The 139,500-nt window shown below is 41.7% G+C and overlaps 15 protein-coding genes across 15 annotated transcripts; 11 read left to right on the forward strand and 4 right to left on the reverse strand.

Moving 5' to 3' along the window:
• Positions 1-8,182: 8,182 nt before the first annotated feature.
• Positions 8,183-9,565, forward strand: pou3f2a (POU class 3 homeobox 2a; the record flags this gene model as incomplete). The annotated part of the gene is made up of 1 exon (XM_079180008.1): positions 8,183-9,565. The coding sequence occupies one exon, from the start codon at positions 8,183-8,185 to the stop codon at positions 9,563-9,565; it is 1,383 nt and encodes a 460-aa protein (XP_079036134.1).
• A 9,209-nt stretch (positions 9,566-18,774) lies between these two features.
• faxca (failed axon connections homolog, metaxin like GST domain containing a) lies at positions 18,775-23,497 on the reverse strand (the record flags this gene model as incomplete). The annotated part of the gene is made up of 6 exons (XM_079180350.1): positions 18,775-19,073; positions 19,754-19,870; positions 20,691-20,908; positions 21,084-21,280; positions 21,508-21,643; positions 23,238-23,497. The coding sequence occupies 6 exons, from the start codon at positions 23,495-23,497 to the stop codon at positions 18,775-18,777; spliced, it is 1,227 nt and encodes a 408-aa protein (XP_079036476.1).
• Positions 23,498-24,857: 1,360 nt separating this feature from the next.
• ccnc (cyclin C) lies at positions 24,858-30,741 on the reverse strand. The gene is made up of 12 exons (XM_079180231.1): positions 30,613-30,741; positions 30,158-30,264; positions 29,941-30,025; positions 29,663-29,732; positions 29,507-29,558; positions 29,347-29,402; positions 28,031-28,066; positions 27,845-27,936; positions 27,662-27,729; positions 27,478-27,557; positions 27,152-27,270; positions 24,858-26,581 (listed from the first exon to the last, which is right to left on the reverse strand). Exons 1-12 carry the CDS (start codon positions 30,642-30,644, stop codon positions 26,527-26,529), a joined length of 852 nt encoding a protein of 283 aa, XP_079036357.1. The 5' UTR covers positions 30,645-30,741; the 3' UTR covers positions 24,858-26,526.
• A 459-nt stretch (positions 30,742-31,200) lies between these two features.
• Positions 31,201-35,199, forward strand: ngs (notochord granular surface; the record flags this gene model as incomplete). Its single annotated transcript, XM_079180723.1, has 11 exons — positions 31,201-31,391; positions 32,118-32,283; positions 32,578-32,727; positions 32,860-32,979; positions 33,092-33,187; positions 33,500-33,634; positions 33,759-33,869; positions 33,956-34,066; positions 34,164-34,288; positions 34,434-34,715; positions 35,106-35,199. The coding sequence occupies 11 exons, from the start codon at positions 31,201-31,203 to the stop codon at positions 35,197-35,199; spliced, it is 1,581 nt and encodes a 526-aa protein (XP_079036849.1).
• Positions 35,200-35,416: 217 nt separating this feature from the next.
• pgm3 (phosphoglucomutase 3) lies at positions 35,417-40,236 on the reverse strand. The gene is made up of 13 exons (XM_079180639.1): positions 40,161-40,236; positions 39,419-39,627; positions 39,015-39,199; positions 38,765-38,832; positions 38,521-38,654; positions 38,209-38,404; positions 37,659-37,816; positions 37,487-37,570; positions 37,314-37,412; positions 37,048-37,167; positions 36,815-36,937; positions 36,191-36,364; positions 35,417-36,102 (listed from the first exon to the last, which is right to left on the reverse strand). Exons 2-13 carry the CDS (start codon positions 39,623-39,625, stop codon positions 36,013-36,015), a joined length of 1,638 nt encoding a protein of 545 aa, XP_079036765.1. The 5' UTR covers positions 39,626-39,627; positions 40,161-40,236; the 3' UTR covers positions 35,417-36,012.
• A 1,434-nt stretch (positions 40,237-41,670) lies between these two features.
• Positions 41,671-61,969, forward strand: LOC306711865 (clathrin coat assembly protein AP180-like; the record flags this gene model as incomplete). The annotated part of the gene is made up of 21 exons (XM_079180929.1): positions 41,671-41,800; positions 47,179-47,321; positions 47,688-47,763; positions 48,515-48,617; positions 48,782-48,875; positions 48,967-49,078; positions 49,171-49,277; positions 49,386-49,427; positions 49,898-49,971; positions 50,745-50,757; positions 50,850-50,974; positions 51,589-51,662; positions 51,862-51,876; positions 52,469-52,639; positions 54,377-54,478; positions 57,877-57,942; positions 60,049-60,135; positions 60,553-60,614; positions 61,499-61,552; positions 61,703-61,780; positions 61,883-61,969. 21 exons carry the CDS (start codon positions 41,671-41,673, stop codon positions 61,967-61,969), a joined length of 1,815 nt encoding a protein of 604 aa, XP_079037055.1.
• A 1,400-nt stretch (positions 61,970-63,369) lies between these two features.
• On the reverse strand, positions 63,370-66,584 carry LOC306711063 (inactive serine protease 35-like; the record flags this gene model as incomplete). Its single annotated transcript, XM_079179838.1, has 1 exon — positions 63,370-66,584. One exon carries the CDS (start codon positions 66,582-66,584, stop codon positions 65,160-65,162), a length of 1,425 nt encoding a protein of 474 aa, XP_079035964.1. The 3' UTR covers positions 63,370-65,159.
• Positions 66,585-69,062: 2,478 nt separating this feature from the next.
• LOC306711702 (leukotriene B4 receptor 1-like) lies at positions 69,063-69,971 on the forward strand (the record flags this gene model as incomplete). The annotated part of the gene is made up of 1 exon (XM_079180718.1): positions 69,063-69,971. The coding sequence occupies one exon, from the start codon at positions 69,063-69,065 to the stop codon at positions 69,969-69,971; it is 909 nt and encodes a 302-aa protein (XP_079036844.1).
• Positions 69,972-72,495: 2,524 nt separating this feature from the next.
• On the forward strand, positions 72,496-80,735 carry LOC306711703 (leukotriene B4 receptor 1-like; the record flags this gene model as incomplete). Its single annotated transcript, XM_079180719.1, has 3 exons — positions 72,496-72,783; positions 79,055-79,508; positions 80,665-80,735. 3 exons carry the CDS (start codon positions 72,496-72,498, stop codon positions 80,733-80,735), a joined length of 813 nt encoding a protein of 270 aa, XP_079036845.1.
• A 1,065-nt stretch (positions 80,736-81,800) lies between these two features.
• LOC306711704 (leukotriene B4 receptor 1-like) lies at positions 81,801-84,545 on the forward strand (the record flags this gene model as incomplete). The annotated part of the gene is made up of 2 exons (XM_079180720.1): positions 81,801-82,684; positions 83,858-84,545. The coding sequence occupies 2 exons, from the start codon at positions 81,801-81,803 to the stop codon at positions 84,543-84,545; spliced, it is 1,572 nt and encodes a 523-aa protein (XP_079036846.1).
• Positions 84,546-84,724: 179 nt separating this feature from the next.
• On the forward strand, positions 84,725-85,633 carry LOC306711705 (leukotriene B4 receptor 1-like; the record flags this gene model as incomplete). The annotated part of the gene is made up of 1 exon (XM_079180721.1): positions 84,725-85,633. The coding sequence occupies one exon, from the start codon at positions 84,725-84,727 to the stop codon at positions 85,631-85,633; it is 909 nt and encodes a 302-aa protein (XP_079036847.1).
• A 2,377-nt stretch (positions 85,634-88,010) lies between these two features.
• LOC306711706 (leukotriene B4 receptor 1-like) lies at positions 88,011-88,919 on the forward strand (the record flags this gene model as incomplete). The annotated part of the gene is made up of 1 exon (XM_079180722.1): positions 88,011-88,919. One exon carries the CDS (start codon positions 88,011-88,013, stop codon positions 88,917-88,919), a length of 909 nt encoding a protein of 302 aa, XP_079036848.1.
• A 2,122-nt stretch (positions 88,920-91,041) lies between these two features.
• Positions 91,042-92,936, forward strand: LOC306711708 (leukotriene B4 receptor 1-like; the record flags this gene model as incomplete). Its single annotated transcript, XM_079180724.1, has 2 exons — positions 91,042-91,785; positions 92,931-92,936. 2 exons carry the CDS (start codon positions 91,042-91,044, stop codon positions 92,934-92,936), a joined length of 750 nt encoding a protein of 249 aa, XP_079036850.1.
• Positions 92,937-94,035: 1,099 nt separating this feature from the next.
• On the forward strand, positions 94,036-94,944 carry LOC306711709 (leukotriene B4 receptor 1-like; the record flags this gene model as incomplete). Its single annotated transcript, XM_079180725.1, has 1 exon — positions 94,036-94,944. One exon carries the CDS (start codon positions 94,036-94,038, stop codon positions 94,942-94,944), a length of 909 nt encoding a protein of 302 aa, XP_079036851.1.
• A 17,580-nt stretch (positions 94,945-112,524) lies between these two features.
• Positions 112,525-115,501, forward strand: LOC306711389 (terminal nucleotidyltransferase 5A-like). Its single transcript, XM_079180325.1, has 2 exons — positions 112,525-113,059; positions 114,654-115,501. Exons 1-2 carry the CDS (start codon positions 112,634-112,636, stop codon positions 115,467-115,469), a joined length of 1,242 nt encoding a protein of 413 aa, XP_079036451.1. The 5' UTR covers positions 112,525-112,633; the 3' UTR covers positions 115,470-115,501.
• Positions 115,502-139,500: the final 23,999 nt, after the last annotated feature.

Here is a 139,500-nt window from a genome sequence, read left to right on the forward strand (position 1 = left end):
CCATCCCGAGCCCTCAGGTCGTCTGGGACTATACTTTCTGTTCCCAGAGTCAGAACTAAACATGGAGAAGCAGCGTTCAGTGTTTCTGCTCCACATATCTGGAACAAAGTCCCAGAAAGCTGCAGGTCTGCTGAGACCCTCCGCTCCTTTAAATCAAGATCGAAGACTTTTCTGCTTGCTGCTGCCTTTAATTGAACCAGATTCAAGGATATTAATCAATTTCCTGCATTTCTGGATTTTACCACTGCATTTTATTTCTTACACTGCTTTTTAGTGTTTTAATGACTGTTTTTAATGGTTCAATAAACGTTCTTAATTGTTTTTGAATCTCCTTTTCTTTTGCCTTATGGTTTGATGCTTTTAATGGTTTTATGTGAAGCACTTTGAATTGCCTTGTTGTTTTTTTGTTTTTTTTACAGGAGATGAGGTTAAAAACTGTCCTTTTTTCCGGTATAAATCCAGGAGAACATGTCTTACTTTCCCCAAACAGCAACAGCATGTTGCAATGGGCGGGTTTGGGCGGTGGGGTGGGGTTCTGTGTGTTTGGTAGCGGGTTTAAAAGGGCGACACAAAAGTAAGAGGTCCATATAATAGAAGCTCCCTCAGCCCCCACCCTAGCTTGTAGACACAGTGTGATGGAGGGACAGCTGGGGTCTCTGGTCGAGGGACGGAGAAGCAAGCTAAGTGTGGTTGATGCAGAATAAATAAACTACACAAATGACAATATTCTATCTGGTATCTGAAATACAACTCACAAATATATCTTAATACAACTTAATACATCGTAATATAACTACTGTAACTAAATTTAGAGAAGTAAAATAGAATCCACCTTTTATTGATTCATCTTGTGTATGAATTATCTTTATAGCAGTTCTTGTTACTTCATCTTGATGTATAAATGTCACTACACAACAAGTGTAGCGCAAAAACAAGTAAACTGTGAAACATTTCTATTGACACAAATAGAAATACTCAGCTCTGCAGATACCAGTGAAGAAGTAATCAGATCTTTTACTTAAATAAAATTAGTGATACAACAATAAATACTCCATTACAAATGAAAGTCCTGCCATTTATAATTAGTAGTAGTAGTAAAACATTACACAATAAAGTAAAGTTCAGCTCACTTGCATATTCTCACTTTGAAAATACAAATAATGGGAGTGACAGTGAAGCATGATTCACTACACTGGCCCAGACCTCCATTCAAGATGCAACTCCCTCTTCCTCTTTTTTTACCATCCTCCTCTCCTTCACCTTACCCTCTCCCTCCATATCTCTGTCCATCGTTGCCTTCCCTTCATCTCCAAAACAGGAGAGCTCACCTTAGCACCCCTACTATGATTTGTAATTGACCAATTTAGGAACTAGTGTTTGTACCTGTGAGTCATCGCAGTGGCGAATTGATCATTCCACTTCGGCATTTTTGAAGGACAATGCTGTCCGCAGGAACACAAGAGACATTAGTTATGAAGATTGTGTCAAATGCTCTAAATTGTGTGCAGGCATTTAAAAAAAAAAGGTGTGATTTTGAATTGACATCTGAGTGAAAAGCGGAAAATGTGCCTGTATTTTTGGAGAATTGGTTTTAGCGGTTTGAAACGGGGGTGTCAGGGATTTGTCATTGTGTTTCAGGTTCAGCTGTAAACAGTACAGACAGAAAATGTATTTAAACACTTGTAAAACAACCAATACTTTGTTTTTTTAATAATGAAAATCACTGTTGATGCCTATAAGACAAATGTTAGCTTTCTTGCTGAGAGTTAGATTAGAAAATTGATGCTACTTTTGTCTGTGCAGTAAGCTTAATTTAGCTTAGCATAAATACTAGAGACAGCTAGCCTGGCTCTGTCCCAAAGGAACAAATATCAACCTGGCAGCACCTCTGAAGCTCAAGTTAAATCTTTAATGAAGCATTAAAACGACAAGTTGTGGTGTCATGCGGGGCTAGCTGTTCTCCCCTGTTTCTAGTCTTTGTGCTAAGCTAGGCTAACCGACTGCTGGCTGTAGCTTCATATTCAGCGTACAAACATGAGTGGTTATTGTTCTTCTCATCCAACTCTCGGCAAGAATGCGAATGAGCGTATTACCCAAAATGTCGACGTTATCAACTTTACTGTTTTTGTGGTCAGAAATCTGTCTCTAATGATTAGTGGAATCAGATAACCATTTAAGAAAGAGACATACGTCTCTGCATGGGTAGAATTAGCTGATCTGAATGCAGGTTAGAAGTGCAACAGTTTTTCCTCGCTGTTGTCTGTCCATAGCTACATTGATTGGTATCGGTAATTGATAAGCAGACCTGTGCTTGTAAGATCAATCAGAGCAGTGATGTCCGTCCTCCATTAGGGTGTGAAACAGTCAATCATGCATGTCAGCTCTCTGTCTATAAGTCATTTTCTCCTCTGTTATTGCTGGGCTGTGTGTATAACCGCATACTGTTTGTTTCTCCCTTTCACACATGCTGCACATCCTCAAACACATTTATGAGAGCTTCACTCACTCTGCTCATCCCCATAGAAGAGTCCAAATTTACTGCCTCAATCTCCTAACTAGACAGAGTGTATATACACACAGATACAACTAGATATGTCGCTGCTGAAAGCCCATACAGCACTCATTCATATCGACTACACTCGCACGGTAACCCATTGTGTGTCCATTTGCATGGATAGCTTCAGATTTATCTGTACTCTAGGCCATAGTGCCGACTTGTGTATGGACAAGTATGGAGATTTACTCCTGTTTTAACCCCAGGGTTAGCCATCAGTATTGATTGGAACAGACTTAGCCTGATTTTAATCCCTGCTTGGTCCAAGACTATCGATCAGGGCGCTGAGCTTTCAAGTGGGTTTAACGACCTACCTGCCCCTCCTCCCGTCCCTCGCTCCCCTGTTTCTGATGTGCTTTTTTCTACTTGGGTAGAAAAAGAGAGAAGTTTGTTATTACACCCCAAAACGCCTGTACCCAGGGCCACGAGCCCACTCATTCCTCCTCCAACACCGAGCCATTACAGTAGGCTGGGACATCAAGCTGCCCATAAAATCTGACTGCACTCATGCTTTTCCTATCTGGAGTTTGTGCTGGACATTATAAACCAGGAGGCGAGATGAATCTGTGCACCGCGACAGCAATGTCACGGTAAAAATACCTGCAGGTGAATTATGACCACTCACCTAGAGGTAGGAGCGTCCCTTTATGTCTTTATGGGTTCTCTGAAGACAGTTATATGGGACAACATGGGAAGTCTTATAGGAGTCCTGGTACCTTGGGAGTTGGGGAGTGTTGTGAATTTATAGTTATCCTTAATGGTCACCACTCTGATTGGTCCAGGACAGTAACACTAGAAATAGAGAACCTAAGCTTTAAAAGTGTTTGTGAATGTGAGTGGTGTGTGTGTGTGTGTGTGTGTGTGTGTGTGTGTGTGTGTGTGTGTGTGTGTGTGTGTGTGTGTGTGTGTGTGTGTGTGTGTGAGCATGCATTTGCTTACCAGCCATGCAGAAATACAAATTTAAGTGCATTTCTACTCTTGGAAACATATCTCATTGTGTTTATTGTATATGTGTGTGTGAGAGAGGGAGAGAGAGAGAGAGAGAGAGAGAGAGAGAGAGCGAGAGAGAGAATGTAAGAGATGGTTACTGTGCTTGGCATTTCTCCTCCATTTGTCCTCCCAGAGGCAGATCAGGCGAAGGGGAAATAAATTGGAGAAAGAGAATAAATCAATGCTAAACTGAGCACCAGTGAGACCTCCTAACCCTGAAACTGTCACAGACACACACACACACACACACACACACACACCCAATGTGAAACGTGTCCAGGGAAAATGTTGTGTAATTCCACATAACATACAAACCTTAACTCACACCCACAAGCTAAGAGAGCAGAGATAAAAGGGATTGGTTGGGTTAGTTTCTGCACTGGTGTGTATTGCACATACTTACACTTACACTAGTAACGGTGCACACACTTCAACTATCACTACCACTTCAAAAGCTCCAGCAGAAAGTATAAATGCACCCATCTACACGTCAACTGACACTTCATCTCATTTTTATTCTTCAAATGACATTTCAACAGATTTTACTTTTTACATATCAACTAACACGGCTATTCTATTTCTATTTCAATTTCAATTTTAATATGCTATCAGCATGACGAGGATAATATTGCCACATTGAAAGCGCACCTTAGTTATCTGTTATCTTTAGAGCTAAGATTTGAAATACAAATTTTAACCACTTTCTGCATCTTTGCATCTACTGACACTTCAACTAATTTGTACTTTTCAACTGACAACTCAAACACTCAAAGTGACATTGAAACTGCTTTCATTACTTAAATACCAACTAACAATTCACATTGTACTCGAACTCTCTCTGGCACTCCAACTTCTGTTATTATTTCAACTGCATTCATTACTTTTTAAATATTTCAAACGCTTTCATTGTTTACAATTCAACTGAAAGTTAAACTGCTTTCACCGCTAAAAGAAAATAATTCAAATACTTTGAGCAATTTCACTTTCAAATGCCAATTCAAACCCTTTCAGTGCTTCCACTTCAGTTGACACTTCAACCGCTTGAAGTGCTGCAACTTAAATTGCAACTCCCATTCAACATCTCAGATGCGAGCAATTTACATTTCAAGATATTTTAACACGTTAACAGTGTTTGCACCTGCACCTTTCAACGTTAGCGAGCACAATTCAATTTTAGCCTTTTCTGGTATATGTTTTTAGGATTGTCTCACACAACTCTCTCTCTCTCTCTCTCTCTCAAACATACACAGCAACAGACACGCCGCAGTGCGCATAATATCTGAAGAAATCAATGTATCAGTGAGTGTGAGGAAACAAGTTGGATGTATTTTCCGACTGCAAAAAAACAAAAGATGGAGCACCAAAACAGGACATCCTGACATCGTGCTGCAGATTTCACAGACGCAAACTGCGATGTACCGAGCTGAGGCTACAGACGGGGCCGAGCACTGGCGTGTTTTGGGGCAGAGGGAGTGTATAGATTGGGATTATGGGGGTGCATTGGGGAAAGGCTCTTCAGTGGGTTTTCTATTCAACCTAAGTCCTCGAAGACCTCCTCATCTCTTCTGAGAGCAGCAAGCTGAGATCTGATCTAATGCTGAGTGCCACATGCGAGTGTGTTTGTGAGAGAGACACAACACTTTGATGAGAGCCTGCTGGGGATGTGGGTGTGTAAAAGTAATGAACGTGTCCACAGTGTGTGTGTACGCTTGTGTGCTTACATTAAGGGGTAATGAAGGAGTTCAGAGTTTATATATTTATGTGTGTGGGCCTTGTAACTGTGCACTTTCCCTCATCCCTGAAGGGCTGTATGGGGTATTCTGTGCAGGTTTTGCTCAGGGGGGAGGTGAGTTCTTGGGGTCCTGCATTCAGATGTAATTATCCCAGACAATAGTCTGGTTAAAGCTGGAATCCTTCGAGCCCCCTCTCCCTTTGATTGTTTGGGCCAGCTGTGGAGGAATGGCCATTATCTCCCTGTGTCCAGCAGCATAAAGAAGCCCCCCTTCCCCAGTTACTCCTGCGTTAGTGTTCCCACAGGGGGAGGGACATGGGCCAGTAACACACTGGTCTGGAGAAAGTGAAAGCAACCAGAATACTGGTTTGCTCGCAAATATTCATTCACATAAAACGGCTTTCCCTCACGCTTGAACCACTCTTTCTTAAAATGCCAGAGAACGAGTTGCACTATTTACACAAGAGCAAAAAAGTGGCTTTTCACATTTGGGTTTGACTTTGAATACAGTTTCAGTGCTGCGCTTCTACACCAGAAATAAATCACTCTTAAAATCAAGATGTATAAAGCCACAGATGCTATAAGAGTAGACAATGTGTGTGGGTGTGTGTGTGTGTGTTTGTTTTTGTTCCGTCTGTGTGTGTTTCAATCATAAATATCTCATAGAGAGTTCTGTTTGCGCATAGGGACACTTAGGCCCATTAGGCTTGCGAAGAAATTGAATCTTTACAGCACTGGGGCCATATAATTACTGTTAATTTAACGCTCAGATTCTTCATCATTAACTCTCACTCTTGAATACAGAACGAGGGACACGGAAACACAGACAGTATATGTGTGCGGAACCTCTGCATGTGTTGACAGCATACCCAACCCTTTGACTGAATTAACAGCGACCTCTTCGTCTTGTAAGAACAGGATTCGCATCGTTTATGCGTTATTAAGCCCTGTAATTGGGCAGCCAGTAGTTTGCATATTAGTCTATTAGGGTAATATGTTTTGCCTCTCTCAACACACGGCTTGCCAGAGCCCCTGGCGACACATTTGGTAATTCTCAGAATTACACCCTGATCATAATCCAGTGTTCTTGCGATCACATAATTCAATGTGCGTCAGTTCATGTCTGTGCATCCTCAGCTTGATTACATTCAAAGTATTAATCAATTAACCTATCTCTTCATTTGGAATTTTACCATAGTATGGTCGTTAATTTACGGTGTAAAGTGAATTATATTGTCTGTGGATTGGGTCTAGCTAGGACTTTAACCCCCCCCCCCCCCCAAAAAAAAAAATTAAATAAAAAATACACATCTTTTGATTAGTGCCCATTGCATAGCACCTCTGCTTGAAGGTGAAACTTGCATCTTTTTTTAATCCTTTGAGGTTCCTTTAACCTCTTAATAGCTGTTATGTTGTACAGCCGTTGTCCCACTTTGAGCCAATAAAATCACATCTCCTAAATACCAGTAGTTGCCAAAGTAGGTCCAGGGACCCCCCAGGGGTCTAAAAGGGTTTCGGGGGGGGGGGGGGGGGGGGGGGGGGGGGGCTCAGCAGAATGAGGATTAGTTTAGTTTCAGTATCGTTGCATTCATTTAAAGATAGAACCAGCAGATATAGTGAAAAATGAATGCTTTGATGAATTTTCACTAACCAGCTGTTATTTTCTTACCAACAGTGCCAAGGGACAGAAATGTCTCATCATCAGAATCAACACCGGTATGGTAAAACTTGCATTAACACAGTGTATTTAAAATAAGATTAAATAGAATTAACAGTTTGAGAGAGTACCATTAATATATATGCTAGTATGCTAGTATATGCTAATAGTTTACTTTATGTTGGGTCGTTTAATCAAAGACAATGCATCACATCTTATAAGGCCATTATTTGTTTTGTATGTATCCACTTTGTCTGCAAAGTAATTAGAAAATACATGTAGTGGAATAAAAAGTGCAATATTTGGCTGTGAAATGTAATGGAGTAGTAAGTAGAAATAAGTATAAACGTATAAAATGGAAGTACAAAAGGAGGCAGATATTTTTGAAGTTCTTATCAAATTGGGAGCCCTTCTCTATTCTTGTGCATTAGAGGGAAGACATTTTTTCTCCTTCAAAATATTGAAAATCAAGCCATGTTCCTGTTTTAGGAGGAGGTTTGGGAAACCGAGCCTCGCGTGCCACTGTGTGTGCATCCGTCTCAAAGTTTACCCAACAAGCAGGTGGAAGGGGGCACGGTGGACTCAGCGCAGGCTAAGGGATCCATTCTTTCAGCCTCCTCTCTTTAGCCCCGAGCTGCCCTCTCCGCTCGCCCCCATTATTTGTCCCGACGGCCGAGCGCGCGGCCCCAATGAGCCCTTTGGAACGGAACGAAAAGAAGGAGCGAATTGCAGCTGTGACGTGGGCGTTGTTGTTCCATTCAGCGCGTTCGCCATGGCAACGGGGCAGAAGCCCTGGAAGCACGCAGCCCCTCTCTCTGGACGGCGTCCTAAGGGCAGAGAGGCAGCTGTAAGTTTCTCCCCATGATCACTGCTTACTGCTTTCGGGCACAGAAATATCCCAAATACTCTACTTCAAATGTAGTAAAATTGAACCAAATCAAGAATATTTGGAGGTTGAATGGTTCTTGAGCGCATACATGTTTTCAATACAGCAATTAATGTGCAAATTGTGTATAGCTTATGCAACTTTTACGCACTGGTTTGACGCACGAAACTACTAAACGTGACCCACTGACCCAGATCAATGTTAATTAAGAACTTTTTTTCTTTTTCGTATGAGCTTGTTCAGTCTTTCCTGTTTACTCTCGGCAGCCCGATTTCTCCCTCCACTTTGTACTCATGCATGCTGCAGGACTGCTAGTATTGTTGGGCAGAGTGATTGGGGTTTCTGTACAATCTCCCGTGACCAATGAGCGGGGTGCTGTCAGGGGTAACCACATCTGTCAACCGTTCTTGGCCAATAAAGAGCGGAGCGAGGCGGACCACAGGTGCGCGCCTCTGCGTCCCCTTGGCACAGCGCCCGGGAGATGCTGGAGAGAGACGCCTATCTGCCCCGTGGCGCAAAAGAGTTACTGTCAAAGGCAGCCTCCTTTTAACTCCAGCTATCACTCTGGCTCCGATAGTTATGGCGACCGCAACATCCAACCACTACAGCGTACTCACCACCCCCAGCAGCGCGCCGCCGCCGCACTCGGAGTCCGGGAGCATGCAGCAGGCGGCAGCGTACAGGGACGCGCACACCTTGCTCCAGAACGACTATAGCACGTTACCGGGCGGTGGACATCCGCTCAGCCACGCGCATCAGTGGATAACGGCGCTCTCTCACGGTGACAGTGGGGCGCCCTGGCCATCTAGTCCCCTCGGAGAGCAGGACGTGAAGCCCGTACTGCACGACAGTGACCGAGAGGAGCTGCAGAACTCCAGCAGTCTGCAGCAACAGCAGCAGCAACAGCGACACCCTCACCTAGCGCACCAGCAGGCACATCACGACGCCAGAGCATGGCGAACCAGCACAGCCACAACGCACATCCCCGGTATGGCGACGTCTGAGGGCCAGAGCCTGGTGTATTCCCAGTCCGGCTTCGGACTGATGCCAGGGGGAGAGCAAGGGGGGATGCACCACCACCCCCTGCGGGACGAGGACCACCACAGCCACAGTCCGCACCTCAGTGAACACGGAGGCGGCCCTGGGGCCCACCAGCAGTCTCACTCACACCATCACCAGCACGGGGGCCATCAGGACCACTCAGACGAGGACACACCGACCTCCGACGACTTGGAGCAGTTTGCCAAACAGTTCAAGCAGCGACGTATCAAGCTGGGCTTCACCCAGGCGGACGTGGGACTGGCTCTTGGGACGCTCTATGGAAACGTCTTTTCTCAGACCACCATTTGCAGGTTCGAGGCGCTTCAACTCAGCTTCAAAAACATGTGTAAACTCAAGCCCTTGTTGAACAAGTGGCTGGAGGAGGCGGACTCCACCTCGGGGAGCCCAACTAGCCTGGATAAAATCGCTGCACAGGGAAGGAAAAGAAAAAAGAGAACCTCCATCGAGGTGGGTGTCAAAGGGGCTCTGGAGAGCCATTTTCTCAAATGTCCAAAACCGGGAGGAGCGGAGATCAACTCCCTAGCGGAAAGCCTGCAGCTGGAGAAGGAGGTGGTGAGGGTTTGGTTTTGTAACAGGCGGCAGAAGGAGAAGAGGATGACACCCGCTGGGGGACAGATACCAGGAGGAGAGGACATGTACGGGGACACCCCTCCTCATCACGGAGGACAGACTCCTGTGCAGTGACCCTAGTCCGCTATTCTGAGCAAACAGACCCCTCAAGGAGGAATAATGCCTCCTTATTTGTTTGATTCTCTGTGCTGGACCGCACGGATCTGGACCTCAGCCAGTTTAAATGTTGGACCCACGGACACACACAGTGGGGATATACAGTGGCACTCAAGCACTGAAAATACGCATAGCAGTGAGCTGTATGGAGATGTTTCATGCCGCGGGACTGCCAAGCATTTTGGGATACGGCTGGTGTGCGCTAACCAAAAAAAAACAAAAAAATACAGCGACATTGATAAGAAATGCTTTTCCATGGCTTCTACCGAGGCGCCAATGTGTCGTTATGTAATGTGTCATTAAAGAAAGGCAGAGTGAGATGTGGACACGAGGTGTCCGCTGGAGGGGAGAGAGAAACAAGCTTCGGGCTCGATAATAAGTCGCAGTCAGTGTGGGTAAATAAACGCCATCTTTCCATCATAACAAAAGCAACAGGGGTTCTTCGCGGCTTGTGGCAAGAGAGGGCTGAAATGGCAGACACCTGCTGTACAATGTTCAAAATTCAAGCTAATACCAGCCAACTGCTTTCAATATTATTATTATTATTATTGTTATTATTATTATTTTTATTATTATTATAAATCTAATTGTAATGTGCTGTATTGATTGTAGTGTCAGCTACAATTATAATAATATCAATAATAATAATAATAATAATAATAATAATAAAAGTAGTAATAATGATAATAACAATAATGATAACAATTTAGAGACTGAGTATTGGTTTACTTTAATGCTTTTCTTTCTGTGCAGACATTTCTGTGCGCCTGTTTACAGTGTGTTTTAGCTGTTTGTTATTTCTGTACTTTTCCAAAATGCTGTGAAGAGAAAGACCGAGACTGTCCGGCTGGAACACTCAAAGCAATCCAGCCCATTTTGCCTTCCTTTTACTAAGAAGAAAAAAAAACTGAATATATCCGAGTACCAGCTCTGGCCGCAGTGGCTGTCCTACTACTACTACTACTACCGTATGACTCATTCATCCACCGAGAAGACTATTTGTGGGATGTATCTCAAATCGGTTTTTTTTGTATGGCTTCGTTTGTTTGTTTGTTTGTATGTGTGTTTGTTTGTTTGCTCTGTTTTATTCTCTGTCATTCTGTGCCAAAGCACAAACACAGACACGTGTTCTTGTGCCACTTACATCCTGTGATTAATAACCTGATCTGATAGTGGCAGGTTATTGAGGAAAATCCACGAGTTGGGGATGAATTCTCTGACTGAAATCTAAAAAATATACAACATTGAGAAACTAAAATCCAACTGAAGGATTTAGATGACCAGGGAGAAAATGTAATATTTTGATAATATGAATTGTGGACAATTTCCACGAGACGTTTTGCATTTCAAAAACTGTCTGAATGTATTAGACCCAGTTTACAATGTCAGAGACCCTTTTTTGAAAAAATCATCGCCAATCATTAAAAATGAAGCATAGCAATATTGTACGCATTGTTTTGTAATTCGCCCACCAGTGCATTTTCCTTATTAACGGGTATACCTAATAAGTTGCCCTAATTTATATAATATCCTAAATTTATGGAATCCCCAAAAAACTATTATTATTGTGACTTCATCACAAGCAGGCTAATCCTTCAGCTGAATTTGAGTTTCTAAGGTGAAAAAAAAAAAATCAAAACCAAAACAAAATAGCATCGACCTGAAATCTGTGATCAAACGAAGAGGAAAAGGAAATCAATGATTGCACAATTTCTATATGCTTTTTTGTCATTAAATCGTATTTGTTTTCTACAACTCTGCAGTCTCTGCACGTTATTATGCCTCAGGGAAATTCGCAACTCTGGCGACAAGCCTTTTGATTTATTTTATTTCTTGCAGGCGGCCTTGTATTTTAATTATGGATTTTATCAATCCGTCTCGGTTGCTTAAAATCGTCCTTCAGCTGTTTCGGTAAAGTGTTCACTGCTGATCTTCCCTGATACTGTTGTGAAGAGAGTTATCCGTGAAGATGCTCAGACCGACGGTCAATGGCCTGAAATTGAAACACGCCGTAGCGTTGATTAATATTTTCATCAGGATAAATGTGGAAACTAATTGACGGTTATGACGAGACGTAATTTAGAATGTCAAAACAATTGAAGCTTTTCTTGTACACATGCCTGTCTGGAGAAAAGGTCTACACAGCAAGATAGTGTAGGCCCAACTGCAGGTGTATACAGAAGGTGATGCATTATAAACAATACGTATTATGTGTAATCTGCCTTCATTATACATACAAAAATAATTATGAATATATATTTATCCTTTTGATGTGAAATATTTTTGAATAATCGTAAAAATGCTAAATAACACTGAAATATTGAGTGGGAATTAAAATAGTTTTTTCAAAAAGAGAGCTGAGAAACCTGTGACTGCAGTGTCCATTTAAAAGAGTAGCAGTGAACCTCACCCTTGTTTTCACACTTTCTTCTGTATTTTGCTGCAGTAAGAGTTCTGGTCCGATTTGATCTTAAATGAGGTTTCCTACTTCTGCAGCACATCTCCTTCCTCATGTTTGCTTTCACCCCATGTTTCATATGTTCTGCATGTTTGAGCTGATTGGTGGCCAAATGAGAAACAGTCTGCTGATGCCCCCTAGTGGCTGTTAGTAGTTCAAGGCGTGCTTGGGTTGGATGGAGGGTGATTGATTCATCGTCAATGAATGTTGGTATTTTTTTTATGTGACAATAATCCTGTCTAACTTCTAATTTATAGCTGGCTGTAGCTTTACACTGAGTCTGAGTCATACCCTTTGAATTTTATTCTGAGATTTTAGTGGGGTTATTACATAATAGGAGTCAGACTCTACAGTTAAAAACGTACACACTCCTTAGGTTGATTCCAATATCTTTCCATCACAATACTTCATTACTCCACCAGAATATAATTATTGGCAGTGTGTGGAGGAAGTTTACTAGATATCGTTACATAATTTGGTGTAATTAATCTACTAATTAAAGGGAAAATATAGAAACAAAGTTCAAGGAAACAATTATTTTGTTTGTTGCGTTGAATTGACAAGCAGTAGATGGAATTTTAGAGGAATTTCTTTTAAATATTTGGTCCATGTAAAAAACTACCTAAGTATAGAATATACAAATATTTAGATTATTTTCGGGGGGCTTGGGGGACTCATGATCTCAATAAATCCCAGCTACACAGCTGCTTGTGACTTATGACTCTTGTAATATATATGACAATCTTATCTATAAAGCCCAACATCAGAAATAACATATTTGGTTCAGAGGCTTTACAATCTGTACAAATCAATAATAACAATAGTGATAATAATAAACTAATTTAAGAATAATAGGAATGTAACAATGCCAGAGTTGATGAAAAAATTCCTATATGTTTTTTTAATTTATTTCCAATCCATTTCTAAACAACTAGAAATAAATCAGGAAATGACAGACTTCATCTACCCTCTTTACAACTGTGTTGTTTCACCGTCTTATCTATACTTGTAATAACCAGGCTTTTATTATGAAATCTGGGACAAAATGTGCAATTTAAGGGCAAAAAAGAGAGATGAGGGCAAAAAAATACATTTATACATATGTTTTATAAAAATATTTTAAATTCTATATATTTTAGAAACATGAATATTTGTGGGTTGTGTGAGTGTGTGTATGTATGTGCGTGTGCGTGTGTGTGTTACACCAGGTCTAAACCCAGCTCTCTGGAGGACCCTGTTGCCTGGATTCTGTCCTATCAGCAAGCGACCATCTGCCCTCCTCCCGGCCCTCATGCTCGTACAGGCATCCTTTGCATTATTCATTTTTTTATACACACACACACACACACACACGCACACACACAAAGACACATTCACTCTTCCAGCACACAATGTCCCACCTCACACATCATGCACACAACCATGTGTTAGACAGCCAGCCAGCCACACACACACACACACACACACACAGACACACACACAGATGCTACCCCTGACACTGTACGCCATCTCTGACTCACCAGAGAGGCTTTATACTCTGGTGTCATTGTCAGTTCTGAATTGTCTCCTCTGTCTGGTGTGGGAGGACATCTCCCAGGGACTCTGCACAATGGCCACATGTGAGCCAAAATCATGAAATATCATTCAACTGTTTGTCTCTTTCTCTCTTCATGCCCTTTCCTCACCCAAACCACGTTCGGTCTCCACAGTGGTGCTCCCACGACTTTCTCTTTCTCTGCCCTCTTTTTCTCCCTCCGTTTCTCCAGAGCTCCAGCACAAGCACAAAGAAAAGGGCAGAAAGCTAATTCTTCAGCATTGTTGGGTGGGCTTTATATTGTAATACGGGTACAGAGGGACAGGGATTATGAGCTAGATATATGCCAGAGCATACCCACCTCTAAGTGTTGATATGGAGCACGGCTTTTTTCAGGGTTCCTACTCATTTTCCATTTCAAAATTACAACCGTTTCCAGAGTCAAATTTCCAGACTTCTCGGTACATTTTGTAAACCATATTTGACTTTGTGACTTTGCGATTTTGGTGGCTTTTTGAGCATGTCTATGTTCCCTCAGTCCTATTTTCCCTCAGTCTTATGTTCCCTGAGATCAGCACCTACACTGTCGCCACACCATTGTTCCAAATGCCAATTGTTCCAAAACCCCAATTGTCCATAAAATGACAATTGGTCTTTAAAACAATACTTAAAAAATATACATCATAGTATAGTATGCCATAACAAAAATCATGAAAAAGTCATAGTATAGTATGTCATTCTAAAAAATCATATTATTAAAAGTAATACAAATTGTTGTAAAAGAAGTTTTAACAAAAAAGTCAGTGTATCTTATGCCATGACAATAAAAAAGTCATGTGATAAAAGTGTCATATAAAAGTCATAGTTTAGTATGCCATCAACGTGTCATAAAAAGGTAATAAAAAATGTCACATCATGGTATGTCGTGTAAAATGTCATAAAAGAAGTCATAATATAGAAGGCCATAGAATATATACGTTATAGTATAGCTTGTCTAAAAAAGGCAAATTAAAGTATGTTGAAGAAAGTCATGAAAAAAGAATAGTATGGTATGTCGACAAAAGTAATATTAAAGAATGTCGAAAAAAAACATTAAAAAGTCTGAAACAGAAATATTATAGTATATTGGAAAAATTCATTGTATAGTACAGCCAGCTATATGACCTTTTTTTAGATATTCCGACATGCTATACTATAGACTTTTCTGACTTTTCTGACTTTTTTTTATGCTATACCATGACTTTTTTCGACATACTATACTATGACTCTTTTATGACTTTTTTTGACATATTATACTGAGTTTTTCAGATTTTCGACATGCTGTACTATGAATCTTTTAGGACTTTTTTTTATCGTACTATACTATGAGTTTTTCCAATATACTATAATATTACAGTTTCAGACATACTATATACCATTACTTTTTTGACTTTTTTCAACATGTCAAAGTCATAGTTAGCATGTCGAAAAATCTGAAAAAATGATGGTATGGCTGTGACTTACAGCCGTAGAGGCAGCTCTGCATAGAAGTGTGTGTTCAGTCGCAGCGCTCCTGTCCTCGCGTTCGACAACATCGAGCTCGCTCTCACCCACTGGCTGCTCCAAACGCCATGAAAACCACTCTGCTGTTTATATGATTGATTCATTTAATACATTTCTGAATCTCAAACTTTAGAAAACAGAATAGGGGCAAATGAAAAAGCACGGTTTTCCCTCCTGCCCCAGGAAACCTGGAAATGACTCAAATCAAATTCCATACTTTCCATATTGTGTAGGAACGTAGGTTTTCTTCTGAAGATATGACTTTTCATGCACATTTCATCAATAAATACAATAACTGAAGCAAAACAAGGGTAAAATACCACAGCTATATTTAATGAAATATTATGAGTCATCCATTGTCATATACAGCTTTTTTTATCTCTAGGTATAATCCATTCACAAGTATCTTTTTTTAATGAGTACAGAGTGGTTTCTTTTAGATCAGGTTCCCATATTCATTTGACTTCTTTCCCCATGGCTCTCTTATCTACAGTTTGATGAGATTGCGCAAGTGTTTGAGCACAGACAATATGGCTTCTACAGTCTACAAGCAGAGATCTCCATGGAGAGCGACAGACACACACACACACACACGGCCGGGCTGAACCCCGACCCCTGACCTCTGACTGCTGAAGAACACTGAGACAATGGAGTTGCCAACAGCTGCTGTTCTGGAAGGACAGTTTCTCCTGTAATGGGTGAGCTTACAGGAGCAAACACTGCTCATCAGCTGATCAGCAGGATGGCTGACCTCACCATGCTGATCTGAGCCCTCGCAGTCAGTTTGGTACTTTATACCTCAAAATATATATATTATGGTTTCAACAAGACATGAAGCTCTGCAGAGTAAAACTTTCCACTTTTAAAAGTAGAACTGGCAGCAGAGGAGGGACCGTGATATCTTCACACAATGACATCGATATTATGATATGGATACAACATTTACCACATGACATCTCAAAACATGGACATACATGCAATTACGGCAATGAAAAAAAATGCAGTTTGTTCAGTGGAAGTCAGAGAACCTACAGTATTGCACTAACACACAGATCAACACACTTGGTTGACTCTCGGCCATAGAAGAAAAACATGTGCAAACAGAAGAAGTGCAAAATAAATAACAATGTTATTGATTTTCAAATTCAAGCACATCCACCATCAAAACCAATAAATATAAACAATATGTAACAAATACATATATAAATTAAAATGAAATAATATGACATATAAGAACATAAGTCATATGCTGGCACTGATATGAAGTAAACAGCTTAAGGAGTCAGTTTCCATAATCTGACTAATGATGACAGAAGGCAAGAACATGCAGACGAGGAGTTTTAAGACACAGAATGACATTTTTTCAGACTCTATTATTGTACTTAAGTTCATCTGCAGCACACACACACACACACACACACACACACACACACACACACACACACAAAGGCTTCACCATCTCCCTACTAGAGGCTTTGAATGTCTGCCTAATGTATTGATGTTTTTGATATTATTTTGTTAAACACAGAATCCAGAATGCCTTGAAATGAAGTGGGAGAGGTAAATGGTGATCATTGCCGTCATCAAAACATCTTTATATTCTTCCGCATCATGCCACTGTCATCAACATCATCGTCTCACCTCAACACTTGACACCAGAGTCAAAGGGACGTCTTACTTGTTTCACAATACACTGCTACATTATAATGCTACTATTTCTTTCATTATACATTTCATTTTGTGCAGCAATTTCACACTGATGCCGGAGTTAAGAGTTAAAAAAAAAAATGCTAGCAATATTTTTTTAAACATGTAAATGAACATTTTTGATAGTAATTCCTTAATTTGGTCCTAAAATAAGTGTAAGATGTCTATTGAGTGTGTGACATTTTGCAGTTGGAGTAAACTTATCAGTGCTCTCTAGTGGACAAACGATGTAAAGGAGACACTGTTTCTAAACTAAACATATTATGCTACCACAAATTCTGTAAATCTGCATTAAGACCTAGCATTTTAAAGTGGCAACATGTTGCAGTGATTTCAATTCATTCCAATGGATTCCCTTGCAAAGTCCTGCCACCTAACCGTGACAGTTTGTAAGTGTGTGTGTGTGTGTGTGTGTGTGTGGGTTCGGCTGTGAAACCTCATCAGTGTGTCATCATTCACAGGCAGAGGGTGGCTCATCCATGCGCATACATAGTGCGTACCCCTTGCTTGCATCCATATTATAGCCTCAACAGACAATATGTTGGTAAATGTGCATTTGCTGAGAGACAAACACACAGAAAACCTGCACCCAACCATGACACACCCCAAACACACCGCAGCCTAGCATAGCATTAACCCGGGTCTGCTCTGTTATTGAGTCACACAACAGTTTTGGAGCAATTCCATCATTTCTGAATCTTCGCAAAAACCAAACATGCTGAAAGTGGGAAAAAAAAGACCTTTTTCAGGATTAATCGGCTACATCTTTGTATGGCTGATTTGGTGAGAGGCACCGACAAAACAAACTGCATCATAACACTTCATGAATAAGCCAGCTAAGAAATGTAGATAACAGTATCTATGTGAAGTGTAAATGGAGATTTGAATTGGCACGTACCAGCCATGCACTTTCATTCAGACGACATATGATTGTTCGACGTCGCTCTCAATGCTTGAATGCTTGTAAAATGTCTGTTTGACCCAAAGCTGCTGTCCTCAATGACAATGTATGTCGTCACATTATGCCTCTTAACGTAGGAAAATAAAAAATATTGGCAAAATAATTGTCTTAATAAGACAAAAGATAGTTTCACTGCACTATTTGAATTTGGGCAGCAGGCATTACTGTAATATCCCAGTTGTGTGGACAGATACATACAGTACAGGAGGTCCTCATACTGATCCTAGACCAGCAGAGGGGGTATTCATTAAGACTACTACAAGACGATTAGAGTCATTGTGTCAAACACAAAGGAGGAACACCTACAGTATTTACACTATATGACAGAGGGGAGGATTCTCTATTTGCAGGCTATCTATACTATTTATACTCATATATAAGCAAATATTCTATCTATTAAATCTAACCCATTTATATATTTACACTTCATTCACATGAATCCCTGTACAGTACCCTACGTGTCGACGTCGTATCAATACAAGGCGTTAAGGGTTCAGTTAGTCCAAACACACACAAGGCGTCGGTGGTCCGAGCTGCTATGGGGTGGACAAAGGGGGTCACGCACACATTTAGTTGCCATCGTTCCGGCAACGTGAAAACAGGGAGACGTTGTGACTGCAGATGATGTCGACCACGTGGAGGAGTTTCTCAGCAGCGGCGTCATTTACTCCTGGTTTTTGAATCTTGCTCTGCCTCTCTTTTCTCTTTCCCTCCACTGCAACTGTTCTGCTTTCTCGTTCTTTTCCTCTCCATCTGTCACTTGTTTGGTTCCTTTTGACCCCATCTTTCCTCCACGACAGTGTGCACGTTGGACCTCGGCTTCTCCACTGCCACAGGAGACACCAACAATACTACCCAGTCATTTTCTGCTCACAGAGGTAGGGGGCATGTGTAGAGGTGGGATGCAGCTCCCTCCTGTGGCGTGCGTGTATGTGGTGAGTAGCCTACAACACCTGTGTGTTTTGTCAACACTTGAGCTGGTCCATTTCAGAGCACTCCGTGTCCATGTCAGAGTCATACAGCGAGTGACCGGTGGGGTCGCTGTCGGGCGACAGAGGGTCCTTTGGTGTGTGCGTGTGTGAAGTGTGCGTGTGCGAATCGTCCTGGAAGGTGTCCGTGCAGGAGTAGAGGCCCAAATCTGCGAGTTTAGAGTCGCTGCCCTCTGTGGTGTCGCTGTAGCAGAAGTCCTCCAGGTCCACGAACCACTCGGGCCAGAACCGCCGGCGGATGCGCTCGCAGTACATGGCCAGGTTGATGAGCTCACCTGGAGGAGGAGGACAGACATCTGAGTAAAGCGCTCTGAAAATGCCACTCGATCCTATTGATGAATAAAACACTACAGACAGTAGAACTGAAATGATTTGCTTCTTTTCTTTGTCTTCTGTGATGATAAATGGATTATCGTTACATTTTAGAGTTCTGATTGCACAAAACAATATGAGGGGCATCACATTTTTGATGGGTAATTCTTTAATCAAGACAGTAATTTGCAGATTAATCAATAAATAATCATTAGTTGCAGGCCTGACTAACATATATTTTTAGTCCAGTGTTCCAAACTGAGGGATCACATTATGATTAACAAGAGAGAAAGAACAAGATTGTTATGCGACGCAACATTAGAGTTTATTGGGGTCACGAGTAGACATTGCTTGGCTTTAATCGAGAAAGGATTTTTCATTGTTTAGCTTCAAACTTGCGGTGTTTCATTTTTGTATCTTTTCTGTTGTAAATGGTCCGCAGTGCAAACGTTTAGTAGAAAACCTAACGTTGCCTCGTACAACCTGAAAAGCAGTGGATTTTTAATTCATGTTTTAATGATGTTGACCCTACAGTGTATACATTACAAACGGATTCAGGAAGTTTCTCACTTTCTACAGATGTAAAAGATAAAAAATGTGCTATATACACATATTTTGTGGATTCCTATTTTGGTGAACTCACCTTTGATTAGCTGCTCCGGCCGTGTTCCTGGTAGCGTCCACATAGCAGGAGCCAGGTGACTGAACACTGCGGCGTCTACTGTTGAAAGCTTCGAGCCCATAAGATACTTCTTATCACCTTTTAACAGAAAAATAACAACACACAAATACAATTAATATGTAGAGACTTTCTATTCCTCTTTCAGGACTAGTTCAACCTTTTGGGAAAATGCGCTTATTCATTTTTTTTGCCGAATAGACAAGAAGTTTGATACAACTCTCATGTCTATACGGTAAATATGAAACCAGAAGCTGGCTAGCTTAGCTTAGCATAAATACTGGAAACGGGTGTACTTAAGTCAGATTCTGAATGCAGAAATTATACTTGTAACAAAGTGCTTTTAAAATTGTACTTGTATTTAGGTAAAAGATTGTAATACTTCTTTCAGTCCATACATCAATCACTTCTGGCCTCAAAGTAAAAGGGATCAGAGAGCAATTGAGGCCTTTAGGGTTATGAAACTTTAACCTTAGTAAGCGCCATTTGTAATGTTACAACACGCTCTACGTTATGTATTGATTCTATACTGCAATGCTAACTTTCTCCCACAGGAGGTCAGTATTGTGCTGCTATTTGTACAAACATGACGTCCTGGTTGTAGTTCTCATGGCACACACTGAAAAGACGTTGGACTTGTCCAATAAAGCCGTTTGTCTGCTTACAGAGTAAACGAACACACAACTCACAATTATAAGTGAGTCTGTATATCATAAATGCTCAAAATAAATAAATAATAATAAATAATTGTGCTGTACTGAAGACTTTCGCATAGTTCAAAAGGCTGGGATGTTTTGGTTAATTTACTTTATTTTCTGCAAATCACAATAAACCCCACAAATATATTATAATACATTCTAATCTTCCAAATTAGATATCAATTAAAAAAAAGAATTCTCACCTAGTAGAGTGGCCAGGGTGCGCATGTCCTTCTCCATCAGGGCGTAAACCTCATCTTCAGAGAACCGTCCGATCCCGTGTCCATACATCTCCCTCTTGACGATTCCACCGGTCAGATGACTCAGGATCCACTTGAGCAGGTCGCTCAGCGGCCCGCTCACAGACAGCATCTTCTGGGTCTCCTCCAGGTTGTCCACCCACTGACAGTAAGCTATGGTCCTGCAACAAAAAACACACATGTGCACACGTTAGTTACATTTCAAATAATGAGTGAAAAAGAATCCTCTTTGAAAAGATGTCCCACTCCTGCTCCTTACAATGAAACTGCACTGATCTAAGACAACAACAACAACAACAACAAAATGCTGTTTGAACTTTTATGGGGGTTCCTCACCAGTAGAAATGCTCCTCCACCATTTTGGTGATGGCGCGAGACACGGCCTTCTCCTGTGGCGTCAGGCTCATGTTGAGGCTGGCGCCCAGCCTCTCCTCCAGGAAGTCGATGATGAAATCCGTACCACACACCTGCTCCTGGTTGTATTCGATCCACGGCATCTTTCCCTGTGGCGAGAGCTTCCCATCAAAGTAGTTCTGCGAGAAAACATATTCAGGAAAGAACATACAGATTGAGAAAGTAGTTGGTGAACGGTGTCAAGTGAATTTAATTAGAATCAGATCAAAAGAAAACATCTAATTTTACTTAAAAACTAACCGGAAGAAAAAGAATGGGATTAAAACGTCCTCACACTCAATTGTAAACATGCACCTGAGGAGAATAAAGGAAAAACAGTGGGGCAGACTCATAACCACAGCTGTACCTGGTAGGGCAGGTCAACCATACGGAGGTAGGTCTCCATCTTAAGGCAGAAAGGGGACAAGGAGGGGACACCAGTTTTGGGCCTGGAGAACTGGTGGAGGATGATGGCATCTTTGGAGTCCAGCTCTTCCTCTTTTCTGTGTGGAGGAGACAGAGCTGCAGTTCACGCAACAAAACAACAACACATGTGTGTGTGTGTGTGTGTGTGTGTGTGTGTGTGTGTGTAGCAAGAGGTGGCTTGGGCTATCATATTGAATAAATCAAATCATCTGCAACCAAGGTCCTTTAACCTGCCCTGAGTAATTGCCATTTATACGAGCCAAGGAAAACTGCAATGTCAAAAATAATGAATCACACCCCGGTGAAAGATTATGGTGCATTCATGGGTACTATTGGGGGCTATTTCACAGACAAGGGCAGGCCCTGCAAATGGCAACAAACTCACGTGGGCACAATGCAGAATTAAAAGGGAGCTGTCCGCTGCGTGAAGTGCTGAAACGTAAAAAACAAGCCTCCGAGTAAAGGAGCTGTCTAGTTCAGGGTGGTGCTGAAATGCCCGACCACTCTTAAATAAGCTGGTTTTGGTGCAATAACCTAATGAGGGTAACGTACAATAAAAGCCTACAGAGCCAAAGCTGCATGTCCCGAAAGCTGACCCGCCAGTCGGGATGAAGTCCATCCCATCTAATATTTAACTGCACCATGAACAGCCTGTATTTCTGTATACAAATCGACCCCGCATTAAAGACAGCTTTAGTACACCATTATAATGTAGAAGGCCCACACAGCAGAATGCCACACGCTGTTAGTTGAGCTAAAATCACTTTATTTAAATACTCGAACAAGGCTTTTATTTTGATACTGACTGTTGTAGGCCTTTTGCTGTAGGCTTTAGCTGCAGGTAACCCGAGACATGTTCAAAACAAAAGACCTGACAGTGAATAACCAATAACAATAAACACAAATACATTCATATCCACCATTTTACCATTTCCGTTTGTAAATATCAGTATGTTTGGGGCTTTGGCGTTAAACTGTTTACATTGAAGGTTGTTGTTTTTCACGTAACTGCAGTGCTGTTGCCTGAAACCAAACACCGGAACGTGTGTGAGGAGGGGGAAGGGGGGAGGGTCTCAATAAAGCAAACACAAGATGAACCTAAAGGCTTCATGTCACCTCGTCCTTGAGATGCAGACAAATTAAAGTGACCCGCTGTCAAAGTCTATAATGTCAATGAATGTGACATTAGAGCTGCTTGGAAAAAAAGGCCAGGATACAAACCTCTCTGACAAATATTATAAATTAGCTATTATCATTTTTTAATCCCTTTGAATGACCAAACCCGAAAGTCATGACCCTTGCTGGATGGTCACCTCTGTCATTAATCCACAGAAAACACGCCAATAAAGATAGAAATGCCCTAATGTGTGTTTGTGAAGGGGGGGGGGGGGGGGGGGGGGGGGGGGTTCTGTTACATCACAATCCACCCACTCACGATTCCTTATTCTCCACTGACTCCGCTCTCTCCCCGCCCGGCCTGATGAGATTAAGTAACATCAAACCCCAGAGAAAAATAAATAAAGACCTGCAGAGATTTGGAGTGAAAACATGACTGAGATGAGCAGTGGGTTTTCGGATTGATCGTGGCCCAAGAGGCCCGAGCGTGGAAGGCGATGAGCTCTGCAGCTTCTACACAGGGACACCTCTGACGGCCTCCGTGTTGTTGCTTACCTGATGGCCAGCAATTCGTGCAGCAAATAAGCAGCGGCGGCGAGCAGAGCACCTCCAGTCAAATACAGCGTCTTCCGCCACCACGAGTCCGAGCCCAGGGCTGACATTATCCCGCCGTAGTCCTGCAGTGGGTAGGCGATGATGTACCCATAAAACGAGAGCTGCTCATCGGAGCCCAGCAGGCCGGAGGAGAAGCTCTGGTTCTGGCTAAGATCGACCACACAAGACCGCGTCCAGGCAAACCCGACGCGCCAGTACATGCTCTCTGTCTCGGGCCACTTTCCGCCTCACTCTGGCAGCTCGGGGCTTCATCAGCGGGGGCTTCATGGGTGCAGAGATCTGCGGGTGCGGGGCGAGTGTGCGAGTAGCGGCCGACTGGACACGAGCGTCCCGCTCGGAGCTTGTCCCCGCAGCGGGGTCGACATCCTCCGCAGCCCGCTCGGAGCTCGCTGGATCTAGCTTCTCACCTAACGCTATCAAGTTAGACAGATACACAACACTTCCGGTTGCTTTTCAAAAATAAAAGTTGATTCGTGGATGTGTCGGGACACGAGTGGGCCTAACTCAAAATGCCAGCAAAAGTGTACTTTAACAAGTAGGCTAAATACAGTTTATTGCATCCTGCATGTCCGTAATGCAGTTTGAATTAGAAATGGACATAGTGGGGCATTACTAAGCAGTCAAACTGACCCTGACTCCACAGGAGACAACAGTCCTTGGTTTACTTTTGATGGGTTGTGATAACACCAAACCTTTTTTGATTGATACTGAGAAGTGACACGATACTAATACAAAGTAATACATAGTTTAGCCCTATAAAGCCACTGCTACTAATATGACCACAATAACTATGTAACGAATCAAGCAAGGACAGATTTTTGAGCGTTAAATGTAAGGAATAGAACTACTAAATAAGAAAGAAATTAGGTGTTTTAGGCCTTGCTATACGAGCAAAGAAGTAGAACAATATAAACTAAAATATATTTGAAAAACAATGAACCCCGAAGCTACACAGAATAACACAATCATGCCCCTACGTTCTCTGAAAAAGTAAAAGTTATCCTTTGTCCCTTTATCCCACAAATATTGTTTTGCTTGAAATGTTTCCACCGATACTGAATTATGCCCCATTCACTGTTGCCACTTAACCTTAAGTAAGTAAAACAAAAAATCATGATTTTATTTTGAAATGCTGCAGTTTGCTGTAACGTTTCTCTCTGCTGGCTTCACGCACCCAGTGTGACGTCACGGGTACTGAATGTACCCCACGGTACCATCATCTCCTGGAGGCAACTACAGGTGAATACATCCTCTGATGCCATGAAGTCAATTAACTCACATCTTCTAAACCACAAACTGGGGGAAATGGATAATGTATTGTGTGTACTTTGCCTATACATTAACTCCAACCTCTTTATTAAACATAGACTTTTCTGAAATGTCATAACTGATATTGAATATGTTACGTGTTCTTTGTTGTTGCCACTAGGGGTCCTACCACAGCCATTGTGTTGAAGTGACATTGAGGTTAGGTAATGGGGCTGAATAAGACTTTTGTAACATGCTGGAAGATTCCCCCAAAAGACCAGCTTTGAATAACAGCAGTGAACCACTTTGTTATGCACATCATACATTTTTATTACCATAAATGATCCTCCAAAATGAATAAACAGAGACTTTCAAGTAATAAAACAATTTGGGAAAATGTGTTTTTACCAGAATAGCAGGATTATTTAGGCGTGGTGAAGCCCTTTATGTTGTGTAACAGATGGAGGCCGCTGAAGGAAAATGTCAGACGGCAAAGCAGAACAAGGCGGCGTCCAAGCTGCCTCAGCGGCTTCTCTGTCTTGTCTCTTTGTCTCTTTGTGTGAAAGTGAAGGGCTAGTGGCATTTAACACCATGCTTCTGTACCTTTTCAGTTGTTTTTCCAATAGTGACAATAAGAGATTCAGGAAGCCATCAAGGGGAAAAACAATATGCAACAACATTCAACCCTAAAATGCATTTTCCAGCTGGCCTGAACGGGACGATGTGCTTTTTAAGAAGGGTGTTCTCTGTAACCAGCAGCTTTTATTTCGTAAGGCTTTTCAAGCACCTTGTTTTGAGTACAGCCACACACAGCTCCCACTGCATTTACATCACTAAAATATAGAGACATATACACAGGTATATGCACAAATATATTGCCACAATAAAGCGATTGAATAGATGGTAGATTTAAAATAACAATGTACAACCAAAAGTTTGCAACAAATCTAGAACGATTGTAATTTGCAGTTTGGCCAAAATAAATCCTTTGACAAATTAAAAACAAAAAAAATTACTAAACATAGCTTTAGGCAACTCATTCTACAACTAAAGTGTAATAGATGAAAATTAAGAATCATGATGGTGAAGGAAACAAAGGGCCCTTATGTTTGACGCACTAGCACAAAGCTAAACCAGCTCATGCTTTCCATTTACGTTTCCTTAATTAAGCTAAAAGATGAAAGTAATAAGAGTTATAAGGCTATTTACAAAAGGGAGGAAGGGAGGGGATGGACGAGGCGCAGTTGTCATGATTCAATACAGTAAATCATTGTATTCAAAGAATTAATTTCTACAATAACGAGGAGCCTCACGTGGGATTCTTCCTGCCATGGATCAAGATCAAGGGTATCCAATCACATCACAGCTGCAACAGGGTGATATCAAATCAGATCTGCACAGGATCCAATCATTTTACAGAGAAGACTACTAAAGTCCCTGAGGAATGAAAACCCACCCAGACTGGCCACTCACATTGCGCACACACGCACACACACACACACACACACACAGACACACACAGTACTTGTGATCAAGTTTTCTCGAATCCCACGGAGCGCCACGTTAAAGGAGTCGCTCCTCGGGGATGTTCAAGATTGTCAGGATCATCACAATGATGTTAAAGCAGGTTTCTTCTGAACCATCACATCTGGTCTGTCATGTTTTTTGCCACATTCACAGCTCCCTCCCCTCCCCCCTTTACCTTTACATGTTCCTCAGTTTTAAGTTCGTTTTCAAGTCCGGAGCAGAGCACAGAGCCTCCTCGAGATATTTCTGTGGCTACTCGCTCAATCCAATATTTTTCAGAGAAGGGAAGAGTGAAGACGTGGCTCTCAGTTTGTTGGTCAAAGATGAAGGGGCATCTCGGGTTGGCTGAAACGTGTTGGTTTTTTTTCGTCACAACGGTCGTGCTGTGTGACATTTAAAAGATTCCCCCTCCTCTACATCAGCATTATGGATTCCCACAGAAAGAGACGCCACGCTAGGACTGGCTGTAGGAGTTGCTTTGGTTCCCATTGGAGCTTTGGTCACTCTCACTGTAGACAGACAGAAGAAATATTACACACAGCTGAGATACAGTATGACTTGACATGTGCGGTTGTAGGATATTATGACACCAAGTAAATGCAGCTTTGTGCTCAGTGGAGGTACTGCCAAATGGTTGGATTTGATTAGAAATTAAATTACTTCCTAATTTATAAAGCCAGCTATTTTTACAGGTTTTTAAATGTGCTCAAGAATTCACAAAAACGTCAATTTAAAAAGCATAAAATCAATGACCAGTTCAATCACGATGCATCATCAGGTAAAGACAAACGTGTTCTGCCGCTGCTAGTCAGCTAACATTTCCTGAGATGCAGTGACGAAAAAATGGATAGTGATGTGAGAGACAACCCTGCGCCAGTAAAATCTCCACAGTGTGTCGAGGAAATACGACCCTGAATACATTGAATTAGGATTCATAAAACATATTTACACCCCAGTTTTTTTCATGTAGTTTTTTTTTCTCATTTATTTTGGAAAAGTGGGCCTTAACTCACAGAACAGTTGAGAGCGTCTGCTGTATATGACGGCAGGTTTACGCACAGAGCAGAGTCATTGTTCACCTGTTCGGAGGAGGTTTGGGCTTCGGCATCTTGTTCAGCACGGCAGCGATCTCCTTTCTGTCATCAAAATTCTTCCACTGGTCATAGAGCTTCAGAATGACACGGATGATCTCCAGGATCTGGAGAGAAAAACAAAAACCGAAGTAAACGTATGTGGATCCACCGCTGCTCAATACGAAATAGTCCCAAAGCGAAATGGGTTCTCTCCCAAGTATTTATTTGAAGTATGTGACACTGTGAGATGTATGTTGTATGTGTCTCAAGCTTAATTAATTCAGATTCTAAAACATGTAAAAATGTTTTTTTTGAGAATGTGATATTCTTACTTTGTCCATGTCAACAGAGAGCTCTGCAAACCACTGCCTGGCATCCTTCTGCTGTACCACACAGGCAACGTGCAGACAGGCTGCGAGAGGAAAGGAGCTGATCATGTTACCGCTAATGTTCTTATTTTAAGTCAGTAACTACATTAAACAGCTGCAATGAGAAATGCATGGGGACAAATCTTACCCAAGGCAATCATGAAGGGAGGGTAGAGCAGACACAGATCCGTCCTATATGTGTCGTTCACTATTCGCCTGGTTCAGAGAGATAACAGCGCACACACACTGAGTAAATCTACCAACAACAGCTAAATCTAGGACTCAAAAGACGTCAAAAGAGACGGTTAACTCCACACAGACGGTATCGTACCAGGCCAGGGGCAGCAGCATGTCCTCCTGTCCCATATCCTGCACATACTGCAGCAGTGGTCTGTAGGGGTGGTACACTATGAGGCAGCAGTCCTGAAAAAAAAAGACAACAATAAGAAATCCAAGCATTTAATCAAGAATACAGCTTACAGTACGGCAGCAATGACACAAAGCTCTCTCCACTCACCATCAACTCCAGAAGGTAGAACTCACATTCTAATATCTGTAAAAGACACAAATTTAAATAGTTTTTAACATATCAGATCGGTTAAACTGAACCTGTTTCTACATACAACACTTTGGCACCTTCGTCATAGGGTCTAACAAAAAACATGTATTGTGTATGGCAGGTATAAACCTATTTACTTATGATTATGTGATACTTTCTAATGTTAGACCGATCTGCCTACAGTGGAATGCAGACTTCGGCGTCTCAGCCAACACTCAGACATTCTCCTCCTATATGGAAGCACCCAGCACATCTATATTTAATGAGACTATTTCCAAACAGTGGGCAGAAAAGGGAATTATAACTTTTGAGAGCTCGTATGACAGTGGAACTATTCCCTCATTCAAACAAAGAAAAAGTATCTTTATCTGAACTTCATTCGGTATCTCTTGCTCTTCCCACACCGACGAGGAGATCCACATTTTTATTGAAAGACGGATGCTATCTGTGAATTCATTATATTCTATTACAGTGCATATATGTATTCCATGTGTATAAATACATCCTTGACAGGCTGAAAATAATGCTTCAAGTAGAATATATCTTTAGGTGGTTTATTATGTTTCGTTCATAGTAAGCAGTGCATGTATTTTCATGTGAATGAGCACTTCAAAGCTTACACAAAGCTTAAACTTCTTTGTTGTCATATTGCCCCGTTTGTCCCCGGTCCACAATCACGTATACTACGTCTGCAGGTTGGACATGAAAAATGAGGTCGCAGGAGTTGCAGCAACCCCGCTAACTCATTCTCCACTACGTGAACCACTCCCTTTTTTTAATCGCACCGCGGTGGCTCACTATAAATAATAGTTTACACAGCTTTCAGACAGGCAGCATGTCACCACAGCCCCGGGGAGGCCGTCCTGGCGACTCGGTGGAGATGCAGAACCAATGCGTGCACACGGGTAGCTGTGGTCGAAGCCAACTCCCACAGCTACAGGACTTGTATCATAGGTTTGCGAACATTAGTTGTGGAATCTCACGTATTGATGGACTCCGACATGGCAACACTGTGTTACAGTGTAAGGGGCTCCGGGTACGCTGTAATGTAGCGAGGCAGTGCATAAGGGAAGAGGAAGCAGGAACACATTCAAACTAGCATATGGTTATCGGAACCATATGAATTACAGTTCATCTCTTTTCACTACCAAGTGAACTCAAGCCCTCCATTTAATTCCACACGCACGCACGCACACGCACGTGCGCACACTCTGGTGTTGTTCGCTCTGCATCTAAATGCATAAAATGGATTGTGACACAAACATTTTACTTACATGATTCATTCTGTAAGGGAACTCCTTTGGAAAGGCATAGGAAAATCTGGTTTTCACTGTTTGAGAAAATAAACATGATTATAACATCTCCACTGCAGAAGAAACAACACAATTTGAGCGACTAGGTTTAGGAAATATATGAGAAAAAATGGCGACTTACACACAGACGTTGCTGCAGAGATCAGCCGGGTATTGGATACAACTCCAAATTCCTGAGTGAGCATAAACGTGTTGAGCACAGAACAGATAAGCAGAGCACATATACAGCAGAAGTTACTACTTTACTAAACATTCTTGTCCACAGAATTGTCCATACCTCAACTTTAGAAGCCAAGAAAACACAGGTAGGAGCCATGAGCACTGGATCTATACTTTTCAGGGAATACCTGCAAACAAAAGGAGATACAGAAAACAATAGCTTTAGCAATGTGGACATGATGACGGACTTCTTCACCTATGCTGATAAGAGAATGTTGGTGAAGTTTGCCAAACATTGTTCAGCTTTAACAGCAGAACGAGATTTGAGTTTTACAACCAAATGACTATAACCACAGTCCTCGATGATATGTATTCTTATATCATATGATGCGATACCTGGCGTAGAAGCGTTTGAAGTAAACGGTTGCAGTGGCAATGACCTGCTGCCGCAGCTTCAGGTGTTCCCCCAAAGCCTGGATCACTGAAAGAGACACAATTACACGTTAAATACCGGAGAGTAAAATAAGATGACTACATTTCAGTAGGACAGGAAGTCACATATATACATATGATGTTGTGTAATTTCATGTAAACACTCAAATTTAACAGATACCATTAGCAAAGAATATCTGCAGCTTCCAGTACTCCTCTTCTGAGAGGAACTTCAGATCCTTCTGGCGCTCCTTCATCAGGTCCTGCTTGTCCAGAACCCACTGCAGACTTTAACAAATGAAACAAACACATATTACCTCAATATTCTCATAGTTATGTTGGTTATTTAAACTGTCATCAAACAAGCTAGCGGGTAGCACAGCAGCATAAACCACCGTTAGCCGTCTGTGTTGCTGCCACAAAGCATAGATTATAAAAGTTAATATAAATAACAACAACCTTTGTCTTTAATACGTTCGCTTTTCAGTCTTTATTAAAATTGGTCTGTATATATCGTAGCAACAGTTCAGGGGACCGTTACGATAAACCCGCACACAGCTAACGCTAGGCCTCCAAACACAGACGTTGGTTTGCTAAATAAAGACGTAGCAAGTCACATTTTAAATAAAAACGTACTAATGAGAACTTTGCCAGAAGTTTCCCGCCATGTCGTCGCTGTTGAGGTAGAGAAGGACACTTTTTTTAACGATACAACTTCTTTACTACAAAGAAGCGAACAGCAGAGGCAATGTTGTTGTGCCCAGCAGACACTGGGGTGACATCAAAAACGTCCCGGAGAAGCACGGAGAACTCCATGGAATGGTTCCGGAATTTTAGTTCCACCTTTAAAACGTCAAAATACTGTTTCACTACAAGTATATATAGATGATTTATCATTCAATCTGCATCATGTGAATTAGAAAAAGATTTTAATGTTGGTTTAATATGTCCAGTAAATGTGGGCACGCACATTCCTATGCATGTTAGTCATCAGATAATAAAATTAAGATTCTTTCTGTCGTCTGTAATAAGTTAATTGACGCAACCTTGATAAATGTTTGTAGGGACATTCATTCTAGGGTTGGGAAGGTTCAACATGCCTGTGTAGTTTAGGGAAGGGCTGGTAACGTTAGCCTATATAAAGACCCCACCACAGACCAAAAGGTGCGAGTGACCAGTTTCCAGTCCCCCAGTTAAAGTTGCAGAACTTACAGAAGCGTCAACATGAGCCGCAGTCCAGAGAGGATGTCTTCATACCGCCGGCATTTCGAGGGAACCCTGGCTGCCCCTCCTGCCTACCAGCTCCGGGTATCTAGTCGCTCTCCCACCCGAAGGGAGACACGCCACCGGTCGGCCAGTTTCACCCGGAGTGGGACGATGGGCCGCAGAGTCATGTCAAAGGCTCGCATGACCAGGTGAGTCAGCTCCAGGGTAATATCAGATCTTTTAATTAAGTAGAAATACAAAAGTATTGGCATCAAAATTAAAGTGCCAAAAGTAAAGTAATTTACAGTCCATTTCAGAATAATGCATATTATAATTTTGAATTCTGAGTATCAATATATTATTGTTGATGCTACTTTACTGTAGCAGCTGGTAAAGCTCGGGATTATTTATTACTACTATATGTCGGGGAGCTTTTAAATTCAACCAAGGTTTCAATTAAGTCTTATCTTTATAAAAAATACAAAAGAAATATATCATAATGTATTTTTGATTATACTTTGTATGCTCTTAATCGGCAAAGTAATAACTAAATGTATCAAATAAAGGTAGTGAAGTAAAAAGTACAATACTTCCCTGTGAAATGCAGTGAAGTAGAAGTATAAAGTAAAGTACAAGTACATCAGTTACTTTCATCACTGATTATGTTGACTTAGTTGTAATTCATTTTTAAATATGCAGCAAAATTAAATGCTAATATTAATCTAAATCACTTCATTTATGATCTGAATTTGTTAATGCGTCCAATGCAGCTTTAATGACAAATTAAATCTCATAGTTATTACAGTGTGCATGTATAATAAGCATTGAATGGGTGTAGATTTGTCAAAATGAAATAAATGAAGAAAAAAAACCATCCATAAAATCAAATGAATCAAATTGATCAAGTTGAAACTGTTTTCCGGTCCCGTCTGCAGCGGTGTGAGTATGGAAGCGCTGTGCTTTGGCATGTCCATGGGGCTAGGACCAAAACTGGACCTGGATGCGGCTGCAGCAGAGAACCGGACCTTTATGACAACCCGCACTACTGAGAGGCAGGAGATGGTAGCACTCAACGACCGCCTGGCAGTGTATATTGAAAAGGTGAGAGGACCAACTGCAAACAGATACACATGTGCTCATGTTTCACTCCTTAAATGACACGGAAATCATCATATTCATTTCTTGACATGTGAACTTTGCAATCTGACTTCTTGATGGTGTTTTCCACCCTGAACTCTTTAGATCTTCAGCCCATAACTCTTTCTTCAATTATTCTCACATAAGGCACTATAAAAAAATGCAACACATGTACTGAAATACTGCAATGACTTTGTTTTTGTACATTCAACTTGTAATCATCCGGTATGTCTATGTCACTGGCATTTCTTCTTGTAGGTGCGAAACCTGGAGTCAAAAAACAAGCTGCTGGAGGCTGAGATTGAGGCCCTGAAGAGCCGCCATGTGAGACCATCAGGCGTCAGGCAGCTGTACGAGTCCCAGCTGAAGGAGCTCAACAGGGACGCAGAGAGAATAAGAATCCAGAGGGTGAGGGGAGCCCACTTCTCCTGACTGCAATATGTTTAGATCATGGTTTGATGTGATTATTGTAGAAGCCAGGTTTGGTAACATTGGAGCTAATTTTCACCCCATTATCTGCTGCATGTTTGATCTTTGTAGGATATGTCTTTGGCAGCCAAGGAGGCAATGTTGGGCCAGTTTGAGATGCTGAAGGCCAAATACAATGAGGATGTGGATGCCCGGAAAAAGGCGGAGCATGATATTGAGAATCTCCGTCCGGTCAGAAACTTGTAGTGAAAATGAAAAGCTTTAAATTCATATACAAGGCTTGTGAATAAAACTGGCTTAATTTCACCAAACCATTCAAACCAGATGTGTTTCAATGTCCCAGGAAGTGGATAAATCAACTTCATTACGGATTGCGCTGGAGAAACAGCTGGAAAACCTGGAGATTGAGCTGGCCTTCCTTCAGAGAGTTCACAAGAAGGTAATGTATGCTTGTCTCTCCATCCACTGCATACTCTGTGTATGAGTCAGTGGCTGGTGGCTGACATGCCTTTCATATTATCATTAATGGTTTAATAGGCTGGTAATTATTGCAATGACACGTTAAACTTAGAAGAGACCTCGTTGATGGATAGAGTGAGTAACGTCGCAAATGTGGCAATTATCAGCATGGTGTGAAGGACTCATAGGAAGCTTAACGGGAAAGCTGTAACTGGCGTGTGGTGCAGAGGGGTGGGGTGAACCTTTCTATCGCTATTCCTCTAACTCTGGTTTGTTTGTGGTCCACTGAAAGGAAATTGAGGAGCTGGTGCAAAAGATCTATTCAGCAACCACCAAGGTGGACCTAACCTTTGGCCTCCCGGACCTCTCCTCTGCTCTCAAACTGATTCAGTCTCAGTACGACAGCATTGCTGCAAACAACCTGCAGGTAGGGTGCAAAAATGAACCATGTTCACTTCAACAAGTCTAATGTACAACAATCTACATTAAGGAACTGTGAAATAATGGTAGGTCGTTACATTGAAACACTGTTAATGTGTGTTGTTCCCCAGGAAATGGACACTTGGTACAGGACAAAGTTTCAGGACCTGAGCAGCGCCTCCACCAAACACGTTCGAAGCACTCGAAGTATTAAAGAGGAAATCGCAGGCTATAAGAAGGATGTGAGTCTGATGCTCTGTTCTTGTTTATGGTGACTACAACTACTTCATAGCATACAACAGGTGTGTGTTTATGTGTGTATATATAGCTTCTCACCAAGGAACGTGAATTGGAGGCACTGAAGACAAAGAATGAGTATCTGGAGGCTCAGATTCGTGATGCAGCGGGAAAGTACAAGAAGAAGGAGGAGGACTTACAGGTGACATGATGTGAATATGAAGACCTTTTCTAGTCATCCTCTGACCCCAAATTCCTTAAAATGATGCGATTCTGTTGTATTCTTTCTATTGCAACAGGAGCGTATAGAGGCGATTAAACTGGATCTGAAGGTGACCAAGGAGAAGATCGCTGTGCTGCTGCGGGAATACCAGAAACTGCTAAATGTAAAGATGGCTCTGGAAATTGAGATCACCACCTACAGGTGAACAAAACATACCCTCATGCCATTTCCACAGTATGTTAACCTGACTGTTTTACATTTGGTAGAAAACACAAGACACGCAGGGTAGTTTTACATTCGTATGCGGCATTCATTCCAACTTCGTTCCCCTCTGTTCATTTGTCAGGAAGCTGATTGAGGGGGAAGACAGCCGTCTGGACACCATGGTCCGAAACCTGTCCCTCACTGGAGGACTGCATCTCACCTCCGGCGTCTGCATGCACGCTGCCTCGGCCTCCGATAGCTCTGCCCCTGCAGCCACTTCAAAGCTAGGTGGGGCCTCCGGCGACAAGACCGGTAGCGGGGCTGAGAAAGCTCCGGCTGCTGCCCGGGTGGAGGTGGCCTCATCAGACGGTCACTTACAGGAGCAGGCGACTGAGAGGTCTGAGAGGAAGACGGTCCTGATCAGGTAGAGGGTGACTTTGGAACGGAATGTCTATTGTCTGACATTATCATTATTAATCAATACTATTCATTAATATCATTACTACTAGTATTTGCTCAGGCTTCCCTCTGTTCTCTAACAGTTTCAAACATACACACACTCATACACGTTTGTTAAGCTTTGTTTTGCCTTGTTTGGCCTATATTTCTGTCTATTCCCATGTATTGTGTACATATTGTGTATTTTGTCCCTATTTTATGTATAACCCTTTGCACAAAAAAATATTAAAATACATTTGGGGTTGTACATCTAAAATACTACTACTAATAACAACAAACATTTGTATTTTGTTCTCAATCAGAATCTCTTACTGATACGGTAAAACTTCCTATTTCTCCATCCATTTTTTCCCAGAACAGTTAAGACAGATGAGGACAGTTATGAGCGCGACACGCTGGAGCGCACCATCACCATTTCTGGAGCAGCGGACGACACAGATGAAGAATAGATTGCTCATCTACCCCAGATCTCACCTAGAGACCCTTGCTAACTATACGCTGTGCAACAACGTTCTATGTTATTATGTTATTCAGAATTCAATTTACATGCCATGTCCAGTGATCCTAATTCTCGGTCAGACTCACACTGCTTTTCTGCTCTTTTAATCCTCATGTGTGTCAGAAATGTGTCTTCCAAAGTAACAATAAACAGCAAGCAATCACAGTTGTGGTTTTTATTCAAATCAAAAGAGACACTTACACAGACACTATCTCTTTTCTTTGTTGCCATTATTTATTTAAACCAAAGTAGCAAATGCTTTCCAACGGACAAGACCAATTGCTACAACTCCCTCGTGTAAACTTGTGATTTCAAATAAATTAGATACAGGTACCGGTCAGAAAGATTCCATTTAGTACGAAGTTACATATTAACCAAAAGTTAAGACTTTGTAAATTTGTTTGTAATGACAATTTATGTTTTAACTATGGCATATATAAAGGTAAAGTGGCATATTTGTATTACACAGAAACCCATATTTACAGGCACGTAGCAGCCTGTTTGAACCGCAATGACATTACATGAGAAGCACTACTTAAAGTAGCATAAAATCCCTTCATTGTATCACCCTGTCTGTCCTAATGACAGATAAATACAAAGAAGTAGAGAGAACTAGAGTAAAGTACCAAGTGCAATTAACTGTATAAAACTATTTGGCAACTCACCAAAAAGAAACAATTTTGATAAATTACAACTTACGTTAGATTGCATTAAAGAAGCACAGATTGATTAGTCAGTGTTGTGTGATGGTGCGTAAGTGTTTCTAGTGCAATGGTTTGGGTTCCCCCCCGACTCCCCCGGCGAGACGATAAACCGCAAGGCTGACTTCATGTGCAAGGTCATCAGCGCTCTCCTGAAACACAGACACAATACCTGTTTGTATCACAGAACAAAAAAAGGACAGGAAAACGTCCAAAAGAGAACCAAAAAGACAGTCTCACCTGTGTTTCTGCCTCGGCGTAAACTCTCACCACGTCCTCGGTGCCGGAGGGTCTCACGAAGGAGCGAGCCCGACTGTACTTCTTCACTAAACCGTCGACGGCCTCCTGAAGTCCCGTTGGGCTCACTGCCCGTCTCTCTGCGTCTGTGGTGTCTATCACCCTGCGGTCCGACACCTGCAGAAAAATAAATAAATCAAGCCCAGATACAGATTGAAGTACTTTTATATTGATAATAAAAGGCTGTGATTGTGAAATTTGAGGACTCATAATGGATGTTTGAGAAAGACCTGCTGCTGGTCAAAACCAGAAAAGAGACCTAATAATTTCATGATCATGAACTTGTCAAGTCAAGAAATCACAACAAAGCTGTAACTTTAAAACTGCAGCTGAAGCAGCTCTTCAAAATGTGAAGTACAAGGATGGAGAGAGAGAGAACTGAGGCATACTTTTTAATCTAGGTAGAATATTTTCACATATAATACATCCAATAAAATTTAAAACTAGACTTTTTAAGGCCTGTTTTGTAGCAGCGCCTGCACTTCGAAGGGGGCAAAGACAAACAATTTCCCCACAGGATTTGCCATCAGAAATGTTGTACATTATAACACATCAACGAATGAGTACCTTGACTTTGAGCTGCCTGTTTGGCAGGTCTTTGTAGATGGAGTTCCACTGCTGGATAGTCATACCCTTGATGGCTAATATGGCTTCGATCAGCAGCATGTCAGAAATGGCATCACCTACAGTCTGTAGAAGATAGAAACACAGAGTAGCACATCAGAACTGGGAGTGACTTTAATAATACTGCTGTGTTTGCTTTAACGGTTGAGTGAAATGTGTTTGATGTGCGTGGCCACCTGGTTGACGACGTTGACAGTGTTCTGCAGCAGGAGAGCTGCTCTCTTCCTCTCGTCGTTGGTGTTGGAGTCCTCAGCTAGCTGCTGGAACTTCTCTTCAGCTGCTTTACTGAACAACACCTGACGACAGCAACAGAAACGCATTACGCCACAACACACTACACCGTGTTGAGATTTATACCACACATTTATTGATCAATGTATTGTGATATTTGTGCTAGCTTAGTGATTTGTGTGATCTGTTTAAGTGTGTCTGATCTACTCACAGTTCCATGACCGTTGGCCTCGAAGTACACGCCGATATCAAACTCCTTGGCTGCATGGTGAAGGTGCTTCACTCCAGTTTTAGTACACCTCACGATCACCTAAGTCACACGGAAATGTGTGAACTTATTCATATAAAAAAATAAATAAAAGATTTCCACTTGTGTTTTCTCACCTTCATAGTGTCTTCCAAATAGTTTGTTGAGCTCCCATTAGCATAAGCAGTTTGCACCACTGCTATCTCCATGTCCAGACCAGCCTGGATGAACAGAAACAAACTATTTACTATAGGTTTTGTGTACATTTGTGCTTATTTATCGTTGACGGGTGTGTATTTGTGAGTATACCTGTGTGAGCAGCTCTTTAAGAAAAGTGCTGATGAGGGTCGCGACTTTATCTCCATCCAGCAGGTGAAACTGTCCCTCAGAGTCAGTGTAGTAGTAAACTATTCGATCAGCGTCACCGTCGAAGGAACAGCAGCGCTCCCCAGAGTTAATCTTCATGCCTTTACAAAGAGAGAGAAGAGGAGAGAGAGAGAGATAAATAAAAACAGCACCCATCTTTCTGATGTTCAAGTTTTCTGTTGGTTAAATTTATCCCTTTTCTAACAAAAGCTGCATTTACAGGGACACAGAACTTGGCAAAGATGTCATATTAAGAGTGTAACTGCGCGCATAAGACCAGAATTTATAGTAATTATTTTAGCAATTTGTGATAAACAGTCTCCATCTTGTGGTCAAATATTGCATCTATGATATTATATGAACATCTACTGTTTTGTTGTCACTCTATATATGATACTATATTTAGTAAGTAGATGAAACATATTTTCCTTTTAAGACAAATAATATGAATCTATATTGCTTCTTCCGACAAGTCTAGAAAGCACAGTCGCACCTGTTGGAGGTTTTTGCTGCACTTTGACAAAGTCAGCCCCACACTGGTGGTTAAGCTTTCCGGTACTGCCGTCGTTGAACAGCGAGAGGTGCAGCTCCTTCTTCAGGTGACTCTCCATCTCACGCACCTTTATGGCCCCGATACCATTAGCGCCGTCCACAGAGAGGTGCTTCTGGTCGTCTGTACAATTGGACGCCTACCAGAGAGGAAAAAGATGGAGGTAAGGAGAAATGGCTGATTCCTGCATGCATGGATGGATCTTTGCAAAAACCACACATCCAAATGTACGGGGCTTGAATAATGTTTTCTTACATTCTTTGTGAGCTGAATGAAAGCTTGGCAGAGTTTCTTATAGTATCCCTCCACTGTGGCTTCTCCATATTTACCCTGAGTGTTCTGACAGCAAATCATGTAGTGGAGCTGCGGGGTGGTCACCAAACCATAGTCTGATGGAATCAGATGAGAGAGTCAGAGGGTAGATAAAGAGCAAATAATAAAACTAAGTCAGTAAACAAAGCAGTTTAATATGAGGAAAAACAAGTTTAATTAACCACACCTTTGCTTTGACCACCAAGTGCAGATACCCCATCCAATACTGCCTCTGAAAGGCTCACACTGCTGCTTCTATAGTTAGATGACACGTGTGTGTTTTAGTCTTTTGTAAAGGTAAATAATTAGCTGTCTTGTCAACACTTAAGAGGCATAAAAAGTCATTAAAATGCGAGTTAGTTTAGCTTTCTGCAGTTACTCGGTTGGCCTAGGTGTATCTAAGAAATCCAAACACGAAATGAATGAAGATCACATACCTGGTGTCTTTGCCCACAAACACGTTCGCCTCCTGGCTCATGTTTATAGCCTCCTTCTCTATAACGTCCTTCAGAGCAGCGAGCAAGTCTTCCTGCTCGGCGTTGGCCAGCTGGGTGGCGTAGCCCTCCCATGTCGGTGTCACCATCTCCCCCATGGGGTCAACCAGCTTCACCCCGTTGTCCTCCTACACAAGTAGAGATATCAAGAGAGAGGCAGGAGGAATATTAGGGTTATGATGTTTATTCTGGTAAGATCACATTAAACTAGCCAACAGATAGTGAGAGGTTGAACCTGACAATTTTCAATTAGGAATATGGAATATAAAACCAATAATCTAACATATCCAAACACAACACAAACTAAATCATGGATCTATGGCAATATGTCTGCATGTCTTTCTCACCTCAGGGTTGTGTGATGCGGTGACCATGACTCCAATGGTGGCTTTGGTCTTTTTGGAGCGTAAGGTGGCCAATAGTCCCATCCTGAACATAATGTGGTCCAGTAATTTCGCATTGGTCCTAAAACCAGCAGTACCATAGTGCAAAACCAACCCTGCAGGCTTAGGGTGCAGAGCGGACTGCTTTGACACTTCCTGAAACGGGGCCATCTCTGAAACATATAATAAAGACATAAACAGACCAGACAGTGGTGGAAGAAGTAATACGGTCCAATACAACAATGCAGAAATAAAACAATCAAATGCTTGCTTAATTTACAGTGCAGAGGCATTATCATCGAAACTTACTTTAAGTATCAAAGTAGAAGTACTTGTTGTTATGTTTTCATATAGATAATAGACTGAAAACATCGTTTGAGCCTTTTTAGATTCATTGAAACATAACGAACATGTCTTTAAAAACGCAGGCTGAAATCAACGCCTAAGATAAGCTTTTATATAACATGTCAAAGGGCAAGACACGAGGGCAAAGTTTGCAATAAATTAGGGCGTCAGTCTGTCACTTAACTAAATAGAGCAATTCAATGAACTGAATCATAACAATTGACTGAGACTTACTTACATTGACATTAACGAACTTGAAATACATTAACAGAGAGCACACACGGGGGCTTCCAGCGCTGAACGTAAGAGACCACCCGAAGTTACAAATAAAAGAGCATTAAGTTGTTTTTAATTCACTTACTGTTTAGTTCTGTGGGTGTTCAGCCGTTTAGCGTCGGCCATGAAACACTTCCTGTTTCTCCGGCTGACGACGTGGCCACAGTTCCGTGTAAGTCACGTGATGCACGTGACGTGAGTCACGTGATGCACGTACGTCACGTGACTTTTCTCCTACCACGAATTTCTCCCATTACTCTGATGCAGAGACTCCCTGAACACCACAACCAAGCCAGATCTCTACATGATATTACACATTTTTTTTTTGTATTTGAAAAAACAACAAGCGGTTTGCTTTTAATTTCCGGTTAGACCCATTTTAGCCAAAAGGGTTTCCAAGAAAATGATGAATACGCTATTTTAGGCACATATAGAGCAATTATGGATCCTCTCTCTGTCAGATCTTGTCTTAACAGTATCGTGGGCCAAATCAAACCCCAGATCTATAGGCTGCCTTAATATATTTAGGCAATTATATGTTCTGATTATATCTTACAGAAAATGTTTTACGTTCATCATCTGTCAGTTGCGTGCAAACCTGATGCATATAGCCTACATGCAGCAGCAAATACGCCACAGTCACGCTCGTATATTAACCCTTACGTTTCTTATCACCATGACTCCACTTTAAGAGACGTGGGATGCGACGTGTGTCATCCAACCCTGTCCAAGAACCCGCTGGTGGAGTTGAGTCTAGGACGAATAGATAGGCCACATAAATCAACAAACGACACGGGGGGGGAGGAGAAAAAAAGGAAATTCCCTTCTGTCTTTTCCTTTTCCTGAGCATCTTGCGCTGCGCAGTGTTGGCGACAACGGGGAGCGGTGCGCATTTTCTGTCGATCTGACGAGTGGCCCACAGCGGCATATTTCTGAGCCGAAACGGAAAGAAACACCGCAATCTGAAAACCAATGAGGAAATAACGGCTCTTCTCTTATTTTGAAAGCCTTTTATTCATGCACTGACGCGGGAGGAAAGACCCGATGCCCCCTCCAAACGGGATATTTGACCGACCTATGGAGTGTTGATTTACATTCCGTCATTTCCCAAGAATATTTTTTGGACACTCCGAGGAGCCTCGCTTGCACCGCATTTTTTCATTGGCCTATTTCATTTTTTTTTTAAATAATTGCTGCGGGCTGAGAAAATAGCTTTCATTGCCCGTTTAGTGTTACATAACCGAGTGGCATTAGCTGTCCAAGGTGCTGAACTGAACGGTTGGAGCCTATAACGGGACGAGCCGAGGGGAATTCACAACCTTGCGTAAGTCTATTTATGTCACCGCGCATATTATCAACGTGACCGCGCGATTTGATGCGAAAATAATGTTTATGTAGAGGCGTTTGAGCTCATGTTGTGTGCTTTTTCTTCGCCCACACAGAAGGTCACAGGCCTATATCAATCGGGGAAGAGGAACGCACGGGATTCGCTCACGGAACCACCGGGAAGCAGCCGGGATACATTCATACATTTTCTTTTTTCATCGTCCCGTGGCGACATACATTCCTGAGGTGGTCGATTGAACGGAGAGAAAATGTCGGGGCAAACCCTCACGGATCGCATCGCCGCTGCGCAATACCAGCTAACGGGATCAGATATGGCCCGGGCTGTCTGCAAAGCCACCACTCATGAGGTGATGGCGCCCAAGAAAAAGCACCTGGAGTGTAAGTGTAGTCCTTCTTCCTCTTACCTACTGCACGGGCTGGCCTTGCATGGCCTAGCCTATAACACACCGCATCCACTAAGACCACATGCCACCACAGGCATATAATCATGGCCAGTCATTTGTTAGTTCTCTTAGCCTAAATGGGTGTGGTGCCATAAGGCGGTAACCCCTCTGGTGACCTATTGTGTCAGCCTCCAGTAAGGCTGATGGAAACCCACGGAGAGAGAAAGGGAGAGTGGGAGAAAGGGAGGGAGAAAAGGTCATATATTAAGGCAGAATGACAAGTCATCCTCAGAACAAGACCATTTAATTTCCCTTTGCTGTGCTCCTGCAAAACCACTTCCCTTAACTGCTGAAGACCTGCAGGTCTGGATAACGAAGGAAGTGTAAGTGTTACACCTGCTAAATTAAAATGTAAATTCCAAGGTAATGTTGTCTGAAAATGCAAAGAGACCTATTTGGGTTGCATATAGTCTATCAGTGAGCTTAGGCCATAAAGTCACAGCTGAATAACATTATCAAACCTCACAGCTTTATTGACACATCTCCAGATGACAGCAGGGCCCACCTTATGACAGTTTGTGATTAATCACTGTCATCTACCACAAATAGTGAGTCAGGCCAAAGCAGTGGCGTGGCACTGCATACAGATGACGGGTGGTCTGACCGGTTCTTCATGTCTTTTCTTTTTGTGTCCGTCTGTGTCTGTGTGGTCGCTGGACAGGTCTGGTCCTGTGTCTTGGGGTAGGGACCTTATATCTTGTGATCCGCTCCCCTGCTGAATAATTTAATAATCAGCCAATGACTGCCCTGCATTATTTACACAGCCAAAGGTGACAATGCTAATGCTAGCAATGCACCAGAGACCATTGCTTCCTCACTCTCTCTGCTGTGTCCCGTGTGTTTGTTTTCTGTGTGTCTTTAACTTTTGACTGTTCAGATTTGAGACTGTTGAGCAAACTGTCACAAGCCATGACGTCTTTGTCTAAACTACAGGAGACCGCCTCTACTTACCGCACACACACTCAAGCCACGTGGACATATTCTTATACACAATTCAACAAGCTTCTTGTGTGTAAAAACACAGTTTTGTTAATACCCACACACACAAACACATAATGTATGTATATACAAAAACCAATAGGTCGAGCTTATAGGTGGATTTTGATTTCATTTGTCACAGTGTGACACCAACCCAGTTACTGACCCTTGGGATGGGCGTGTGTATGTCGTCGGAGGCGGCGGCGGTGGTTCAGTGGAGTTGCGATGGCAACAGATTGAGAGTGTCAGGGGAAGGGACTGTAATGACGGAGGGAAATTGTGAGAAGAAAGAGGACAAATGGCCGGCCTGTCATCCTTAATGTAGAGAGTCAATCATGATGACTGTATACCTCTAGAACTAGAACCACACTGTTTGTATTTGTAATGGTGTCTCAGTGCGGGTAAACATAAATATGTATATAATGCATTTTCAGGAGGACAAAAGGGCAATTACTCTTCTGATCGTACGTGGCAAAATGTGAACGATGAACAGCCTGATGTGGTTGATGTGAATGAGAGTGTGTCACAGGTGCATTTTGACAAATGATTCACCTCCAAAATAAAAGTTGCAAAGGTAATATGTATGTGCAGGACTTTCCTTTGTGTGGGGAGCCAACATCTTCTTTTTTTTGTGGCTTTGATGCCTGCATTTGATTTATTTTTATATGGGGCCCACAGCGCAGGGAATGAAACTGCGGTGTCAAAGGTGTGTTATGTCTTTGCTTTTGAATTTCATATTCCATGCCAAACCAGACTGCGGCTATCTACTGTGTCAAACAGTGGATAGTGAAAGGAACACTGGAGGGTGTGTGTTACACATTTCTAGAGAACATGTGGTCCATGCAAGGTCAACAAAGCAGAGTTCACTCAACACCAAAGGCAATAGGTTTAAATTAATCTGAGGTCATGTTGTAAATAGACAAGTCACGTAGAAATAGCTATTTAGAGGAGCGGAATCAATGCACGGGAAGCTAATGCCCTCATGTACACAAGTGTAGTTAGATCATGTGTCCTGTCTATAGTAGGGTGTGTACGTGTGAGATACTTTTATTGGAGCCACAGCTAGCATCTCTGGATGTCTAGTCAAATTAAATTAGTTGCGGGACCTAAAAGGAATAGTTCATCTTTTTGGAAATGTACTCTTATTCGCTGGTTAGCTTAGCTTAGCATAAAGACTGGAAACAGCAAATCCACAAACCGGCACCTCTAAAGCTCACCAATCAACACGTTGCATCTTGTGTAAACACAACAAGCTGCTGTTTTACAGGGGTTATGTCCCGGACCGTTCCTTGATGTCTTCATGTCATCACTGTGAGACTAATTGGTGTTCACTGTTGTGGTCACTGTTAATGAGTGAGTTCTGCATCATTTTGACCGGAATATTCCAGCTACCACTAGAGTGGTTTGTTTAGCAACTATAAAAAATGATTACCGCAGACCCAGACTAGATAAAGACACACACACACACACACACACACACACACACACACACACACACACACACACACACTCGCACAGTATGAGGTCTCAGTTCATTCTTAGAGATCTCCTGTGGGCCGTGGATTACCGTCTAGAGTCTTTATTTAGCTCAGTCAATCCTCATTAGACACACACACACTTGTAAGTCAGTATGTGTTAGTTTCAGGTATTGATACTATAAACAGAAAGCGTGGATTATATCACTATATAAGATTGGCCCGTTAAAAAACAGTAAACAGATATAATAACATAGTTATTATTGGGTATTATGAGCTGATAGTCTGAGAATGGTAGTAGATAGCGCCGTGTTCATCGTGCTAGTATGAATATTAACTTGTAGCTGTGCCAGGGACATGATAATGTTACGTAATCATATTTCCGCCATTGTGGACCATGTCTCTATGCATGTGTCATTTGAAAAGGCTGCAGGGAGATGTAATCTTCAGCTATTTCACAGAGAAGTTAAGCTAAATGAGAGAAAAAATAAGAAAACTCTCAAGTAGAGGATGAAATAAAAGCGCTAATGTAGGGCTCTTCAAGCTGATATTGTCTACTACATTTTGTGTAGGAAGATAATTAAATAAACCTGAATCATTACACCGACTGATGGCACTGGTGACGATAAGCCGAGACGTGTTAGATGGTGAGCATTGTGTGAAACAGGTGGTGTCAAGACAGGTGTGTATGTATGTGAGCTGTGTGGGGGAAGGGCAGTGAGACAGCAACCGTAGAAAGACCAGGACCTGTGATTAGTAATAATCTGTTTACGACCCCTTCAGCCACCCCAACCCCCAACCCCTCTGTCCAACCTGCCAGCCTGTTATGTCCTTGAACAGCCTCACTGCTCCAACTCTTCATTTCTTATTCTTGTGTACAGTAGTGCTCCTCAACAGACTCCCTGCTGTTCCCCTCATGAACTTGCTCTTTCCCTTCTTTCCTGCGCCTCTCTTGCCCCTCCCCTTTTGTTGTATTTTTGGTCTACAGTTTGGTATCTACCTACTGAAGGCGAGGCCAAGGCCCGTTCAATATCACGGCCTTCCCCATCTTCCATTATCAGAGGTGCCTGCCAATATTTGCTGCATTCTTCTCTTTGGCACTCGGTATGGATACACTCAGACCTGCCCTTGTTGCTCAGCTGTCAATGTCAGGGGGATGGACTAAAAAATAGATAGTGTTATTTTTTTACTGTGCCCTCAACAAATGCAATATGTGCCCCTGTATTTATTTGTGTCAGGCATGTCAAACATGTTTCAGGGCCTCTAGTAGTGCTGCATGATTGGCAAACGTTCTGCAATATACCACATTAGTAAAATATCATCCATGCTTTTGTTTCTAAAGGACCAAATCCTCTCGCGCTCTTTATATTTGCTTTTTCTGTGGCCATCTGTTCAGCCTGTCTTTCTCTCTCTTTCTCCCTCTCTCTAAGAAGAAACTCCCACACCAGACAAAGAATAAATCAAATGTTAGATGTGATGATTATCTATTGAAGTCAGGGGCCTGTTCACATGCAGATTACAATGGTTGTAGCAAATGCCTGTTTTCTCTTTTGAGAAATATACTGAGCGTGATTTATGTGTCAAAAAGAAAAGACTCAAAATGATAGAACATCAATTACCTAATGTTAAAAATCGCAGCTTGCATGTTTGTATACTGTAGTAAAACAATAAGTACATTATTGAATTGATTAAGTGACAGGAATTTAATTGGCAGCTATTTTAATAAATGATTAGTTATTTTAAGTCCTTTTTCAGGTCCTAAACCTTGTCTGGTTCCGGCTTCTTAAATGTGAGGATTTGCTGATCCTCTTTGTCTTGTATGATATAAATTAAATATCTTTTGGTTTTGGACTGGAGTTTTCCTATATTTTAGACCAATTAGTAAATAAAAATAACAGATTAACCTCAAACAATATATGAAAATTAATTACATTAAATAATCGTTAAAGCAACTACAAGGAACTGCCGTTTTGTGTTGATTTTGGTGGCCTCTGTGGACAGAAGCAGTGTTTTCCCAGAATGAAGGCTGTACTTCCCATTAGCATCGCAGCCTCGTGTCGCAAAGATCTTGATCCGGTTAGCCTGTGCATTTGTTTTGAAGGCGAGTGAAAGAGAGACGCAACTTGCCCGGTGCGTGTTGGCCATAACCACAAAATGTAGCGTGAAAAAATAAGTTCCGCGGAAAATTGGATTCGGCAACAGGCGTTAAGAATAACTATTAACGCTGATGGTCTCGTTTACTTATGTACGTCATATAGAGGCATCAGTTGAGACCGTTTCATAACCAGTTAAAAAGTCCTTGTAGTAACTTTTGATGCCTCATATGAAGTATGTTATGCATACAGTCACTGTCCGCAATGACGTGTTTGACCCAGAGAAGTACATTTCTTCATCCTCGAGAGGAGTAAAAGAGTTTGGCAGAAAATGCTTATATTTCACCTTGTACTGATGCAATGGTCTGGACACTGTTGGACCCCTCTCTGTCTGTCTGAGTGTCTGAACTGGCATCCAGGGAGGGGAGCTGACAAGGCATTATTCGGCCTTTTTGCATCAGTGTGCGTGTGGGCTCGTGCACCGACATCATTTCGTATGTACATCAGGTCTTTCTCCTGGCTTAATATTCTCATGGGTGTCTAGAGCAGCTCTGCAGTGAACACTGAGCCTGCCCACTTAATGAAAGTTTAATCAGAGCTGTTCAAATTGTGTCGGCATTTGTCTAAGACTAAACCAACAGTGGCTCTCCTCTTACGTGCCACCTTGTATGAAATTTCCACTTCTAGAAAACTACTTTATGTCATCAGACCTCCAATTTTCACATGATGTCAATGATAATAACGTTTCTTTTTGGATGTGTTTGCAGACCTGGTGTCAGCCACCAACACCACCAACGTGAACATCCCTCAGATGGCTGACACACTGTTTGAGCGAGCCACCAATGCCAGCTGGGTGGTCGTCTTCAAGGCCCTGGTCACCAGTCATCACATGTGTGTCCACGGCAATGAGGTTAGACCCAGGAAGACCAATTACATCTGGTGCAATTCAGTTCAAGCTGAAATCCAGAGATGAATACAAATGATGTAATTGTTGGAGGGGTTTTTGGGGAATAAATGATGGAAATGACTGAATGGATTTGCCAATTCATCTCCCAGTTCAAATGTCTTGATAATTGACTTGTGTGTGGTGCTGAGGCGAGCTGGACAAGTATAGGCTTTGACCACAATTCCTCAAAGTAACGACCCTGTGGGTTCAGTGGTTCAACAATCATCCATGGATTTAGATCTGTATATGCTGCTATGTGTCACAGTGAAATGCCATTTAAAACAGGTGTTAATGTGTTTAGCTTTGACTTCGTTTCTTTCTCTTCCTCAGAGGTTCATTCAGTACTTGGCTTCCAGGACCTCTCTGTTTAACCTCAGCAACTTTATCGACAAAACCGGCGCTCACGGTAAGAAAAATATCACAGTATCTGGCAAAAAAAACACAACAGGAAGAGATAAACACAATGAAAGCCGTCTGGTGAATACATAGGGAGGTACTAGACATGATCACACACTTAAACTCATTCATACATGCACGCAAACAGATGCTGGAATTTCTGTCTCGAATGTCTAATGTTTCATACTTAGGCTCTCATATTCATACATTTTATTACCATGTTTTTGTTATTTCACATTCTTAGTAAGCACATGCCCTGGATTTTTGTGGGTTTTTTCTTTGACAAATATATGAGAAATGTAATCTACAACCTCAAATAACATAATAAAGGGCTTGTTTTATCCCAACAATTCCCATTGTGTTTGAAATGTTGTCATGTCCATGTGGGATAAAAGAAGACATTTGCAACAAGGCAGCTGTGTGCAATTAACTGTTAACTGCAAAGTATTTATCGATGTAACTATGGTTGTCACAGATTTGCAGTTCTTAATGGTTTTGGCTGAATTTCACGACATTTCATGCATTTTTAGTATTAGTTTTCAGCTTTTGAGGCTCGTTGTTTTTTTATGATTTTCTCTGAACAGATTAGTTGGAAGTGATTTGTCTTTTTGTGTTGTGAAAAAGTCTTACATTACCTGCTGCAAGAAGTCACTGTTTCTCTTTGGGCCGAGGAAAGCTGAAGAGAAAGTGAAGCGATTATTTCTAGCAGAAAAGCAAAATAATGAACCCTGTCTGCTTTCTGGCATACATTTCCCGTTTAGGCTATGATATGTCGACATTCATCAGACGGTATGGACGATACCTGAACGAGAAAGCCTTCGCCTACCGCCAGATGGCTTTTGATTTCACCAGAGTCAAGAAAGGGTAAGTCAAACATGGAGTTCAGAGATGTTGTGCTTATAGGCCTTTGCTTACTCATTCCTCTACTTTCTACCGTCCAGGCTTTTTAAAAATGGATTGTGCTATGTCCAATGGCTGTTCTCATCCCTGTGAGATGCTCCATCTAACACTCTGTAGTATTCTTTCAGTGCTGAGGGTGTGATGAGGACCATGACCACTGAGAAGCTGTTGAAAGGCATGCCTGTTCTGCAGACTCAGATTGACACACTCCTGGAGTTCGATGTGAGTCAGACTTTGGCTTGATATCTGAACACCAGACAGAGGTTTTTCCCGGGCCTTCCAATTCTCACATGCTCTCTCACCTTTTTCTCAGGTTCATCCCAAGGAGCTTAACAATGGGATCATCAATGCTGCATTCCTGATTATGTTCAAGGACCTGGTCAAACTGTTTGCGTCCTACAACGACGGAGTCATCAACCTATTAGGTCAGTAGTCCAGGAGTATCGTTCACTTGGCATTTCGAAGTTGTAAACGTGCGCCGCAAAGAATCTGAATGTGCAAAACTCTTGTTTCGCAGAGAAATACTTCAAGATGAAGAAGAGTGACTGTAAGGAGGCCTTGGAGATCTACAAGAGGTTCCTGACCAGGGTGACAAAGATTGGGGAATTCATGAAGCTGGCCGAGGTAAGAGGCAACCAATAGCACTTAAAACCACCTTCATAAGGATGCACACACAGTGTGGGGACTGTAAAGTTTGGCAATGCAGATTTTAAACTCTTCTTCCTTCAACAGACAATCGGAGTTGACAAAAACGACATTCCTGACATCAACTACGTGAGTTATAACACATCTATCTATCTATTGCGACCAAGAATGTAATGCACATGAATACCACTCATCCCACCCCAAACACACACAGAAACACCCACGACTCACCCACCATAAATCTCCCCACCCCAGTGTCTCCACCCGGGGGTAGTAGTGGATCTAGCGGACTCAGATGACGAAGATTGTCCTTTTACACCTCTCGAGGACCCGGTAACCACAGAAACACAGGGTGCCCTGGCTGAGTGCCTGTTTACAGGATGAAGTGTCGGCATGTTGATCCTAATTGAATTTCAGACACAAATCACGAGTGTGTGTGTTTGTACATGCATATGTGGGTATTGCAGTGGGATTTGTCGCTCTCATTTTTTACCACTTTCTTTTTTCTCACATTTGGACTTGCACAGCCTGACACCACGATGTAGGAGACAAGTGGAAAATGTTATGTATTGATTACTCTAATTGTGTTTTTTTATCAGGCTCCCAGCAGTATCCTGGAGAGTCTGGAAACACACATGAACGGCTTGGAAGATGTGAAGGGTGGAAAGAAGGGGTAAGACAATTTCAGTTTGGGTGCTTCTTGTGTGGAGATTAAAAGAATTATGATCACAAAAGAACTAAAGTGAAATACTTTGAGATCTGAGAAACTCCCTCTTAACCAAGATAAATGTTAGTAGAAACAGGCCAAAACAAGTGCTATAATTCTACAATTTCCTTTAACCCTTCCTCTCTTTTACCCCCTTTATGTTCATTTGGAATCAACAGTGAAGGGTGAGCATATACTGTATGTTTTGTTTGAAGTCTACTAATGTCTTAGAAAACTGTGTAGATTTATTTTACTGTCACTTCCCCCAACCCCTCCAGGTAAACCTACATATTATTCACATGTGAATGACAGTATGTAGGTGATCTTCATGTGAATAGAAACATAACTACACCACCACTAACTAAGTTATGGAAACGTGTGTATTGGTGTGATTACATGTGAGAACCACCATGTTTTGATAAACAGTAAGTCACCTCATGTGTTTCATCACATCCTGACATGCAATGTGAATTAGAATATGAAGTTTTTATTTTCCAAAGTTAAATTTATTAATTGCGCAAATCTATGCAAGTATGTAAACAATTTGACATACAGTGTGTTGCTTTGGAAATGAACTCTTCATATGATCACATATGATGCAACGTGTCCTGCATATTTGTTCTTGAGATTCTTTTTTACTTCTAAAAATAGACTCATTAAATAATTTTCACTGTGTCCAGGAGATTTGTCTGTTTCAATCTCAAGAACTAACGACTCCTTCTACTCTCTCACTCTTTCAGGTCTCCAACAAAGGTGAGGTACACAACCAAAACAGTACATATCTTTATTGAGTTCTTCCAGTCTGGTGCAACGCTGTAAATGGGGCTTCCCCGTCTATCTTTCAGGGGTCTCCGACGAACAATGTGTCTCCAACATCGACTCCAGCCAAATCTTCAAACGCTGTTCCAGTGCTGCAGCCTCCTCCTGGGGAGAGTGCTGCCGCTGCTGCTGCTGCTGAGCCAGCTGAAGAGTGAGTGCCAGTAAACTCTGTGACCTCGTCTCTCTTCTCTGCCTTTTTATGATTCTGAACGTTTGGCAATAAATGGTTGTTGCAAACCTTGCAAACTGGGCTTAAGAGCTCATTTTGCAGCGGTTATTTGGCCTATGGAGAATTTGATAAACCCTACAAAGTCTTATTTTTAGTCATACTAGCATTGTGGCTCTAGGGGCGTTAATGCCGGTTGGTTGGTCCACCACTTTGGTCCAGACAGAAATATTTAAACAACTATTATTTGGATTGCATTCATGGTTCCCAGCGGATTCGTTGAGCGCCATGAGGTCAACATATTTCATTTTGAGAGAAATCTCTTTACAACTGTTGGATTGATTGCAATGAAATTTGCGACAGTGATTCATAGACTTTCCTATTGACCTTGGCTGAAGCTTGTGTTTAGTGCTTGTTAGCAAATGTTAACAATCGTCAAGTACAGCCTCACTGAATGGTCGTAGACATTTAGTCATATTAGTGTCTGATAACAGTAACATGAACTTCTTTTTGCAAAGAGCAAATGTAAAAGAATTACCTTCTGCAAAGGACGATGAACTAAATGTCATTCGCTCTCTGTTTCCTTCCTCATTCTCCAGTTCCTTGTTGGACCTGGATCCACTGTCCTCCTCGGGTCCCTCAGGACAATCAGCTGCCCCCACGTCTTGGGGAGGTAAGTCTCCCTCCTTCCTGTAAACTCAGCTGCTGGTTCATCTAAAGGAATGCAAATCCACATTCTAGCATTATATGACAGTATATCAAGCCACTATATAAGTAATCTGTTTTCTTTAAGGAAACTGTCAAAATCAGTTTTAGCGGGGGTATGAACTGACATGTATTTCCCTTGTTCTCTTTGCTTTATGCTTCCATAGATCTTCTTGGATCAGGTGAGCAACACTCTACTTTCCACTTCACCTCCAGCCTCTTGTCTAGCCTGGTGTCTTCTTAAATCCTCCTCCATGACACCTCAATGTCATTGACTTTCTTTCTGAACAAACTCAAATTGAGGTGACCTGGAAACAATATTAATGTTTTAATCAAAATTGAACATAGGCCTATAGATAGACTATTATGTACAATTGTCACATGGTTACCTCCCTGTTTGTCTCCTCAAGTTGTTCTCTTTAGTCTGAGTAGTGTCTTTGTTTCTCTCTGCCTTCTCTCTCCCTTCCCTCCACATACTCCATTGTCTGTTTTTGGTTTACAACGGGGGCTTTTTTGGTTGGTTGTTTTTTTATTTGTTGGTTATGACCGAATGGTGTTGGATAATTTAACTTTAATTTTGGTTAAAATTTGGATTTTGCTTTGCTTGGTCAACTCCAAAATGTCTTAATTGGCTTTGATTTGAATTGGACCTTTGTTTTGGATTGCTTTTGTTCACTGTTCAACGGTGACTCAACTGGTTATTTTGGTTGCTCTTTTGGGGTTTATTTTGGTACCTTTCTTTGGGGATTTCGAACACCCCGTTGGTACTCGCAGAAATGGGCGATTCCTTGCTATCTGAACCCACCCTCACAGCAGAGCCCACCCCCTCCTCAGCAGCAGCAACGCCCACTCCTGCAGCGGCAGAACCGGGAGTCTCTCTAGCTCCTCCCACTAGCACAGCAGCCTCCACCTCCCCTGGCGCCGCCAATATGGATCTGTTGGGAGGTCAGTGGGCTTCCAGAAAATTCTCTACGAAAGAATCACTCTGGGAAGCTCAACCCTAAAACCACCACACAAATATGATAACACAAAGACGACCGCATGCTCAAACACACACACAGTATGTAGACAGAACCTTGCTGATTTATCACTGATATTGTCTGTATTCTGCTAACGAAGTTGCATCATCAAAACAGTCAGGTCTTAATGATGCATTGAAGCACACCTCCACCCTTTTCAGCTATCAACTGCCTTTTTTGTGACAGTGTTGTTGACAATAACCCGCCCCTTCACCTTTGAGCCAATCACATGCCTCCAGGCTCTACAACTGCTACCAGATTTAGCCGGTTAGCTCCCATTAGCTAGAGCAACAACAACATTAAAGTTATTCGGAATTAACAAACTGGAGTCTTCTGCTGTAAATAAACACAATTACTTCAGGCTGGTCTCATCCAGCATTCGTAGCAATATCTACAAAAAATAATGAGACATTTTTATGTTATCCACGTAATCTTGAACGAAGAGTTATAAAGAGGGCAGGAAAATGGAAGTTCCTTTTAAGCGTAATTCCTTTTTATTTCACACAAGGCTGCATATTCCGTTTACTTTAATCGTCACTCAGCATCAAAGTGAAGATTAGCTGTGTTAGCTAGCTCCAGTTAGCTGGACTGCTCTTTTTGCTCTCTACTCAACACTGTAGGTGTGTGTCTTTCCTTGGGGAACATCCTTAGAATCAAAACACTGAAGTGGTTAACTGTGAAATAACCTGCTAGCTGCTGTTAACCTGTTAACTGGCGAAATTAGCCAAAATTGGTAGCAGTTGTTCAGTTTCAAGATTTAAGATTCAGGAAGCTCGCTTAAGAGTGGACGTAAAATTGTGATTGGCTAAAAAGGTGAGAGGGCTGTGATCACACCGCTGTTATGAAAAGTGAGATTATGAAATAGAATTCAGTGTGAAATCAAAGTGCCATTGGTAAAAATGACTTGTATGAAAACAATACATTTTTTAAATGTATTTTACATCATGAAATTACTGCTCCATTTATTAGTTTTACACAATATATTCATCTGATTATTTTATTTTATAATTATTTATTTATCTAATATTGAACGCTTTGGGGCTCCGTACCAAATAGATCATGCAGAACGATAATATACAGAAACATACAATCTCATTTTCTCTTTTGCACGCACACACACATACACACACACACACACACACACACACACACAGAAACACACAGACACAATACTGCACAAATAATCCACATACTCACAGACATTTCTGCATTATGGCTTCGGCTTGCACGTACTGCTACATTCATTCTCCACATGCGTCTTGTTTGATAGGCAGACATGCTTTTCTTTGATCTCAGTGAAAAGCAATTCTATCAAACCCTGTCACATGGCTACAGATACAGATGGCAGCTGTAACATTTGTAGATTTCAGGCTTCGTAGATTAACCCTTGCTGTAGTGCCTCCTGTCTGTATTCCCATTTGTCCATTCACCTGTCAGTCATTAATGTCCTATATCGATGCAGCAAGCTACCATGTTTTACAGTTGAAAACTTTGCGTCACAACAAGTGCTGATAATGCTCAAAGCGTACCTTTATTTTCCTCGTGCTATCTTTTCCTCCTCATGTTTCTTGACTCCTGATTTTCTCTTTTCATCTCTACTCCTTCATCTGTCTCTGTCTCTCTGGGCGTCTCTGTCCTCTGCTGGGGTTTGTGTGAACCCCAGATGCCTTTACAACACCTGCTCCTGCCACAGAGGCCTCCGCAGCAGCCGCTGAAGGTGGGGCCGCCGCCGCCACGTCCGCCCCTGCTGCCAACGCTGGAGCTGGTGGGTGACAGAAAGTTTGTCTGTGTGTCCGTCTGTTTGTGTGTGTGAGTTTGAGTCAGTGGTGTAAAGTAACTCAGGACAGTAGTGTATACTGTAAGTATACAAAGTACCTGCAATTGAATTAGCTCTACGCGGCTGTTTCTTTATTCCCATGTTTTCTATACGAAAAGAAAATGTAAAAGAATCATGAAAGAATTGTAAACCACATACATGTACCCAACATAGTTAATTAATAGGCCTTCACTCTTTCAGAATACACTATTACTGATCAAAATCAGAGGATACTCTCCAGAATGTATTCAAAATGGCCACCACTGAGAGAAACATGGTCACATGGTTTCGGGACAAACCATTATTTTGTGGCAGGGGGATATTCTGTTAGTAACACAGTTGACAAAATTGTTGCGGACATATGTGTTTGATTTAAATGTGAAATTAAATTTCTACAAATATTTTGTAAAGTATTGAGAATTTAAAAATAAATAAAATGGACATTGCTTTCCCGTAATCGCATAAATATTAGGAAATATAGTTAGAGAAAATATGATTATCATCAGTGTGAATAACCCAGTGGAAATCGGGGGGTCCCCCCTACCTTAGTGTCCCAGTCTTATGCTGAAGTCTTACACAGACTCAAAACCCAATATACAGGATTTCAGGTTTGCAAGCCAATGCAATTGCATCCAACTTTACTTCTTAAAATAGGTTTCATAATGTAATATTTCTACATTGTTGTAGTGCTACTTTTACTTAAAGGAGCAGTGTATTTAGTGGCATCTACCACTTGAGGTTGAAAATTGCAACCAAATGAATACCCATCCACTCACTCCTTCCTTTCCAAGCATGTCGGATAACCTACGGTGACCTTCAGGTAACCTAAAGAAACCGCAAAAGGCCCCCTCTAGAGCCAGTGTTTGGTTTGTGCATTCTGGGCTACTGTAGAAACATGGGGGTGCAAAAAGGCAGATTCTGTGAAGAGGACCCGCTCCCTATGTAGATATAAACTAAACGACTAAACAACAACTAAACGATCCTTAGTTTCAGGTGATGCTCTAATGCAAAAATAGTTATATTCAGTTTCTGGCAATGAATCCCCCACAATCCTACACGCGGATCATTTTAATAAAGGATCTGAATACTTTTTCTACCACTGGTTTGAGTGCAATGACTGTGAATGTACAGATGTTTAATAACTAACAGACCTGTTTGAGTCGGCGTGTATGTGTGAACTTCTGGTTGGTCTCAAGTTTTAATCAGGGTTTCATCTCAAGGCTTTGTGTGGGGAGAGCAGGCGTGCAGATATGCTGTTCATTGCTGCTGGTGTCTGGACAGTACTATTGTTGTTATGATGGCGATCGAGGACAATGGTCTTACTTGTCTCTTATGTTTTTGGCATCTTATGTGTGCATTTTCTGTTAAGGAGAAGGTTGTGGCAGTCCTTTGGCTTTAGTTGTAGTTAGGTTGCGGCTGGTTAATACACTGTGAAGGTGTTTTATATTCGCTCCATTTGTTTCTAATTTTTTCCATCACAGATGCTATTTTTAGTTGTTTTTTACTAACACCGGGAGTGTGTTGGAGCTCTGCACATTCTCTCCTTTAATTCCTCAGATTCTTTTTCTCCTCAACTTTCATGTTTACAGCAGTATTTTCATCATCATCATCACATAAAACGTGTCTGTTCTGCGCTGTATTAAAGTCACTGACTAACATCCTCCCTTCCTGTTCACGTGTTACTTTCCTTCCGCACCCCCCCCCCCCCACTTCTTCCCCAAAAAGACCCCTTTGCTCCCCCGGACGGCGGCACCAACGCAGCGTCTTCAGGTCTAGACCTTTTCGGCATGATGACAGTGGAGAATAATAATCTGGGTAGTTCGCTGGATGCCTGTTTTAGCTCTGTGGTTCCCCGGCCTCCCCCCTCCCCTTCCCCATCACCGCTCTTCACCTCCGCATCCAGCGCCATCACCACCATCGCAACCATTTCAGCTCCCAGCGCCGCCAACCCTGCGACTGACCTTTTCAGCGGTAAATGTTAGAGATGTGTGTGGTCCGGTATTAATCTTAAGAGCCTTGTGCTCTCATTCATATTGATTAGCATCCTCCTGATTTCCCCATCTTCTTCTCGCTTTTGTTCTTCTTCTTTGGTGTCATCAGACTAATGTGCACATATTGAAGGCCTTTTTCAGTTGGCTGCTGTGTGTGAGTCAGAGCATCCTCACCATTTTAAAGCGTTTTAATATTCCTGTCTCTGGGTGCGCATGTGTTCCTAGATCTCTTTGATTCCATGCCAGACACGAGCTTCACCAAAGCAGACCCCCCTCCCAGTGTTGACTTGTTTACAGCAGGTACCCTATTGCACCGATACTCCTGCCGTCTCTCATGCACTCTCCCTCTCATATCCTGTCCTGCCGTGTCTGTTTCTCAGCTTTGTCCTTGGCTTTGATTAGGAAAGGGGAAGAAAAGGAAATGAGATGGCTCTCTAACGGGTCAGCTAAAAGCTATTGAGCTCGAGGAAATGTTTCACTCTTACCTACTTTCCCATTCCAGCATGTACTGCGTGCACTGTGGTTGCAATTGCTAACATGCATTACAATCAGTCAATGGTTTTTTGTGTATTTGTGTGAGAGTGCGTTTGGGCTCTAAACACCGTCTCCACCTCCCCCAGCGGATGTATACAGCTCCCCTGCCCCCATCCTGTGCTCCGCATCCTCGCCCAAAATTGACACGGGAGCCATCATGAACCTGTTTGGTGGTGGGTAACTCACATGACTGCCTGGCCTCACTCTGCCTCCCCCGTTCATGAATGCATCAGCAGAGAAGAGGAGTAGAATCTGGGGGAAGATCAGATTAAACAACTAATATTGATATATAAGGCTTCATCAATGGTCAGAAATACCGGGTAGTTATGTTGTTGCATATTGTACATTTGTGTTGAAACTCACATAAATGTTGTAACAATGGAAAGTCTTCTTTATGAGTCAATCATGGAAGTATTACAAGCAGATGCCTGAGATGAAGCTTGATCATGTTGAAATAGTCAATTTATTTATAAACTGAAAGCTCCAAATGTTTTTTTTTACTTTCCTCTTTTTTTTCCTGGCCTGTTTGAAAATGCACATGGATTCTTTGCTGCGACTGTCAAATGAGTACGGCGTTATGTGAGACGTGTTCATACGAGTGTGTGTTTGAAATTCTTGAAGCAAAGTTTCCTGGTTTATTGAAGTATACATGGAATTTTGTTTACAGCCTTCCAATCTAACTCTAAGCACTTTGTTTGGCATTACCAGCGTGAAGCCGAAGGCTGACTATTACCCCTTCTTTGCCCTTATGCTGCGATGGGAATGGCTCATCATCCTACTTTGACCTGGCATGGTATGGTATATTTTGATTTGACCTGCCAGAGTCCACAGGAGGAGATGCCACAGCCGCTGCTGCTCCTGCTGCCCCCGGTGCTGAACTCATGTCAGGTAAACAAATTAAATAGATATGTCATGCTGCATGAATAGTGTGTACAGTGAAGGGAATCCAATCATGTTACAGACATGCAACAGAAATGGAAATATTTTTTGTGAAATGTCTGCAACATATTTTCATATGTTGGTATTCCCTCACACACTGTGCTGCTGTAGCCATGGATGGATTACATAACGGGTTTACAGAGCACAGGCCAAGGGGTCAGGGCGCCTGAGCCCCAGCATGAGGTGACTGTTGTTTCTTGTCAGAGATGTTTTTGCTTCTCATCCTGATCATAGTATTTTTATATTCAGTGTCTGTTAATAACCAAATCCAGTATACAACTCTAACACATTATTCTGATGCTTCAGTAACATTTCATTGAAGTACAGTTACATCAGTACATTTATTTAAATCAATGCTTGAAGAAAACATGTCTTGCATCTTAGGCGATGGTTTCCTTCATTTTGTAAAGTGAGGTTCTTCGTCTCCAGAGTGAACTAAACACTGAACGCTGGAGTTTTTCAATACACAGCAGAACCTGATAGCAATGGTTCACCTGCAAAATGATGTTGAAAGAGGCTCAACATCATTTGTTGATGTTTGTTCAGTCTGGGAGGGGGGGGGGGGGGGGGAATAATCCATCCATGACTGTAGCTGTTGTTGATTCACTTGTAATTGCATGATGCCTTGTTATTGTCCTTACAATATCGTGTACTTTACAGCAACTTTATTGACATCTTCCGTTCAACTGTTTGCCTGACAAAATGGCTGTTTTTGTGGAAGTCAGTCAGTCGCTGTTTCAATTAACTCTGGTAATGGTTAATGAAATAGTTTGCTGTTAGATAATCTACATTTTAGTTTTTATTATTCGCTGATTATCACACTGAATACCTAATTGTTATTCAGTTAAAAGCTTGGGTGTGATTTTTTTTTTTTTATTGCTTGTCATTGGTTCAACACAAAGTCACTGTTGAGTTCTATAGATTCAAACTATGTCCATTTACGGTTATGTTTAACGTCATCATTGCATCATCTCATTAGTCGGGGGACACACACACACACACACTTCCTCCGATTCCTCCCGGTAACTGTGGTAACTGTTACCACGGCAACATGAACCCTGCTCACCTGGTTCCCAGTCATTACCTGTCCCGTGTCATTGGTCTTCACGTTGTATAACTGACGGTCTGCAATACTACTGCTTTAAAGCTTAACTCCTTTTTACCCCTTTCTCTTTCTATCATTCATGCAATAAACTGGTTTCACTGTCACCGGCTCCTTTAAAACCTCATTTTTTTTCTCTCTCTCTCTCTCTCTCTCTCTGGCATCTGTGCATTTTATTTTCCCCCCTCTCTCTCTCTTTCTTTCTCTTTCTCTTGTCCTCACTCTCCCTCTCCATCTGGCTCTTGGGCTGGCTCATTGCTTGCTTCCTGCCATGTGATTGGGTGAGTTTCCTTGCTCTTTAACACGCTAATTTCCCACAGTGCACTGCTGCATTGCAGTGGTGTGGTGCCAGGCAAGCTCAGCTGCACTGTCCCTTCCACCACGAGATGCTTGACGGTTACAGAGAGTGTGAACTAACAGTATTATTTAGTGCTTGTTTAGCAATTAAGCCAGCTTCATTGTAGCTGCAGTGCTTTTGCTCTCATCATAATTTCATTCCTGCAGCAATCACAGACAAACAGTAAAAGCCTCGAAATAGTTCAAATTTACCAACAAGCACTGAAAATGTATTCTTGACATTGTGCATGTTGTTTTGATGGTACGATGTGGTACTATGGTACCTATGCCCACATTACAAATCACCATAGTAGTCAGCAGACGACCTGACAGATGTCTCCAACAGCAGATTACACACAGGCTGCAATAAATGACAAACTATCATCATCTTAATACACTGAAATTGTCCGTTTTACTATTTGCTGTTGATGTAATTAAATTTCTTCTTTGGTGGTATTAACCTGCTCTCCAGCTCACGTTCCAATGCCCCTCTCTTCCCACTGTTGTCATGGAGACATCTATCGGTTGTCATGGTAATCCCCAGGCTGCTAGTGTGAGACGCTAATATCTTCCTTCCTTTCCTTCCCCCCCCCCTCCCTTTCCCCTCCCTTCTGTAGTATTTGATGGTCTAGGGGATGTAATGAAGCCCACTTTGACCCCTCAGGCGGGGGATGTTGACACCTCCATGGCCAACATGGCAAGTAGTAAGTAGTCATTTAGATGCTGATTTAAATACTTGGGGCAATACACTTATTATTTGTGAGGGTTAGATGAGAAGATTGATGCCACCCTAATGTCTGTCCGCTGAATATGAATACTTTATGCTAAGTATAAAGACTTATCTTTATCTTGTTTCTTTAATCCGTACAATAACCAAAGTGTAAAAATGACAATTCACCCCGTTTTATGTCATGGTATCGGTCTTCTCATCAAAAAAGCTAGGAAGGGTATCTCTAACTATTGTGTTGATTCAACTTATTTTGTAACGCCTTTATTCATCCTATGTGGTCGTTATAATGTCCTTAAATGAAGACAGTAAGTTTGCAGTACCTCTCTCTCTCTCTCTCTCTCTCTCTCTCTCTCTCTCTCTCTCTCTCTCTCTCTCTCTCTCTCTCTCTCAGATCTCTCAATGGGAACCCCAGCGGCACCTCAGGTAGCTCCCCCCTGTTGGGGTGCTCCCATGGTAAATGTTGTCTGTGTCTTATAGCATGGAGTGGAGCCGCATGGCAGCGACAGACAGGGCATAGCAGCAATCGCAAGCATTGCCTTCATCTAGCTCTCCAGGTTCCAGGTCCGATCATATAGAACGAGGAAACTGAGAAGCTTACGGGGCAGTCAAGAAAAGGAAACAAGACTTATAGCAACCTAAAGCAAACTATAAGTTACTGGTGGATTTCACCTCTAATAGAACACATGCACTGGTTTTAAATGTTCAGAAAATGATCCGAACCAAAGACCAAATACTAAGCAGATTTCAACATGCAGTCTGGCTCAAGATATGAATTTTTCTGGAATAACTGCTGGAGAGTGATGCGGTGGCTAATTGTAGTGCCAAATTAGGAAGCTTCTTCTTCTCTTAAGTTTCTTTTAAGCCTGTTAAAGTCCAGGCAAGCCAACCGGTTCTCCCATTCATAGCTGAACCGCTTCATTGACGCGTTTGCTTCTTCTGGATGTTTCAGTTGTCTTTTTTGGCAACAACAGAAATGTCTGATACGCATCTGAAGGCTACCAGCAAAAAAGCTTCGTCTCTGCTCTCTAAATCATTGTGCATGTGTAAATCAAGGACTATTATTAACTATTAGTTTAAATAAGGGCTCTTGTGTTGTTTTTGTTGTGTGCCAGTTTTTTTGTCCAAGTTTGGCGTGTCTGTCTGTGTCAACTATCATTGTCCTGTATTACTAGACTTCTTTTACGCATTGTGTAATTTCTGTGTTTTGAATTTGAGTTTGTGTATTGTTTTACAGTGTGTGTGTGTGTGTGTGTGTGTGTGTGTGTGTGTGTGTGTCTGTCTTATATGTAGTGTAGTAACATCCCAACACCTCCTCTCCCTCCCCTCCACACCTTTAGACCGTACCCATGGGTGTTCCTCCTTTTATGGGGACTCACCCCAGCTTCAGCATGGTAAGACCACCGGTCCAGTAATGGTCTAGTAATGCCCCCGAACCAGTCTGGACATTTACACAATTCCCATTTTCGGTGGCCCTCACACCCAACAGATGGCCGCCATTGTGTCTTACTGTCTCTTTTTCCTTCTGTCTTTCTCTGTGTAAGGCCGGGGCACCAGGAGCTCCCATGATGCCGATGGTGAGGCCAAGCTTCCCTGCCACCGGAGCAACCCCTGGAGCACCGGTAACACGCTCACTCTGAAATGGATCATACACACTCATGACAATTTCATACATAACGGTTACAGCTGCTCTGACCAAAAGAGTTGCTAAATTGTGTCTGCAGATGTCTCCCGGAGCGGCCCAGAGCCCCAGAAAGCCTCCACCACCGAGGAACGCTCTGGATGATCTCAACATTAAGGACTTCATGTAGATGGACTGACCTATAAATCCCCAAGGTATGCAGAGACAGAAAATGGAAAGCTGCAAACATAAGGAGCACTTATGATTAGCAGTTGTATGATGTATTCTGCCAGGTCAGGTCTGAGAGGATAACCTCTGATGATATCATAGTGCTGCATCAGGGTAACATCAGTTCGGCCTCGGAGACTAGACATTTATAAAAGGAAGCTGGTGTAACAAACTGGAGGTGTGGAAACATGAATTTACCAGGCTGGGAGGTTCCAATGAAAAGACACTATTGGTTGCATTACAGTAAATATAGGATCCAGCTTGACCCACACTATGGGGTATCGTCGCTCACTCTGCTGCTTTAGTTTTGACCATTCCCTCTATATCTCTTTGCTAATCCCCCAATTTAATGGACGACAAGTTCTCACTCCCAACTCGTCAAACACAGACGCTTGGTCTGAGGCGGTAAGCCTCAAACTATGACGCTCTGGGTACCCCTCTAGCGTCAGTTTTGGACGTGTCAGTTTCCACTCGTTACGTGAGTCTTTTCAAAATAAACCTCACGTTTCTGAATCTCCCTCTCTTTCTTCTCAGAGTATACATTATTTGACTTCACCTATTTTTATCAGGAGCACTTGTTTTAATCAGCTCTCGTTTTCTCTGCCTCCTCTGTAGGATTGTCATTGTGTCTGGAGCTCTGTGGATGTGGATGGCTGCACTTCCCCCACTGCCTTCCCCTCAGTCATGCCCCAGCCCCTTCAGCCAACCAGCCATTACATCTATACGATCTTTGCCCTCTGACCTCGTACCAGCCGCGACCCCTAAAAAAACCCCCCTGCCCTCCTTATCTAATGTTGTAGCACAACTGTGAATGTGAACCCTAGTTACCAAGAAACAAAACTCTGTTTATGTGTGTGTGGGTGTGTGTGTAATTCAGTGTTAACCTTTACTTAACATACTATGAAAAAACTTACAAAAAAATAATAAATGTGTATTTAGATTCATTCTGGTTTTTCGCATATCAGCTGACTTGGAATGGTGGATAAATGTTGGTTTCTTTGCGCATCTCCCAGACGAGGACTGTGTTGTTAAATGTGGACTGTGTTCAGTGTGTGTAACTTCACTGGCCAACCCCCACTCCCACTCCTCTACCCCTGTTGTCCAAACTAATACTGAGCTATGTTTATGTCATTAAAAACTTGGTTGTACCTATATCTGCTTGGCCATTCATCCCCCCCCCCCCCCCCCCCCCCCAACTGTCTACTTTCAAGTTTTTAGAGAACAGTTCAAAATATACCTGAAAACAACTTGCACTGCAAATCCGGACTTATCATCGAACACATCAAATTGTGTTCAGTTTTACTTTTTTTTAGGGATTGTATGAAACATGCAAACATTTGAGTTCAAATGATAGACTATACATATTTTCTTTAATCTTTATTTTGAGAGACAAAAAATGTATCATATTTTTTGTTATGTCAAATCATACGGTTGAAAATAAGGCAAGTAGACAAAAAAATTATTCCCGCCTTCTTTGTATATACCTCTCAATCTGTAATCGGAGGCAGTATTGAAAGGAAACGTTGCCCCTGTTGTGCCCTCAGCTGGTGTGGAGTGATACTGCATCATAGCATGCAACACAGGTCAATCTAGGATGCATTCTAATACTCTCAGAGAGCTCCTTTCCTTGTCTCGGTCTCCACACAAGATGACTTAATGTTAGGGTGGAAATCAAAGGGACAAGGAGGCACTTGTGTATGTGATTGGGATGTGGCCTCAGTCCTCTTTGAGTGACGCCGCAGCGGTCGGTACATTTGTTAATGTACTGCCACTGGCAGTCTTGAGGACTCTCACTGTAAAGCACTCAAGTATACGCTGGATGTTTTGTGTGTTGTTTATTTCCAAAAGTGACTGTATCTTATTCCATTGTGGCATTAACGAAGTGTTGAAAGAAAAATAAAGATGACTATGACACATAAAAAAAAACAAAAAGAATGTGGATAAATAATGTTTGCTAAGTATTCAAATGAAGGCTGTGTTGTTTTTTCTGGAGGTTATTATGGATGGCATCGTTCTTTCTCCCTCATCCCCACCTGCATGTGAGTCCAAATGAGATGCAATAAAAGACAAATACACTGATCCAAACTACCCTCACGGCTCATCACTTATCTCTGTTCTGATTTTGAGGACTTGTTTGAAAATTCAACATTTTTATTTGTTATCAGCATGAATTATCGCTTTTGACAGGAAAATGTGTTTGTGGCATAAACATTTCTGTTCGATAACAGACAAAATTACAAGAGTTTAAACTTCATAAAATACATATATATATATATGTTGTGTAGAGTTACTATTTCTTTAACATAGTTTACTGACTTATTATACAACGATAATTGTGCAACATAGGAGAAAAAAAACAGGGTGAACTGCGGGATTCCTGGATTATAGATTTGCCTGACAAACTGTTACTGAGGTGTTCAGCTGGTGTCAGCTCAGCATTCCTGGGTCAGTATGTATAAAGCTGCTAAGAGTGAAATTTGTTCTTAAATGTGTCAATAATAGTGCTATGCAGAAACATTATTAATGATAAGAATTTGTTTCAGTTCTCCACTTGTTCGGAACAGTTCCAGAGGTCTCCTGCAACATTTTTTGTCAGCCGCACGGCGGTAGTTGATAACGCCGCCATCGCCCTTAGGTGAACACTGTTAGCTCTGCAAGCACTGTTATTTGCGCTGTTAGCACCGTTAGCTGCAAGCCGCTAGCTCAGCCACTGCCATGTTGGAAAATTAAAAAATTAAAAAATATCTTAAACTATTTTCTAAAAGCTTTCTTCTTGCATGTATATATTGAAGCATTTATTATTAATTAATGATGGGTAGACTATAGGGTAAAGGTTCATGACTAATGCAGCCATGACACATAACCTCTGGAGGAGTGCTATTGGCTGTTTAAGTGCATGAGAGCATGAGTGCATTTTGGATTGACATGACTGTAGTCCTTAACTGACAAAACCACAGTCTGCACTCATGACTCACATGTATACTTTGACAAAAGTTAGCATTTTTTTGTACAAAGCTTAAAGATAAATTCAACTAATTAGTCAAAGTTGAGGACCACTCCTAAGACTCTTACGTTTTATACGCACAGGCCCAGATCTCTGAGTCTCTTTGCAACTGACAAAAGAATATTTTTCTAGCTCCATCACTTTGCAGTCAAACCTCTTTACAGAGATTTGGATCTCCATGGATCCAGTGACAGATCTGCGCATATTTGGGTGGCGTAATCCTCACTGCAACATTAAAATCCCTCTGCTCCCCTCCCTTCCCCTCCACCCACTGATGGCCTGAAAACACCCCAATCACCCTCCGCTGCCACTTCCCCTTCCTGCCTTTCTCTCCCGCTTCCTGTCTCAGACGAACGTAAACACCTGCACCTGTGGCGCCCGGCTGAGCGTCACAGTGCTGGTACATCAAATCCTTCGACTGGTTTGCCACCGAACAAAACCGGTAAACCACCTTCTCATTTCCACGCCCGTCCAGCAGGCTTTTGTCAGAATCATAGCCTGAGAAGTGGATCCGTGCCAGAGGGGTGGCAGAGGGGGCCACGCCCAGCTCCATGTACTTTTGTTTCAGGGGTCGTTTCAGCTCCAGAATAGCGTAATCGTAGTCAGGGGACATTGAGCTTGTGGAGCTCGTCGTTTGGATCCATCCTTGAGGGATTTTGGTCTGTTTAACTAGTGTCCAACGGAAGACGGATTGCTTCCTGGGTTCAGAACTACGTCGTATACGGCTGAGACTTTTTTGTTTCCCTGTTCGTCCTCCTCTCTCTAGGTCACCATGATCAGCATCCTCCTCACCCTCTTTTCTTCCCCTGCGCCTCCTGCCTTTGCCTCCCTGTCTCCCTCTCACTACATCTTCATCAAGACTATTGTGCTCCTCACCTTCCTCCGTTATCTGCTCCTCAACTCTCTCCCCCACTTCTTTCCTCCCACGCCTCTGCCGCCCTGCTCTCCTCCCACCCCTTCTCCTTCTCTTGGTCTTGAGCTGCAACACCCCTACTCTAAGCCCTCTGACACTCTCTAGGTAGTCCCTCCCATTATGGATGCAGTGTGCCGCTGTCAGCACGTGTTTCTTGGATATTAGGACTCCAGAGCAGCCTGTGGAGAGGCGAACAGCGGTAGAGAAAGGATAGTTGGTGATGAAATGGGAATCAGAGATCACAAAGCGTCCATCTCCTCCAAAAACCTGTCGTTTCCTGCGGGTGCGAGCTAGTGAGTGGGCTGGTGTTCCCGCAGACGTCTTGTTAAAACCCTGCAAACTGATATCTGTATGAGTGCGAGTGCCGTTCTCATGCATCGTCTCATATCCCAGAATCCTCTCTTGCTCAGGCTGGTCCATAGGTGGTAGGCTGCTTTGACACTCTATTCCACAGAGTGTCTCTGTCCGACCTCTCTCCTCATCCTCCTCCTGGCCCCTGAACAAAGGCGTGTTTAGAGGCCGTGTGTGTGTGTCCAGCAGCACCGGGAGGCTCTGCCTGGTCCACCTGTGCACCTCGCTGTTCTCATCTTTACCAAAAATGTCAGAAACTGTCAGGGCTGCTGCACAGAGCAGCAGACACAGATAGTGATTGAATCCCATCCCACTGAAAAGAAAGAGAAACCAAGATAGAAAGACAATGGATCAAAACCTGTTAACATGTCTTAATTTTGTTATCAGGTGAAGATACAAATTCTATGTCTGTTCCCACATCTCATACTAGTAGCGTCGATGTTGGTTTTAAAGCCAGAAGAGGGCGCACTAGCTCAATTTCTAAACAATAAACCACTGAACAGCAACGACTTACTGTGATATTTTACTTTCAATTAACATGAGGTGTCTGCAATTGAATTATATATTGATATATATTAATATGAAATATATAGCTCAAAATGCTGGTAATGCTATCGTTATTACAACATGCAACATCAATTCATTTCTGACTTCATTAGTTGACTATTTTCTGGTATAAATAAAGTCAAGAGGTCTGAGCTTATTCTATGAGCTTATTCAAAGAGCTATACATCTTAGAAAAGAAGTAAGCCTGTCAGACAGCTGAAATAATTAAGAAAAAAAAAGATACAGAGAAAACATGGCTTTTGTAAACAAGGAAAGATTTGACTTTAGTTTGAGAAGATTTGTCAAGCATGTTCCTACCTCCAAACAATAAAAAACACAACCCCAAATCTTCCAGTAAATGTTCTCTTTTGCATCAATAAAAAAACCTCTCCATTCAAACAGCTCCCAGCTGACAAAAAAAAAACTGGAGCGCGAGGAGAAGCTTTGAGCAAGATCCTAGAAATCTACAACCCACTCTGAAGCAGAATAAAGCAACGAGCAAACAGACAGAAAGGGGGAGTCAGGCAGGAGGGGCAAGCATGAATGAAGGGTTTGATCATGTGATGACAATACATTTTGGGCCAAAAGTGGAGCCATGTGGAGAGAATTTGTAGTATTTTTTGCAGATTCCGCAAATATTGTGATAACGTCGGAAATTCACAAAGAACGGTGATGGTTACCAGGAAATTCATTTAGATGACAAGTTATTTACAGAGAGATTTACAGACAAAATGTTGTCTTTGAGAGTTGTTTATCCGGTGCTTTTGTGGTCCGAAATATAAGTTTAGATTTATGTCAGGTGACATTTGAAGTGAGTCCAGACCCACACACACACACACACAAACACACCTCGCTACATCTCTCAGATCTGGGGAACCTGTATATTGACGTCTGTTGGTTTATTTAAGTGTCTCTTTGCTTGGTGCAACAAGAGTTCATTCAGAGCAGTAAGTCCACCTTTCTCCTTGATTAGATGTTGCAACACCAACACACACATGCACCGACAGACACACATATATCAATCAAAAGCTTAATTATGAGGTTACCGTTATACTGACAGATGATGTTTTGCACTTTTCAAGGATAGCAGGGTTTAGTTTAGCCTTCAGCCATTAGCCATTAGCAAAACACACCATACAAAATAATAAAAGTGTGTGCAATGGTAGTTCTGTTAGCTATTAGCCAAACACACGGCAGACTCACTGCGGGCACTGAGTTGCAGATAGAGGTTTCGGAGATGCAGTCAGCCGTGTTATCACTAGCGGGGCGGGTTAAGAGTAGTGAGTGAGGAGTCAGCAGGAAGTTGTTGGCAGAATAAAATGGGGCAATTAAAGGTGTTTTGAGAAAGTGTGAGTCACCACAATCACGAGAGGTACTTGAGCATGCTGCTGTAACTAGGCACCCAAAATATTAAGATGTTTGCTGCAGCACAATGCAAGATTAGCCAGGGACAGACTCACAGACACCCACACACACACGCATGCACACAACCAATGGCATGATTCTCCTGGCCTAGATAATAAGTGCATTCCACTCTGTGGATGGCACCCACAAATTGCAAGAATCGAGAAAAGTATATCAGCTTCCTCAAATGAGCTGCTCGGCTTCAAGTGCTACATTTAGAAACAATAACGGATCGAAAGACAAAAGGGAAAGAAGGTAGGTAGAGTTTCCACTGTCCTGATCTCAATGGGGAGCTCGTTCCACCATTGTGGAGCCAGGAAAGCAAACAGTCCAGGGTTTTGTTGAGCGGTATCTGGGCCAAGATTTAGGCAGCCACTGTACAGGGTGCAGAGGAGAACTTGGGGAGGCTGAAGAACAGCCGGGCTGCTGCATTCTGGATGAGCTGCAGAGTTAGGCGAGCACATTTGGGCACACCAGCCAGGAGGGAGTTGCGTGGTCTAGGCGTGAGATTTTAACAGCATGGACCACAAGCTGCGTTCAGTCCTGGGTGCAATAACAGACATATCGTTCAAATATTGTGGAGATTGAATCGGCAGGAGTCGGTTGTCCCAGCGATGTTGGCAATGAAGCACAGCTGGTCATCCAGTGACACAAGTTTCGAACCGGGGACACAATAGAGTTCTCACTGGTGAGGTCACGGACTGGCCTGGGTAACTTGTGATACATTATCATTAATCAGTAAATGTATACCTCGTTCCTCTTTGGACATCTCGTTCCTCTAAATTCCAACATCACTCGCTCAGTGCACAGTATGACAGATACCAGCAAATTTGCAGCATGGACGAACTAAACTCCTCTGTTGTCCCGTCTAATATGTCCTCTCCTGGACATCCACCTCTTGCCTTCTGGGTCTCCACCGGTCTGATCCCTGCGTTGGTGCTGTCCCTCTGCTTCCTGCTGGGAGTTCCTGGAAACATCGCTGTGATCATCCTCAGACCAAACTGGCAGCACCTGTCCAGTCTGAGCCAGAGTTTGATGCTGAATTTGGCCATATCAGATCTACTCTGCCTAATCACCCTGCCACTGTGGATTTACACTTTGCTGTACAACTGGACTCTCGGCCTGGTGACCTGTAAGCTCCTCTCGTATCTTGTTTATTGCTGCCTTTATGGCAGCCTGCTGACTGTGACGGCACTGAGTGTCCAGCGCTACCTACAGGTGGTGCAACTGCAGAAATGCTTCGATCGGGTAGGAAAGAAGAGGATGCTGGGTCTGCTCTGGCTGATTGCGATGATCCTGTCCATCCCGTCTTTAGTGGTTCGACAGCCGAGCTCGGACCAACACTGGACAACCTGCGATTCTCACTTCTCTTCTTCGGCCCAGCAGGTGGCCGTGCTGCTGTCAGAGACTCTGCCGGGATGTGTTTCAATAACTGTCCTGGTATTTTCATACATCAGCCTCCACAGAAAAGTCAACCAGGCAGCTTTGTTCAACAACCCACAGACGACCCGGCTGGTCACAAGTATCATCGTGACCTTTTTTGTCCTATGGATGCCATATCATATCACAAATATGCTTAGTGTGACAGCTATTTCACTGAACAATGACAGCCTGTTGAAGTCTTGCATGGACAGCCGGAACATTGTTAGAGCATTGGTATTTTTAAATAGCTTCATTAATCCACTCCTTTATGCATTTGCTTCTAGGAACATGTGCACTGTGTGCCAAAAAAGGGAACATGGATAGTGTTGTTAATGCGGAGGCTCGCATGTCACAAGTCTAATTATAGTATTATCGATGAAAAATCACAAAATACCAGTGAAGAGTGAGGAAACTTGATGACGATATTGAAAATAGAGAAATTATTTTTGTTCTTGTAGAGCTGAAAAAAAAGTGTTATTCGTCAGTTTGAGGGTGAGGTTTGTAATGGGAGAAATGTCCATTATACAAATTAAATGTTTATACTTATTACATGTTCACAATCAGGTTTTATAGTTTTGTGATACTGCTTGACAGTTTCAGTGTCCCTTTTGTCGCCTATGCTAAGTTTCCAAGAGGCTGAGAGTCCGGTGACCTTCGTCCACTCAATAGCCACTTCTCTATTTGAAGCACCTTCCTGTTTTGCAAAGGAAGTGTATCAGACACTTCTGCAGGTGTAAAATTCTGTAAGATTAGCCTCCCTCCTTCTTGCCCTGTCTACCCGATGTTTAATAGTCTATCCTCGCTGTCAAAGGGAAGTCTAAAGGGTAAGTTCCCTCAGCCCCCCTGTTTGTGTAGTGCTCCAACTCATCTTGTAATGAGCTGTTCTTGCTCGTGCAGACCGCTTGCACTCTGTATGACCATTGAACCTTCTCTGCGCATAGAATAAAATTCACAAAGACAAGTTCTGTTTCATAGTATTCTCTGTTTCAGCACCTTTAAAAGACTCAAGGTTTAGCGGGTATAATCATTTCCACCACAGGTTCTCACATTTGTCACAGAGAGCTGCAGATAAGTTGTGGTTTAATTATGACAATCAACTGTGTGTATTCGCTTTCTATGACAAGGTTGGAGGTATAACACATGCCCATCTCGTCAAAATTAAAACAGCCTGGTAGCAGAATTTAAACCTCTGACTATTGGACAACGTATGGGACTCTTTCTTTAAACTGATACATTCCAATCAAACGCCGCACACTGTCCTTTGTCTCTCTTTTGGCTAAGCGTGCAGTATTACTAAAATTGAGAGATGCTGCACCACCCTCACACGCTCAATGACTGAGGGACATTATGTCCGGTCTCAAGCTCGAAAAAGATTCGCTACTCAATTTGTAACTCAAATGATGAATTCTAAAAGGTGTGGGGACCTTTCCTGAAATACTTTAAGATTCTTGAAACAAACTAAAGACTTATTTTTTCACCCTTTTTTTTCTTTCGTCTTTCTGTAGATTATCAGTGATGCAATCTGTATATGTTGCCAATTTTTGAACACCCCCCACCTCCCTTTTTCTATTTATTTGTTTACTGAGTTTTACTTTATTTTTTTTCTAAATATAAATCCAGACTTCTGACGAAGTACCCTGTTATTCTTTGTAATTCCGGCTTGAGGATGGGGCTAGAGGAGGTGAGGGATGAGTGGGGCTTGATTGTGCGATACGCTCCTATATCGTACATTTGCTCTGTTAATTTCACATATCTGTTGTGCACTGCAAATTTCTTGTGTGTATGTTTTGCTGACTTGTTAAAAAATTAAATAAAGATATTCTTGAGAAAAATAATCACTTGTGTGCTGATTGCTCCTGAGCTAGATATGTAAAATGATACTGATTTGAATGAATCAGGCAAAGAGTCAAAAGATCAACTTGTAAATGAAACAAACACACGTCAATCAAAGGCTCAATTACTGTGTTGCTGTTATCATACTGACTGATGATGTTTGTGGATAGCAGGATTAATTACAGTAAATCACCTGAAGGTTTCTATTGCAAACAAACGACACAAGTTGAGATTCAAACTTCATCGTTGGCCTTGGGAACAGCATTGTTAGAGCTTTCGATCGTATCACATGATATTCATCAGTATATGGAGTTTGACCCGTTGTTACTTGGCATTTTCTGAGGACTTTTAGAGCTTCTCAAAAATCAAACGAAGTCTTCTGTCAGCTGATTTTTCCAAAGTCAAAAGTGAACTTTGAATCTCAATTTTCTAAGCCAAAATAGAGACAAAATCCTTTAAGGCCCTCCCCCCCAAAAAAACCCCACAGAAATTTGAATATCTACAATTCCATGTCAGATCATATGATGTGACTGAAGGCTCTAGTACAGATACTAAACAGCTACTTAATGGATTTGGTGGAGAGATTATTTTGTCGAAACATGCAAGGTTCATTTAAACATTTTTCAATCGCATATATCAAAACAAACAATACTTCCAAAAATGGATATGTAGCATGTAGGCAGAACGCATATGTTGTTTTGAATTCATTACTGTTTGAGATTATTGTGTGGGAAATGCTTTTACTTTGAAATACTATGAAAGCTCTCTTTGCAGGAAACAGAATGTGTTGAAATGCGTCAGATAATGACACCATGAGCAAAACCACACAGCCATGATGGAACTTCTTATATCCGGGTAAGGTTTTAGTTCATTAGCATCTATCAGTTCATTTGTTGTTCATTCCTCTTTGAACACATCAAAGGAGAACATATTGTTCCTCTGACAGGCTGCCACAGTTTCCTCCATCACTTGCTCAGATCACAGTATTTGGCTTTTCTGCCAGCAAGTCTGCAGCATGGACGAACTCAACTCCTCTGTTGTCCCGTCTAATATGTCCTCTCCTGGACATCCACCTCTTGACTTCTGGGTCTCCAACGGTCTGATCCCTGCGTTGGTGCTGTCCCTCTGCTTCCTGCTGGGAGTTCCTGGAAACATCGCTGTGATCATCCTCAGACCAAACTGGCAGCACCTGTCCAGTCTGAGCCAGAGTTTGATGCTGAATTTGGCCATATCAGATCTGCTCTGCCTGCTCACCCTGCCCCTGTGGATTTACACTTTGCTGTACAGCTGGACCCTCGGCCTGGTGACCTGTAAGCTCCTCTCGTATCTTGTTTATTGCTGCATTTATGGCAGCCTGCTGACTGTGACGGCACTGAGTGTCCAGCGCTACCTACAGGTGGTGCAACTACAGAAATGCTTCGATCAGGTAGGAAAGAAGAGGATGATGGGTCTGCTCTGGCTGATTGCGATGATCCTGTCCATCCCGTCTTTAGTGGTTCTACAGCCGATCTCGGACCAGCAGTGGACAACCTGTGGTCCTCACTTCTCTTCTTCGGCCCAGCAGGTGGCCGTGCTGCTGTCAGAGACTCTGCCGGGAATCGTTTCAATAACTGTCCTGGCATTTTCATACATCAGCCTCCATAGAAAAGTCAACCAGGCAGCTTTGTTCAACAACCCACAGACGACCCGGCTGGTCACAAGTATCATCGTGACCTTTTTTGTCCTATGGATGCCATTTCATATCACAAATATGGTTGGTGTGGCAGCTATTTCACTTAACAATGACAGCCTGTTGAAGTCTTGCATGTACAGCTGGAACATTGTTGGCGCATTGGTATTTGTAAATAGCTTCATTAATCCACTTCTTTATGCATTTGCTTCTAGGAACATGTGCACTGTGTGCCAAAAAAGGGAACTTGGATAATGTTGTTAATGCGGAAGCTCACCGTTCCAGGAAGTCTCATCATATTATTGTCAAAAAACCACCAAATGCCAGTGATGCCAAATACTTGATGATGATAAGAGAAAGAAGAGAATGCTGATAAACAGTTTGAGGGTGTGGTTCTCACATTTGTCACAGAGAACTGCAGATGATTTGTGGTTGTTGTAACCTCTCGAACCCGAGAGTGCCCCAAATGGGGTTTTAGAGTGGGGGCAAAGAGTGTACACATGTAGTACAAATCACTTTTGAGAACGAATGAAATAATATTTTAAAATATTTCAAAAACGTACATGACGAAGAGATTCTGATCAAATGGACCATGTAACCTATTTTAATCACTCAAAAACATATATATACACAAAGTACTTCAAGGTACTACAAGTACTACCACAATTTCACCTATTTCTCGCCAGGAGAAGGCGAGCAATGTTCTCCGTTATCGATTCCAGCCGCGATCTACGGCACTTTCACACACACACTTCATATCCAGGAGCACGAGCACAACAAACTGCATCGAACTATCGCCTCCAAATTATTCTACTTTAAACCATTATAAAGTTACTATTGATCTGCCACAGATATCAACTCAGCCCATCATCATAAACATTGAAACGCTCCGTACCTTTTAGATGTTTCCTGGATGAAAATCGGAAAAAAATAAAAATGTATCCGTGCCGCCATTTCGAAGCCGTCTCTCTGCTGTGCTGTGAAAATAACTGAGTCTCTGACGAGCTTCTATGACGAATGAGTAATAATTTCAGTTTTGGCCAATGGGTTTGACCCATGGGGGCGGATCACAGTTTTCGATTATTTTATTAGCTTAAAATTCTGTAAACAACCTCAAAGAACAAATGACTGCAATGCCCAGAGTCTTCTGAGTTCAGAACTGTGGGAAGTGCGCAAATCGGCCAATCACAGGCTGTGTTAGGTTCAAATACATCACGTAAAAATGAAATTCTTACAAAAATGAGCCATATTTTACAAGTTTTCATATGGTCCAGGCTCTCAAAATGATGCCAAACTTCTGTATTAGATAGATTGAACACTATTAGTGATAAAAGAAGTGAAATATAAAGTTAGATAGTATTTAAAAGTACAATAAAACCGCTATATCGGCTGCTTCCAAAATCAGAATTCACGTTGGCTGACCACAGCTGACCTTTACACCGGCATTGATTTCTCAGGCATACTTCACTCTATCAAAGCCAATTTTTTTTTAAAGGACTGCTGACATGTTGTGATATGATTTGGGAGAGTTTAGGCCTGTCTGTGCATCATTTAAATAAATGAAAGTGCTTTTTAGGCACAAAAAAAAAACGAACCTGAAAATTTTCAATTTGAGCTGTGTGTAACATTTGTTTCAGCATTTACCAGTAACATATACAATGATTTGTACACATATTAACAAAGCTCACATTTATTTGTGTTATTTTGCCATTTTAATTATTCAAATAGACCTTGTAGTTAGCGAGGTAAGCCCCTTTGCGTAAGGGTAGGACATTTTCGAGCACAGGGCTAAAAATAGGCCTAGGATTCAAGAGGTTGTAATGATGCATTTTGAGGTTAACCAATACCTTCCCTCAAATCACCTGTGTGCGGACTGCAACTGGTCCTCAGACAGAGCTGTAAAATAGATGTTTTGTTTAAAATAAATCTGGCAGTTAAAGCAAATAATTACTTTTTGCTAAATGTGGTCATAATCACCAGAAATATAATTTCTTCTACTTCATCATATACATGCATTTTTCTTCTCTTTTTTTTGTGTGTGAGTGGCTGTTTGTGCTGTAAGACAGTCCACAAGCGTTATCTAGCACTATGAAATAATGTCATTGTTTCACTTATAATAGCATTATCTCTCTGAGCATCTTAGCTTTAATGGAGATTTCCAGTCGGATGAAACAACGGTTAACGAAAAGGCAAAATGTTTGTTTTGGAGCACATCCAACGAGAGGAATGACATTTGTCGTCAATGTTTAGCAACAGACAGACATAGAGACAGATTGGAGGAAGGATAAGTAAGGAGAGGGAGAGTGTGCTGTCCTTATAAAACAGTTTGTAACTCAAATAATGAATTCCAAAAGGTGTGGGGACCTTTCCTGAAATACTTTAAGATTCTAGAAACAAAATTATGTTTTCACTTTTCTTTGTCTTTTGTCTTTCTGTAGATTATCAGTCATACAATCTGTATATGTTGGAAATTACTGAACACCCCCCACCTCCCTTTTTTATTTATTTGTTAACTGGGTTTTACTTTCTCTCTGTTCTAAATATGAATTCCGACTTCTACCTTTTTCCTGTTTCACTCCTGGGATGAAGTACCCTGTTATTCTTTGTAACTCAGGCTTGAGGATTTGACTAGAGGAGGTGAGGGATGAGTGGGGCTTGATTCTGTTGTGCACTCTCCAAATTTCTTGTGTGTATAATTTGCTGACTTGGTAAAAAATTAAATAAAGATATTCTTGAGAAAAATAATCACTTGTGTGCTGATTGCTCCTGAGCTAGATATGTAAAATGATACTGATTTGAATGAATCAGGCAAAGAGTCAAAAGATCAACTTGTAAATGATGCAAACACACGTCAATCAAAGGCTCAATTACTGTGTTACTGTTATCATACTGACTGATGATGTTTGTGGATAGCAGGATTAATTACAGTAATTCACCTGAAGGTATCTTTAGCAAACAAACGACACAAGTTGAGATTCAAAGTTCATCGTTGGCCTTGGGAACAGCATTGTTAGGGCTTTCGATCGTATCACATGATATTCATCAGTAGATGGAGTTTGCCTCGTTGTTACTTGGAATTTTCTAGGAACATGTGCACTGTGTGCCAAAAAAGGGAACATGGATAGTGTTGTTTATGCGGAGGCTCGCATGTCACAAGTCTAATTATAGTATTATCGATGAAAAACCACAGAATACCAGTGAAGAGTGAGGAAACTTGATGACGATAATGAAAACAGAGAAATTATTTTTGTTCTTGTAGAGCTGAAAAAAAAGTGTTATTTGTCCGTTTGAGGGTGAGGTTTGTAATGGGAAAAATGTCCATTACACTAATTAAATGTTTATACTTATTAAATGTTCATAATCAGGTTTTATAGTTTTGTGATACTGCTTGACAGTTTCAGTGTCCCTTTTGTCACCTATGCTAAGTTTCCAAGAGGCTGAGAGTCCGGTGACCTTCGTCCACTCAATAGCCACTTCTCTATTTGAAGCACCTTCCTGTTTTGCAAAGGAAGTGTATCAGACACTTCTGCAGGTGTAAGATTCTGTAAGATTAGACCCCCTCCTTCTTGCCCTGTCTAACCGATGTTTAATCGTCTAACCTCGCTGTCAAATGGAAGTCTAAAGGGTAAGTTCCCTCAGCCCCCCTGTTTGTGTAGTGCTCCAACTCATCTTGTAATGAGCTGTTCTTGCTCGTGCAGACCGCTGCACTCTGTATGACCATTGAACCTTCTCTGCGCATAGAATAAAATTCACAAAGACGAGTTCTGTTTCATAGTATTCTCTGTTTCAGCACCTTTAAAAGACTCAAGGTTTAGCGGGTATAATCATTTCCAGCACAGGTTCTCACATTTGTCACAGAGAGCTGCAGATAATTTGTGGTTTAATGATGAAAATCAACTGTGTGTATTCGCTTTCTATGACAAGGTTGGAGGTATAACACATGCCCATCTCGTCAAAATTAAAACAGCCTGGTAGCAGAATTTAAACCTCTCACTATTGGACAACGTATGGGACTCTTTCTTTAAACTGATACATTCCAATCAAACGCCGCAAACTGTCCTTTGTCTCTCTTTTGGCTAAGCGTGCAGTATTACTAAAATTGAGAGATGCTGCACCACCCTCACACGCTCAATGACTGAGGGACATTATGTCCGGTCTCAAGCTCGAAAAAGATTCGCTACTCAGTTTGTAACTCAAATGATGAATTCTAAAAGGTGTGGGGACCTTTCCTGAAATACTTTAAGATTCTAGAAACAAAATTATGTTTTCACTTTTCTTTGTCTTTTGTCTTTCTGTAGATTATCAGTCATACAATCTGTATATGTTGGAAATTACTGAACACCCCCCACCTCCCTTTTTTATTTATTTGTTAACTGGGTTTTACTTTCTCTCTTTTCGAAATATAAATCCCAACTTCTACCTTTTTCCTGTTTCACTCCTGGGATGAAGTACCCTGTTATTCTTTGTAACTCAGGCTTGAGGATTTGACTAGAGGAGGTGAGGGATGAGTGGGGCTTGATTCTGTTGTGCACTCTCCAAATTTCTTGTGTGTATAATTTGTGACTTGGTAAAAAATTAAATAAAGATATTCTTGAGAAAAATAATCACTTGTGTGCTGATTGCTCCTGAGCTAGATATGTAAAATGATACTGATTTGAATGAATCAGGCAAAGAGTCAAAAGATCAACTTGTAAATGATGCAAACACACGTCAATCAAAGGCTCAATTACTGTGTTACTGTTATCATACTGACTGATGATGTTTGTGGATAGCAGGATTAATTACAGTAATTCACCTGAAGGTATCTTTAGCAAACAAACGACACAAGTTGAGATTCAAAGTTCATCGTTGGCCTTGGGAACAGCATTGTTAGAGCTTTCGATCGTATCACATGATATTCATCAGTAGATGGAGTTTGCCTCGTTGTTACTTGGTATTTTCTGAGGAGTTTTAGAGCTTCTCAAATGTCAAAAAAAGTCTTCTGTCAGCTGCTTCTTCCAAGGTCAAACATGAACTCTGACTCTGAAATTTCTGAGCCAGAATAGATACGAAATCCTTTAAGTGCCCCCCCCCCAAAAAAAAACCCCAGACATTTTGACATCTACAATTCCATGTCAGATCATATGATGTGACTGAAGGCTCTAGTACAGATACTAAACAGCTACTCAATCGAATTGGTGGGGAGATTACTTTGTCGAAACATGCAAGGTTCATTTAAAAAATGTTCAATCGCATATATCAAAACAAACAATACTTCCAAAAATGGATATGTAGCATGTAGGCAGAACGCATTTGTTGTTTTAAATTCATTACTGTTTGAGATTATTGTGTGGGAAATGCTTTTACTTTGAAATACTATGAAAGCTCTCTTTGAAGGAAACAGAATATGTAAAAAAGCATCAGATAATGTCACCATGTAAAAAACCACACAGCCATGATGAAAATTGTTATATCCGGGTAAGGTTTTAGTTCATTAGCATCTATCAGTTCATTTGTTGTTCATTCCTCTTTGAACGCATCAAAGGAGAACATATTGTTCCTCTGACAGGCTGCCACAGTTTCCTCCATCACTTGCTCAGTTCACAGTTTTTGGCTTTTCTTCCAGCAAGTTTGCAGCATGGACGAACTCAACTCCTCTGTTGTCCCGTCTAATATGTCCTCTCCTGAACCTCCACCTCTTGACTTCTGGGTCTCCAACGGTCTGATCCCTGCGTTGGTGATGTCCCCCTGCTTCCTGCTGGGAGTTCCTGGAAACATCGTTGTGATCATCCTCAGACCAAACTGGCAGCACCTGTCCAGTCTGAGCCAGAGTTTGATGCTGAATTTGGCCATATCAGATCTGCTCTGCCTGCTCACCCTGCCCCTGTGGATTTACAATTATCTGTACAACTGGACCCTCGGCCTGGTGACCTGTAAGATCCTCTCGTATCTTGTTTACTGCAGCGTTTATGGGAGCCTGCTGACTGTGACGGTATTAAGTGTCCAGCGCTACCTACAGGTGGTGCAACTGCAGAAATGCTTCGATCAGGTAGGAAAGAAGAGGATGCTGGGTCTGCTCTGGCTGATTGCGATGATCATGTCCATCCCGTCTTTAGTGGTTCGACAGCCGATCTCGGACCAGCACTCGACAATGTGCAAACCTGACTTCTCTTCTTCGGCCCAGCAGGTGGCCGTGCTGCTGTCAGAGATCCTGGTGGGAATTGTTTCAATAACTGTCGTAGTATTTTCATACATCAGCCTCCACAGAAAAGTCAAGCAGGCAGCTTTCTTCAACAACCCACAGACGACCCGGCTGGTCACAAGTATCATCGTGACCTTTTTTGTCCTATGGATGCCATTTCATATCACAAATATGCTTTGTGTGACAGCTATTTGGCTCCAAAATGACAGGCTGTTGAAGTCTTGCACAGACATCTTGTACATTGTTAGCGCTTTGGTCTTTGTAAATAGCTTCATAAATCCACTCCTTTATGCATTTGCTTCTAGGAACATGTGCACTGTGTGCCAAAAAAGGGAACATGGATAATGTTGTTAATGCGGAAGCTCGTCGTTCCAGGAAGTTTAATCATATTATCGTCAAAAAACCACCAAATACCAGTGATGCCTGTGACTTGATGATGATAAGAGAAAGAAGAGAATGCTGAGAAACAGTTTGAGGGTGTGGTTCTCACATTTGTCACAGAGAACTGCAGATGATTTGTGGTTCATTAATGATGCATTTTGAGGTTAACCAACATCTTCCATCAAATCACCTGTGGTATGACTGCAACTGGTCCTCAGACAGAGCTGTAAAATAGATTTTTTGTTCAAAATAAATCAGGCAGAGTTAAAGTAAATAATTACTTATTGCTAAATGTGGTCATAATCACCAGAAATATTATTTCTTCTACTTCATCATATACATGCATTTTTCTTCTCTTTTTTTTGTGTGCGAGTGGCTGTTTGTGCTGTAAGACCGTCCACAAGCGTTATCTAGCACTATGAAAAAATGTCATTGTTTCACTGATAATAGCATTATCTCTCTGAGCATCTTAGCTTTTAATGGAGATTTCCAGTAGGATGAAACAACGGTTAACGAAAAGGCAAAATGTTTGTTTTAGAGCACATCCAGCGAGAGGAATGACATTTGTCGTCAATGTTTAGCAACAGACAGACATAGAGACAGATTGGAGGAAGGATAAGTAAGGAGAGGGAGAGTGTGCTGTCCTTATAAAACAGTTTGTAACTCAAATAATGAATTCCAAAAGGTGTGGGGACCTTTCCTGAAATACTTTAAGATTCTAGAAACAAACTAAAGACTTATTTTTTCACTTTTCTTTGTCTTTTGTCTTTCTGTAGATTATCAGTCATACAATCTGTATATGTTGGAAATAACTGAACACCCCCCACCTCCCTTTTTTTATTCATTTCTTAACTGAGTTTTACTTTCTCTCTGTTCTAAATATGAATTCCGACTTCTACCTTTTTCCTGTGTCACTCCTGGGATGAAGTACCCTGTTATTCTTTGTAATTCAGGCTTGAGGATGGGGCTAGAGGAGGTGAGGGATGAGTGGGGCTTGATTGTGCGATACCCTCCTATATCGTAGATTTGCTCTGTTAATTGGACATATCTGTTGTGCACTCTGCAAATTTTGTACTTGTTCAAAAAATAAACAAAGATATTCTTGAGAAAAATAATCACTTGTGTGCTGATTGCTCCTGAGCTAGATATGTAAAAAAATACTGATTTGAATGAATCAGGCAAAGAGTCAAAAGATCAACTTGTAAATGAATCAAACACACGTCAATCAAAGGCTCAATTACTGTGTTACTGTTATCATACTGACTGATGCTGTTTGTGGATAGCAGGATTAATTACAGTAAATCACCTGAAGGTTTCTATTGCAAACAAACGACACAAGTTGAGATTCAAAGTTCATCGTTGGCCTTGGGAACAGCATTGTTAGAGCTTTCGATCGTATCACATGATATTCATCAGTAGATGGAGTTTGCCTCGTTGTTACTTGGTATTTTCTGAGGACTTTTAGAGCTTCTCAAATGTCAAACAAAGTCTTCTGTCAGCTGCTTCTTCCAAGGTCAAAAGTGACACGAAATCCTTTAAGTGCCCCCCCCCAAAGAAACAGATATTTGAATATCTACAATTCCTTGACGGATCATATGATGTGACTGAAGACTCTAGTACAGATACTAAACAGCTACTTAATGGACTTTGTGGGGAGATTACTTTGTCGAAACATGCAAGGTTCATTTAAACATTTAACAATCGCATATATCAAAACAAACAATATATCCAAAAATGGATATGTAGCATGTAGGCAGAATGCATATGTTGTTTTAAATTCATTACTGTTTGAGATTATTGTGTGGGAAATGCTTTTACTTTGAAATACTATGAAAGCTCTCTTTGCAGGAAACAGAATGTGTTGAAATGCGTCAGATAATGTCACCATGAGCAAAACCACACAGCCATGATGAAACTTGTTATATCCGGGTAAGGTTTTAGTTCATTAGCATCTATCAGTTCATTTGTTGTTCATTCCTCTGTGAACACATCGAAGGAGAACATATTGTTCCTCTGACAGGCTGCCACAGTTTCCCTCATCACTTGCTCAGATCACAGTATTTGGCTTTTCTGCCAGCAAGTTTGCAGCATGGACGAACTCAACTCCTCTGTTGTCCCGTCTAATATGTCCTCTCCTGGACCTCCACCTCTTGCCTTCTGGGTCTCCACCGGTCTGATCCCTGCGTTGGTGCTGTCCCTCTGCTTCCTGCTGGGAGTTCCTGGAAACATCGCTGTGATCATCCTCAGACCAAACTGGCAGCACCTGTCCAGTCTGAGCCAGAGTTTGATGCTGAATTTGGCCATATCAGATCTGCTCTGCCTGCTTACCCTGCCACTGTGGATTTACACTTTGCTGTACAGCTGGACCCTCGGCCTGGTGACCTGTAAGCTCCTCTCGTATCTTGTTTATTGCTGCCTTTATGGGAGCATGCTGACTGTGACGGCGCTGAGTGTCCAGCGCTACCTACGGGTGGTGCAACTGCAGAAATATTTCGATCAGGTAGGAAAGAAGAGGATGCTGGGTCTGCTCTGGCTGATTGTGATGATCCTGTCCATCCCGTCTTTAGTGGTTCGACAGCCGATCTCGGACCAGCAGTGGACAACCTGCGATTTTCACTACTCTTCTTCGGCCCAGCATGTGGCCGTGCTGCTGTCAGAGACTCTGCCGGGAATCGTTTCAATAACTGTCGTGGTATTTTCATACATCAGCCTCCACAGAAAAGTGAACCAGGCAGCTTTCTTCAACAACCCACAGACGACCCGGCTGGTCACAAGTATCATCGTGACCTTTTTTGTCCTTTGGATGCCATATCATATCACAAATATGGTTGGTGTGGCGGCTATTTCACTGAACAATGACAGCCTGTTGAAGTCTTGCATGGACAGCCGGAACATTGTCGGTGCATTGGTATTTGTAAATAGCTTCATTAATCCACTCCTTTATGCATTTGCTTCTAGAAACATGTGCACTGTGTGCCAAAAAAGAGAACATGGATAATATTGTTAATGCGGAAGCTCGCATGTCGCAAGTCTAATTATAGTATTATTGATGAAAAACCACAAAATACCAGTGAAGAGTGCGGAAACTTGATGAAGATAAAGAAATAGAGAAATTATTTTTGTTCATGTAGAGCTGAAAAAAAAGTGTTATTCGTCAGTATAGTGATGTGCTTCACACATTTGTCACAGAGAGCTGCAGATAATTTGTGGTTTAATTATGACAATCAACTGTGTGTATCCGCTTTCTATGACAAGGTTGGAGGTATAACACATGCCCATCTCGTCAAAATTAAAACAGCCTGGTAGCAGGATTTAAACCTCTGACTATGGGACAACGTATGGGACTCTTTCTTTAAACTGATACATTCCAATCAAATGCCGCACACTGTCCTTTGTCTCTCTATTGGCTAACGAACAGTATTACTAAAATTGAGAGATGCTGCACCACCCTCCCACGCTCAATGACTGAGGGACATTATGTCCGGTCTCAAGCTCGAAAAAGATTCTCTACTCAGTTTGTAACTCAAATGATGAATTCCAAAAGGTGTGGGGACCTTTCCTGAAATACTTTAAGATTCTTGAAACACACTAAAGAATTATTTTTTCGCCCTCTTTTTCTTTTGTCTTTCTGTAGATTATCAGTGATGCAATCTGTATATGTTGCCAATTTTTTAACCCTCCCCACCTCCCTTTTTCAATTTATTATATTACTGAGTTTTATTTTATCTCTTTTCTAAATATAAATCTCGACTTCTAACGAAGTACCCTGTTATTCTATTTAATTCAGGCTTGAGGATGGGGCTAGAGGAGGTGAGGGATGAGTGGGGCTTGATTGTGCGATACGCTCCTATATCGTACATTTGCTCTGTTAATTTGACATATCTGTTGTGCACTCTGCAAATTTCTTGTGTGTATATTTTGCTGACTTGTTAAAAAATTAAATAAAGATATTCTTGAAAAAAATTATCACTTGTGTGCTGATTGTTCCTGAGCTAGATATGTAAAAAAATACTGATTTGAATGAATCAGGCAAAGAGTCAAAAGATCAACTTGTAAATGATGCAAACACACGCCAATCAAAGGCTCAATTGACCAGCTGGGGGGGCTCAACACCTCTCTGTGTAACTGGCTGCTGGACTTCCTCAGTGAGAGGCCACAAGCAGTACGTGTCGGCAACAAAACCTCGAGCAGCATCACACTGAGCACAGGGGCTCCTCAAGGCTGTGTGCTCAGTCCACTGCTCTTCACCTTGCTGAAACACGACTGCAAAACAACTTACAGCACCAATCACATGGTCAAATTTGCAGATGACACAACTTTGGTGGGTCTCATCACCAAGGACGATGAGACCCACTATAGGAAGGAGGTCAGCCTTCTGACCACGTGGTGCAGAGACAACAACCTCCTTCTAAATAATAGCAAGACCAAGGAGATTGTTGTTGACTTCCGGAGAGGCCACACTCAACACCCACCACTGACCATCAATGGTGCTGATATAGAGAGAGTGAGCAGCACCAGATTCCTGGGGGTGGACATCAGTGAGGACCTCTCGTGGACAGCCAACACAACATCACTGGAAAAGAAAGCCCAGAGGCGCCTCTACTTCCTCCGCAAACTGAAGAAAGCAAGAACACCCCCCACCCATCATGTGCACTTTTTACCGAGGCACCATCGAGAGCATCCTGACAAACTGCATCACTGTGTGGGGCGGAAGCTGCACTGCTTACAACAGGAAAGCCCTGCAGCGCATACTAAGAAAGCTCTCTTTGCAGGAAACAGAATGTGTAAAAAAGCATCAGATAATGTCACCATGTGCAAAACCACACAGCCATGATGAAACTTGTGATATCCGGGTAAGATTTTAGTTCATTAGCATCTATCAGTTCATTTGTTGTTCATTCCTCTGTGAACACATCAAAGGAGAACATATTGTTCCTGTGACAGGCTGCCACAGTTTCCTCCATCACTTGCTCAGATCACAGTATTTGGCATTTCTGCCAGCAAGTTTGCAGCATGGACGAACTCAACTCCTCTGTTGTCCCGTCTAATATGTCCTCTCCTGGACCTCCACCTCTTGCCTTCTGGGTCTCCACCCGTCTGATCCCTGCGTTGGTGATGTCCCTCTGCTTCCTGCTGGGAGTTCCTGGAAACATCGCTGTGATCATCCTCAGACCAAACTGGCAGCACCTGTCCAGTCTGAGCCAGAGTTTGATGCTGAATTTGGCCATATCAGATCTGCTCTGCCTAATCACCCTGCCCCTGTGGATTTACACTTTGCTGTACAACTGGACCCTCGGCCTGGTGACCTGTAAGCTCCTCTCGTATCTTGTTTATTGCAGCCTTTATGGCAGCCTGCTGACTGTGACGGCGCTGAGTGTCCAGCGCTACCTACAGGTGGTGCAACTGCAGAAATGCTTCGATCAGGTAGGACAGAAGAGGATGCTGGGTCTGCTCTGGCTGATTGCGATGATCCTGTCCATCCCGTCTTTAGTGGTTCGACAGCCGCGCTCGGACCAACACTGGACAACCTGTGGTTCTCACTTCTCTTCTTCGGCCCAGCAGGTGGCCGTGCTGCTGTCAGAGACTCTGCCGGGATGTGTTTCAATAACTGTCCTGGTATTTTCATACATCAGCCTCCACAGAAAAGTCAACCAGGCAGCTTTCTTCAACAACCCACAGACGACCCGGCTGGTCACAAGTATCATCGTGACATTTTTTGTCCTATGGATGCCATATCATATCACAAATATGGTTGGTGTGGCGGCTATTTCACTGAACAATGACAGCCTGTTGAAGTCTTGCATGGACAGCCGGAACATTGTTAGAGCATTGGTATTTGTAAATAGCTTCATTAATCCACTCCTTTATGCATTTGCTTCTAGGAACATGTGCACTGTGTGCCAAAAAAGGGAACATGGATAGTGTTGTTAATGCGGCAGCTCGCATGTCGCAAGTCTAATTATAGTATTATCGATGAAAAACCACAGAATACCAGTGAAGAGTGAGGAAACTTGATGACGATAATGAAAATAGAGAAAAAAATGTTGTTCTTGTAGAGCTGAAAAAAAAGTGTTATTAGTCCGTTTGAGGGTGAGGTTTGTAATGGGAAAAATGTCCATTATACTAATTAAATGTTTATACTTATGAAATGTTCATAATCAGGTTTTATAGTTTTGTGATACTGCTTGACAGTTTCAGTGTCCCTTTTGTCACCTATGCTAAGTTTCCAAGAGGCTGAGTGTCCGGTGACCTTCATCCACTCAATAGCCACTTCTCTATTTGAAGCACCTTCCTGTTTTGCAAAGGAAGTGTATCAGACACTTCTGCAGGTGTAAGATTCTGTAAGATTAGCCCCCCTCCTTCTTGCCCTGTCTAACCGATGTTTAATAGTCTAACCTCGCTGTCAAATGGAAGTCTAAAGGGTAAGTTCCCTCAGCCCCCCTGTTTGTGTAGTGCTCCAACTCATCTTGTAATGAGCTGTTCTTGCTCGTGCAGACCGCTTGCACTCTGTATGACCATTGAACCTTCTCTGCGCATAGAATAAAATTCACAAAGACAAGTTCTGTTTCATAGTATTCTCTGTTTCAGCACCTTTAAAAGACTCAAGGTTTAGCGGGTATAATCATTTCCACCACAGGTTCTCACATTTGTCACAGAGAGCTGCAGATAAGTTGTGGTTTAATTATGACAATCAACTGTGTGTGTCTACTTTCTATGACAAGGTTGGAGGTATAACACATGCCCATCTCGTCAAAATTAAAACAGCCTGGTAGCAGAATTTAAACCTCTGACTATGGGACAACGTATGGGACTCTTTCTTTAAACTGATACATTCCAATCAAATGCCGCAAACTGTACTATGTCTCTCTATTGGCTAAGCGTGCAGTATTACTAACATTGAGAGATGCTGCACCACCCTCCCACGCTCAATGACTGAGGGACCTTTCCTGAAATACTTTAAGATTCTTGAACCAAACTAAAGAATTATTTTTTCACCCTTTTTTGTCTTTTATCTTTCTGTAGATTATCAGTGATGCAATCTGTATATGTTGCCAATTTTTGAATTGGCTACCCCACCTCCCTTTTTCTATTTAATTGTTTACTAAGTTTTACTTTCTCTCTTTTCTAAATATAAATCCAGACTTCTAATGAAGTACCCTGTTATTCTTTGTAATTCAGGCTTGAGGATGGGGCTAGAGGAGGTGAGGGATGAGTGGGGCTTGATTCTGTTGTGCACTCTGCAAATTTCTTGTGTGTATAATTTGCTGACTTGTTAAAAAATTAAATAAAGATATTCTTCAGAAAAATAATCACTTGTGTGCTGATTGCTCCTGAGCTAGATATGTAAAGTGATACTGATTTGAATGAATCAGGCAAAGAGTCAAAAGATCAACTTGTAAATGATGCAAACAAACGTCAATCAAAGGCTCAATTACTGTGTTACTGTTATCATACTGACTGATGCTGTTTGTGGATAGCAGGATTAATTACAGTAAATCACCTGAAGGTTTCTATTGCAAACAAACGACACAAGTTGAGATTCAAAGTTCATCGTTGGCCTTGGGAACAGCATTGTTAGAGCTTTCGATCGTATCACATGATATTCATCAGTAGATGGAGTTTGCCTCGTTGTTACTTGGCATTTTCGGAGGACTTTTAGAGCTTCTCAAATGTCAAACAAAGTCTTCTGTCAGCTGCTTCTTCCAAGGTCAAAAGTGACACGAAATCCTTTAAGTGCCCCCCCCCCCCCCCAAGAAACAGATATTTGAATATCTACATTTCCTTGACGGATCATATGATGTTACTGAAGACTCTCGTACAGATACTAAACAGCTACTTATTGGACTTTATGGGGAGATTACTTTGTCGAAACATGCAAGGTTCATTTAAACATTTTTAAACATTTAACAATCGTATATATCAAAACAAACAATATATCCAAAAATGGATATGTAGCATGTAGGCAGAACGCATATGTTGTTTTAAATTCATTACTGTTTGAGATTATTGTGTGGGAAATGCTTTTACTTTGAAATACTATGAAAGCTCTCTATGCAGGAAACAGAATATGTAAAAAAGCATCAGATAATGTCACCCTGTGCAAAACCACACAGCCATGATGAAAATTGTTATATCCGGGTAAGGTTTTAGTTCATTAGCATCTATCAGTTCATTTGTTGTTCATTCCTCTGTGAACACATCGAAGAAGAACATATTGTTCCTCTGACAGGCTGCCACAGTTTCCTTCATCACTTGCTCAGATCACAGTTTTTGGCTTTTCTGCCAGCGAGTTTGCAGCATGGACGAACTCAACTCCTCTGTTGTCCCATCTAATATGTCTTCTCCTGGACCTCCACCTCTTGCCACCTGGAACTCCAACGGTCTGATCCCTGCGTTGGTGATGTCCCCCTGCTTCCTGCTGGGAGTTCCTGGAAACATCGCTGTGATCATCCTCAGACCAAACTGGCAGCACCTGTCCAGTCTGAGCCAGAGTTTGATGCTGAATTTGGCCATATCAGATCTGCTCTGCCTGCTCACCCTGCCCCTGTGGATTTACAATTTTCTGTACAACTGGACCCTCGGCCTGGTGACCTGTAAGATCCTCTCGTATCTTGTTTACTGCAGCGTTAATGGCAGCCTGCTGACTGTGACGGCGCTGAGTTTCCAGCGCTACCTACAGGTGGTGCAACTGCAGAAATGCTTCGATCGGGTAGGAAAGAAGAGGATGCTGGGTCTGCTCTGGCTGATTGCGATGATCCTGTCCGTCCCGTCTTTAGTGGTTCGACAGCCGATCTTGGACCAGCTGTGGACAACCTGCTATTCTCACTTCTCTTCTCCGGCCCAGCAGGTGGCCGTAATGCTGTCAGAGACTCTGCCGGGAATCGTTTCAATAACTGTCCTGGTATTTTCATACATCAGCCTCCACAGAAAAGTCAACCAGGCAGCTTTCTTCAACAACCCACAGACGACCCGACTGGTCACAAGTATCATTGTGACCTTTTTTGTCCTATGGATGCCATTCCATATCACAAATATGCTTTGTGTGACAGCTATTTGGCTCCAAAATGACAGCCTGTTGAAGTCTTGCAAATACATCTTGTCCATTGTTAGATCATTGATATTAGTAAATAGCTTCATAAATCCACTCCTTTATGCATTTGCTTCTAGAAACATGTGCACTGTGTGCCAAAAAAGGGAACATGGATAATGTTGTTCATGCGGAAGCTCGTCGTTCCAGGAAGTTTAATCATATTATCGTCAAAAAAACACCAAATACCAGTGATGCCAAAGACTTGATGATGATAAGAGAAAGAAGAGAATGCTGATAAACAGTTTGAGGGTGTGGTTCTCATATTTGTCACAGAGAACTGCAGATGATTTGTGGTTTATTAATGATGCATCTTGAGGTTAACCAACACCTTCCCTCAAATCAACTGTGGTCTGACTGCAACTGGTCCTCAGACAGAGCTGTAAAATAGATGTTTTGTTTAAAATAAATCAGGCATCGTTAAAGTAAATAATTACTTTTTGCTAAATGTGGTAATAATCACCAGAAATATTATTTCTTCTACTTCATCATATACATGCATTTTTCATCTCTTTTTTTTGTGTGCGAGTGGCTGTTTGTGCTGTAAGACAGTCCACAAGCGTTATCTAGCACTATGAAATAATGTCATTGTTTCACTGATAATAGCATTATCTCTCTGAGCATCTTAGCTTTTAATGGAGATTTCCAGTCGGATGAAACAACAGTTAATGAAAAGGCAAAATGTTTGTTTTGGAGCACATCCAGCGAGACGAATGACATTTGTCGTCAATGTTTAGCATCAGACAGACATAGAGACAGATTGGAGGAAGGATAAGTAAGGAGAGGGAGAGTGTGCTGTCCTTATAAAACAGTTTGTAGCTCAAATAATGAATTCCAAAAGGTGTGGGGACCTTTCCTGAAATACTTTAAGATTCTAGAAACAAAATTGTGTTTTCACTTTTCTTTGCCTTTTGTCTTTCTGTAGATTATCAGTCATACAATCTGTATATGTTGGAAATTGCTGAACACCCCCCACCTCCCTTTTTTATTTATTTGTTAACTGGGTTTTACTTTCTCTCTTTTCTAAATATAAATCCCGACTTCTACCTTTTTCCTGTGTCACTCCTGGGATGAAGAACCCTGTTATTCTTTGTAACTCAGGCTTGAGGATTTGATTAGAAGAGGTGAGGGATGAGTGGGGCTTGATTCTGTTGTGCACTCTCCAAATTTCTTGTGTGTATAATTTGCTGACTTGGTAAAAAATTAAATAAAGATATTCTTGAGAAAAATAATCACTTGTGTGCTGATTGCTCCTGAGCTAGATATGTAAAATGATACTGATTTGAATGAAATAGGCAAAGAATCAAAAGATAAACTTGTAAATGATGCAAACACACGTCAATCAAAGGCTCAATTACTGTGTTACTGTTATCATACTGACTGATGATGTTTGTGGATAGCAGGATTAATTACAGTAAATCACCTGAAGGTTTCTATTGCAAACAAACGACACAAGTTGAGATTCAAAGTTCATCGTTGGCCTTGGGAACAGCATTGTTAGAGCTTTCGATCGTATCACATGATATTCATCAGTAGATGGAGTTTGCCTCGTTGTTACTTGGCATTTTCTGAGGACTTTTAGAGCTTCTCAAATGTCAAAAAAAGTCTTCTGTCAGCTGATTTTTCCAAGGTCAAACGTGAACTCTGACTCTGAAATTTCTAAGCCATAATAGATACATAATCCTTTAAGTGCCCCCCCCCAAAAAAAACCCAGACATTTTGACGTCTATAATTCCTTGACGGATCATATGATGTGACTGAAGACTCTAGTACAGATACTAAACAGCTACTTAATGGACTTAGTGGTGAGATTATTTTGTCGAAACATGCAAGGTTCATTTAAATATTTAGCAATCGCATATATCAAAACAAACAATATTTCCAAAAATGGAGATGTAGCATGTAGGCAGCACGCATATGTTGTTTTAAATTCATTGCTGTTTGAGATTATTTTGTGGGAAATGCTTTTACTTTGAAATACTATGAAAGCTCATTTTACAGGAAACAGAATATATTGAAATGCGTCAGATAATGACACCATGTGCAAAATCACACAGCCATGATGGAACTTCTTATATCCGGGTAAGGTTTTAGTTCATTAGCATCTATCAGTTCATTTGTTGTTCATTCCTCTTTGAACACATCAAAGGAGAACATATTGTTCCTGTGACAGGCTGCCACAGTTTCCTTCATCACTTGCTCAGTTCACAGTTTTTGGCTTTTCTGCCAGCAAGTCTGCAGCATGGACGAACTCAACTCCTCTGTTGTCCCGTCTAATATGTCCTCTCCTGGACATCCACCTCTTGCCACCTGGAACTCCAACGGTCTGATCCCTGCGTTGGTGATGTCCCCCTGCTTCCTGCTTGGAGTTCCTGGAAACATCGCTGTGATCATCCTCAGACCAAACTGGCAGCACCTGTCCAGTCTGAGCCAGAGTTTGATGCTGAATTTGGCCATATCAGATCTGCTCTGCCTAATCACCCTTCCCCTGTGGATTTACAATTTTCTGTACAACTGGACCCTCGGCCTGGTGACCTGTAAGCTCCTCTCGTATCTTGTTTACTGCAGCGTTTATGGGAGCCTGCTGACTGTGACGGCATTAAGTGTCCAGCGCTACCTACAGGTGGTGCAACTTCAGAAATGCTTCGATCGGGTAGGAAAGAAGAGGATGCTGGGTCTGCTCTGTCTGATTGTGATGATCCTGTCCATCCCGTCTTTAGTGGTTCGACAGGTGATCTTGGAACAGCATTGGGCAACCTGCAAACCTGACTTCTCTTCTTCAGCCCAGCAGGTGGCCGTGCTGCTGTCAGAGATTCTGGCGGGAATTGCTTCAATAACTGTCGTGGTATTTTCATACATCAGCCTCCACAGAAAAGTGAACCAGGCTGCTTTCTTCAGCAACCCACAGACGACCCGGCTGGTCACAAGTATCATCGTGACCTTTTTTGTCCTATGGATGCCATATCATATCACAAATATGCTTAGTGTGACAGCTATTTGGCTCCAAAATGACAGCTTGTTGAAGTCTTGCAAAGACATCTTGTCCATTGTTAGAGCATTGGTATTTGTAAATAGCTTCATAAATCCACTCCTTTATGCATTTACTTCTAGAAACATGTGCACTGTGTGCCAAAAAAGGGAACATGGATAATGTTGTTAATGCGGAAGCTCACTGTTCCAGGAAGTCTCATCATATAATCGTCAAAAAAACACCAAATACCAGTGATGCCAAAGACTTGATGATGATAAGAGAAAGAAGAGAATGCTGATAAACAGTTTGAGGGTGTGGTTCTCACATTTGTCACAGAGAACTGCAGATGATTTGTGGTTTAATGATGCATTTTGAGGTTAACCAATACCTTCCCTCAAATCACCTGTGGTATGACTGCAACTGGTCCTCAGACAGAGCTGTAAAATAGATGTTTTGTTCAAAATAAATCTGGCAGAGTTAAAGTAAATACATTTTCTTTTGTGCTAACTGTGGTCATAATCACCAGAAATATGATTTCTTCTACTTCATCATATACATGCATTTTTCTTCTCTTTTTTTTGTGTGCGAGTGGCTGTTTGTGCTGTAAGACAGTCCACAAGCGTTATCTAGCACTATGAAATAATGTCATTGTTTCACTGATAATAGCATTATCTCTCTGAACATCTTAGCTTTAATGGAGATTTCCAGTCGGATGAAACAACAGTTAACGAAAAGGCAAAATGTTTGTTTTGGAGCACATCCAGCGAGAGGAATGACATTTGTCGTCAATGTTTAGCATCAGACAGACATAGAGACAGATTGGAGGAAGGATAAGAAAGGACAGGGAGAGTGTGCTGTCCTTATAAAACAGTTTGTAACTCAAATAATGAATTCCAAAAGGTGTGGGGACCTTTCCTGAAATACTTTAAGATTCTAGAAACAAAATTGTGTTTTCACTTTTCTTTGTCTTTTGTCTTTCTGTAGATTATCAGTCATACAATCTGTATATGTTGGAAATTGCTGGACACCCCCCACCTCCCTTTTTTATTTATTTGTTAACTGAGTTTTACTTTCTCTCTTTTCGAAATATAAATCCCGACTTCTACCTTTTTCCTGTGTCACTCCTGGGATGAAGTACCCTGTTATTCTTTGTAATTCAGGCTTGAGGATGGGGCTAGAGGAGGTGAGGGATGAGTGGGGCTTGATTCTGTTGTGCACTCTCCAAATTTCTCGTGTGTATAATTTGCTGACTTGGTAAAAAATTAAATAAAGATATTCTTGAGAAAAATAATCACTTGTGTGCTGATTGCTCCTGAGCTAGATATGTAAAGTGATACTGATTTGAATGAATCAGGCAAAGAGTCAAAAGATCAACTTGTAAATGAAACAAACACACGTCAATCAAAGGCTCAATTACTGTATTACTGTTATCATACTGACTGATGCTGTTTGTGGATAGCAGGATTAATTACAGTAATTCACCTGAAGGTTTCTATTGCAAACAAACGACACAAGTTGAGATTCAAAGTTCATCGTTGGCCTTGGGAACAGCATTGTTAGAGCTTTCGATCGTATCACATGATGTTCATCAGTAGATGGAGTTTGCCTCGTTGTTAGTTGGTATTTTCTGAGAACTTTTAGAGCTTCTCAAATGTCAAACAAAGTCTTCTGTCAGCTGCTTCTTCCAAGGTCAAAAGTGACACGAAATCCTTTAAGTGCCCCCCCCCCAAAGAAACAGATTTTTGAATATCTACATTTCCTTGACGGATCATATGATGTGACTGAAGACTCTAGTACAGATACTAAACAGCTATTCAATCGACTTGGTGGGGAGATTACTTTATCGAAACATGCAAGGTTCATTTAAACATTTTTCAATCGCATGTATCAAGACAAACAATACTTCCAAAAATGGATATGTAGCATGTAGGCAGAACGCATATGTTGTTTTAATTTCATTACTGTTTGAGATTATTGTGTGGGAAATGCTTTTACTTTGAAATATATGAAAGCTCTCTTTGCAGGAAACAGAATATGTAAAAAAGCATCAGATAATGTCACTATGTAAAAAAACACACAGCCATGATGAAACTTGTTATATCCGGGTAAGATTTTAGTTCAATAGCATCTATCAGTTGATTTGTTGTTCATTCCTCTGTGAACACATCAAAGGAGAACATATTGTTCCTCTGACAGGCTGCCACAGTTTCCTTCATCAGTTGCTCAGATCACAGTATTTGGCTTTTCTGCCAGCAAGTTTGCAGCATGGACGAACTCAACTCCTCTGTTGTCCCGTCTAATATGTCCTCTCCTGGACCTCCACCTCTTGCCACCTGGAACTCCAACGGTCTGATCCCTGCGTTGGTGCTGTCCCTCTGCTTCCTGCTGGGAGTTCCTGGAAACATCGCTGTGATCATCCTCAGACCAAACTGGCAACACCTGTCCAGTCTGAGCCAGAGTTTGATGCTGAATTTGGCCATATCAGATCTGCTCTGCCTAATCACCCTGCCACTGTGGATTTACGCTTTGCTGTACAACTGGACCCTCGGCCTGGTGACTTGTAAACTCCTCTCGTATCTTGTTTACTGCAGCATTTATGGCAGCATGCTGACTGTGACGGCACTGAGTGTCCAGCGCTACCTACAGGTGGTGCAACTGCAGAAATGCTTCGATCTGGTAGGAAAGAAGAGGATGCTGGGTCTGCTCTGGCTGATTGTGATGATCCTGTCCATCCCGTCTTTAGTGGTTCGACAGCCGATCTTGGACCAGCAGTGGACAACCTGCAATTTTCACTTCTCTTCTTCGGCCCAGCATGTGGCCGTGCTGCTGTCAGAGACTCTGCCGGGAATCGTTTCAATAACTGTCGTGGTATTTTCATACATCAGCCTCCACAGAAAAGTGAACCAGGCAGCTTTCTTCAACAACCCACAGACGACCCGACTGGTCACAAGTATCATCGTGACATTTGTTGTCCTATGGATGCCATATCATATCACAAATATGGTTGGTGTGGCAGCTATTTCACTGAACAATGACAGCCTGTTGAAGTCTTGCATGGACAGCGGGAACATTGTCGGTGCATTGGTATTTGTAAATAGTTTCATAAATCCACTCCTTTATGCATTTGCTTCTAGAAACATGTGCACTGTGTGCCAAAAAAGGGAACATGGATAATGTTGTTAGTACGGAAGCTCGTCGTTCCAGGAAGTCTCATCATATTATCGATGAAAAATCAACAAAATACCAGTGATGCCAGTGACTTGATGATGATAAGAGGAACAAGAGAGTTTTTCTTATTTTTCATTCATAAGATCTCATGCTGATAAACAGTTTGAGGGTGTGGTTCTCACATTTGTCACAGAGAACTGCAGATGATTTGTGGTTTAATGATGCATTTTGAGGTTAACCAATCCCTTCCCTCAAATCAACTGTGCGCTGACTGGAACTGGTCCTCAGACAGAGCTGTAAAATAGATGTTTTGTTAAGAATAAATCTGGCAGTTAAAGTAAATAGATTTTCTTTTGCTAATTTTGGTCATAATCACCAGAAATGTTTTTCTTCTCCTTCATCATACATGCATTTTTCTTCTTTTTTTTTTTGTGCAAGTTTACGTGGCTATTTGTGTTGTAAGACCGTCCAGAAGCGTTATCTAGCACTATGAAATAATGTAATTGTTTCACTGATAATAGCATTATCTCTCTGAGCATCTTAGCTTTTAGTGGAGATTTCCAGTCGGATGAAACAACAGTTAACGAAAAGGCAAAATGTTTGTTTTGGAGCACATCCAGCGAGAGGAATGACCATTTGTCTTGTAATGGTAATTCTTTTACCATTTATTTCTACTTACTTGGTATATATTTCTACTCAGTATATTGTATTCATGCATAAGTAATTTTGTTCTGAACTTTGTTGAACTTCATCGTGTCTCTGTTGTGCAAAAGAAGAATTCTCGCTTGCCTGTACACAAAGATAACTAACTGTGTTGTATGAGAATGTTCCACCGCCAAGGCCTTTGGGCCGCTTGTTTTGGTTGATGGCCGTTTGTTTTTCATTGTTGTTTCTATCGGTCTGAGACCAACATGTCTGTAACATTGGCCATCGGCCCCCACCTTTGCTCATTCTGTATAATCTTGGTTCTTCCTCTCTGAGACTGTACGCATTATGTTGTGATGATTGAAACTTCTCTGCGCAAAGAATAAATACTTAAAAGACAAACTGGTTTTCGGTATTATTTATTTCAGCAGTAAAAGACTCCCGCAAAGCAGGTATTGGAATATTTTCCACCACAGTCTCCAATGTTTAGCAACAGACAGACATAGAGACAGATTGGAGGAAAGTAAGGAGAGGGAGAGTGTGCTGTACTTATAAAACAAGCAGATGTTAAAACTCATTGCGTCAATTGATTTATTCTTCTTTCCTCTGTCATTGGTCCGAACACATTTTCAGGCAGACTATTACAGCTATTATACAATTGCTTTTGTTTGTATGTTATATATTTTGTCTCCAACAAACTGTGTTGATGCACATGTCATTTTAAAGATACATATTACAATACATTACCAGTATTTAAAAAGAAAAGAAAAAGAAAGATATAATGTATATCTTATCTTACTTAATGAAAAATGTGCTTTTGTACTTAAAATACTCCAAGAAAAAGTTCTGCTTTGACAATGTTATGTAAAGGAAAAGAATTGTAGGGTAAATGTGAAGGTACAACAATCAGCCGGCTAACTTAGCTTAGCACAAAGACTGGAAACAGGGGGTTGCAGCTAGTTAGGCTAGTTAAAAACGTACTTATAAACACGTAGTATCTTGTTTGTTTAAACTGTACAAATACAAATCAGCATTTTATTGGAGGTTATGTCGGACTATATATTGGTCGGGACAAGTTGCCAGGCAACCAATGGATATTCTATGAAGTTACAGGTACGAACAAGATCTAACATGTCAATTAGTGAAATTAGTCAAATTTGTACTTATGGTCAGTATTGAGTACACGCTACAGTGTTTGGTATCCACTCTTTGTCTGACTGTGTGCTCATATTCTGTTGATCGTCATTGATATGTCTTCTTAATGTTACATGAGCAGTGCCCCCACACACGAGCAGTATGCTTCCAAAGATAACTTCCAGAGAATTTCTCTGTTATTGTTAAATGTTTCACTTAATTTTCCATATAGCCTCTGTGACTTTGCTCAGTCGCTGTTCAAATAATACAATAAAGCTCTTTGTTGTTTTTCCACTGATGTGTCTCATGATAGTTTCATCCATCACAGCATCTTTTTGTTCCGCTTTCCCTTACACTCTCTCCAGCCTTCACCTTTTGTGCTTTCTTTTCATTAATTTCCGGCGGGACTGGAACGGACACTTTGATATGTTTGGTGAACCAGGAGGTCCAGGGGGGTCTTCCCCCTGTGTGTGTGCGTGTGTATGTGTGTGTGTGTGTGTGGCTGAGAAGAGGGGCTTGAACTCTGCCGGTCATGCCCTCGGAGGCTGAGGAAACGCCACCATTTACGGTCTCTCCTCAGGCTGTGTGGACAGCAGGCCGGGTCGACTCACAAGCCTTTTTGTACTGATCTCTGTCTAGACACCAGTGTTAATACAAAAACAAAACAAAAAAACAGTCCAACCAAAGGGTCAGGACTGCTGCGGGGAAGACTTTGTGAATGTGCTGTTTGTGACTCAGTATTTCCCCCAGCTGCTCCTTTGGGCCCAGGCAGGGTTTTCTCTGGCCGCTTCTCAACAAAGAAAGCATCCCTTTCCCATGCAAGGACGACTTCCCCTCGAAACTCTGTGTATGTACTGCTGCCAAGACGCTGGCTTACAATTTTCATGATCTGTGACACATACTTGAGGTTATAAGAAGGGGGTTATGAGATAGAATCAGTTTTAAGTGCATGTGCATGCTGACACGCTTGTGTAGCAGTGGGATGGGATTATTTGTACATTTTACAAAAATAATAATTTCTCTGTCAATGCACTACATACAGCATGGTGAAGAGATGCAGTTTAGTCATGTAGTCATCAAAAATAAATGATGGTGTAATTATGGATATGCCTATAAATCACATCCAGTACTTTAAATTACTGTTTGAATTATAATTCGATTCTAGTCACTCAGATTACATCATGATGAATTCCAACTCACTGCTACATCCATCTAATCAGAGAGAGTTTACAATGGAGCAAAGCTTAGTCCTGGTTTTGTTTAACAGTCTAATTAACAGTTCTACATTTTGGGAAACTCCTTTATGCACTTTCTTGCTGAGAGTTGGATGAGAAGATTGACACCAGCCTCATGTTTGTATGGTAGATTTGAAGCTTGAGCCAGGAGACGGTTAGCTTAGCTTAGCACAAAGAATGGAAAAAGCAAGCTAGCAGTGATGAGAGGACTCAAAGACGTTACTGGTCCTTGTCAAGAAATAGTTTAGCAATGTGCTGATTCTAAACTTGAATTTTGTTACCTTCTAAGAAAGTCAGGCTAGCCTTTCCCCCTGTTTCCAGTCTTTATGCTAAGCTAAGCTAACACCTCCTTGCAGGGTAACTTCATATTTACCACACAGACACGGGAGTGGTATCAATCTTCTCATTTAACTCTTGGTAAGACAACAAAAAATATATATTCTTCCTAAACTGGACTTATCTGTGTGCCTTTAAAAACATGCGTGGTTTAATTTAAAGGCCTACAACCAATAGAACATTCAGTCAGTTAAATAAAATACAAATGTACTCTCTTTGATAATTAAAAAACTTAAGATGTGGGAAACAAGCAATGGGAAAGAAGCTGACATAGTGAGAATCTTTTAAATAAGTTGGGTCAAGTCTGTGGAGGACTAGGGATAACAGTTACATTATTGCTCTGGGACGGTAGATGACTCATTGTTGCCTGCTCATTCCTCTTTTCTCACGCATCTACGATTTGCCGTCGTTTTCCCCTCTCCTCATCCTCCAGTTACTAATCTGACCTGTCCCGTCTTGCCCTTTCTTTCGATTAAGTTTAATTAAAAGACGGCTTTCTTTCTCTCTTTCTCTCCCTACTCTCTCTCTCTCCGGGTTTCTTCCAGCTGGCAGTATCCACAGGGAAGCCAGGTGCTAGAGAGAGAGTGCTGAAAAAGCAGGGAGGAGAAGAGGAGCTGGTTTATCTTGGCTCTCTTATAATAGAGCTTTACTGGTTCCTGTCCAACTGTAATTCCTAGTTCAAGTGGAATTTTGCAGCTAAGTAGAAAGTTCCCCCCCGCAGAACCAGTCTAACTAGAATATTCAGGCTTGGTGACCTGCTGAGTTGGGGTGTTGTGATATTTTTTATGACGTGGCCTTTGGATGCTCTGATATCTCCAGTTGCAAGAATAAATCAACGGCTAACGACATCTCGGGCAACTTCCATTGCCCTTGCTCCGACCACATCAATCTTTAAATTACACAACTACACACCTATAAAGCAATTTGACCGCTTCTTGCACGGTTGTGAAGCTAGAAAAATATTTCCATAGACAAACGTAAAGATACATAAACACCTAGCCGAGTGTTCAAAACGGCTTCTGTGGTGGTTCACACTACAGCAGGTGTAACCAGGACCACATTTTGATAACACACACACACACACACACACCTACACACACACACACACACACACACACACACACACACACACACACACACACACACACACTCACAGACTCACAAGGTGAAAACGGAAGGTAACAAATCTATGTAAATATAGCGGCTTATCGTAAATCTCCAGGGGTTTTTTTCAAGAGTTTGTTTGGGGAGAAAAGTTTGTTGGGTGAAACAAAAACTGACTGCGTGTGTGTGTATGAGTGTTTAGTTACTTCTTCATGTGCATACGTATTTTGGGTGAGTTGTTTTATATAGACAGAGACTTCCAAGTGATTTGCTTAAAAGTCATAACAACAGACAGGTTTTAAAGTGCATGCACTAAAAGCTATAATCAGGCAACAGCATTAAGGGCCTATCAGAATACACCAAACACAATTACAACATTGCTGCATATCAGCGTTCACAACAATACTACTATTGCTCTGACAGCTTCTGAAAAGGCCTGAAGGGATCAATGGAGGATGTGTGGCTTCTTCTTTGCTTACTTTCCAGGGAACGCAGGATATTTCTCGAGAACAACATATCTCTGAAAAGTCAACTTTTCATGAGTAGCAACTACAGCTGTTAGTCAAATGTAGTGGAGTAAAAGAGCACAATATTTTCCTCTGAGATGTATAAAGTTGCATAAAACAGAAATACTCAAGGAAAGTACAAGTACCTTGAATGTATACTTAAAGACAAGATTAAATTAAAAGTGCAAATTTAACCTTTTAGATCACATCTCCAGTCATAATATGCACCTATTTAACGATATTATGTCAAACAGCAACTTTTAGGGATAAGGGAGCTGACCAAGCAAATGTGAAGGATTAGATTTGCAATCCCTGTTGTAACTGTACACAACTCAAATATTCAGTTTCACTCGGGAATAAGTACAGAAGCTAAAGACGCTCTAACTTCCATTTCACGGGGACTTTAAGTGCAGCACTTGAGTAAATATACCCAAGCTACATTCCACCACTGGACATAATGCGCACACGTGTTGAAGCGCTCATGAGTGCAGCAGACGGTGGCCTCATGCAGGTGCTTATGCATGTGAGTGGAGTCATGGTGAATGCAAATGCTCTAGATGCAAATGCACAAAGACGCCACACTGCAAGCAAATAACATGCAAACAAACAGCTCAAGCTATTCCCATGAATTTTCACACACAGACAACGGATGTTCATTCACGCACAATTTTCAGTGTTCTGCTTTGAATTCCTATTTTGAAACCATGATCAGCATGATCAATACCTGCTTCTGTTAAAAAAAGGGGAAGAGAGTACGCTGGGTGTCACCGTGACTCAAAGAAAGTCTGTGTTGATCATTTAAATCGTTGATACAGACAACAGGACAGTGTACTGTAGCTTTCCAGAAACTCTTGTTTTCATTAGAACGAGATGTGATGTTTTCTTAAACATCATTTTAAACATTCAGCCTGAGCTTGTCAGTAACGTACAACAGGGGATTTCCCACAGCTGCTTATAGATGCCCGCATGGACATCTTTTCAGAGAGACACAAACAAATTCCCCACAGGTCTGAAATGAATGGAGAACATCGATGTTATGGGCAATTTGAGCTTGCTGTGTTTTCTGCCTCTCTGCAGCCTCAGAGAAGGATTTATATTGCAGGCCAAGGGAATGGCTGTTCTGCAGAAATAGGTGTATATTTTCTTGGCCAGTGTAGTTCTCAGCTAACAGCAGATGTTGCCGCTGTGAATCCTTCCACCTACGTAACAAAAGGGTTTCAGATGTTACTTGTATGAAAGTTTGGACATGAGTAATGTGACTAACAGATCATGGATAAATAAGTAATTCCCTAATCTAATTACGCATTTGATTTTATCAATATTCAGGGTGAGTAGGAGGTTTAATTATTCTTTTTGGAAAGTATGAGAAATGCTTATGCCTAGGAAATGATATTTTTAATAGGTTACTTAATATAGTTTTTACACAATGATGATTTGCACATTTATTACAATCAAACAGTTTTTCCTAAACCTGCAAAACCTGCTACTGAAACGCGGAAATCATCTCATACATCTGACATAGCGAACATGTCAGCAAACATTTATTTACTTTAGTTCAATATCCACTGTACTTTGAGCTCTGTTTTTGGTCTCCACTACCTCCTGAAGGAAATGTCTGGCTCTTTAGCTGCTAAACGTTCAACAGTCGTTTTTGTCTGACTATGTTGGTGCTGGGTAGTTGGCGTAGCGACAGCTGTTGCTGGAAACTATGATGATACGAGTGCTCAGATAGGTCAAAAAACCTTATCAACAGGATCAAGTGTCCAGTTACGAGAAATAATGCAAGACTCTATCTGTAAAAGTTCAATAAACATTGCTTATTATCATTGCGCCGCAATTACAGCATTTATACTGGCCTTAGTTTGATTTTGATCAGCAGGATGAGACATATCTAAACTCATCGTCCTCTAAGTTTTCAAGTCTTCACACACATGAGGTCGGCTTAAAGTCAGATCAACTATCATGCGATGACATTTCATCCTGAGAACATCTGTGAAGCCTCCATGTCCCCTTGTGCTCTAATAAGCAACGTTCTGATAAACAAGCTGACGTGTGCGCTGACTGTTATCGTGTTATCACTCCAACAGGAGGAGGTTTTGTTGTTCTATTATTCCAAATCAAAACATGTGTGCATCTGTGGAGGCGTGTGTTTGTCAGACTTGGACGTCCGTACTGCTGTTGGTATGTTTGTTAGTGTGTGTGTGTGTGTGTGTGTGTGTGTATGTGTCTGTGTGTGTGTGTGTGTGTGTGTGTGTGTGTGTGTGTGTGTGTGTGTGTGTGTGTGTGTGTGCGTGCGTTTCTATCATCTGTGTGGTCCATAGTTTCTGTTTATAGACTCCCATGATAAGCGTCGATGGTTCGTGCCGTTGTTTTATTTACTCTCTTTTAATCACTCAGCGTTACGCATCACAAATCTGACCACCATATGTTCAGCAGTTCAACAGATCTGAAGACATGTAATCCTGAGATAGACCTAGAAACTGATGCGTGGCAAGAAAGGCCAGTCCTCACTCAGAAAGAAAGCAGGTTAAGGTCTGGTGTGAGCAAGAAAATGTCTTTGAATAAGCCTCTGACTTCCTTCCAGCTGCAGAGGAATTGATCTATCCTCGACAGTTTATTGTGACAGGCCCTGTCCTGCTTCAACCATGAGTGCATTAGGCCAGGTCCGTCCAGAGATGATTGTTGTGGAAGAACTTGGCTGGCCTGCACAGAGCTCTGGAATCAACCTTCTCCAACACCTTTGGGATGAACTGGAACACCGTGTGCTAGCCAGGCCTTATCGCCCAGTATCAGTGTCCGACCTCACTAATGCTCTCGTGGCTAAATTAGTGCAAAAATCCCCGCATCCCAGTTACTTCTCAAAAAACAGGCTGTTATAGGAGACTATTCCTGCTCATAGTTTTGGGATTATTTGTTGAAAATCACATCCCCGTTGCCAAATAATGTCTCTCTCTTTGCCAAAAGGTGAAAAAGTTGAGTAGCTTTCGTCACTGCGATAAATGAGGACCGGAGTCACGCGCCATTTACTTACTCCTGCCCTGTTAAAAAGAGAAGTTAATTGGATCCGCATTCGTCGGTAGCTACAATTCATCAGCGAGGGAGTCATAGTCTTGGTGTAATTACAACATCATGGAGAGTAAAATCAGTGCATTATATTGAGAGCATATGCAGTAAATTTAGAATTCTGAGGAAAAGTCTGTAAGGAGCTTTCCTCAGAAACTAATCTGGGACAGCTTACTTTTTGTTACGGCTTGATTTTATCTCAGGGTGTGCTTTTACATAACACGTGTTGTTAGCATGATTATGAGGATTTAGTACCTTGAAAACCACAGTGACACTACTTGCCTGCATCAGTGTAATTTAAGGGCACTTTTGCTTGCATGGTAATCTCGCCGCAGACACAACGCCCTCTAACCGGTGAAGCGTTCAGATAAGGAAGTGATTTAGCAGAAGATGCCCTCGACTATTCAGTCGTTGCTTCTGTTTGAACTCAAACAAAAGAAATACGAGAAGTTGATGGCAGACGATTTCCAACTTCTGTGGAAACTTTGCAGCTCAGATTTAATTTAAATGTTTAAACCACTGCCACATGTCTCTTTTATGTGTCTATTAAAAATGCTGGTTTGGATGAAGTACTGGCACGTCTAATGGTAACTATGAGATGTGTTTACCAGCGCTCAGCTGATTGAACAGAGTCTGACTGTTGGCAGATACAGTCTGCGTGGTCAAATGTACTTGCAAAACATAAATAAAGTTATTTCAATGCAACCATACCTGGCTTGAAATACGAACTGCTCAAACAGACTTAGTCATTCTCTTTTCTACTTCTGTCTTTGTGCGGTTGATTAGCCGCTGTGTGCTACGTCATGCTATACGCTTTGACAGCTTGTTGGGTTCCCTATTTTGGGAGTGAAACCGAAAATTTCAATCAGTCATGTGAAATAGTGAGAAACAGTTTGTCAAAGGAACTGCACACATAATGACACATGGATAAATCATTCACTATCTACTGTATGATTTTATCGTCTTTGTCTTTGTGGATCCATCTGTGTGGTTAGCTTTGTAGCCAAGTTTCACATCTCACGCACAGCTGGAGATGCAGCCAATGAAAATGTCAACTCGTCATTTGATTTGCAATGTCTCTGTCCTTGTTTGACCGCCGTATGTTCTCTCCTCGTTCTCTCAATCGCTGTAGTTTCTGATTGGCAAACATCTCGAGAGAAATCAAACTACCAACATTGTTTTATTGAAGTTACAATATTATATTAGCTTTTAACTTAGCAACTGTTTTTCCCATTTCAAGTCATATTATTTCGGTTCAAATGTAACCAAAACGACACAAAAATGTAAATATGCAGATCTTGCTTTGTGTTTTAGACTTCCATTAGCAAAGACTAACAGTAAAACTCTATAATTCCTTCTGCAATCTCTCAACTAACCAGTGGATGCATTTCATCCAGTTGTTTTATGCACATTTTCAATTAACACGTAAAAAAGAAAGAAAAAAACCCCTGAACCTTCCGTAATTTATTACATAAAACCAGGAAAAATGCCTCAATAACCAAAAATCATAATATTCACACAACAGCAGGAGGAAAAAAGCACGTTTGCATTTATTGTCTTTTGTAAAAATTTGTGCCACATTTGGAAAGAAACATGGCTTCTGTTCTGTGGGGGAAAACCCATTCAAGATCCAAATTCTAAATATATTTCTAAACATGTTTTATTCACATTTTGTTTTCGAACTTTTGCGTCTTCATTTTACCCATTTCTATTTTGTATTTATATCAAGTAATGATGTGCTTTGTTTCACTACCAATTGCCCTTCGGGGGCAAATAAAGGGATTGATTGAAGTGTATAAATACAAGTACTGATGTAAAGGAAAATGAAAACTGCAGTATCATCCTTGGTGGAAAAGAGGAATGAGAAAGAATGAAAGGAGAAAGAAAAACAGAGAGAACAAACCGTGTCCTTTACACTGCTGATGCACATACTTGAACTGAAGCTGACCGACTACTTTTAGAAAAATAATAATGAAGTGAAATAACGTGCAGCTGTTGATCTTAATCTGGCTTTTGCACATTCCCATGATTGGCTTTCACAAAAACACCATCAGCCAGCTGGCAGGAAATCTTTGATTGATTAGTTTTTTAAACGTTGTTATGCATTAGAGTGACCCGAACTCCCACTAAGCTAATGTGCTGTTCGTTGCTTTCATTGTTTTGCAGCCTGACAAAGGTGTGATGATGTAGTTACTCACTGATACTGAATGTAAGGGTAAAAAAAACAGAGTGGCTCACTGCTTGTAAATCAGCTGTTGAAACAAAACGTGAAGGCATTATTCCAACTCAGCATCTACAAGCTACACGGTGAAGTCATCTGCGAAAATATTTCTGGTGAAAGATATTCCATCTGGTGTAATTCTTGCCAATTCTTACCCACCGCACACGGACACACTTCTCTCTGACAACAATCGACCTTTAAGTGTCTTTTCCTCTCCGCTCCAAACAGGAAAGGCTCTGATTATAAACACAGAAATTATTTATGAGGCAACAGCAAAGAATTCAGTCCACACTTTTCGAGAAACACAGTCCAGGAATGTGGAAATGAGTCAAGTTCAAATGATCACTGAAGGCTGTTGATGGTCCTTTGGCCATGTCGCATTACGGTGCAGATTTGAATGTAAGAAACGTATTTTAAAATTCACAATCGTTCAGTCACACACAAATGGAAGCACACACACACGCACACACACACATTTTTCAAGTAGAAAATGACACGGCTAGCATGAGAAAATGCAAAGCCTGTCAACACACATGACATTAGCTCCAGTTTGTGCCTCTCATGTAGCTTAAATTATCATTCGATTCAAGTCACAGAGCTATGCATCTGATTTTCTTAAAAAAAAGGAAGAGATGGAGGTGGAGAAAGCTGAAACAAAGTCAAGAGGAAACATGGGCCAGTGTGAGAAGAGAAACAGGACTCTCTAAATAGACAAGGTGACATCAGGTTTGGATGGACCCAGCCGGCTGGATGCTGTGTGTGAGGCATTGACGTGGTCCTCTGTTGAGTTAGCAATTTTATTTCAGGCTCCTCATCATTTATCCACCTCTGCTCCTAGTGCTTTGTTTATTATGCTTTCCAGCCCCCCTCCTTCTTCCCCACCCTTCTCTGATGTCCAACTCATCATCACTGCATGCAGTCTTCACTTTATTCTCTCTATTTCACTCTCCTGTGTCTTCATCCAAGACCTCAATTATACACCAGACACTATTTTTATCGTTTAATTTGCTGTCCTCGTCCCTCCCATCGGCCAACACGGCTCTACTTGGGGAGTAAGAAAAGAACACCTCACCATGAATCAGTGTTCACCAAGGTTGTACTCTAAAAGACGTCGAGACAGAAGAGCGGAGGAGTGGCGCTCCACCCTTAAACCTTTCACTAGAAGAGCCAAATGACTGACCACGGCTCAAAATTACTGCCACATCACCTGCAGATCATCTCCATAAAACCCATCCTCAACCTGCTCTAAGCTGTACACTGTTGATCTTATGAGCCGTCTGTCAGCAGGAGGGTGTGACTGCACATGTGTGTTTGCTGTGCTTTTATTTTCTGTGCCATTTCAACATTTCCTATATGACCGAGGCGACTCTTGATGGTAGCAAACAGGTCGCAGATGCAAAAGCACAGCGACAATGTCATCTTCCACCCTGTTTACATGTGCACATGAACAAAGTACGGACTGTAAGATGATGTCAGTGATCAGTAACCATTACATTGGTCTCGGAGATGTGCACACACAACTTTGATGATCCCTCAAAAGGCATTTGTTTCTACTTTTCTAAGTCTAAGCGTTCGCCTCCGCTGCACCAGTCGTTTGAGTCATCCGTCCCAAAGATGAGGAACAGGCGAAGATGTGAGCCACTGCCGTGGAAACAGCACAACAATGCTGAAAAACTGCAGAAAAGTACAAACGCGTTGAATGTTGCTGAGACAGCGGTCACATCAGTCAAGCAACCTGAATGACACAAGGATGAGATCTCAACTAGAATATCTGTAACGTCAGCATTATTCTGAACAGAACAAGAGCTGCGTCTCACTCTCAATCACACATATGATACACATGTGAAGAGAGAAGGAGACGCTGCGAATGATCGACAAATAACTTTGGTTATTTTGTCATGGTTGCATGTTTTTCATTAGTGCACTTTACTCATTTTAAACTCATCACTCATACTCATTAAAAGGATAGAATGACCTAACTTGGCTCTTGGATGACACTGTTTACCCAACACAGCTGTGCAAATACATGTGCAAACATTTGCAGTGCAGTCTGGAGTGTGGGAAAGAGAGAATAACAAAGTGGAAGGATAGGCACAGTGTTTAATGTGCAAGCAGTATGAAAAGAGCGCCGCCTAGTGAGAGACGTCAGAGTCAGCAGGTCTCCAGTTAATGCGGTACAACATGGGTCGTTTCCTGAAATCCAGCAGATGGCACCGTAGCACCTTCATGCTGTGTGGCCTTTGTTGAGACTATTCAGGGGTTTTCCAGTTTCCCCATGAAACTGGAAGAAAAGTGAGATGAGAGTAAATCATACTGCAAATAACTTATCTGTTGTTATTTAAACGTGGAGTGCCTGGCTGGTAATCCAGCCTTGAATGCATATAATTGTAACCAGTTCAACTAAAGTCTGATTTGTACTTCTCTGATTTTTACTAATATCAGAGAAGATGGACAGATTTCCCCCTGCTTTCCCATCCTGTTACTAGGACCCCTCAGGACCCCTCAGATTTAATTTGCAAACACTTGTGGGGTCCCAGACTCGCAGGTTGGGAAGCGCTGGTTAACAAACTGCTTCTAAAACTCATTTTTCAGTCCCAGCTGAGAGCTAATTCATGATGCGTGTTTGTGCATGTGTCTGTCTGCATGTGTCTGTTTACATGGGGCAGAAGAGTCACTGTGGTCTTGACAACTCCAACCACAGTATCACACAGGAAGCTTAGTCACAGATAGAGCAATTCACTTCCTGTTTATTTTGGCACAGCAGCTTGCTGCCCTCAGTGATGACAGGTCAGGAAAGCAGAACAGTCTTTTCACAACATGTTGGAACGTATACTGTATGTAGGGGGAGTGTATGAACCTCTGGGCCGCATTAAAACACTGAGTTTAGTTCACAGGTTTTTGTACATTTATTATCTGCTGTGGGATTTTTTTTTAATGATACACAAATTGTAAACATCTTCATTTCATGTTGTTTGCATTGCATGACTGTGAAGATAATTTCGACATAAGCAATGTGTGTTTTTGCTTTAACGATGCACATGTGTGTCGTCAAGTGTGGTCAGACAAGTATCTAATTGGCGATAAACTTCTTGTGGAAGTTCAATTTAAAGATGGAAACGATTACAAGAGTGTGTGTTTTCCTGTAACTCTAATGTTTTGATAAATAAACGTGATACGAAAACCAGCCGTTTAATCTCGACTTCACCGTCCTGTCTTCTTTTCAACACAATATTCTTACAGTTTGTGTGTGCCATTAACATAGTCCCACACGGAGCACCTTCATGGAGCGCTGCAGGATGGCTTACAGCGCAGGGCATGTCAGCGAATCTCATTAGTGGCTGTGGAAGAGTTTAGTGGGGGCTTACACTACTACTCAGCAAAGGTCTCTTACTGAGGTCAGGGTTAAAACTGATTGGAAATACTGTTGAGGTTCGTCTTTGCATGCATACAGTGTCATTAGCTACACCAGCTACTATGTGCTCTACATCCAGACTACTATATGTGTGTCAAAGGAAAATGGACTGAGAATGTGAATTTCATACATAGTAGCAGAAACAGGAAGGTCTGTAACTGTTTGCATGATGAATCGTTACTTGCGCTAAAGTACTAGATAGCAGCTACTGCGGGACAACCAGCATGAACCAGTATGAGCAGGCTGCAATTATTTCTGCAACCCCTATGGACTATGTTCTGCCAACCCTGATATAGAAACTGCATTACACAAATAAAATACAACTAAAAACAATGAGTTCAAAGATTAGAATTCTTTCACAATAAAATACGTGACACAAGAATATTTAATTATACAGGCATGCAAGAGAAATGATGGCAAAGTCGGACGTTTAATATTTCTTTTTGTTTTAATTAAAAGGAGGTAGATATGGGTATGAAGTTTTTATGCACTGTTTACAATGGAAGACACAAGGTAAATCTTGGTCGCAGTCCTCCAATGAACCAGAGCATGGGTCAGTCTTTTCTTAAGGTCCAGCCATTACAACCCTCTGTGCTACCAATATGGTGAAGCCAACCCAGTGACCTACGTCCCGTCTTCCAGCTGATGCTACTGATGCTGTTGTTGCTAGCTACCCTCTCTGGGCCTCATGCAAAAAAACATTTTCGTATTCTTATCTTACATTTCTGCGAGCCACATTCAGCAAACACTCCCAACTTCAGATAAGTGTGTAAAAGACCAGCTTAAATATGACGCCATATAAGGCTAAGCATCCTGTCCTATATGTCTGGAAGTGTTCATTCATGAAGATGGCACCAAAGAATAGAAAGAAGAACTTTACAAGTTCTGAGATTTTAGTCCTGCTTTTGGAGATTCATAACTAAAATATTTTGGTTTGAATAACAGCAGACTAATTGCACGACTCCAACGACAGGTCTGGACCACTTGTAAATTGAGTTCATACCCAAGAGGAAAATTCGAAATAAGAGAAAATTGGTGAATGCGGCAAGTTCTCATAAATCAGTCTTAGAGGCCACTTTCGTTCGTACAAGTGGTTCTTGCATGAGGCCCTTGGTTTGCCAGACAATAGCAGCCTGGTTAAGGTAGTAAGACTACCTTTTTTTTCTCCATAGAGCAGCTACACTCTTCCCTTGAAATAAAATCTCACGTTAACAGCAAATGCTGATGTAAAACAATGCACTAAAACGCCACAACCGACATTCCTCTGGTGTCTGTAAAAACACAAATTAGAGTGAAGTACTTATTGATGACCCAAGTAAAGAGTGTATCTTCGGTCAACATGGACTCACAGACAGATTTCCTTCTGCTAATGGAAATCCAGACGCATAAATGGAAATAGTAGAAGGTGTTGAGTGACTGAGGTGATGGACGTAGGAGAGTGGAGGCACGTTCGGCTAACGGGCTCACTGTAATCTCTTAATGAACTTCTACGTGTGGGAATGGTGGAAAGGGGAACGAGCTAAAAAGAGGAAGAGTGGGTTAGGACGGACTCCGACAGAGGGAGGGGTTAAGAGATTGAAAGCAGAAGACGGGTGCACAGGGTGAAGGAGATACTTTAGAACACACTGTCTGACTTTTTGAATGAAGCTCTTGGTTTCATTTACTACCAGGTTTCTGTGTATAATAGGGGGATGTATGCACGTTTAGCTCACCCATACACATTTGTTTCCCATACAGTATGAGACAATCGTTTTGGGAGTTCAATGAGGGGGTCTGTCTGAAATCCCCTCTCCAATCCTCTGATGTCGTCAGACATTGCAAACCAAGCCAGTGTCATCCACTTGACAAGTCAGAGGTCAGGTAAGTAGCAGCTTCATGGTAAGCATCCCCAGCAGTAAGCCTGCCATTGAGCCTGCAGTTAATGAGGAAAGTGCAGAGTGCTACTGACCTGCTGTCTTGAGTCACACTACAGAGCTACATTGTCAGGAAGTCAATAACTTTTTAGGTTTTAATATTTTCTTGATGGGGCATTTGTTTATTACACATTTCGAGTTGTTAGAAGCTGCTGCTCTGTTCACAGTTTACCCAACGAGACTCGGAATGTAAGCAATTCCAAGAAGTGAAAACAGCTCCCACACACCACTGAATAAACAAACGTCCCTGAAACTTAAAATAGTTCCAGTAAACTTGACCTAAATGCCATATTATTGTTAAATGATATAGAACATGTGTCACATTACATATCTGTCCCGTTATGGCTTAAATGCTTTACAGATGACGTGCTACCAGATAACGAGCATGCAGAGAGTATATTCAAAAACTACTGTATGCTTTTTTTCCACGTTTTACGATCAGAGCATGCACCGAGCATGCAGTAACAATACCTTGAAGTGGCATATGCATTGCAGTATGCGCAGAGGTGTGAGTGTGCACACATACGTGCGCATGCATGCATATGTGTGTCTCTGTGAATGTGTGGCCCTGCACATACAGGTTAATCTGCGGTAAGCTGGTTTATGGATCTCGTCTGCGGTGACGCAGATATCCGCGCCAAGCTCTGCACTGATAGATTCTTCATGACAACTAACCTGCAGACTGTATGGCCTATACCCTACATGCTGACAGACGGCTTACATCCTACATATCATAGGTGCCATCAGAGACATGCTTCAAATACAGCTATTTTGTGTTAATTGTATTTATATGACATTGCATATACATACAGGTAATGCACTTCTATACGTTTGTAAGTTATCCACTGGTTGGTTCACACAAATATCATGCAGGTCGGTGAAAAACCCTCGAGGGCGTTGTGCATTCCTGTCCTCACCTGTGAAACATCAACTGTAACATGCCGGTGAAATTATTTACATTTGTGATGCTGTTATCTAGAGTGAATTACAAAAGATCGACTGTTCAGCATTCTTTGTGATTAGCCTGACCGTGATTGTATCAGGTACAAGTTCATCACATTCTTCATCAAATATTGGGCGTCTACTTGTTAAAATAAAATGCACAGATTTCTGAGCAAGTTCAACATCACTGCAATGATCAAACTGAATGAAAAGCAACAGAAAAGCGACCAGCACCTCTGTTGTTAATGGAAAGTATAGGACAAGTGCGGTGTGACTTTTGGAGAGGAGAAGGAGTGCCGATAAATCGATTCAAGGCGAGTTTTGGTGAGGGGTCAGCCTTCGATCTGTCTCCTTCTCTCTCTTTACGCCTATTCTCCAGACACGCCTCTGTCTCCAGCCTTGCAGCCACACACAGTAACTATGGGAAGCGACGGCAGCTATTAGTGAGTGTGGGCTGTCAATCAGGCCGACCCGCCCAACGCCTCTCAGACTGGTAGCGCTCTGGTCACAACTTCTTCAGCAGCTGTGGAGTGGGACCTCTGTGGCATTACGCAGTACCAACGAGCAACACTCGGCCAACATGTAAAGGAAAAGCAGCCTAACACCTCTTTCTGAAAGTAGGTGTGCAGTGGAAAAGTGTAGTAGTCTCAAAACGAGTGCGTAAAGTTGACGTTACGCAGCAGGGACGCGCAATCTGTGCGTAAAAGTGAGTCAAAGTGGAGAGAAGTAAAACTTCTGCGGTGGATGAAACGTTTTCTCGGCTGCAATGGATGCGTCAGCGAGCCTTTGGGGCGTAATGAAGAGCTGAATTAGTGAGGAACAATTGTTTCGACCTTTATAGTCGGTGTCTGCCTTCCAAAGTTTGGCGACAGCGCAGCAGCGGAGCGGAGCGCGCAGCGGGGCAGCAGATGCTGAGCAGTGACTAAGCCTTACGGCTGGGAAGCTAATGAATTGAATTTGTCTGGACTACAGACTTTATGTAAGAAGTAGGACACGCACAACGCCGCCCAACTAGTTATTTCCGTCTTGCGTAGAGACGCTTCGACGTCCAGCACATTGTTGTAATGACTGACGTTGGCTCTGAACGTTCAATTCACAAAGTTGCAGCTGGCTGATGCCACGACTCCAGCAGGAGTTAGTGGAAAGTTTTGTCGTTTACATTCTTCTTTCTACCTCTTCACAACATGGACGAGAGTGTTGAGTCTGTTGCGGCCGAGAGCAGCTCGGACGGGGAGAGCATCAACCTCAGCGTGCTCAACTGGGAGCAAGTGCAGCGGCTGGACACCATCCTCACCGGATCCATCCCCATCCACGGCCGGTGGAGCTTCCCCACTCTGGAGGTGAAGCCACGAGATATCGTCAATGTGGTCCGGAGCCGCATGGAGGAGAAGCGGATACATGTCCGGGAGGTGCGACTGAACGGCTCCGCCGCCAGCTACGTCCTGCACGAGGATAGCGGTCTGGGATGGAAAGATCTGGACTTAATATTCTGCGCCGACTTGAAAGGAGAGATGGAGTTTCAGATAGTGAAAGATATCGTTCTGGACTCTCTTCTAGACTTCTTGCCAGAGGGAGTGAATAAGGAAAAGATCACACCAGTGACCTTAAAGGTAGTATAGTTATACATCATGACTGTTTGTTAATCTTTCAAACCTGACAGGGAAGAAAGTGAACATATTTTTTTTAATGCACTTGAAATGAAATGAACAGAAGTCTTAACAAGACTGAGTTCATGGGGTTGCATTCGTGTCTTTATTATGCATCAAGCAGAGTAGGTTCAAACTATCAACAGTGCAATCAAAATGTTTTATAATAAGTAAAATCAATTTGTGATTAAAAATGGATTGATGCAAATCCAAAATGTTTGCTTGCTGTTGAGCTGAATCTCGTGGGCGGGACTTAGGCCAAATGTAAGACAAGTCTCTATTGGCCAGTTTCGATCACAGTGACAATTAAGCAACACTTGTTATTGTACTAAAGATGTTATAGACCCCTTCAGGGTGATGCAAGACCTCTCTGAGATCTCCATGTTAAGGGTTATTTCACAATAATGACCCGCTCGCTGTATCACACTTATTTCACTACTACTAACTAATTTCACACAAATATATTTATTTGAAAATGAAGTCTTTGTCCATAGCAACGTCTGTTATTCATAGTTGAATGCTGTAATTGACCAATCATAATCGAGTATTCAACAAAGGTCGAGACTGGCCAATAGAGACGTGTCTTACATTTTGTTGATTTGTCAGTGTAGGTCCGGTCACACGAGATTCCGCTCAACACCAAGGAACACCTTTGGATTCACATTAATATAAATGTAATCATGAATTTATTTTACATGCAATTTAAAAAAAAATTGAATTGCAGTGTTTTGCTCCAAAACTTAATTGGTTTGATTGCGTGATAAAGACAGAGAAGTAACCTCATATGAGATCTGCCCTGAATATCTCCAACCAGAGATATAAGCTTTCAAATAGTAAAAAGGTTGGTTTCCAATTCAAAGAGGATTCTGTCTAATCCAATTGGTGTTGGATCCACATTAATAAGTCTAAGTTACCTGGATACAAAGGACTTGCCGGGCCACTAATGGCCCACCAACAGATGTGATCAACAAAACATCACGACTAACAGACCTAATCCAAGATTTTTTCTGGTGCAAATAGCATTAATGTCCAGTTGTTGGAGCCTTCCCAGCCTGGTTTAGAGTATTTTCTATCCAATAGATCTCCGTGTAAGACCCACAGTGCAATCATTCTTAAACACACCCAGCAGTGCATGTGTGGTTTCAGAAGTGTTTGATGCACGGTTGCAAGAACTAACACCATATTACAGCTGTGAAAGGAGGGAAAGAGAAGAAGAGTTAGTTAACAGACAGAAAGAAGGCTGTATGACTCATCTGACACTCATCACTGTAGCCTACTGTATGCTCTGATTATGTTGCAATGGCCCTTATAAGTTATAGGAAACACATAGCCAAATGGTTTTATGATGGTTTATGTTTAACTAAATGCTTGTGTGTTTTCTGATTCATAAGATATGAAAGTTAAATCTATATCCATCTATATGAACCTAATAACTCCAACAGTGTTTTCTATTGCTTGATTATATTTTTCAGTCATTGACTTAAAACTTGCACAAACATGAAAGGCATTAAACTTTGTCGATGATGTCGTCTAACGTTTCACTTGTTGTATGTTTTAGGAGGCGTACGTGCAAAAGATGGTGAAAGTGTGCAATGACTCAGACCGCTGGAGTCTCATCTCCCTCTCCAACAACCGCGGCAAGAACGTGGAGCTCAAGTTCGTGGACTCTCTCCGACGGCAGTTTGAGTTCAGCGTGGACTCCTTCCAGATCCGCCTGGACTCGCTTCTACTCTTCTACGAGTGCTCGGAGCACCCCATGGCTGCCACTTTCCACCCCACGATTCTCGGGGAAAGTGTCTACGGCGACTTCCCCACCGCCCTCGATCACCTACGCAAGCGCCTCATCTGCACCAGGAGCCCCGAGGAGATCCGAGGCGGGGGTTTGCTGAAGTACTGCCACCTGCTGGTGCGGGGTTTCCGCGCAGCTTCCGACACCGAGATGAAACTGCTGCAGCGCTACATGTGCTCGCGCTTCTTCATAGACTTCCCCGACGTGAGCGTGCAGAGGCGGAAGCTGGAGTCCTACCTGCAGAACCACTTTGTGGACCTGGAGGACAGGAAGTATGACTATCTGGCCACGCTGTACGAGGTGGTGCAGGAGAGCACGGTGTGCCTGATGGGCCATGAGAGGCGTCAGACGCTCAGCCTCATCTCCTCGCTGGCGTTGCGGGTCCTGGCCGAGCAGAATGCCATCCCCAACACCGCCAACGTCACCTGCTTCTACCAGCCGGCTCCTTATGTCTCGGACGGCAACTTCAGCAACTATTACGTAGCGCAGGTTCAGCCCATCTACCCCTTTTCTCCATCCTTTCCCCAGTATTACGTTCCTCCTCAGCACCACCCTATGTACGCCTCCTGGTTACCCTGTAACTAAACTCTGTGTGCATTCACACACTTTTGTGTAACCGGTGGAACCTCCTTGAAAGGGATGATTGCTGATCGTTTTATCTCTTTCTTGAGATGGGAAATTGAGGGAAATGAGAGAAGGAAGAACACGAGGCAAAATTAGACAGATAAAAGAAGAGAATAAGGAATCAAGGGCAAATGAGGGCAAGGAACCTGGATCAGGGCAGTGGGCCACAGAAAGGCTTTCCCCCGGGGTAGGGTGCCACAGCAGGAGGAGCTGAGCACACAGGGAGAGATGCCAGTAAGGGAGGCTGACACAACACTTTTAGGGTTCTCTCATCGAAGATCGATTTGGTAGACCATCGGGGTATACGAGGATATTTTTCTTGTCTGTTGTGAGTTATGGCTCAGAGGAACTCACATTTAAAATGATGAACATGTACGAGATCCACATCCTCTTTACATGAGAAACCATAACTAACTCACATACAGCCGCAGAGATTAGCGGAGGACACACATGACATGCTGAAGATGTCGATTTATGGTCAATCGCCGGCGAGCTTCTGACGTTGTCCGTGTGCACTGTGTTTGTATGGGACACCTTTTCACAGACAATGCAAAATGAGGAATTGGATACTGTTTACAAATCCAAAGATCTACTTTGATACTTAACTTTATCTGAATTCTGAGACAAAAAAAAACAACAAAACAATGCATGCTTTATTTCTGTACAGGAATAATTTTCTTTAAGTGCCTAGATGAAGCCTAAAGGGAAGAGATATTTTTGTGATTCTTTATCTGTTGGGTCGTCCGATTGATTTTCGAGGTGATAATGAATGTACAGTAGAACAGAGAGTCGACCCATGCCGAGTAAGGTCTCTGACACAGAGGCAGGTTTTTGATTTGTTTGACCATGTTTCGCTGAAGACTCTGCTCTTATCTGCAGTCCCGCTCGACGAACACACATCCTGATTATCAAAGAGGAAGTAGCAGCATAATCTCATCATCGGTAAAGAGAGAAGGGGGGGAGGGGGGGGTTGGATCAAAAATGCTTATGCGAGTAAAATAGTTGAGAGAAATGTACAGAGAAAGAATTCGGTTTGGCAGCAAGAGAGCAAACGAGAGAATAAACTGCTCTTATCTGCAGTTTTATTGGATTGCCAAATAAGGTGGTCAAGAGCTCAGCTTGATAAAACGAAAAGCTGTTCATCACAGATAATGTTATCATCTGTGGGCGATGAAGAAACGTATTTGGAAATGTGGAAGTTTTGCGCCTAATGTATTTCAAAGTGCATCTTCGTCTCGTGTAGTCTATTTCAAAATGTTCTTGTGAAACTGTAATGCATATTAACAGATCTGACATTAACAACTCACACTTATTTAAAGGTGCCCTGTGAAGTTTTCATGTAAAAAATAAAAGTTACGTTTACATTTAGTCTCACCAAAACGCATTGTGGGTTTCTTTTAATACTACAAAAGTGTTAAGTGCACTTTCTTCCTCTTGCTAAGCCGATTTTTAGAGTGTTTTAAATGTAGCAGGCTTCTTCTTCACTGCCTTTTATGGCAGGATGAGTAATCCATGAAATATTGTAAAATTGATGGGAGGATATAAATCCCCCTGCATGCATGGTTGCACATATTCATGTACGTCAAAATTAAACTACTTGTTTGTTTGTTTTTAAATCGCTCCATAGTGCTACTAGTGGTCAACAACTTTACAGGGCAACTTTAATTAAGTTTCAAATAAATATTAAACATTAAAAAAGCACCAATGTGTTTTAAGTGCATTCTGAAACAGGGACAACCAGTTTTCTCAAATTACACTGGAAAGTTATTATTTTCTTCTTATCAAATATCTAAAATTATCATTTTTCAACATAATTTGTACGCAGTTTAACAATATTTGGACATGCTGTATGCACTGTAAAGATGTGTATCATTTCAGTCTGCAAACATCTGCAGGCCAAAACAAACTGCATGTCTGTCGGTGGGTTGGATGTTGGAGTAGAAGCATACTACTGGCACAGAGTCAGAGGCCCAGCAGAGGAGAACGTTTTCAGAAAATGTGCTGCATGAAGCCTAAAAAGTTTCAATAAAATGTAAGAGTTTGGAATGTGTAGAAATTTGGGATCATAGCAGTTGAAATGTCATCTCTTTTTTTAACATGGATAAGCACCAATCAATGAGGAAATGAGTACAGATAAAGACCATCACATGTGAAGGTCAATAAGAAAATATATTTTTTGTTTATGATGATCATGGGAAAAAAAAAAAGGTGCAAGACACTCAGCGTATTCTCTCAAACGTGTCAGATCTCCTATTTTTCTATCAATCTCTATTTTTGTACAGTTTGCATTTGGCTGATGTAGCAGGCAGATTCAAAGCTGTGTAGTTGAGTATTTCGTGGTGTGTGCGAATTTGTGATTTATTTTGGCTGCTGAAGAGCAGTGCAGGTGGACGTGGCGGCTATGCTGAGATGCAGATTTAGCTTGTGTTCATTGTACGCGTGCTCTGAGCTGTTTCATATGGGTTTTATGTTGCTCTAAAGAGATTGTTTCACTGTTCTACTTGTTTTTAACTGCTGTCCTGTTTGGGCATGAAAATAACGATCTGATAATTGTATCCAAGTTGACAAACTTGAGAATTAAAAAGCAAAAAAAACGCAGACAAGAGTTGTTCAATTCAGTTTTTTGTTATTCTCACACTACTTGCCATAACGATCTGCATGACATTTTAGATGTTTTACCTTATTGAACCTCAGTTCAGCCGAGGTATATAGCGCTGACATTTAGCGGTTTTGTGCCCAGGCTTTGACAGACGGAGGAAAAGTCTTCATCAGGTCAACGTCCCGAGATGCTCGCACAATGCCAGCGGGTACGAATGCTGCTGCCAGCCAAGTGTCAGCCGAACCTGACGGGTTTCCCCTCCAAGAGACGTCACAACGAGCGTCAGCAGCCGTCATTTCATCGTTTGCCAGACCTCATTAGCTGAGACTGTTTGCAACAGCAGGTAGATGCCATGTACATGCACAGACCTTACTACCAGCAGAGCCTTGATCCCCAGTGACACATGGCAACTGATTGAGTAGATTGGCTCCGGGTCTGCATTAATCAAATGCCTCGGCCTCTAGATGTCACTTTCCCTGCTGACATAGAGGAAAATATATTCCTTAGTCTCTCTTTCATGTTTATTTTCTTTCTTCTGTCTGTCTCTATGTTACCCTGCCTTATTCTCTATTTATTTTGTACTTTTACTTTAATTTATTTGGCCAGCACACTGCTTTTTATAGGCTGCTGTATATAACCCTAATGTTACTTTAGTGACACTGTGAGTACACAGCTTTATGCCGTCTTTATCCTCCGTTTTGTGTCCTCACTCATTTCCCTTCATCTCTGCCTGCCTGGGCCTCTTCATGAACTTAAGCAGAGCGAGATGAGCTATGGAGAGGAGAACAGAGCCAATGTTATCCCCTGTTAAGAGGGAGAGAGTGGACACTAAATATAGCCCCCCCCCCCCCTCTCAGCCACTGTAAGGACATTAGCTCATCTACAGAAAGCTGATTAGCCTCCCTCCATAAGCATGTGCCCGGTGCTCTGGTGTGGTTACTGCGGAGAGATTTACCGGCTATTGTAGTGTAACACATACCTCCCCCATCTCCTGCCGTCTTTTAGGTCATTCTCGCTGGTAAGGACAAAAAAAAAAATCAATCCACTTCCTTATCAAGGGCTTAAAGGGACTGTGAGGCTTTTAGTGTGTTGCACAACGAGGAAAAGAGCTAACCTAATAACACAGGTAGCTTAGGAAGTGTGTTACTATGGTGCTTTTAAGTAGCGTGTTGACAGGTGAGCGGAGGACAGTTTTCAGAGAAGGTTAAATCTCATGTCCAGCTCATGAAAAATCTAAACAATGTGCTGGTTTCTGACTCAGAAAATGCACCATTGTCCTTAGAGCAGCGTTTTGTTTGGAATAAATCTAGTGAGGAAGAAATATAAAAGTAAAATTAGATACATTTGTTTTCTTGCCGAGAGTTAGAAGAGAAGATTGAGACACTAAGTATGATGTTACAGCCGAAAGACGGTTAGCTTAGCAAAAAACTGGAAACAGTGAGCATAGATGTAACAAAATCCACCAGCACCTCTAAAGCGCACTGATTAACACATTGCATCTGGTTTGTACTGCATATCTCACTGTTTGTGGAGCTTTAGATGTACTTGTAGGGGTGTTTGGTTACTTTTGGCAAGCCTGGACAGAGCCAGGCTGTTTTCCCCTATTTTGTGTCTTTATGCTAAGCTAACCATCTGTTGGCTCTAGCATTCATACTAACCGTACAAACATCAAAGTGGATCAATCTTCTTATCGGACTCTTAAAAAAGCTAAAGCGTATTTCCCAAAATGTCAAACAATTGTTCTAAGAAGTTGTAACTCACAGTGAGGGCATTTATTAACTCGGTATTGTGGGACTGCACATGTGAGGCAGAAGACAGTGGGAAACCCACATCTGTTTATAAACTCAAAGCTATGGACCGCCTTCAAAGATGAATCTTGTGTTTATAAAAATACCACGGCTACGACTTTAAGAGGAGCCATCAAAGACATAAGACGACAAAGGATTCCTTTGTGATTTATCTGTTCAAATAGGCGCTGACAGATTTATTTAGTGCAGATTCCGTTATTTCTTACAGTCCAGGAGGATGTCATATCTACCACAACTCTGATTTGCTTTAGCTTTTTCAGGCATTTCAGATAGATTCAGAACGGAGCAACAGATGGACAGACGCCATGATAGATAAGCGCCTTGTGCCAATGGATCTGTTGAGGCCGACTATTAGGAACGATGAGAGTTATAATTAAAGGTAAAATGTATGTCCTCAGTGGATTTGGTTGTGTATATTAAATGATAATCAGGCTTGTGAGGACCACCATGGAGAAGCCTATCTAACATAAGACAGATGGGGTCTGAGATCTGAAAGAGATGTAGTTTAAAAAACTTTTTTTAAGTAGAAGGTTTTCTGTGTAAGGTACTTTTGTACTTTTTAAAATGACTTAAATGGCCATCTAGTGTTTTAATGAACAACGCCTTATTCTCTCAGGCTTGTGTGTGGGTGTTTTCACAGGCAAAAGGTTGGATGGAGTCACATCACTGTTGCAATCTTTAAATGCGTTCACAACAACAGGAAATGAATAGCACCAAAAAGCTCAGTTCGCAGCTTGTAAAACACTGGAATTAAGGGTGCAGTGCTGACAAAAGGTTTTCATTGGCGTACAAGTACATGAAGACAACTTAATTTGACTCTTATGTAGAAGCAGCGGGTAGCGTAGCTGCAGCACAGACGCGATAGATTAACAGCGTGTTTTATTGGGGATGCACAATCAAAACACCACATTACGCATTATACCTGTGTTTCTGGACCACTGAGTGACAAAGGAATCGATAGCATCCAAGGAAGTGTATCTATACAAACACACACACACACACACTCAAATCCATTGGCGATGAACCAGTTGGAACAGCAGCAGGACCAAGAGTCCATCCAGCTCAGTCCAGCCGGGGTCAGAGGCCACCGAGTAAATCCAACAAAAGCAAGACCAGACTGTGAGAAACAACGATGTGTGTCCGTCTGTGCGTGACAGAGCGCAACAGAGATAGAGCGAGATGGAGACGCACAGAGATGTGTGTGGGCATGCGTGTCTGCATTTGTGTACTTGTGCCATTTGTGTATTTGTGTTACAGGAAGGCTTGTCTAGTTTTCAGTGTGAGACGTGTGTGGGTGGAATCGCAGCCATAAGCAAAACTCGATCCTCTCGATTATTAGGCAACACAATGATAATAATTCATAGCAGCCAATAACTTTTTTTCGGTGACATCAGATTCCAAACAACTGGTTGGCTGGACCAATAAATCAGATTCATCCCTAATCTTAAATGTTTATGCCTTTTAGTGTAAATAGTTTGGCCAGCTGGACCGGGGCCGGTGCTGGAATACAGATTGTCTTGTTGCGGAGCGGAAACCAGCTGGTAACAGAGAGGGAGAGACGGTTTGGTAATTTGACACACAGCAGTGAAAATGACTTGTTTTCTCAAAGAGATCAGGAATCATTAAGTAATAAATCCATACATAGATCTGCAACGTCGCTCACGTGTCAGCATGGTTGCATGCATTTGGCAGCGAAAAACAATTCTGTTCAATTCTGTTAAATGTAATTAAGTTCAATTTGGCACCACTTTTTAACAAGGCACCCTTTTAACAACAATAAGAGTCGGCAGCCTTAAAAACAATAGCAATTTCGTCTTTGATCTGATTATGCAATAAGTCGTCTGAGCAACATTGATTATGTGTATTTCTGCATGCAGCTATATTTTTTGTTTGTTTTGTGTTTCCCCATCACCTATTTCATAATTGACGACTTGCTAATTCCCTGTTTACCTCAGCTGTGTGGACGGGAGGGAGGGAGGGAGCGCATAGGCACAATTGTTTGCGTTATGTTGAAAAATTGCAAAATCTAAAAATAAAGAAAAACAAGTCTACAGCTACCGGCTGTGGGAGGCTGCACTTAGGTACAACAGGGCTTTGAGCTAAATGCTAACAAACTACATGCTGCTAGCTTGGCTGAAAGGGTTTGTAATTTGTACACAATTAAACCTTAACCAATGAGTTATCAGTTGAAGGCCATTAATGAGAAGAGATTTGGGGTTGTGAAAAATCCCTTTGGCTGCTGTTAATAGTCTATTTGTTAATAATGCAGCTATGAATGGTTCGCCATCTATGACTGGATTTCTCACTCTTTGTTGAGCTATATAAACCAAATAATACACTAAGAGGTAAATTGATATTATGAAGCAGTTACAAAGGTTAATAAATGGTTCTTCATTCAATAATTCATCAAATCTACAGGTGTAAAGAGCAGGCTAAAAAGTCAAAGCATTTGTCATGCTTTTGAAAGACCAATGCCAGCTACAAAGTTGTTCTTGTTAGTTAGCTAATATAAATAACATTAATAAATGACTAATCAAAGATTAATTAAGCCTTTAATTAAAACATAACCCTTTATAAAGGGTACCTTATTAGAAAGTGGTACCAGTTTTAAAATCTGACATTCCTGGACTGCTGTGGAGTTATATTTTAGTGTCGTCAGTGTTGTAACAATTGTCTTTTTTACAACTAGCCATGAGAAGCTGGTCTCCTCTCTCCTGCAAAATAACATCTGGTATATTGCTCTCTAACACACACACACAAAAAACACATCAACCCACACAATCCTACTAAAGTAGCACTTAGCTAGCACAGTCAGAGACGCCAGCAAAACTGCAAAGATGGGACAAACCCTTAAATTGTCACATTCTGCGTTGAAGCATCGCAGATACATTACCATTTGAGTGCACGATGACTTTGAAAGTATACAGAAACAAGTTGCTCAGAGTGCGAGCAGTCAGCAATAATACCCACTTTAATATTCCCAAAACTGATCAGGAATAGAATCGTCGCAATTATCATCATCATTACCATAAATGTAGACGATAAAATCAAATACTTTTGCTGTTGTGAGCGGTGCAGTCAGAGCTTATCACGCCATTTATGTTGTGTTGGCCCCGGACTTCATAAAAATATCGCTTTAGAAAATAATGCATTCTTTGTAGCTTTTCCCCAGAGCGTGACTGCAGTACAACTGGGTCTTTGTTTTCAAAGTTATGAAAAATAAGTGTTTGCATTCTGACATTATTCTGATCCTGCTGGGGTTAGGTTTGTGTTGGATTTCGGTTTTAAGGTAGAATCACAATTGGGATTGAGACTTAAAGTTGGTGATGAGGTAAATTAACGCAGTCAGTAAAAGCCTTCACAAGTATAATGATTCAAAGATGTGCGCTTTGGGGTGCGGTGTGCATATGCACACACATCTGCCTGTTTCTGTTTACAACACCGGGGGAGGTGCCGAAATGCTGTATAATGGATTTTTCCCCAGATGGTGAGGCAGCAGAAAAGAAGAGCAAGCCTGAGAAAACATCAGTTTGTTTCCTAACTACAGTCCCCTGTGTGTGTGTGTGTGTGTGTGTGTGTGTGTGTGTGTGTGTGTGTGTGTGTGTGTGTGTGTGTGTGTGTGTGTGTAGGTGTGTGTGTGTGTGTGTGTGTGTGTGTGTTTAATCCATGTCCATCCATAAAATGTAAAAAAAAAATAAAAAACATCGACACATTGTTGATTTTAAAAGGCAAACCACTTCCTGTAATTATTAACGTATGAATCATGAGTCCATATATACAGAACTTAAAGTCATCGGCATTTTATCACATCATGCTGCACCTTATCTTTGAGCAATTACAGTCTAAAAGCACTGACTTGCACTTTCCTCCTTCGATGAAATAACGGGCATTTATTCTCAGCAGTCTGAAGGGTTCATTTGGAGCCAAATTTATATCACCAAGGTGCTAATTTGTGTGTGTGTGTGTGGTGCAGAAATGCCGGTTGTGTGCTCACATCCTGCTAAAAGCGTTATTGCTTTCCTCTCGGTCCCAGCCTCCTGCTAACACGCCTGTCCTTACTGGGCTGTAATGATAGTTATTATCACATTGCAATAGCGAACACACCTGCCATCTCTCTGCTCGTGCCAAAAACACACCTGTATGTGGTTAAGTATAGCTTTGTTGCTATATATGGTGGAGACAGTTATACCTGGCCTCAAGAAATGTCCGTGCATATCTGGGCATGTTTCGTTTTTCAGCTTTATAGCATCATATATCATCAGATATCTCTGTGACATTGATAATTTATGTGGCATCACTTTGACAATGAACCGTCTTTCCCTCTTCATGGAGGAAAAAGCTGTAGAAGGGGGGCGGGGGGGGGGGGGGGGTTTAGCGGCTGCACTCTGTGTGATGAAGGACTCATGTGTAATTAATCATAGAAAGCAGTCTTAGTCACAACAGCTCCTCTCCGCACAGCAACCCGGGCCAATGTTTTCCAGGAGTTATGCATTATTAGTGCCGCTGGTCAGAAAAACACGAGCAGACTGTGTTAAGTCTGCAGACTCTGCGTTCACCGGTTTCAGTTTCACAGCAATGTTCCCCGGCCGGAGAGAACCAAAACAAAGTCACCCGAAGCTCCACAGTTTGACACAGCTGCTTGTTTTTCATCAAATTCAGCTGCTGCAGCAAATTGACTTTTGGAAATGACATTAACAATGCAGGCAGAAACAAAATGCCAACTGCCTTAAATAGGGTAAATTTCCTGTAATGTACAAGTTAATCCAAGAAGTTCATACCTTAAAAGGCAATCTTTAGGGCTCTTAACTAAAACCATAGATGCTATTATGCCAACCTACCTAGACATGTGTGTATGTAATGTAAAAGCCATTTTTGATGTTGTGTGATGGATCCATCCATGACCCTTATCCGATAAGTCCTTCAAGCCTCCTACTTATCTTAGACTTGAAGTTTAAATCTGTACGTTTTGAGTGAGTTTCTGATGGTTAACCCACATGACCATCGCAAAAATGATTTAAAGTCACACTTTCTAATCGGCCAACCCCTGTTGTTAGGGTCTGCTTCGGCAGCTAAAACTACTTGGTAAAAGTCAAAATCACACGTATAACAAACACCGCTGCCAGGATAATTGGTCTCCTCACACCCGACCTCGCCTATCTCAACAATAAAGCCATTGCACGCATTGCAACCACAACAGAAAAGGATGTCCACGGATTCACCACCTCACCCATCCGGGCACAAAATACAGAGCAGTGAAGTGCAGAAGAACTGGCTCTGGGAAAAGCCTGATCCCTGAAGCCAGAGACCTGAGTGTTTACTGTTGTCTGTCACTCTATGTTGTTGCTGTTGTATGTATCCTTGTCTGGGGACAATAAAGTTTAAATCAGGGGAAAGAAGAAACCAGTTTTGGCTGTTGGAAAGAGACGGGTTTGCTGTACAAACCACAGTCACTGGCATCAAAGTCAGACACTTTGTACCAAACCTAAGAGGTTTGGCAGCTCCATAACAACGTCAAGCTATACTTGTGCCTCTGCTTCTGGCACACAACAGTCGTTAAACTAGCTCGGCGCATAAAGCGTTTGAGAGTATCTGCAACCAATGACCTAATGCTGGGGGATGAGTTACTCTGCAGACACGCAGCGTTATCCACCTCACGAGTTGCCAAAAATCAGCTAAAGAATCATTCTTTATTCCAACCCTTAGACTACCATCAGTCAGGTGTACCTGCTAATCTCATGGCCCATCAATAAGACACTCAAATGACAAGAGAATCTTATCATCAACTAATAAATAAAAGAGAACAGAAGAAGTTTTCCTTCAGAGAACAGAGGAGGCTGTACCTCTCCTTTCTTGGAGGAAACTCCAGCATACATGAAAGCGTGCAGTGTGCATGATCTCTGTGTGTGACTGTGAGCGGTGTGTGCACATCGCTTGGCGCTGCATGTGCATGTTGTCTGGCACGTTTGCACAGCAATCAAGTCGGTGATGATGTTTCTATTCATTAATGATAATCAAGTTAGTCTTCTTGACTTCCAGCAGCGTATATAAGGTGCTCAGATACAATTAATGTCACAAAACAAAAAAAAATGATATGCTGCCTGATTCTAGACTCAGCATATTAAATCAGCCTCTTTCTTTCTTTTTCCCTTCATTCTTCGGCTGATATCATTCCAAAACAATTACTGAGTCTATATTTATGACGTTTCTCAGACCTTTAATTTGTTAGAGAAGGTTAGAGTGCCAACATCAACATCCCATTCTGACCCGTCAGACAAACCAATGATTCCAGTCCAACCATTACCAATCAGCACAAAAGTTGATTCCTTTTCCGATTGTCTGATCCCAATTTGGAAAACAGATGTCGGTGGTTGTTTGAGGATCATATACATAAGCAAAATCTTTCAAAACAGAACTACTAATTGCATGGTAATGTGTATTTCCAATGCAGTCGAGTAAACCATCGTCATAGTGTTATCAGTCAGACGATACCCATTCTAGCGTGGCCTTCAAACCGAGTTGACCAACATGTCTGCATTTCTGTGAGGAAATAGGAAAAGTTACCCAGACTGTTACATTTCAACCCATTTTCTCCACGTTTGAAACTTTTTCTAACTCTGTTTCCCACTTTCCTGTAATATTTCATTCTTTTGGCTGTTTTCAATTTTTCTCTCGCTTACTCCTCTCTCTGTATTCCATCTATCATTTTATGGGCGGTTGTGGATAATCAAGGATAGTTTGGAGATTCATGGAAAAGTGATTTCTTGCTTTGTTTTGTTATTTTCTTTCCACACACAAATCTCAAAGACAAAGAACTGTATTGTTGTTGTGCTCATGAAGTGTACCCTTCTGAAAATTGGCTTGTCTGATGTGCAGAGAGGAAACTTTTTGGAAGGTAAAACCTCAAGAACAACTGGCCTCAAGCTGAAATTGCTCTGCAGATTTAGAAGGGATTGTTGCCTGGAGTTTTTACTGAGAGTGTGTACCACAAAAAGAATATGAAAATCCTCTCTTTAAAGTGTGGATTCTAACAAGGACTCATACATTTTGACTATGTAGGTCTAAGAGGCTGACTGCCTTAAAATTATTGCATTAACTTGAAGTTTTGTACACACGTTCATGGTCTCCAGAGGATGACTCATGAATTAGGTGATATATAACAAAGTTAACCTTATGGAGTCAAACCAGGGATGTTGTAGGTACATGTCTAGCAGGATGCTCCTGGAGTTTGTATATTTATATATAATTGTTACAATTTCTTCCTTGTTATATTCTTGTGTTTCATGCCTCTCCCAAAGCTCGGTGGAGTTTTTCCTTGTTTTGTGATAAAGGTCTAAATTAATTAACTTGAATTGTTTTGCAGATGTTTGTGTTTGGACTTTAAATTAAAGAAAACGAGGAAAACAGTTTTTCTGAATTCTCATTGAGGGAGTATTGCAAAAGGGTGAGGGAAGCTTTCTGTAAAATCCAAGATAATTTAGTGCACATCCTACAACACCCTTCACAATTATTCTTTTCATAACACAAACAGTCATATATTTTCTCCGTCTTTAAAAACTCAGAAGTCCCATGCCAGTGAAGGTGGAATCCAGAAGCTAAACTCACTGATCTACTTGTCGAAAGATTTACGGCCTTCCGATGTGGGCTCCTCGGCAAGAGGTTAAAGGTCAGCGGTGCGGGGGGAAAATAAAGGACGGACAAAAAGCTGAGAGGAGGGCGTGAAAGAGAGAGCAACGTGTCAGCAAGAAGCTGTAGATCTGACCAAACACGTTACTCTTTCATGCCTGGAACCCTCTCCTGTCGTGATTGATGAGCTGAGCTGAATATTTATCATCTCTGGTACTCCTGATGTGCATAAACACACACTCGCACATAGACACTCTTTCGAAGTATTCTCTCATCTCACACTTTAGCTATATTTACTCTTGAGGCCCATCCGTCTTTCACGTCCTCTGAAACCTGTTCAGTCCATCCGCCCCATGACCCAACTCTTACCTCCCTCTTCAACGTCTTCTTTACCCGTACCCGCCTACCCAACACACACACACAAACACACACACACACACACACACGCACACACACACGCACACACTTTTGTCTTTCTGCTGGGAGGTCAAAAAAACGACCCTGGCATTCACGTCACCATCTTAAAGTCGATCAAGGGGAAGCCCTGCAGAAGGTCTGGTGGCGGTTTACTCGAGGTCAGAGGGGCTGGCATCACAATGTCCTTCCTGTCACCATGGCAATAACACAGACTGGAAACATACACCTGCCATTTAGCGGTAAAATGTGAGAATTGACGCCATTTGACAGTTTTTGAAACCCCTCCCCCTGAACAGCCACGGTCCAATCGTAGCCTGACAACCATAAGCAAGTCTTGTCAAGCTTTGTGCATGAGGCTGTCAATATATCAGAGAACACAGAGAACCGACACAGAGAGCCATTCACGCTCCACACCTTCGGGCAATTTACAGTCATCAATTACCTAAGCTGCATGTCTTAGGACCGTGGGAGGAAGCTGGAGAACCCGGAGGGAAGGGAACCCGGGTCCCTTAGGCCCATTATGATGCGTTTAAGCGCTCCTCAGTAAAAATTTGTATTAGGCGAAAATGTATTTTGCTGTTGTTGGAAGGAGATGTTTTCACAGCATATATAAAATAGATATTAGAGAGGGAATTATGACCTGTTTATGTGCTATGCGAGAGCGAAAGCTCAACAGACAACAGTTATTAAGGGGGCGGAGCTTATTCTGTTGGTGTGATCAATTTAAATGTGCAGCTCTGGGATGCAATGACTTTAGATAAGTGGTGTGTGGATGTGTCATCTATGTATAGTTATTTTACTCTACCGAGAGAAATACCGACTTAACATTAATAAAGCTTATTCAATCAACCCTGTTTTTACCATACTTTCCTCTTTCTCTGGGTCAAAAGCTGCAGTCTAATCACTTTCACATTAGCCGCGCACATTCAAAAAGAAACACCTAATCCGATTAGAGCAATGAGCAACAGCCAAATTCCTGACCTTCTCGGACCATATCCCAATGTTGGTCTGCAGTCACTCGTGAGTTAGGGGCATCTGTTTTAAATTGATGTGGTCATAGACGGTGAAAAGATGTGGAACAATTAGAACAGAGAGAAATCTTTAAACTCTGGGACAAAAGTTCTGGATCCCTTCTGTGACGGGTCACTGTAATATTGTGTGTGTGTGTGTGTGTGTGTGTGTGTGTGTGTGTGTGTGTGTGTGTGTGTGTGTGTGTGTGTGTGTGTGTGTGCGCACGCTCTATAAAAACCCATCCAGTCTGCTTCGTTCAGCCATCTGAGCGCAGCTGGTGAGCAGACATCTGGGGAGCGAAGGAGAGAAAGGAAAGAGAGGGGCGAAGGACGAGAAAGAGCGCGAGAGAGAGAGAGAGAGAGAGAGGGGGTGAGAGCGGGGACAAAGGTAAAGCAGGGTGAGACAGACTGAAGTTGCACAGAGAAACAACATGTAAGTTAGAATTCAAGCAGGGCCACGGCGCCTGTGAAATGTGTACAGCTGTGTTTGAGAGTTTGCTTTCCTTTCTATCTCGGTGTCACGCTTATCATTTGGAGCCTTATCGCTTAAAGAATGACACATGTTGCTCACTTCCTCTCAGCTTTTGGTACTTTGCAGGGATTAGTGGCTACTCAGGCTAGCATGAGTTTGCAGGTGCATTCATCACAGTTTCCCCCGTGACTTTTTTAGTTCTAGTTTGTTTAGTTCCGTTACCTAACTGATGTGACTGCTGGGTTGTCTTTAAAGAGGCACAGCACATCAAACATTGTGCTATTCTGACCCTTTTTCACACGTGATCACACAGGGATCTTTCAACTCTATTCCCCCCCCCCCCCTCCCTCTGTCTTCCACTCCCCCTGACAGTTTTGTTTATGTGCATGTTATTTCAATCGGAGGATAGAGTCAGCGGCTGAGGCCTAATTCCTCAGATGCAGGAGGTTTCCCCAACAGCAAGCAGTTTGTCAAAGGTCGCGACCAAAAGTCATTATACCTCCCCTCCGAGGGCGTAATGCTTTCTTCATGATGTCACAAAACCACACATATACGCAGATAAACAAACTACAGCCACTGAAAAGCTGCTCATCATAGATGTAGTGTGTACTGCCGTAGAAAACTGTATACTGAGATCCAATACAAAGTCGTAGAAAAAGAAAAAGTATTCAAAAAGATGGAAAGAGAAGGTAAAGAGCTCCTGTCTCTGGAGTTAACGGATTACTGTATAGCAGGAAGAAGATATCACGAGAGAGGCTTTACCTCCCACTGCTTATCACAAAAAAGAAGGAAAAAAAACAAGAGCACAGAAAAGATGAGTCATGGTCTAAAAACACTATTTTAATGTTTGAGGCAGTTAAACAAACAAAAGAAATCATTGCTGAACCATTGTCCTCTCACAAAGACACACTAAGTCAAAAATGGACAACAACACCGCTGCACATAATAAAACATATATGGCGCAGTGAAAATCTGTCTTACGACATGTTGCTGCTGAGGACTAATTCCACCTGAACAAGGCCTCTACAAGTAAACACTGCACCAGGAGTTCAGCTTTTGTAGCATCATCCACACAAAAAGTAAGCAGGAAATGATTTTATGTAAAAAAAAAAAAAAAGAAGGAACTTTCCTTCATTGACGTTCCTCTCTGTCTTACCTGTAAAACAACAGAAGAAGTGATCAACGTGCACAAAACTAAACTGAACTGACTTTTGATCTATGAATGTAAAGTATTTGCAGCTCTTCCATTCGGCCTCACACACACACACACACACACACACACAGTTGAGTGCACACATAAACGATAGAAAGGTTGGAAAGAAATGAGAAAGAAATAGATTCTGTGTATTTAATTGGTTCTGATAAATAATGAACGTTTTTATTCAACTTAAGTGACATATTTGTAATATAGATTGTGATAACCACAAATAAAAAATGAGCATCATTTCATTGAATAACAAGTAAAGAATAAGGATGGTGATATGACTTTTATTATCTCAAATTTCTTGAGAAATTTGAGTTAAAATGCTGTTGTTATTATCAATAATTGTGTATTACGATATCAGCCTTATATTTAGTAAGTCAATTTAGAATTTGCTGTATATTTTTACTGTTCATCACACACTTTGCACTTGCTGACAAACATGGCCACTGCAATTTTTTGTTGAGTCAAGTCCCCCATACACTGTCTTGCTGATGTAAATACTCACTATAGTGTATTAATCCACGGCTGAAAATAGTCCCCAACAAATGCACTATTTACTCCTATTTGAGTCATATTTGCTAAAAAAAAACAACTACATAGCTGTTTAAGGGAATTAATAAGCCTTTTACACAGTATTTAAGATGTACCCCTGTAGTATGACTGGGTTTGGGACTGAGAGCCGCACACTAGGGAAGGGAAGTTTTGAGAGATGGACTAACATGATTCGTTTTCATTGTGATTTACAGCCGGCCATCCCCTTCCTGACAAAAATATCCCAACCCCTCCCATGTACCCTGCACTGACAGAATCATAAATAACGTGTTGATCGCTGGTGTGAAGAGCCATAAAAATATAGCAGTGATTCCTCTCCTCTCTCAAATTACAGCCTTTACTTTCCTTCAGCACATAGTCACAATTTGTGCTGTCATCTGTCAGTATAATTGACTTAATTTACGGCAATTAGGTTTACGTTTATTATGTGCAACTGCATGGAAACCTGGCTTTTCTGCCCCGTGAACATCTGCAAACTTCACTTTTCCCCGGCAGGAAAACAAGACAGGTGTCTTTCTGTGCGCGAGATAACTTGAGGGTGAACGACGAAACACTAAAAACAGGATAAGAATCCCTTCAACCGCTTATTTACATTTTTTGCAGGTGGGGGCTACAGCTTTCAAGTCCTGGAATATGTCATAGTGGAAGCAAAACGAGCATGTTCAGAGCCAAGATGGTTTCTTTAGGTCTTTAGCCTCAAATTTATAACAATGAGCTGCTTTGGCAAAGCCATTTTACCACAACACAAACGATCGACATACACCTTATAACAGTTCCTGATGTTCCACAGCATTTCATTTGTTCAATATGTCTCATCTGGTTTTCCTCAAGAGACGAATGATTGATGTGGCTCAACTTGTGTCCTTTTGTTACTGGAGGAGCCCAGAACCTGTATCATGTGACTGTTTATCACATATTAATCTTTTGTACACTGCGACGGCTCTGCACAAACAAAAGTGCTTATCAACTGACGTGGAAGGCTGCTGATTATAATTGTTCTAAAGTGCATTCATTTACTTGCATGTCACGATGACTGCAAAACCTCACACACATTTTGGACAGTTTCAACAGACCCAGAATGACTGGCACATGCTCCACTGACTGATCAAACAAAAAGACCTTTTTCCAGACAGGATCTTCAATGGGTTTTGAAAATGCATATTTTTGTAGGTTCAAGAGTCACCGTCTGGATTCTTTCAGACAAGGTTGTGTGATGGAGGAGCTGCAAATACCACCACCACTGGTCTGGTAAATTATCAGAAAGAATAAAAGGAATTTCACTGACGACAGACGTCTGCGATGCGTTCAATCTGCTCTCATTTGAGAACAATCTCTTCCAGACATGACTGTGAGTGCGTATGAGTATGTGTGCTTTGAGAGCCATACACACAAGATAATAAGACAGAGAAAAAGAAAGTATGGTCAAGATTTGAGTGGAATATGCTCAGTATGTGACAGCATACTGAAGATGTCACTTGAGGCAGTGGCTTACCAAACCTATAAGCATATATCCAACTGCTGCAACTGCTAAGTCGATGGAAAGATTAAAATGTCTTATAGGACAATTAGAAGTCTTGCTATATCGTTTCAGTCCAGAAGGATGGCTTCTTTCATGGAGTCAGCAGCCACAGGAAAAGAAAATCGTGGGAATGAAGGAAACTTGATGGTGACTCAGCTAAAGGCAGCTTCTCAACTTATCAAGTCCCATGTGGCTGTGAAGGCGGAATCTGAGCAAACACAGAAACACTGGTTGCCGTCGACCACATCAGACCCCGGATGATTCATCCCAGAGGGAGCTCAAAGGGGTGTCTGGATGGTGTGCATGTGCGTCCGTGTATGTGAGGGTATGTGGGCATGTGGTTTTTGTGTCCTCCTCTGAAACAGAAATCCCTGTGTCTTTGGGGTTTTAAGAAAAGACCGTAAAGTCATTTTGTGTCGCCGGTGGAGCTGTCTGAATCTTGGTATTTGTGGTATTTGTCAACTGTCTCCCTTTAACACATTGTTCTTTCTAACATGTTCTGACCATATCGAGAAAAGAATAATCTAACCCAGCATTATTTGGGAGGAAATTTGATGAGAACGCATTGCCTTGGGATTAAAATGAGAACATCAATTCAAGAATGCCGTCACCTCTTCAAACTATCCGTTTTTATCTTTTTTTCTTTTTCACTCCTCAAGCAAGAATGGTGGTTTCACAACATCACCAACCAGTCCAATGGCAGCTGTGTCTTTCAGAGGTCTCACACCCAATCAATAAATCATCAGGAAAGGTATTGGCTGATGTTGTGACACCCTGAGTAAGTGTTGGTAACAAAGAACAAAGAATAGTCGCACCACACATGTGCAAGTTGTCATTTCAGACAGACAATATTTTACGGTTACTAAACCTAAGGAGCACATTCTTTAATCGTGACTTATATTATCTCATTCCATCTTTAACATGAAATATTGTGGTTTTGTGAAACTTTTGTATGATAATTTTCCTTTTAATGCATTCCAATTATTAGCTCACTGGATGGAGGACATAATCTATGTGTCATTTTAATGTTAGCCCTTTCCCCGAAGCTGTGTGCAAGAACAGGTTTACATGCTAACTGCTTTCTTTTCAGAAGTTGTCAAAGTTTCAAAGAAAGTATATTACATTTACTGCTGAATGCATTTTCATACACACAGTTCTGTCAACAAAAGCTCACATCCTTAAATGATTTATGATAAGCTGATATCTTTAGCTCCTACTCATCAATGAGACAAACAACATGTGAATATTCTGAATGCAACACATGCTTTAGCTTCTCAGTGTAAAGCACTTTATAATAAGAAGCATATATCAATATCATCTGTGATCCATCAAATATCTCAAAGACTAAACTATAAATGGATTGAATGTACAAATGCATTTGGTGTGGTAACACAAAGGAATTTAAAGAAATTGTCATTTGGAAATACGCTTGTTCACTTCATGTAGCCAGCAGCCGGTTAGCTTAGCACAAAGACTGGAAATAGGGGGAAACAGCTAGCCTCTCTCTGTATAAAGGTAACAAAAATTCCAAACATATTTCTTTTGATCGAGCCGTACAAAAAAAGACACAATAGCATCAATCCGAAACGCGTTAATTAGATCATCGCCAGGAAGAACTCCAGCTTTGATGAACGCTGCTGCAATGAGTACGAGGAGGTGGCAGGGTTTGGGATCTTTTTCTTCTCGACAGCATCGTCCAAACCCCAATTACTGTCTGTGCGACATTTTCAATCCATCTTGCAGGGACTGCCACATCGTAAAGCTCGACTTCACTGTGCTATGGACGTTGCTATTTCTGAATTTGCCTGCAACAACTTTGGACAAATGTACATGAAGCTACGAAATTGAATGGCAGACTTTTTAAGGGCGTTAAGTGGCGCTAAATTGATTCATCAACTTTTAATACTTTTTAAGACCCAGTGGACACCCTGGGTATCAATATTCTCTAAAGCCTAAGCAAGACAGGGATTAAGTGTATTTCTTAAAATGCAACTATTCCTCTTATGTTGATTCGCAGGACTTACTCTCACATGTAGATCGTCTTCTTTGTTGCTAAAAAACCCCCAATGAGACTCAAAAGAATGCTAATTGTGCTCTTCCTCAGCCACAATCACACAACCAAAACAGAGGTTTTGGTTATCTGGTCGTGGAAGGATCACTTAACATACATATCCGGTGTAATTGAAATGAGCAATTAGCATTACTTAGTCTCTCATTAAACATAACGTGACAGATTTACTGTATGTAGGCAAGCGTTATGGTAGAGTGGGGTTAGTCAACCAGCTGGCAACAGCCTACAAAATATGCAACAAACAGCTTTTTACAAGCACGCACTACTCACTTTGTCCTCTAATCATGCACACCAAAGACCATATCTTTTTTGTTGATGTAAGTGTAACTGCAAGCACAACACAATGTGACTCATCAAATTAACAATGTGAATGTGTTTGTGGAAAATCTAAAACTCCTTAGAACAACTGGAAATGACCTCACAAAACAAAAAAATTAAACCCTGGTTAGCGAATAAACAAATTAAAGTCGGTTTTATCCATTCAAAGCCATAATGATGTTGGCTTAAGCAAAGCTTTTAAATTACATCACAGGCCACAAACAACAAAGACTCTCTTTAAAGAGGCAAAGGCAACGATACAACTAGTTTTGCACTGATCCATTAAAACTGAAAAGTATGGCTTCATAACAGATCACTTTCTTGAAACATGAAAACTGCCTGTGCTCATATTGTACACATGGCACCCTGCCAGCTGAAAACGTATCCTTACAAGTGATAACAAATGTCTTACGTCAGTGCAGGCTGACGTTTGGTATGCAGCCCTAGATATGGTAAATAGCTCTAAACATGTCCAATGCCAGATCCTACAAGGGACAGATTGTTTTTTTCCGTTCTACACTTCCAAAGTAATCTCTCTCTCTGGGTAAAATGACTGTGGGTTTCAACATAATTGTCTCATGCAGGCTTTTCAAACTTGGATGTTATTATATTCATTTCTGTAGCTGTTTTCAAGCCAAAGCGGTACCTTTGCTAACATTCAGCTTAGCTGTGATCCTTTATTAGCTCCGCCAGGATCATGATGGGATTGGTCGCGTCTGTGTGCACGTCTGTGAGTGAGTGAGTACCTCTGTCTGTCCACGGCTAAACTCGTATTCTGCTGCAGCGAACTAACAAGATGAAGACGAGAGTCCGAAGATGTTAAATCGCAGCAAACTCAAAAGGTTTCAAGCCTCAGCAATGCAACTTTGGTAATGAGCACTTAGTTCCCAGAAATAGCCTGGTCCAAATTAGCTAGCTGTGTTAGCACATGACGTATGTACTCTAGGATTGCTATGGGACGCAACTATGTCATGGCAGGTTTATAGCTCAGGACCCAAGAAGCACAGTTTTGATTGTGAAGATTTTTTGATGAGTGGTTATCGAGCTTCAGGCAGCAAAAAGGGAGGTTCACGGGTGCTGTACAACGCAAATGAAGAAAAAGAAAATTGGCTTTGCAGTTTTATGAAGAAGTATATATGTTAACATGTTTGTTAAGCCTTAAGGATTCACACAATATGTTAGTGAGAAACCCTGAAAACCCTTTTGTTTGTTTGAAAGAAAACTACTTAGGGCACCTTTAAAACAGCATCTACTATATTTTTATGTTTCTTGTAACAGCTAAAAATACCACATGTTAAGAGGTCTGTATATTTAACTGGATGCTAAATGGTTAGATATATTTACATTTTTGTCTTTCAACATGAAGACAAGGCAAGATAAATAGTGTCCATGATGTATTCAAGATCCACTCCATGACTTTTAGGACGTGTTTGTCTTAAGCTCAGAAGGCTCCAAATTTAAAACCCAGTCAACCAAATACTTCGTCTGATCTAACACACACAGAGCTCTGACACATTGTTGGATGGAATATTCAAAATGAAAGTGACTCAGTACAACCAGTTCACTCGGTCCACGTTAGCTAAACGCAGCATGCTCCTACTCTACAGGTCACTAACATGACGGGTGTGTCACTTAGCTTCTTTAGTGGTATTTTGAAACCAGTCATTAATTAAGATGGACGAAGCATGTTAACCGTGTCGTGTAAGTAACATTACAACAATTATAATTATAACACCCCTTATGTCATTCATTTGATTGTGTTTGAAGTGGCTCCGGCCCGTGAGGTCGGACCGTGAACGCAACGTATCATTTCTGGAGCGTCTCTGGAAATGAAGCTCTTCCCTCCTGCAGCCGCAGTCACACCTGCAGCTTCTTCTCTCCTGCTGATTTATCTCCTCTCTTATTTTACATTCTCACAGTTTATCAGGACTTTTCATGTAACTTTTGATGCTTGAAGTATAGCAAAAGTAGTCTATAATACTTATGATAAATAGTACTTAACAGTCCAGTTACCGATTTTTAAAAATACACACATTTGAACATTTGAATTGGTTGCTTCCATTCATGCAAATAACAATAATGATGGCTCAAATATGGATAAAAAGAAAATCACACAAGAATGTAGGTATAAAATATAACATAAACAAATATGAAATAAAGTAGTAATCCAGAAATGTAAACAGATTTAGTTGAGTTAAAGTATAAACATATACAGTTTCAAGTGATGAGCTCAGGATGTGCATTGTTATGAACTGAGATGAAGCTGTCCCTGAGCCTGATGGTGGTGGACCGGATGCTGCCGTGCCGTCTGCCAGACGCCAGAAGGCAGAACAGTTTGTGGCTGGGGTGGTTGGGGTCTCTAATAATCCTCTTGGCTTTCTTCCTACACCGGTGGGTGTTGGCGTCCTCGTCCTGGTGATGTGCTTGGCAGTTTTCACGGAGGCGCTCCGGTGTTAAGGGTCTCGATGGATGGTGTGTTCATGCCGATGCCCACAGCTTGGGGGTCAGCCTGTCAGGAAGCTCGGGATCCAAGGGGGCGGTGTTGAGCCCCGGGTGTCTGAGCTTGATGACAAGCTCGGAGGGCACAACGATGTTTTAATGCTGAACTACAGTCTATGAACAGTATTCTCACATAGGTGGTCCTGCAGTGGTCCAAGTGGGAGAGGTTAGTGTGTATCAACCCTGTTTATATAGGTGCTGTGACCCAATCCAGCATCTAAAAAGTCAATGGCATACAATACATGACCTTTACTCTATTTCACACGGGAGGCAACCTCCTGGTCTGAAAAGTGAAGCCAATGTGGAAGTGCCTTAAACTTGTACTCTCTCTACTGGCCATCAGGGGGCGACTCCACTGGTTGCAACAAATAAGTCAGATTGTTAAGAAGTCTATGTGAAAATGACCCTACTTCTCTTTTTATTTTCCTTCCTCGTCATTGAAAACATGAGTTTATGATCTCAATCGCTAGTTTCAAGTCTTCTTCAATACAGCATGATGTTCATTCAGCTAAGTACGATCACATCCAGAGTAAAATAGACGATAGGGTATATGCTTTAGGGCGTGGATACCTTGTGATTGACAGGTTGCTACCACAGCTTTCTCCAGTCTGGGAGTTTCCCATGTGTTTGTCTTACAACCATAACCCTTTCACGGTGTGTTTTCATTTCATAAAAGTGAATTAAGCTTTTTGGTCGCCTAAAAATGTCTTGTTCGGCATTCGGTTGCACTTAGCTCCACCCTCAAAATCCACATGGATATTCAGCAGCACATAGAGCCAACAAATACCTGCACGCCTGGTCTATTCTGTGCACACATGCTACACTTTAAAGCCCACACAACTCTGAGTGTTGAACGAGACCCACTCAAACAATTGAGTTCCTTCCCGAAAACTGTTTCGAATTTGTTTCCTTGGTCCAACCGTTTCACAGAGCAGCTGCCTGTTTGGTACAACGGGGTAGTGGCTGCATATGTCCTAAATTAAAGTGCTTCCCTGTGTTCTATGTATATTTTCCAAAAGATTGCCAGATGTCAGATTGTAGTGAGCTGACAGCAGTACACAGAACAGCAGACATCTGCTTTCTCTCTGTATTAACAACTCACCTCAGTGTGTCTATCAAATGTGAATTTCTTATAAAAGTTATTTCTTTGTTTGGTCTCTCTCATTGTCTGTTAAGCAAGTCAAAGTAAGCTATTATCCCTTATACATACATACACATATACATCCCTTCTTTCATTTATTCACCTTTGAAGTGTGGAAATAATTACATTTTACACCGAATAACTTCCAAAACTTTCAGTTTCAAAATGTTATCAAAGGTCATTGGCAGTTTAAAACCCAAGTAATTGCCGGTAATTCTCAGAGTGCAGCACACTGGCAGAGGCCAACCCCTGCCTCCCTGAGTGACGTCAGACGGGCGGTAGGGGAGCAGGCACTGGGTCAGTCTGTTGGCAGTGCGTCCAGTTCAGATTAACAGTAACAGAACGTGACAAGTGCTGAGAGGCTTTGCGCTCTGTGGGGCAGAGGATTAACGACCGACCGCTCTACCTGCAGTGCCCTCCAACATACTACATGCGGATATAAGCGAGTTTAGAGCAGCGCGGTCACACTGAAAAAAAAATGCAGTGTAGCCTATCTGCCCATTAACCATGTCCCTGTTATGGGTTTATTGGCAGAGCTGATCCTGAACCAGCTTTAAATATAATCAGTGACCACATTGTGCTGGAAGGGCCTTATGTTGACTCCTGCTTTCCAGGCCACAGTCGCAGACCCTCGGTGTTGGCTACACCTCAAACTTCTGGTAACACTAAAACTAAAAATCTACTAACTTGTTATGTGTGGCCGTATTCTCTTTTTTATTATAGATTTGAATTACACCATCCACCAATGCGCTGTGACAC

The sequence above is a fragment of the Pholis gunnellus genome (assembly GCF_910591455.1).
Source record: "Pholis gunnellus genome assembly, chromosome: 19".
Taxonomy (NCBI): domain Eukaryota; kingdom Metazoa; phylum Chordata; class Actinopteri; order Perciformes; family Pholidae; genus Pholis; species Pholis gunnellus.

Excerpts from the sequence above, each read along its gene's own strand:
- ccnc (XM_079180231.1), bottom strand. The coding sequence starts at position 30,644 with ATGGCGGGAAACTTCTGGCAAAGTTCTCATTA. Across the intron at positions 29,733-29,940 it reads TTCAAACGCTTCTACGCCAG|GTATTCCCTGAAAAGTATAG; the intron begins GTATCGCATCAT and ends TTTTGTTTGCAG. Across the intron at positions 29,559-29,662 it reads TCTTGGCTTCTAAAGTTGAG|GAATTTGGAGTTGTATCCAA; the intron begins GTATGGACAATT and ends ATGCTCACTCAG.
- pgm3 (XM_079180639.1), bottom strand. The coding sequence starts at position 39,625 with ATGGCCCCGTTTCAGGAAGTGTCAAAGCAGTCCGCTCTGCACCCTAAG. Across the intron at positions 37,168-37,313 it reads AGGCCAACGGTCATGGAACT|GTGTTGTTCAGTAAAGCAGC; the intron begins GTGAGTAGATCA and ends TGCTGTCGTCAG. Across the intron at positions 36,103-36,190 it reads ACGCCGAGGCAGAAACACAG|GAGAGCGCTGATGACCTTGC; the intron begins GTGAGACTGTCT and ends TCTGTGTTTCAG.
- LOC306711389 (XM_079180325.1), top strand. The coding sequence starts at position 112,634 with ATGGACGAGAGTGTTGAGTCTGTTGCGGCCGAGAGCAGCTCGGACGGG. Across the intron at positions 113,060-114,653 it reads TCACACCAGTGACCTTAAAG|GAGGCGTACGTGCAAAAGAT; the intron begins GTAGTATAGTTA and ends TGTATGTTTTAG.